Source organism: Aphelocoma coerulescens, chromosome 2, assembly GCF_041296385.1.
Source record: "Aphelocoma coerulescens isolate FSJ_1873_10779 chromosome 2, UR_Acoe_1.0, whole genome shotgun sequence".
Lineage (NCBI taxonomy): Eukaryota > Metazoa > Chordata > Aves > Passeriformes > Corvidae > Aphelocoma > Aphelocoma coerulescens.
Window position 1 is genome coordinate 48,841,591 of NC_091015.1, and position 104,152 is coordinate 48,945,742.

The following is a 104,152-nucleotide window of genomic DNA, read 5'->3' on the forward strand; positions in this document are numbered from 1 at the left end:
ATGAAGGTAAATTTGTGATATTTAAGATAATTATTAACTGACTTAATGTCTTGCATTTGACTAGTAAACAAAGCCTATCTTTAGCAAACCAAAGTAAAGCAGTGAATTAACTGGTTTTATGGAGCACTCACTTCCTTTCTGTGACAGGGCCCTAACCTATGAGAATTGTCTGCTTCAGTAAGTGAGAAGACATGGCATTTCCAGCCACATCTCACATTATCCACCTTAAGGGCTGGTGGTGGCACCTGAGGGAGCAGCCGTAGTGCCCAGGGAGGGCAGGCTGGAGAGCAGGATGGGACATGCCAGTAGGACTGGAAGACAGGCTGACAGCATTTTAGTAGCTGAATTCTGCTCACAGTTACTTTCATACAGATGCTCAGGCACTCTGCATCTATTTTCTAGTCAGGATAACATCCTTTCCCTCTTTCCCATTTCTCTGCTGCTTTCTGTGCAACTCAGTTCTGTTTGCATTTCAACCTGTGCCAAGTCCTTTTTTTTTTTTTCCCTAGGTCGAAGTTTTCATTTTTTAATGTCAACATTCTTGCTTACACTGTTCAGGACTTGGTAGTACAATGATAATTTTCTTCCCTAGCTGTCACTTACACTCCCTACAGTTTTGTTGTGAATTATATCCCCAAAAGGGTAGCTATATTTTTAGAATTATCAAAAGGCATTTGATCAAATGAATGGGACATATCCCTAAATTTTTTATGTCACAGTTGAACTTATTTGCGTAGGCAGGTATTTTCTTGCCTTGTAATCTTGAAACACTGTGGTCACAGCAGATTTTTGCTTTGCCATTTTCAAATGATAATGTGTCAAAACCCTCCTGGGTCTGTCCTGCTCACTTAGTTCTGATCACTGTGCCCTTTCTTCCCCTGAAGTTTTCTTCTTTTTTCCAATCAAGACGTATTAATTCAATCTCCCTAATTTCAGAGGCAGATGAAGTGCAGCTGACAAGTTTGAGGCAGAGAAAGGAGGAAACCAGGTTTGGTCACTTACTTTTTGCTATAAAGTTGAAGTTCCACAGCACTTCAAAGGCCCAGCCTATGAATGTGGAGACAGTATCTAGCATATCTGGGAGCTCCTCTCCATAACAGGTCTTGTGGGCATCACCACAACAGAAATAGTAAAAATGTTCATTTTCCAATCGATGCCAAAATACCAGCAGAATACAAAGCACATTTTCAGCTGTAAAAGCCCAAGGGCTGTCCTTATATTTGCATGTACCACATAACCAAATAAATTGCTGGGGGGAAAAAGGTGCAAAAGGTCAGAGCCAGAAGAGGATAGGTGTTCCGTTTCCTTCCTTCTCTGGCAGCCCCGTGCTGCGGAGAGACCTTTGGAATCAGCCGCTGTTCACCAGCGCCCACTCGCACAAGAGGGCACTGTAGCCACACACATCAGGGCACGGAGCCTCAGCCCAGCAACCTCTGAGCAGAACCAGCCTTTGAACAACTCTTCCCTGAGTTAAGAGCCCCGTCTTCTCTCAGGCTGGCAGCAGCCACAGCACTGTGTGCTGACGTGCCGCTCTGGTACACCTTGCACAGACAGGTAGAATGTATCTCTCTGGGGTAAAACATATCCTGCAGAGTTTATCCCAGTTCCAAATCTGAATAGAATTTGACGGTTATGGTTTACCTGCATCTCCAAGGAGCTGAAGTCAGGGAAACTATCAGAGGCTTCTTTAAAATAGAAGTTTAAACTCCAGTTCATGCTATTGAAGAAAAGTATCTTCTGTGCTTGTTATAATGTGAATATTCAGATTATTCTGGGAAACAGAAACCTAGATATTCATTCACAGGACAACCTAAAAAGAAGTCATGGCAGATTGAGGTGAAGGGTACAAAAAACATTAGCATGTCTGCACATTTGTAAAACCTCAAGCCTGTTTATGCTTCCAAATAAATGTTTTGTCTTCAGGATTAGAACGTTCAGAGTTTCCACTAATTCAGATAAAAGTAATAAGCACAATATACCGCGAAATACCAGCCTACCACTAACACGAGATACCTGTCAGAGTTACCTAACTTTAGGCTCCCACTTAATATTTTCAGTTACATTTATTATAATGAATAACAATTAGCAAAAAGAACATTAGAATTTCACCTATCTTAGGACCTCAAAGTACCCAAGGTTTGCAGATCTAGAAACAAAGTAAGAGAAATCTGTCACGTGGAACAGTATTTATGTTCTGATTTGATTCAAGCACTGAGTGGACATGAAGGCTATTTAAAAAAAAAAAAAAAATTTGGGATGGGAAGAATTAGAAGATTAAAATAATATCTAAAATCAACCACAGAGAGGGCCATTCTTGGCAAATCAAAGAGTAAGGGCATGAGCAAATCCCACTTGTGCTTTTAGAGTGCTTTTCATTTGGCACTGATGATTAACAGAAGTGATTTGAAAAGAATAAATCTCAGCAACATGGGTAGAGATTTCCAGTGGGGAAATTTGCAACCAAATTATTGCCATGCTAGGCTGTAGAATTTAAGGGGTTCCTATGGGGAATCAGGATTAAACCACATCAAGGAAGTGTTAAGCGTGATAGTCCAGAAAGAGCTCAGGAAATCCTTAAAGCAAATGGCTGGAAGCTCTCAGGAGAGCTATCAATCCGTAACGTGTCTTACTGTTACTCTGCATTAGCTGCTCTAGGAACAATGGCTGGTCAAGGCACACTCTTGGCCTAATGCCACATAACCCCTATGTTCCTATGCCCCTCCTTGGCACACAGGAACCCCTGACCACACTGATCCTGAGAGATGACCCAGCAAACCATGTTAGGCCTTCAGCCTAGGTTGCAATGCCTTCGTATAAACGCTAACACGTTCAAAGCACAAAACTTCCGAGTATTTTCCTGCTCTTAACACCTTCCTTATGTCTCCTTTTATTTCTCTGTCCCACGTTTTCCAACCCTACATTACTTTAAAAAACCACAACTCACCAGCTTGCCTTAGTTAAGGCTTCTTTATGCTGTCTTCTCCTAGCAGACTCAGATTAAAAAGGCAGCTAAAAACCTATGACTTCAGCAGCTGATATGAATTAAACTTTGCCAGGTCTCAGAAGATCCAATAAATTAATATGCTGAATTTATTAGCAAGATAATTAGAAAGTCACCTGGTCTTACAGGTCATAGCCTCTCTCTTTCCTGTTCTTTCTTCTTTGCTTTTTCACTTTTGTCTTCTGCTGTTGTTGTGAGGCAGAGCTGGACAACAACAAGCACAGAGTGCTCGGCACACTTCACTTAATAACAGGATATGTGATACCATCTTTATGCCATATAAAAACCAACCAAAAACCTCAACCACAAAACTGTCTTTAAAAAAGAATTGCAAATTTTTTTTGTTTAAATCCTCTCTGTAGCTAACAAAAGGGAAGCTGGGGATATTGGTACAAATCTTCTTGATACTACAAACCTTTAGTTGCCTCAGTATCTTCAGAAGATTCAAAGTGCCTGTTATTTGCCATGGTATTTCATAGACCAGTATCTCTGTTCCCAAAATGTCAGATAATGGTTACTACTGTGCCAGTGGTGACAGCGACACATAAACATCATGAGCTCTCAGAGCCCTTTGTTCCAATGAAAAAATAACACAGCTGATCACATGAAATCAGATGAGAATTTTTTTAATTCTCAGCAAAAGCACAGCTGAAACCTGTATCTGGTGATCCACCCCTAGATTTCCTAGAATTTATCACCCATCTTTCTTGTGCCCAGACACAGCTGTAAATTTCTCCTGCTTTCACAAAGATCAGCTTTTGTGAATGGAAAATTACTTTGCTGCATTCAGTGCTAGCATTAAAGAACAGAAGCCTTCCCTATCTATGAACTGCTTCAAACAATATGTGTAAGGTTTGAAAAGCTGTTTGTGTATAGCCAGTTCTAACATTTGCTATTTACAAAGACAAAACATCTATAGTAAATTAATTCTACCAAGATCCTTTGCACTAACCACAGGAGCACTACAGGTGCATTTGTAAAGCCAAAGGGCATAGCACTAAAACAGAATAATCCCTTGTGACATACAAAAGCAGTGTCTGATTTGCTTCTATCATCCAAAGACATTTGCTTGTAGCCGTGCACTACCTAAATCTAAGGTGTTAATGTACTAGCCTGACTTCAGAAATCTCAGGAGTTGCTCACCCCAGGCAAAAGATATGCATCTTTTTGGGGGGCTTCTATGCAATATAACACATGAAAGCTCTATTTCTAAGAGGAATAAGGCAGCACCTTATATAACATCTAAAGGAGCAGATTATTTTTCCCCTTTTCTAGGCTAATTCTTCTCTTATTAGATTTGTAGGAAAAATAATCATGTTGTTCTTCCACCAACCATCCCCCACACCTGAAGAAAACCTGCCAGAGCAAAAATCCCAAATCCCCTCAAACCAACAATTCTCAGAGCCAGTGCAGCACTCGACCATACCTCTCTGTTCAGATCCATTTTAAAGAGCTACAATTTTGTGTTACTAAAATTACTAAAGGGCCAAATTCAGCATGTTCTACTCATATTAACTTCTATAGTGATGCATGAATAAGTAGTATTCAGTGAGACTTCTTATACAGGTAAGTACTACTTTTCAATGTGCAGACTGACATATTGACCTAGGCCTTTGTGACGCTGTCTCTCTTAGCTGGTCTGAAGGCACCCTACCTTTGAAAAGTCTCTGATTCTAGCCAGCAATTCCAGAAGCATTCTTACTTCTACAGGAAAAGTTTTCTTACTTGTATCCTACTTTATCTTTCTCCTAACCACGCTCCTTTGCCTTTTCCAAGTTGCATGTGAAAGACTGCGTCCTAGATCATTATGTACGTACATACCCCTTGCATGTTTAGGAGCATGCTAGGTGGTCCATAACCATAAAAACACACCCAATTTGCTGTGACAAGAGTTACATTTGCAGTCAGAAGTGCTGGAGAGTAACAAGCCCAGAAAACAGGTCTGTAAACCTTGTATGAGTTGATGCATTGAAGCTGGAAACGGAGACTATTATGTTTATGGAAGTCAGGCGTATCCCTCAAGGCTTAAACCTGGAACCTTCCTCCACGCAGGGGTGACCTTCCTTGTAGAGATGTCCTGTTTTAATTGACATGGTAATTCTTACATGTTAAGAACAGCTATACAATTTGGAGATTGTTAAAAACACGCTACAGGGTAGAACAAAAAACAAAGCAAGTTAGAACATCTTCGGCAGTGAGAAACACCATGCACAGATGAAGCAGCTCCTGATGAGTCTGGATGCATCCAGCTCAAGTGCTGAAAGGATGTCAGCTTCAGAGCAGACATACACAAATGGGATGTAATAGGGACTAAGACCCTGCATTAGAAAAGAGAATTCATATGCAACTCCTTCCCACTTCTTCCTGCTGTAACTCTCTGCTGAGCTTCATGCCGCAGAACTGGACTTCATTTTGTGGAAATAAGCAAGAAGCTCTGATTTGGCATTTAAAAGCTACAGCTCAAGACCCTGTCCCTGGGAAGTGCTGAGCACTTGATTTTTGCTGCAGTCAGTTCTTTTTTTTCAATGCCCAGCACCCTACACCCTCTGCAGACCCACACTCTTGCCTAGGGATTTAAGTCCAACTTTTCATCAGGAGCTCAGGCAGGGAAGATACCTGACTTACTCAGAAACAATTCCGAGAAAAGCATGAACCACCTTCAGAGGTCAGCAGCTCAATGATTTTGTGTGATCCACAGAAAAAAAGCAACAGACTGTCAGGACTGTACAAGAAACAAACACGGAGTTGCTCATTTGAAATAGAAGTTGTCAAAAGTGTCAGAATATTACATGGAAAGCAGACACAGAAACCAATGAGCCAGCTTCTACTGATCGATTTCAGTGAAAGTTTTGCTTTCATATAATGATGCTCTTGATAAACAGCAGTGAACCCAAGATACTATTTGCCCATGAGGGCTGTCAGAAAGCAGCAAGCTAAATACACTTTTACATTTGTAGGCTGCAGTCATAAAACAAGACTGTGCCTCAGAAAAATCTACAGTGGTACAAAACACCTAAAGTTATTTGATCTGAAGCATTTTGAAGACTTTTGGAAAAAAATCTGAGTGAAAACCTTCTATTTAAATTCAGCCTGTTTAAACCCATAATAAAGGTTATTATACTCCAACATGATATCAGAAGGCTTCAGTTTAAAAGAAAGCAAACTCCTGCCTTATTAATCATATAACTTGGGATTCTGGAGCAACTGCTGCAGCAGGCTACTGCATAGAAACCTCAGTGGTATTTTCAGTACAGGTCATACAATAAATATGTTTATTTTCTTGACAGACTGGTACCTTGTATTAGAATTTAGACTTTTTTCAGGACTTTAAAGCATTGGTTCAAGAAGAGATTTTATTGGTGCTAATTTTCTGATACCATATCATAATACAACTGATGGTGAGACTGTAATGATTTATGCACTCTATAAGTTTTCCATGCAGTTGCAAAATAGAAACTGAAGGTGCATTTTGCTTATTAATAATAATAGTAGCATTCAAAATTCATACAGCATCAAACACACCTGGTGATAATGATAATCTGTGACTGAGGATTAAGCATGACTTCCTGGCAATTACCAGCACTTCTCCTTTAAAATGGAAATACCGTGTTTATACACATAGTTCCACAAAATGGTAAGTCTGGTTTTAGGGCACTTAACATCAGATTTAAAAAGGTGACAGAAGCATGTGACATAAATCACTACGTTTCCATGAAATAATTTTGCTTGATGAAAGCTCTTCATCTAAGTCTTGAAAGGTATGTCAGGATAATCCACAAACGCCAGAGGTTTATGTCCAAAGAGGAGACAGAGGAATCCTGCAACTGTATTCGAATATAGGGAGAGAGTCCGCCGGGGCACACGCCTGCAGGGTGTTCTCTCTCTCAAGGTTTCGGAGGGCGCAGCCTCCTTTTATCCTAAACTCCGGGCCGCATGTTGCCCTCTTCCCTTCCCCAGTGGCTGAGGTACTAGGAAGGCACAGCCTTCCCGGACCGCCTACCCCATATCCCCCCCGTTGAACCTGTCGTTTTACCCTAAAGTTCACAAGTTCGGGCTTGTGCAGACCCTTGTTTGTTTCAGTAGCCAAGCTGTCCGGCCCGATAAAGAACCTGCTGCCCAAAGTCAGTAGAAACATTAAGACCCATTTCAAAGACATTAACACCCATGCCTTTGCCCATGAATTTGTTTGTAAAGACATTAGCAGACATCTTTTCTATCAGGTACATAAGAATCCTTGAGGGTGGTTGGAAAAAGCCTCCAAAACCATGAAGTCCGAGCAATAACCCAGTACTGTCATGTCCACCACTAAATAATATACCCAAGTGCCATGTCTACACATTTGTTGAACAGCTCCAGGGACAGTGATTCCACCACTTTCCCTGGGCAGCCTGTTACAGTGCCTGACCACTCAGCAAAGATATTTTTTCCTAATGTCTAATCTAGACTTCCTCTGGTGCAATTTGAAACAGTTCCCTCTTGTCCTATTGCCCATTATGTGGGACAAGAGATTGACCCCTCACCTGGCTACAATCTCCTTTCAGGCAGTTGTAGAGAACAATGAGGTGTCTCTGAGCCTCCTTTTCTCGAGGCTAAACAGCCCCACCTCCCTCAGCTGCTGCTGTAAGGGTTGTGCTCCAGGCCTTTCACCAAATTTGTTGCCCTACTTTGGACACACTCCAGCTCCATTCTTTCAGCAGGCTTTGCTTGATAGTTACCACATCCTCACACTGGCCCTGCAACTGACCTTCTTCAGTCAGCTCAGATCTTCATCCGGTACCTTCCTCTTCTCAGCTCCCAATGCTCAATAGTGCTTGCCTGGTGTGCCCTTCAATGTTGATCCAGGCCTCCAAGTTTTCTCTTTCCCTTGTACACCCACCAGAGTCAGGCCTTCCTTTTTCTGCGACTGAACCACCCCATCAACTTCCAGCCTGCTGATCCAGGCTCTATCCTTGTGCAGGCTGCTGCTGAGCAGACAGAACTGGGTCCCAACACCAGTCAGCAAAAGCACCCCGAGCTAGAGGGTATCCATGCAGACCCCACTGCCAAGCCCTGTAAGAACTTACTCCATCTACCACTGCCTCCAGATACCAAGCTTCCCAGCATGGGAACTAGAGGTGATGCAGTGCTAAGGCTTGAGACCTCAGACAGGAGGCTCAGAGCAGTAACAAACTCCTACACTGCAACTAAACCAGTGTAACGAGAAACTAAAATGCATTTAGTACTCCCGTTTACTTGATGAAAGAGACAAGAACAAGGCGCTGCTGAAAGAGGGGTGGGCACCTGGGGGGAGACAGTTAGGAGTGAGAAAAAGCTCCAAAAAGTAGCACTCACCCCCGAGGATCTGAAATCCCAGGGACTGTGGCAAAAAATTCCTGAGGAACCTAAAGAAAGTACCTGCAGTCTGAAAGCAGATGTAAAAAGGAGATTGCTTGATGGCATCTCACAGAGATTACAGAATCACAGTGGGATAGCTTGCATGGCTGGATGGTTGCTAAGGATGAATACAGGCTCTTGAGATAAAACACGCTGGGAAGGTGAGGAATATGGGTGGCTTAGAGTCTATGCTAAGGGCTGGCTATAAGACACACTGCTTTGTTTTGAACAAGTGACAAGTCAGTCCAGACATGGGTAAGGATCAGAGAACAGTGCAACACTGATGAGTTTGCACTAGGGGCCTGCTACAGACTTCCAGATCAAGAGGGGAAGCAAGAGAAGCCTTTGTTTGATAGCTGAAGGAAGCTCCATGAGCTGGTACTCCAGAGCTCTAGTCCCCACTGGTACTCAGGATGAGAATCACCTGATATTTGCAGATAGGGCAATGGGTCTGGGCAGGGACAATCCACATCTCCAGTCTGTGCTGATGGTAATTTCTTTGTGCAGGTGACTGATGAGTCTTCTGGATTTCTTACAATGGGATGTAAAAATTGTGATTAAAACTCTGAGAAGTTAGAAAGACCAATAATACAATTACAAATTGGCACTTCAGGAGAGCAGAATTCAGCTTAGTTCAGGGATGTTCTTGGTAAGGATCGCATGGAAGACTGCTGAGGAAGGGAAAAGGAAAGCCTGTGAGAGCTGGCTGGTCTTCAAGGACAATCCCCTCAAAGCATGAGACAGCCCATTCTTGCATGGAGGAAGTCAAGCGTGGTGGAAGGCCATCATGGATGAACAGAGAGCACCTTATTCCTGAGTTCAAATACAAGAATGAAGTATGTGCATCATTTCTTGAATCAACAGTTCTGTGAGACCAAGTCAGGAACCAAGGATCTTTACTGCTTTATTTTTTTAAGCCTGAAGAATTACAGCCCCATGTTCCTGAATGCACACATCATCTTTTTGAAATGAGACAAAGATTTGCGTAAGCCACTTAAACTGGCTGTGCCTGGACAATGGTCACCACACAATTCTGCACTCGTCTCTTTCTCTCCCCAACTACTGTTGGGTGGAATTTCCAAGTGTCCTGTGAGATGACAGCAAACATGGTGTTGCCTATGCAGCACAATACAGACCATGTCTTAATCAGCCAGTCCATAGTAATAAACTTCTAGTTTTTCAAATTAGCACAACCTGCTACCCACACACTGTATTTTAGCTTTCTCCAATTCTAGCTTCCTCACAAAGATAAAGGAAATATTTTCCACTTCCAGAGCTTGATGCAAACTCAATGGATATCTCCTTGTTCCCAATTAGCCCCAGGAAACCTATCCCTAGAGAGATGTCATTAATTGCAGTTAAATTTGGGTGATATTGCAGGGTCACCAGCCTGCAAAAGAAAAGTTACAGACTCAAGCAATATCTGCATTACTGTGTTCCCTGTTACCTCTTCCCATCTCATCCCCACATTTCCTACAGCCATGGCACAGTGAGTGACTTTGCAATTCTTTCCCAGGGACTTTGGCCTTTCTGGACACTCAAAAGGAATGGAAAGGCATGAAATATTTATCCCAACGGCCTGGGAAAACACAGTTTAATCTGAAGGAGAGAATGTTCTCTTTTTTTTGAATGATAAAGTTGCAATTTCATGATTCACAGTATCACAAAATAAGTCAACGTAAGGTTACACCAAAACCTCTCCTCTGCACCACCTCTGCTCTTGTTGGGCCTTAGCTGAGCTGATCCAACTCGAGAACGCGACAAAATGCAATTGTCCTTTTCTCCTGGATGTGTCTTCTGCCAAGTCTGCAAAATGAACGGACTCCCAGAGAAGTTGGATGAGCCTCACAGCTAGTGCAAAATAAGAAGTGGACCTGCAAGCCAAGCCTAAAAAGGAAAGACTAGAGAGAGATAGGTTCATATCTTTTCTCTAAGTAAAGATAACTCCATTAAAACCTACATAGTAGTTTTGTAAAATCACCTTGCGTCCCTGCCCTAGCCCGGGAGAGGCATAGCCCAAGGGAGCGGGCTGCCGGAGCGCAGCCCCGGGCTGGGGCCGGCCCCGCCGAGAGCCGCCCCGGGGCTCTCCGGCCGCGGGAAGGGGCGCAGCGGCTGGGCCCCGGCAGAGCCCGGCAGGACGCTCCTCGGCTTGTTTTGCTTTCAAAGCCGGGCAGGTCGGCCGAGCTCTGCTCCACTCCGCACCTCGCGGCTCCAGCCCCCGCTCCGCTTCGTGCCGGAGCGTCGGTCTTCTCCGACACATTTTTGTTGTCGTCTCCGGTCGAAGTAGTTCCACGCAAAAATTGAGGCAAACATTATCCCGGAGAGAACGTGTGGTTAGGGCTGGGGCTAGTATTTCAGTGCCGACTGTGAGCAGCCTGGCCCAGGCTCCTGCCGGTGTGGCCGCAGCCGAAGTGGGCACAGCAGGGGCCGGTTCCCCCGTCTCTCGGCTCCCACCGGGGTAAGGGTTGAGTCCTGCCCGACCTCTGAGACGCCGGTGCCTGTCCCCGGCCTCAGCGGTCATCACCGGGCGTGCCCCGCCGCCCGCACCTGCCGGCACCCGGTTTGCGCAAGATGCGCATCCCGCCGGGACTCCGACAGCGCCTCGGCCCCGGCTCAGGGTGGCCGCGGTCAGCTGTTTGCCATTTATCCCAGTTGCCCCGATGCGGCGCAGCCCGGCGGGAGTGGGGGGCCAGCGGGCCGACGCGGCGAGGCGGGCGGCAGCGCTCGGCTGCTCCAGCCCGGCCGGATCTTTCTGCCAGGCAACGAAATCCTGGCCTCTCAGCGGGTCTGGTTTAAAATTCAGCCGTGAGGTGGAGGCAGGTGTTTGCAGCCCTCCCTGTGAGATGGCCGGTGACGGACAGAGGGCGAGGGGCTGCGGATTTGTAGCTGCAAATCTTTCACGCCGGCTCTGCCCGCTCCCCAAAATCACACGGGCATCTACCCCTTCACAAGCACTGTTCCCTTCCCTTTTGGGGCTAGAGGCTCGGGGATTTGCACTGAGAGAAAGCGCCAAAGAGATTTGGCACCCGCCTCAATTAAAAATCTGCCTTCCCGGTGGGAGATACTGAAGGGGAACGCGGGTTGTGAGAAACCGACTGCCGAGTTCCTGAAACTGGAATTGCGAACCGAACCCGCCGCTTCCCACAGAGACGTCCCTGATAAAGTGAAACGTGTTAACCCCAACATAAGGATGCTGCTCAGGGAGCGGACAGGGAGAAAGGAGGCTGTTGGGGTCGGCAGAGACACAAGCCGAATTGTTTGAGCGGCGAGGCGGCCGGCGGGGAGGTTGCGGGGAACCAGCGTCACCTGCCCCGTCTCAGCGCCCCGGCTGATCGCCGCCCTCCCTACCTGGTGGGTGCCGGCTTTCCCACCCAAACCTTTCCACTTCGTCCCCATCTCTCGTTCAGAGCCGAAGACTCTTCCTTACGCGCTCGAGCCGGGAGGACGGTGCCACCTCAGCAAAAGCTCTTTTTTTTGGAAGAGAGGAAGCCGGGCCTTCCACCGCGGGGTGATGCGGGAGCTCCCCTCAGTCCGAGGGACGTGGGGGCAAGGAGCGGGCCAGAGCCCCTCGGGTAACCGGCTGCGGGAAGGGGGGCCATGAAAGGGGACAGGGCGCACACCAAAGTCACAGGTGACTTGTTCCAATTAGTAGCTGTCTAATTAAATTAGTGTCACGCGGCCCAGCCAATGGGCCGGCGGGGTGGAGGGCGGCGATGAGGCAGCTCGGCGCAAGCCCCTCCCCGGCGGCCCGAGGAGCCCGGCGCGCCGGTATAAATTGCCTCGGCGGAACCCTACCAGAGCGCAACCCTGCGCGGCCACGGGTCGAGGTCGACACAGGATTGAGTGGGAACTCGAACGCACCGCCCACCGAGGATGCAGCTGGGTGAGCCGCTGCTGACGGCGGCGGGGGCACTGCCGGGCGCCCCCTTCTACCCGCTGGAGGGCGGCGGGCGCGGCGGCGCCGCCGGAGCGGGAGCCGGGACGGGCGCTGCTGGCGGCTCCCGCGGGCCGCCCGGTCCGGGATCGCCGCCGCGCCTCGACCTGGACAAGATGCCTAAGAAGTTTGGGACGGCTCCCGCCATCCTGGGCGAGGCGGAGGCGGTCGAGCCGCCCTTCGCTGCTCCCAAGCCGGACGGCCGCAAGGCCACCCCATGCGGCGAAGAGGAGCTGCCCCCGGCCGCCTCCGCCCGCTACTCCATGGACAGCCTGAGCCCCGAGCGCTACTACCTGCAGTCCCCCGGGCCGCCCGCGGCCGAGCTGGGGGGGCCCTGCGCCCTGTTCCCGTACCCGCCGACGGCGCAGCACGGCGCCGTCTACCAGCCGCCCGGCGGGCCGCGCTACCCCTACGGCTCCGTGCTGTCCCCAGGAGGCTTCGCGGGCGCCGTATGCCCGCCCGGCGGCCGGACGCAGTTCGGAGGCGGCGGCGGGTACCAGTACGGGCAGGCGACGGCCGGCGGACCTCTTTACGGCCCTTACCCGCCGGCGTCGGGCTCCTGCGGCGGGCTCGGGGCGCTGGGGGTGCCGGCCGCTGGCCCGGGGCTGCGGGCGCAGGTCTTCCTCTGCAACCGGCCCCTCTGGCTCAAGTTCCACCGGCACCAGACGGAGATGATCATCACCAAGCAGGGCCGGTAAGCGGGCGCGTGGGATGGTGGAAACGGAGGGAAGTGGTGGTCGGGGATGGGGGAGGAAGGGGGACACCCCCGAGGAAGCTCGGTGTCGGGCGGCGCTTGCTGCCTCCCCCGGGAGGGAGGTGCGTGCTCTCTCCGTCGGTGGTGCCCCGGGATGCTTTCCCCGAGAAGCGACTCCCCAATTTCCCCACATTCGGCGGCCAGGAGTTAGAACGGGGGTCGATCGGGGCTCGCCGCTTGCTTCCTTAGTGTCTTTAGTGCCGGGACGGACGGGGCATCCCACGGCCGCCTACAGCATGCGCCGGAGCCCGCGCCCCCTTCCCCGGCCCGCCTCAGCATGCCTTGTGGTTTTCCTCCTTTCCCCAGGAGGATGTTTCCCTTCCTGAGCTTCAATATCACCGGCCTCAACCCCACGGCCCACTACAACGTCTTCGTGGAGGTGGTGTTGGCGGACCCCAACCACTGGCGTTTCCAGGGGGGCAAGTGGGTGACCTGCGGCAAAGCCGACAACAACATGCAAGGTAGGTGCAGGTTCCGGGAGTCTTCTCGCCCCCTTTCCCCGCGGGTCGGTTTCTCGGAAAGGGTTCCCACTTCGCCCACCCCTCCCCCTTCAGGGTCTTCTCCACACCCGGCATCCTACTGAGGGACGAGCTACGCTTTTAAGGTCGTCTTGCGACTCTTTTTGCGCCGCTGTGTGTGAGGCTGTGTGGGAGAGTGGCCATCCAACCGAGGGGCTGCGCGGGCGGCGGAACAAAGCCCCGTGGCCGGCCGGCGTTTTACTGGCTTGTCTTCCCCAGGCAACAAGGTCTACGTGCACCCCGAGTCGCCCAACACCGGGGCTCACTGGATGAGGCAGGAGATTTCTTTCGGGAAGCTGAAGCTAACGAACAATAAAGGTGCTAACAACAACAACGCGCAGGTACGGAGGAGAGGGCGGCTTGAGGGGCTCTTGGTGGCTCCGCGGGGAGACCTGGGGTTTTGCATCTTTCACGGCATTTCATCGAGCCGCTAGATCACTGTTCCCTTCTCGAACTGGGTCATAGAGCTTGTTTCCTTTGTTTCTCCGTATGAATAGTTGCAAATGTTGGCATCTGATGTGTGAATTTCTTTTGTTTTAGCTAATATATTGATCACTGTAGTTGCTCAAAAAGTGGGAGAGTACCTGATGGCTCTTGGTGAAACAGGGATGTAAGCTGTGAATCATCCCCTGATAACAGTTAAAACTGCTCCGCTTGTAAACGAAGAGATTACAATTTACAGGAAGAAAATGTCGTGCTGTAAAATAGGTCTTTTATTGCTAGATGCAGTTTGTCTAAAGATGTTGCCTTTTTCGTGGTTTCTTTTAGATGATAGTACTTCAGTCCCTACACAAGTACCAGCCCCGACTTCACATCGTGGAAGTGACAGAAGATGGTGTTGAAGATATGAATGATTCCTCAAAGACTCAAACATTTATTTTCCCTGAAACACAGTTTATAGCAGTTACAGCATATCAAAACACTGATGTAAGCATGGATGTATAAAATTGCAGTTGAAAATAAAATTCCCTTGTGCACTCAGCATCTCATCTTAAAATATATTCTGCTTTCACTTTTAGATTACGCAGCTCAAAATTGACCATAATCCTTTTGCAAAAGGCTTCAGAGACAACTATGACTCGTAAGTACACCTCTGTCTTCTTTCACAGATGTCTCTGTCTTGGAGGCATGATTCTGGCCTGAAATGTCTGTGGAAGGGTTTTTCTTTAGACATTAATTCAGTTATTCAGCAGCAGTACTACTTCTACTGGCAGTTTTGCTTATGTAAAAATGTCTGAATAGTGTATTGTCTAGATTACTTGTCTTTCTGCAGGCTTCTGAATTTTGGTAGGAAACATGTGCTAGCAGAACCCAGCTGGCCTGCAGATTTGGCAGCAGTGTTTTGGGTATCTCCACAGAACAAGCAGCTTCTTTAAATTGTCAGCAGAAGACTTGCCTAATAGTCACTTTGTAGTTTCACTTGTGCTATTACTTGTAGCAGTAATAAGAAATTTACACTGGTCTAGGAAAAAGGCCTACTAAATCAGATTAAATCAAATAGCCATCCAATTAAATGTATTTACGATTCTAATTAAGAAATTACTGGTTTCTTTGTGGTTTTGTGTTGTGTTACTGTCGTATTGGAATTGTTAAAAACACTCAGTATCTCTCTTTTATATTGTAGCATGTACACAGCTTCCGAAAATGACAGATTAACTCCATCTCCCACGGATTCTCCTAGATCCCACCAGATCGTCCCTGGCGCCCGATACAGCGTGCAGCCGTTCTTCCAAGAACAGTTTGTCAACAACCTGCCCCCAGCCAGGTTTTACAACGGTGAGAGAACCGTCCCTCAGACAAATGGCCTGCTGTCCCCGCAGCAGAACGAGGAGGTGGCCAGCTCTCCTCAGCGGTGGTTTGTGACGCCCGTACAGCAGCCCAGCGCCAACAAACTGGACATGAACTCCTATGACACGGAGTATTCTCATAGCACCTTGCTCCCTTATGGCATTAAATCCCTCCCCCTTCAGACATCCCATGCTCTGGGATACTACCCTGACCCGACATTTCCATCCATGGCAGGCTGGGGGAGCAGGGGCTCCTACCAGCGAAAAATGACGACAGGACTAACTTGGACCTCAAGAACAAGTCCTCCGGGATTCACTGAAGACCAGCTTTCCAAGGACAAGGTGAAAGAAGAAATTGGCTCGTCCTGGATAGAGACTCCACCCTCTATAAAGTCTCTAGATTCAAATGATTCTGGGGTCTACACAGGTGCTTGTAAGAGAAGACGGCTTTCCCCTAGCACTTCCAGCAATGAAAATTCTCCGACAATGAAGTGTGAGGACATTAATGCTGAGGACTATAGCAAAGACGCTTCAAAAGGCATGGGCTACTATGCATTCTATACTAGTTCTTAAAGCATCTTTTTTATTCCAATTGGCTAATTTTTTTTTTCAGGGTGGCCTTGGGTTTTTTTTGCATTACAATTGCCAAAAAGACTCTTGCCTTCCACCTTGAATTGTTGTGTGCAATTCTAAAGAAGGTGCCAAAGCTTTTTGACTGTTGCAGGTAACAAAGTAGGGAAAGAGCAAACCATGGGAGAATTCTTCCCCTTGTTTAGAAGGAACCATAGGCAGAAGCTGTAAGGAGGACTCCAGTGTCTAAGTATGTGGCATATTTATTGGAGATACTAAAGTGTACAGCTTGGGTTGGCTCAGAGGCCTGAAATCCATGCACTCCTGAGCAAGGAAAGAGGGGTTAGGATCCCAAATTTAATTTTCTTTCCTGCTTGATAAAAGGGAACTGGGTTGCGGGGAGCTGCACAAATGCTATGTTCTGCATTAGACTGAGCTGGTTTTTTCAACACATCCACAACACAGTTGGCTGAGTTGGATATTGCTCAGCTACAGCTTTTTTAAGTGGGTTTTTTTTTGGCAGAAAATGCCAAAATAAGGCCTTCTTGCCAGGCAGGATTTTGACTTGAAGGTCTTGTTGCCAATGATGGGATTACAATGACCAAAATCTGTCTTTTCTTAGTTTAGAACTTGCATTAAAAAAACCCTGCCTCCATCCCATAAGCCTAATCTTTATTGAGGTGGCCAAAAACAAAGTGTACAGTTGTGTTTTGTCTAGGTACACTGTAGAATACTGTGGAATAATGTATAAATAGTTGACCTATAGCTGTTCAGTTGGAAGGACATCCGGTGGTGTTTTGAAGTTCAAAAGGCATTTTTTTTTTGTCAATCAAACTTAGCATATGAGGCATTGCAAAAGGAGATTTCTATTTATGTGTATGTAAAGTGACTTTTTCAGCTGCCCTGTATGAAACTGGAAGTGATGTAACTTTACCCATTCTTCTTGCCTATACTTTCAGCCATTTTAAACTGATCAGCCCCAGAGCACTGGCCCACTTTTCCCCTCCCCAGAAACTTGTTCCTGTTTTGTTTTTTCTATGTATATAGTAATAATTTTTAATAAATGTGGTGGTGCCAGGGATAAGAGGGGATGGCTCTGCCTCATCTTTGCCTCTGCTGGGTATCCCAAAGGGGGAGGAGGGAGCACAATCCTAGGGCCTTGAATTGTCTCTAAATCTAACCCTCCCTTGCAACGCTGACGCGTTATCTGTTGCACTCTCTGTGTGGGGTTAGTTTTCTTTTATTTTTTCCTTCCTATGCCTGCTTGCTCCAAAATACGACGTTCTCCTGTCCTCTGCCACCCCCTACCCCTGCCTCTGCACCAGGTGAGGTGCGAGCTCGGCCTGGGCAGAGAATTGCAAACCCACCCCGCCTCCGCGGCAGCCCCGGGGCTGCCTCCGCCCGCCGCCCCCTTCTCACCCCCTCCGTTTCCCGGAACAAGGCAAGAAATTCCCCTGCCCGCTTATCTGGAGGGAAAGCTCCTTCTGGCAGAGCGATTGAATCCCGGCTCCCGCAGCAGCGGGACCTTTCCTGAGGATATGCAGGGAGTAATGGGATTAAGCTGTTAACGATTGCCGGCTGCAAACAAACTAAACCCAGGGCTCAGGCTGGGGCTGTCCCCGGTGGAGGTAACGCTATCGAGGGGCAGCGGTAGGAGCTCCCCCACCTCCGGAGCGGGACACGGCGGGTGTCCGAGGAGATTTCGATCAGCGCTTCGTCTCTCGGGGCGAGGCTCGGGCTCCGGCTCTGCGCGCTGGCAAGCGAAACAAGTCGCTGTCCTGTCAGCTCTCCCTCTGCACAAGGACCCCACCTGGAACAGAAGCGGGACTTGGGCAATTTTGAAGAGACTAGGGACGGAACATATCATTCCTTTTTTTCTAACTTTTTTTTTTTTTTCCTACTCCCGGAAAAGCCCCCGGGAAGGGTTGTCCCCAGCCGTGGGGTGCGGTGGCATTCCGGCCGTCCCCACCCGCCCTGCAAACACCGATTACACAGCACGATTCCGCCGCGCTGTGTTATTAAAAACTGTATTTTTGCACCGCACGGTGAAAAAATAACTTAATACTTGTGAAAAGTCCTCACACTGTTTAATAGAAACGTAAGTGCCTGGCTGGCCCCAATTAACACCTTGTGATTATAATGCATTCCTAAAATGGGGTGTCAGACGCCAAATTGTGAATAAAGGTATCTAATTAATCTTCATAGGATGACACTGATAAACAACGCCAGATTTAAATAAAGATCAAGAAACTGAATGCTTTTTATTTGTTTACATTAACAGAAGATAAAGTTAACTACCCTTGCACTTTGCTTCGTAATGTGATTTACTGACACAAACAACGGGCTGCCGGTGGAGAGCCCCGCCTCGCCTCGGCGGGCTCTTTATCGCGACTTTGGAGGGAGGGGGACACGCCGCGGCTGAGGGCCCCTTCCTCCGCAGCCCTCACGCCCCCGGCTGAGGCAGGCGTGTGCCGGGAAACGCGGCACCACCTTGGCCTGGCAGCGAGCGCTGGAAGGGAACGCGCCCCGTCCCCGCCACTTCCGACGCTCTCGCATGAAAACTGCTTGTGAGTTTGGAACGTGACCTGGTCGGGCATGGCGGGTCTAGAGCGAAATAAATATATAAATAATAGTTGTTTTACACCATTGCTGTGGTGTGCGGCGGGAGGTGGAGTGCGAGCCCTGCCCAAGGAAGAGAGAAAACTTCGTTCTATGTCAGGGAAAATCCGAACCTCCGCGGCTACCGGCCGGACAAAGGCTCTGCCCGACCCGGGGGCTCTGCTCCTTCTCCCCGCCGGCTCCGTGAAGCCGGGATACGCACGCTGGGGCAGTTCCCCGCGAGTTAACAGTTCCCTGGAATATTCCCTCACTTGAACCGCGGGAGCGGCTCAGAGCTCTGGGTGCGTAGCCCGTATTTTTAAATAGCGTGAGCGCTCGGCGGGGCAATAGAGGCAGCGGAGACGGGTTCGTCCGAAGGACTGAGGCCATTCTTCGCCGAAAACTCTGGGTTTTGGGGTTGTTTTCGTTAAAGCAGACCTGGCACATCGGGAACAACCCTCTGGTATTTTTTTTCAACGAAACTTCATCCCTCGCTGCTCGCCCCAAACCGTGTCGCCACCGCTTCACACCCGGGAGGGAAAACGAAACGACCCCGAAACTCTTTATTTCGACGGCATCGTCCCGACCGTCTCTGAAGAAAAGGCTCCTTCTTCCTCGGGGCTGCCACCACAGCGCTCCGAGGAGGAAGGAGCAGATATTTTTTGGTCTGTTTTCTCTTCGAGTAATGAGATGGGGTTTTACTTTCGGTCTGAATTTCCGCTCCCACCTTCCTCAACGCCGCCTTTTTAACACCTGCTCGCTTGTTCCCACCTCCTGCTCTCTGAGGGGAGCGCGGCGTTAATGGAGGGGGGCTTTCCCGGGAAAGGTTATTTTTACAGCCCCCCCTCGGCCGCCGCCGCCCTCCCCTCAGGGTCGCCTCTGAGGCGGCGGCCGCCGATATGGGAATAGGCCCCCGATGGCTCCTGCGGTACCGTTACGCTTCAGAAATTCCCCTTCCCAACGGGAATACGGGCTAGGCGTGCCGGGGGAGTCGGCGGTCGACAGCTGTGGGGTCTCTGCTCTGGGTAGAAAGTGGAGGCGGGGGGACTGAGGTGAGGGAGATGAGGCCTGCCGGCACTTCTCTCATGCCTGCCCACTCCATAAAATTGTGAGTTGCATTTTTTATTATTATTATTATTATTATTATTATCATTATTATTATTAATAATAATAATAATAATAATATTAATAATAATAAATTTTGTTACCGCCCTACATTTTTTGTACATACAAGCCCAATTCCCCAGCCCCCTGAGCTCAGTAGCCCACTCATCCCTTTCCCCAGGCCTCCATAGCTGTGTTCATAATAGTATGAGTATGGCTAATATAAATATTAATCTAATCCTTACTGAAAGGATTTTAGTGCTTTCTGGATATCACAGATAGGTAATCCAGGGGAGAATGACATTAGCCTGAAAGTGTGGAGTGCAAAATATGATTTGAATAAAAAGATAGGGTGGTATCTAATATTTCCTTTAGGGAGTACTATACTCTGAGCTGTCACAACCGATTCTGTAAATAGAGGAGACTGAGGGATGTGATCCTAATCATATTGATGAAACATTCATCTGAAAGACTGAGCGCAACCAGAAGGGACTCACTAGGAATACAATTAAATCCTAATCTGGGAAGGAGGAATCCTCTGCAGGCTTTCCTCTAAGCTGCCGCCCTCTTCCCTGTTTTTATTTCAGACTCAGATAAAATGCAGGAGAGGAAGAGGAAACACAGGAGAAATGGAGTGCTGCGTGGTTTGCTTGCCTGAAAGACTATATAAACACAGGTGCTGGGTGGAAAGGGGGTAAATTGGCAGTTCTGATCCTTATTAAAATATAAGGCCTAAGTTTAGTCACAGGGGAAACTACCTGCCTGCACAGGATTTCCATCTGTGAATGGTGTTAATCAGGTGCAGGAAGTCTCTGTTTCTGGAGGAAGAGTCCATATCCCACCAAAGCTTTGACTGTTAGCTCAGTTCCAGACTGCAGAGCATAATTGATTTTTCTGTCTGTTGTGTGCTATTTAGTTTCCATCTGCAGCAGGGAGCTGGTTCCTTGCCGATGTTCATTAGCAAAGGGGTTAATTTCCAACCTGTTTTGACCAGTGTCTCTCAAAAGATGATCTGAGAAGATGGATGGGACAGGGCTTCCGATGATGTGGTTCCTGTAACAGAACTAAACCCCAGATGACTGCTGACATCCATCTTATTTCTGGGGAAAGCAATGAGTAGGTGTGTTTTCCTAGTGCGTGCCACTTTTTGGCTTATACCACTAAAATGAATTCAAGCCATGAATACCTGAATTCAGATAATGATGTTTAAAACTTGAAAAGCAGTCTGTATTCTTCATCCTCTCACTCTTTAAAGTCAGAGTTCCTTGAGTGTCTAAGACCCAAATCTGAGCAGGTATTTTTAGAGATTTACCAAAGTCACTTGTCTTTTATCATCAAGCTGAGGCAAAAAGCAAAGTGATTTCCTTCTTTCTGGAGTGTTCTCCACAGAAAGAAAGGCCTCCCCAAAAAAGTTCAGCTCTCTTTCCATAGGGCATGATGTCTGTAGATGAGGAAAGGATGTGTGGAGTGGGACATCCATTAATAAATCTGCATTAGGAGCTCCATGTAAGTCCCTATTCTCTTCTGCTGAAGTATGACCTCTCCAATTCTACCGGTTTATAGAAGGACTCTTGTGGATGAAGTAGGCACTGCTAAAGTGTGTGTAACATAAAGTGGTGTCATTTTAGCAGGTTTGAGAATGAAACTTCACATTAGGCTTCCTCTGTACTGTGATTTTATATGGCAGTACACAGAAGGAGGGCAAAGGGGTCTGTTCTGTTATGATCCCTGGTTTTCTTAGAGCAGGGTTAGGTTTCTGTGGTGTGGGTTGGGCACTGATGGTTAAACTTCATGGAGTAGTTATAATTCCATTTGTCAATAAAGCAATGCAGTTTTTGTAAATTGCTTGGCATAGTTGCAAACTTCCTTTGAGGAAGAAAACAACCTTTATTAGGAAACACAATGGCTCAGTAATATATTTGAGTGAGCTTGTTTTTAGTGATAAGTTCTCAATAACAGAAATTTTATTGCTTTCCTCTCATCACTTCCCATGCCAAGGAATATTATAACATGATATTCCTGCCCTAATGAAGGTATAATTTGAGCAAGGAGATCTGTTAAACTGACAGTGCAGAGGACATGTCAATGCAAAGATGACTTCTCAGGAGCTATTCACAATAGCATGTAAATTTTATCCCATCTCTTACTCCAGATAGGACAGACAAAGCCTCACCTGTGTAGCCTGGTGTCCTCTGATAACTCAATTAGCTTATTTTCCATTAACTTTGTGTTGTCTATTGCAAGATTATGGTTAACCCAGCTTTCCTGTTACTCCCTTCAGCAAACACAGGATTCAGCTCTGCTGCCTTTGCATTGAAGCTCCTTTGCAGCGTCATTTGAGAGGAACTGTCAGGTAAATTTCTTGTTCTGAGGGGAAATATCTTTGATCCAGAAGAAAAATTTTGGCAAAATCTGTGACATTTGAATGATCTTGCTTTTACTCAGTGGAAAAATTAAGTTCCTAAAGTTTGTGCCAGTAACGATCTTGAATAGCAGATAATTCTGCATTGTAAAGCTTTGTTTCAAATATGCAACGTATTTCTCTACTTCATCTGCTTAAATTATATGTGCACAACAAAACTCTGGAAATACCTGCTGTCAGGATAGGGTAGAGAACAACGGGGTTATTTTTCAGTCACATCAGTTCTCTACTTCAGTTCACTGTGCAGCAGCAGAAATGCTCATGCTTGCACTGAGCAGAAAGAAGAAATGGAGCAGAATGTAAGAAGGGAAAACTTCCGTATTCTTGGCAGGGGTGCTGGTGACAGCTTTCAGCAGTTTAAGCAGCAGTACTTGTGATTCTTTTTTTTCCCTTCCATACCACTCCTCACCACACAATTACAGCACAGGACAGCGAATGTCTGGATGGTGACCTGGCCTGTTCAGGTACTGATCTTCAAAAGCATTTAAGCAGGCCAGTATAAACACTCTTGCCTGCAAAACGGTGAGAGGACTTTTGGATAGGGTGGAGATGCCACAGTGGTACAATCACAGCATTTAGGTATCTGTGGGCATATGGTGAAATGTAGGTTTACAGCACCTCTCATACCCCAAAACAGCTGTCCATGAGCATGAACTTGTTCCACCATTTATTTTGTCATCCCTTGCCTGTGTCTAGGTCTTTCTAGCAATTTCTTATTCCAACCATGGGAAGAGAAAGCCATTCCCATAGGTATCAGAAAACATGAGCTGCCCTTTTTTTGCTGTACCACAAAAGGCTTAATCATTGTGTAGTATAATGGAACGTATGTAATAGCCAGAATGCGGTTTCTGCTCCCAAAAACTGATTATCATGTGGGTTCAGTCCTTGTTTCTGACATTTCCATTGACTGGTGAGGCTTAGAGGAGGTGCCATTCCCCTGGAAATGGCCTGAAATATTAGGAGTTTCAGGGCACTGTCTCCTGGAGCTGCAGGAGGGATGTTCTGTAGCAGGCTGCTTCTTATTTCACATTTGGCTTGGAACAAGGGATGTGTTTGGCTCTAGTACACTATACAAGAAATGAACAAGCAAAAAGTAGAGCAGTATTTCACCACAGACTTAAAAAAAAAAAAAAATCCCACAACCATTGATAGGATTGTTCTGAACTATGGGGCAATGACTGACTTCTGCTAGACTGGATTGTGGGTGTTTTTGGTAAGTGGTTAAGGTGTCTCCCTCTGCTATGACTTGTACTTAGTCTCTGTAGGGAAGCATGAAGGATACAAAATAAGACACAATGTCCTTTTAATGTTTTCTCAACCTAACCTGGGACTGGAGATTAAAGAAAAAAAGCCTACTCTGGGACTGGAGATTAAAAACCACCCAAAAACACATATCTGTTTTCTTCTTGGTGGGATGTTCTCCAAACCAGGAGTTACAGGGAGAGCAAAAGCAGCAGGAAACGAGGCAAGTTGTGTTCCTCCACCCTCTTCACATCCATCACGCTTGATCTGCATCATTCTCCACGCTGATATTTAATATTGTTCTGCTGAGAGGTGCTAACGGCTGCCCGTAGTGTTTAAAGATCACTGACTATAGAGTCAAAAACACTCTATAGAAAAATTTAAAGACTGGCCATAGCCACACCTAGAAAAAATCCTGTTATAGACTGAAAGGGTCACATTATTTAAAACATTCCTTCGGTGCCGCGTAGCTCAAGGCTATTGTGGGTTTTTCCCCTCAAAACTCCGTTAATCTTGCGTTCATCAGAGCAAGGTGGACAAGCTTTCGGTGTTGCTTAGGTTTCCTGGGGATTGCACCGGAGAGGGAGGCAGAAAAACTGTGGCTGTCCCGGGAAAGGGAGACCCTTGCGTTTTGGTTCGATACGCCCGGGGTGAAGCTCTCCCTAACGAATGAAGGATTGATGAATCCTTCCCAGACTTGGGGTAATTTTTAGCTCAGCTCGGGAGAACAGCAGCCTGGCTTCGTTCCCTGTGCCTCGTACTCCGCAGCTCCCGCCGAGCCGGGGCCCTGGCGGGGGAGGCGGGGGAGGCCAGGGTCGGGGTTGTCCCCCCGTCGATCCAGACTGCCCGGAGACCTTCAGCGGCGCTGTGGCCATGCGGGAGGGAACCTCGGTGACTTGGGGGCTTCTTCATTCACCCCCTCCCGCATCCCGCAAATTAATTCGCCCCCTCCCTCATACCGCAAATTAAAGGTATCACAGTCACCTGCCAAATTCTTGGTACCCAGTATTTCTCATTCCTATCGCCTGCAAATCTACCCTCCCTGGGAATCAAGGGGGCAACCGGGGGATTGGCCCCCCGGCCCCCTTCAAGCCATCTCCGTCCTTACTCCCTGCCCCGGAGCCCTACGGGCTCTGGCCGGGAACATCGCCGCAAGAAGTTGCGGGATGTTTCAGTCCTGTGGGACCGGAGACTTCTGAATGGGTCCCGCAGCCCTTTAGATATTATCTTAAAGATAACACTGCAGAAACACCAGAGTCTGCTGAAGCAGAAAGGAGCATGCTAGGTTTGTCAATCTATCAAAATAACCTCTAAACCACAAAAAAAAAGGGAAAGGTTTTTGAAAGAAAACATAGGTCTTTGAAGAGTTACAGATTATCTTGTTTCGTTGGGTTTTTTTTTCAAATATATTCATGGGGTTTATTCAAATAAGGAGCATCTCTGGCTCTAAAAAAGCTGTTCCAGAAGAGCTTCTTTCTGCAGCCCAAGTTAGAGCAGAGGCACACTGGACTGAAATATTTAATACTTTGCTTTTGGGCTGGGATTGAAACCTTTCCTCTCCTGTCAGAGTATTGGAAAACAGCCCCCGCTTCAACAAATTCCTTGGATTCATGGGACTGAAACTTTCAACTGAAGCACCCTGCTCAGGAGGCCTAAGAGGAGAAATTTGGAACAAAAAATTCTATCAGGCTGTTACACACTTACATATGTGTATATGTACATATGGAAATCCACATATCACCATTTATTGCCATATATGACCTTTATCCTTATAAATATGGATCTGGATACATATACTCGTCTGGATCTACATGGACACCTTAAAAATGTTGGTTATTAGAATGACCTCTCACACTATTCCATTGCTGTATTCTTTTCCTGAAGTTCTGCTGCCACCATGGCAGGACTGACAGGTATTTTCTGAATGCTACATATGAATAGTTTCAGTGAGGTAGTTTTTTCTTTGTTTGATTTTGGTTAAAAACTATCTGTAAGTTTCTGGGTATCCTCTTTAATTTGCTAGCATCCAGTTCCCAAAGGGCTTTAATAGTTTCACCTTAATGTCCAGCTTGTGCAGGGATTCTGTAGATTTTCTTTCTATTTTTCCAGTAATTTATTCTGTTGGGTTATGGTTTTTTCCCCTTCAACTTACACACAGAGTATCAGGCTGGACAAATGAAGAAAGACACTTTTAAATGGGACTTCCACTCTTTCACCATGTTTCAGTGTCATTTTTAGAACCACTAAAGCTAGGATTTTTCAGATGTGGCCAGTCAAATATTAGTGCTTCCCTTTTAAATTCTTGATACCTTTCTTTTCATGGCTGTTGAGCCCTTACAGCACTTGGAAAAATCAAGGAGGTATTAATATGCCTGTGTAAGGCTTGGCATTACAGCTTGTCGCTGAACTTCAGGGGCTGTTTTTATGAAGAAGCCAGCTACACCCTTTCAGTGCCCAGGGACTTTCATCTGTCACATACAGTCAATGGCCATCTCTTTCATGGGAATGTTAGGAGACTGAATTAACTGAAAATGCTCTTTATTTTCTGATGAAAACAAGTCCTGCGGTAGCTGCAAAAAAACCCATCAATCCATTTTAGTTTATGCCAAGTGGGATTTTCAGTGTGCAGACATATACAGTCCTGAAGAAACAAGTGTAGCTTAAAATCTACTCTGAGGCTGGGAAAACTTGAATCCAAAAGGGTTAAAAAGTAGAATCAATTCTTGTTGAAACATATATATATATATATATATATATATATATATATATATATATTTTTTTTTTTTTTTTTTTTTTTTTAAATAGTGGAAATCAATAGTCCTACAAAACCAAAGGACTACTATCTTTAATATCGACCAGGAAAGGTGTCACATTAACAGCAATTTTACCCTTTGGTAATGATTCAATTTAGCTGCCACTTTCTTTAGAAAGGCAGCATACAGACGTACACATTTATTTTAAATGGCCATATGTAGGCACAAACCCCATAATAAGGGCAAGGCTAATTTATAAAAATGAGAAAGTAAAGAATAGCCCTTTCCAGCCAACGCATACAAAACAGAAAGAACGGACAGGAGTCAATGAATCAGGACCTGGAAGAAACAACTCAGTATTTGAAAATAAAGTGGTATTCAAAGCAACTTCACTGGTCACTTCCTTTCTCCTCCTTCAAGAAAAAAAAAAAACAAACCACCACATAAAAATCTTTAGCTCTAATTTTAAATTAAATGTAAATGCAATGGTTAGTAAAAAATATTCAAGGTCTGATCCTAATTGGTAAAATATGGCAGTGTATGGACAGACTAAGTAAAACATATACAATGCTTGAAGTGAATTTTTGGCAATGACTAATTTTGCTAGGTAAGGCCACACAACTTTCTATCGTTGGGCCTATGGTACCCTATTGGCTAAAGAAGGAAAAGAAAGTGTGTTTGAGAAAGTGTAATTCTTTGTAAAGTGAACGCCTTTGTCATTTTGACAAATATTTGGGAGATCTATAGCAAGGGAGATGGGAAAAGTATTAAATTGTCATTAGCTTCCAGGTGACTTTCCTTGCTCCACATGGAATTGTAGAATCTTAGTGAAAGAAAGAGACTGAAATTAGGATCACAAGCATACCCATGCCTAGCATGTCACATTTTTAATATGGCTCATGGCTTGGGCAGGTGCACACTTTGCTGGGTGAAAAACCACCTGGCTGGCCAGGCCTAGAGAGTGGTGGTGATCTGAGTTACATCCAGTTGGTGGCCAGTCACAAGTGGTGTTCCCCAGGGATCACTGTTGGGGCCAGGCCTATTTAATACCTTTATTAATGATCTGGATGAGGGGATCGAGTGCACCCTCAGCCAGTTCATGGACAACACCAAGTTGGGCAGAAGTGTTGACCTGCTGGAGGGTGCAAAGGCTCTGCAGAGGGACCTGGCCAGGCTAGATGGTAGTCCAAGGCAGACAATGAGGTTCAACCAGGTGAAGTGCTGGGTGCTGCACTTGGGTCACTGCAACCCCATTGAACATTGCAGGCTTGAGGAAGAATGGCTGGAAAGATGGAAAGCAGATGAGCAAAAAAGGACCTGGGGGGGCTGGTCAACAGCTGGCTGAACAGGAGCCAGCAGTGTCCCCAGGTGGCCAATGGCATCCCGGCCTGTATCAGCAATAGTGTGGCCAGCAGGACCAGGGCAATGATGATCCCCCTGTGCTCAGCACTGGTGAGGGCATGTCTTGAGCCCTGTGTTCAGTTTTGGTCCCCTCACTGCAAAAAAGACATTGAGGCGCTGGAGCTAGTCCAGAGAAGGGCAAAAAAGCTGGTGAAGAGTCTGGAGCAAAATTTATGCAGAGCAGATGAGGTAGTTGGGTGTTATTAGAGGGGACCATACTGCTGTCTAAAACTGCCTGAAAGGAGGTTGTGTCAAGGTGGGGGTCAGGCTTTTCTCTCAGGCAACAAGCAACAGGACAAGAGGAAATGGTCTCAAGTTGTGCCAGAGGATGCTTAATTTGGATATTATGAATAATTTCTTCACTGGAAGTGTTGTCAAGCATTGGAACAGGCTGCCCAGGAAGTGGTTGACTCACCACTCCTGGCGGGGTTTAAACAATGTATAGATGTGGCACTTGGGAACACAGTTTAGTGACGGACTTGGCAGTGCTGGGTTGGCGGCTGGACTACGTGATCTTAGAGGTCTTTCCTTTAAACAATTCTATGATTATTTATGCATAGAGATCTTCAAACAGCTCTTCTTAAATGCTTGCTTTTCCACCCTTCACTAAGCTTAGTAAGGGATGCCTAACACTTTTTCTCTGGCTTTAAAGCAACATTGCTTAATCACGTATAGATTTGTGCCCATAACCATCCTGACAGTCACACAATAGAGATATAACAAGAGAACATAACAAGATCCATGTCATGGGTGTAACAGCCACAGATCTGGACAGTTTGATCCTATTTGTATTTACAGATCTGTTACAGACAGTTTTAAAGAGCTAATTTTGGCTTGCTTCTCCTGCCTTGTATAAGAAATGAGTATTTTAAAAGCCTTGATTCAGCAATCACAATAATCAAAATTGGCAGCGCAAATCCAGTAGAAAGATGTTCTGCTTTTTTATTTTCTCACTTTAAAAAGTACAATTTCATCATGTGAAGGCCCTGATAAACTTCATGCTGCTCAGGGCTTATGATGTCACAGCTATGAAATATTTCCTGCTGATAACATAATAGCTGAGAAATATGAGTTTTGGAAGGTTTGGGATTTTGTTTGCTCTCTGTGTGTTTGGTATGAGGCATACAGAGGGAAAACAATTAACTCGAGGGGCTGAAAGAGCGAGTAGCAGTGAGCTACAGTGTAATTGCAGAAACAATGAGGAATTTCACCTGGTATTATTTGTGACAGCAATCAAATAGCAAGGCCTAGCAGGGAACCACATATTAAATAACTGCGGTGACGGGCGAGTCCACTATAAAAATAAGCAGAAAGCAGAACGGGGACGACATATGTACTCTCTGGGAAGGTGAGAAGATAGCTGTAGGGTTCCCCTCCCAGGGAGGGCTCATGCTTGCTAGCTGCCCGCCCCAGTTCCCACCAGCATCCCACTGCTACCGGGGGCGGGATGGAGCCGGCATCTTCCCTTCCAGCCGGTCCGCACCATTTCTCGGGGTCACCGGGGTGGGAGGGGAGCCCAGCGGAGGAGGGACCGCCCGGGGACCGTACCCCGAAGGTGCCCCCGCAAGCGGGCCGGGGTCCGTGGCGGAGCCTACGGGGCAGCTCCAGCCCCGCACCGCTGTCCCCGGGCGCTCCTCGGCTGCGAGGGCCGGCAGCAGGCGCCGGGACGGGACGGGTCGGGCAGTGGGCGGCGGGGAGAGATCCCGGCCGGGAGCGCTGCCCAGGGCCAGTTCCTCACACGCTGCCCCGCAGGCAGTTTCAGGCTGGGGGTGGTGGTGGAGGGGGAGGAGGGGACATGCTGGCCTCCGCCTCTGTCCCCGCTCTTTTAACCATTTTTGAAACATCTCTGCCAAATCTTCCGACCTGCGGAACGACTGGGCACAGCTCGCCCCCCGCAGCTGCCGCGGGGAGTCCCGGCAGAACTCGCTGCGGCTCCGCGACGAGCCCCGGCGGGCAGGCAGGCATGGCATCCGCATCCCCATCCCCACTGCCTGCGCGAGATCCGGCGGGCGATCCTGCCGGATTAACGGCGGGCGCTTTGAAATCCGGGTGCCGCAGTGATCCTGGGTCGGAGTGCTCAGGGCTCCCCTTTCAGTTGTTAATTCCCACTAAGCGTTTGTAAGTACCTGAGCTCACAGACCTCTGCGCCTTCAAAACAAGTGCATGCACGCAAATAGCTCCAAAATTACCCATCTGGGTACCGGCAAGACCAAAGGCAAAAGCGAGCGGAGTCGTTAGAAAATAATTGAAGTAAATGGGCACTTTCTTTGCCACGTGAATTTCAGCTGGGAATCCCGGTGGCAGGAGCGGCAGTTTCAAAGGTGTCCACACCTGCGGAGCCTGCGCCCGCCGGAGCGCGGAGCCCGGGGGGTCCTGGGGCGGGGGGGGAAGGGTTGGCCGCCCCGCTCTGCTTAAATGGCCCGAAAGAAAGAAAGAAAGAAAAAAAGCCATCAAAACAACCTCCATGAGAAAAACATTAGCTAAGGAGGAAACGGCTGTGGACACCCCGGTGAGATACCTCCTCACTCCGGGCAGAAGAGTTTCTGCCATTGTTACCGGTAGCGCAGAATTGCCCTCCTCCGTTTTGTTTGTTTAGCAGCTGAGATTTAGAATATACACCGCAAAAGGAATTATCTTCCATTACGAAGAAATAAAAAAGATGTGACCTACATCTTCACCCCCGAGCCCGCCCCCCCCCCAAAAAAAATAAACAACAAAAAACCAAAAAAACAAGCCAACAAAAAAACCCCATGCCGCTCGCAACAGAACCACCACAATTTGCTTTTCGGTGACACAAGGACAATGTGAAGTGAGTGACCCCTGCACCATTTCTCTCCAAATAAGTTCAGTGTGAAGTATGACCACTGTGTTTTCTAGCACTGATGACTCTGTTGCTTCCTAGCGCATTAGTGGGGGGAAATTTTAGCTTGAACAATTTGAGTTTTACAGATGAGAATAAACAAATGAGCAACGTCACAGAAGAACGTTAAACCACATCACAAATGCGTGCTCATTCTATGTTGTTTTTAGGTTTTTCTATGTTGTTTTTCTGTTTTTCCAGGGTTTGCTGTTTGTTTTATTTTTACTATTTTTCCTTTTTCCACTATTCACATCTCAGGCAGTAACTGGTTCTCCTGTTGCCCACGGCTACGGATTGAAAAGGATGTAACTAATATGAAAAGGATCTAAATTAAAATACAGCGCCCTTAATTATGACGCATTAAAAAGTAGCAAGGAACTTGGTGAGAGCAGTCAGACCCTGATGTCCACAGGGCGGTGAGGCCTTGGTAAACACAATGCTATCATGGCAACATTTCTGCCTAGTTTACACATTATTCAGCCCTACTCAAGCTAACATCCCACCTTGCAATTTCCCTTATATATAGCCTAAGGCGTAGGGTTTGACAGCTGTGGAACAACGGGGCAGGTAAAATACAGAGCCTCGGGATGATGATAGGGGCCGTAGACTTCCATCCTGTGGATGTCTTCCTAAGGCTGTGTTCCTGCTGCCTGCAGGATGGATGTGCTTTGTTCCTGAGAGAAATGCGTTCCTCTGCTTCTCCAGATCTCTTCCCAGTCTTTTCTCCTAAATGTCACGTGAGAGTGAGTCAGAGATAAGCAGTCGGCCTGTGAGGTATCACAGAAACGCAAAGGACACGCTTTTTCCTTTGGCCCAAGAAGCTACGAGTGCTGAGGTAACAGGAGCAGTCAGGACAGTGTGCAGTGATTAGGAAGTGGCAGAGTCGGACTCAGGGAACTTCGCAGAGCAGGTTAAGCTGTGTTTTGTTTGCACTTGAGACATTGATTGGATTGGGATACTGACATGCTCCAGCAAGGGAAGTGCTCTTAGTATCCAGCCTTGGCCATTTATTTAATCACTTCTCTACGTGGGGTGTAGTAGATGAGAGGTTCTAAGGGATGGATTTTTGGTGCACTGCCTGTCTCTGAATACTGACAACTCTGGGGAATATTTGATGAAAGGTGGATGTTGGCAGACCCCGAGTAGAATAAATGCTGTTAAAAATCCACATTTTAACAAAATAATAAAAAATCCTGCTGCAAGCATGGAATGCTGTCCCACCAGGCAGCCATTACACAGGTTTCAGAAAAAAACAGAGCAAAATAAGCCTGCATTTCCATCTGGTAGCAGAACAGCTCTGGAAGTAATTGTCCATTTTGTTTCACCTTTGTCCTCCTGGGGTTTTGGGTCTTGCCTATCACATTTCGCCGTCGAGCAGCCCTCACTGAGGTGCTGTGGGTGGGTGGTGCCCCCGAGGGCAGCATCAGCACCCGCTGGGGGAACACCAGTGGGCACCACTGTGAGTCGCTGTCCAGGTTCGCTGAGCACTCCACCGGTCCCTGGGGCTCCCCGATTCCAGAGAAAGTGGCCAATTATTTTTCTGTCTGAAAGAGTCTGTGATGTGGCAGAGAATGACAGCTCCAAGGGAGAAAACACCTCTTCATTAAAAAGTGCTGCTAAGCACACTGAATATCCAGATCCCAGCACCCAAAGGTTAGGACGACAGCCAAGAAATTATGCATTTTCACAGATATTTTTGTATACACACACACATATATATGTATGCACAATGTACATGCAGACACACACACACACACAAATATCTACAGGCTCTCTTTCAACAGGATGGCCAGAATCTTTTAAGTTCCTATTAAGACAAAACTCCTGCTAAACTCCAGTTTTACTATCAGTTTTGATGTGCTAGGAATCGCCTAGAAAAAGCAATTAAATTGGTTAACAAATGCAAGAAGAGAGTTTGGTTCATGAAAATAAATGATTAGGCATTTGTTGAGGAAAATATTAAACAGAAAAGAGAAAGCACACCTGTTTTTTGCACACCTCTCTTTGAGAGGCCACAGGAAGAGAAGGCCAGGCTGCTACATTTTGTAGGTACCATATTATTTAATTTCATTTTGGTGATTTAATGATTGCAGGAATTAATTTTAATGAATGAAAATGTATTTAAAAAAAAAGATACAAAACACATATGAATCATGTGACAATGCAGAATCGGGTTTCCTGGTGAGGCGCATGGTGTAGAAGAGAACCACTGATACCAAAGAAAGATCAAAATGGAAGCCACATTTTGAGATGTGATTTTTAAAAGCATTCTTTTACTTTTCCTTCAGAAATTCTGAAAGGCTGAGAAGAAGGCATAGTAAGGAAAAGGTGGGAGAAAAAGTCGTGACAACCATGGCTACAGCAAGTCAGCAAGGTGGAAATCATCATTTCCGCTATGGCTCTGTGGAGGAGTTCAGGCACCAAGATGAACAGAAGCAGCCCTCAGCCTTAACCTAACTCCTCATGGCCCAGCAGCTTTCCTTAGCCCAGGCCCCTGGCTGCCTGCATTCATGCACTGAGCTGCCTGGACTCAGCAGGCTGCTGCCTCTCTCCCCAGTTTCAAGCCTGGCTCTCCCTTAGCCTGCCCCAGGAGGGTGGCCCAAGTGGGATGCTCAGAGCATCACACCAAGGTTGCTTTCCAGATGAGCCCTGCTCCCTCTTGCTTACATTTCAGTGAAGCAGGATTTGGGCAGCAGGGGACCCTCTGATTATGGCTATCCATTTTTATAGGGGGACATACTGAGGTAAAGAACCTTCAGTTCCATCAAAACTGGGAGAATATTCCAGCTGAACTATAATCCAGGGGCACAGTGACGAAGAAAGAAGGGAATAGATTCCCATATTTGTAGTTCAGAGCTGGGCACTGAGAAATGTGGAAACCCTGTGCTGACAAAAGGGTTAAACCCTTGTGACTTTGAATATGCTGTTATTTACTGAGTTGTCAGAATTACTAAACACAACATTTTTCTAACCTTTCCTGCAGTTTTATTTTGAAATTTCTACCTCCCTGTGTCCTCTCACCTGACCATATAACACAGTGCCTTCCTCAGCATCCTAAAGAAGGAATCACCAGAAAGGCAGAAATGCTTGAAATACAGGAAATAACTTCTTCTTTTCATAAACAATTTACAGAACATAAGCATTTATTTCCAATTAAGATTTTAAGCCACAATCACTTATTTTCAGTAGAACTTTAAATCCTGCAGCAGTGCATCTTTGTTCTCCTGTTGCAATGCAGAACTGCTGGGGTCTGATTCTGCGATATTCATATTTGATTGTTTTCTGTTTTAAGTGCGTGCAAACACAACCATAATTCAATACTGCTTTTCCATGCTTAGCATATTCATCACCCTATCTTCCTCTCAACTTTTTGATTTGCATGGAAGAAATCTGTTAGAGTGAATGCAATCTGCAAGCCAATAAAATCCTGTCCCATGGGAGAAGGAGTCAAAGTGGTACACGTAGCTTGGATGAAGAGTATGAAGTATATACAAGAACCTGATCCTGCATCACATGAAAGGCCCACAGTTCAAGAGCAGTGTGCCAGGCAGAGAACAACTATTGCAAGCAGCAGTGGCTCTGGTTGAAGTTCTACCAGGTATTGCCTTTATTGACCATGAAGTCTCCCGTTCCCTGGTGGCTGCCTGCCTACTCCTATAGCTCAGGTCTCTGTCCCTCAGTCTGTATGAACATTTGGAAGTCTGGGCTGTAAATCAAGCTTTGAAGGTAGTTCTACTTAACAATTACCTCCTCCCAAAAGAGTGTGCTTTTAACCTTGATTTTTTTCATTTGGTGATCAGTGCAATCTTACCAACAGCTTCATCAGCACAATGAAGGCAACAAGCATCATTCCAGGAATAAAACCAAAACTGTAGGGTAGAAACTTACTCCATTGGTTTCGCAGATATCCTGTTGAACTACCCCTGGCAGATGAGCAGGGGTAGGTTGGCCAGGTTGTTGCCTGGTGCCTGCCTTCAGCATCCAGGGCCGGGGCTCTGTGCTCAGCAGAGATAGATTTGTGCACTGCTCAAGCACCTGTGGTGCTCTTCTGACCCAGTTTAGGTTCAGGCATGTGGTCACATTTCTGTCAAATTGGTCCACACATCCATCGGAGTTTTAGCCCTCTGCAGGTGAGGAGGCAGCACCTGGCTGAGGGCAAAGGCTGCTGGTGCAGAGTCAACCTGTTGCCATGTTTTGAAGAAATCCGAGCCCAGGCATGAGTTTACTGACCAACAACCTGAGGCCCACAACCACAGCGCTTCTGATTTAGCACTAAGAACCTTAAACCCCGATCTGTTGAACCATGGTCTGATGGGCTTGCAGCTCCTGAGCCACTGTAGCATTTTAAGGCATATGCAGATAAATGACGATTTTCTTGAAAGTGTTGCACCTTTGACTCTGCAGTCTGGCAGCTGGTCTGGCCACAGCACATCTGTATTTATGGCAGGGGCTGCAGCAGTAACACTGTCAGACCACCCATCTCCAAGCAGAGCAGCAACTAGAGAGTTAAAGCAGCCAGCATTGGTTTCTCTCCCCAGATTTGATCTCAAACACCCAGGACAGAGGCAATTACACCTCTGAAACAGCTCTCCACTGCCTGCCTTCCTCTATATTCACTTGCATAAAACCCAGAAACAAATATCTGCCAGTTCAGAATAGTAATAGGCAGTGGCAGATCACGCCTAGTTGCACTTTCTGTCTTCCTCACCAGTGTAATCTAGTGGTATCTGATATGGCTAAGAGCTAGAATGATGATTTACTATGCTTGGTTAGCATAAAGCAGCTCAGGCTGCTGCAGGTTCACAGCATTTTGCTTTGGGGCATGCCCTTTTCATCACTCCTACTCCCAGCTGTGGCCTGGTCAGGTAGGCTGGTCCAACCATTGGTGGGATCTCCTTGTCAGCCGCAAACCTAAATCAGTGGTTTAAATTCATGCTCATAGCCTAGATCCCCATGTGGTTGTGCTAGGGATTGCATGCTGTGCTGCAGGGGCCAGAACCCATGGCAGAGGGGCAAGGTGACCCCATGAACTCCTATGACCCCTAAAGCATGTTGAAAACAGAGTCTTGCAAACTTCTATAACTGGACTTTGTGCCCATTACCTGAGCAAAGGCTCTGCCAAACTTGTCTTTGAATTTTCTCCCCATTACCCAACATCTCCTTCCAAATAAGTGTGAGTCTGCCAAAGACTTCTTATTTCTCTGCAAAGATGCAGATTCTGTAAAGTGCTACTCAGATGAAATTTACCTCAGTCTCTTTATTCAGCTAGTGACAGATCTGTGTGAAACTCTTTAACCTAATGCAGAGCCTATCTTACTAAGCATCAACAGTTTTCAACTGATACATCTAAAGCACCCCCAAAAGTTGACTGAGGAAAGTATGTTCAGCCATATATTATCTTCTGTAAAACTGCAAGAGCTTCAACAACATATATTATTTTTTCAAGAATATGTTGCGATTTCCACAGAAAATATTTAAAGCTTTGTGAATTAGAAGATGTGCTCAACTCTGCTGTAGTGAATCCCTGAAAGGCACAGATGAACAACCTTCAAAGGAAAGAGTGCCATGATGATGTCTATTAAATCCCAATTGAATATTTGACTTGCCATAGCTTGTTGCTTTAGGAAATTCTGAACTTAATAGAAGTTGCAAACTGTTATAAAAAAAAAGAGGTGGAAATGATGTTTGTAACAAGAAGCACCAAAAAATGCTTACCATAATACCACCAGGAAAAATTGAGTTAAACAAAAAGATTATATAAAAGCATTAGGTATAGCCAAACTGCTTTTAAGGCAGTCTGCTTTAGAGCATACACACAGGGATATTTGAACTGTGACAGCTGGAAAAAAAAATCACAATTACATCAACTTTTCAGGTTGAACTGTTACTATCATTCATAAGAAAATAAACCAGTGACTAAATGAAAAAAAAATTACAAGTTTTCCCCCCATCATATTTCCCAACAGCAATGAGAACAATTCTGCCTAGTTGGGACTCACGTGAATGCCTCAGAGATTCACAAGGGTTGAAACACCTCTGCTAAGTTTAGCCACTGTGTTTCTCCACAGAACCCCATCCCAACCCCTCTGGCCCTTGCTGCCTCAGCAGCACCCACCCCCAGCACTCCAGCTTCACCTTTGCTACTTTTGATTTTTCAGTGTGGGCAAGTCTGTGGTGTTACTATTACTTAGAATCCTTACTATTGACCTGAGTGGTGTTGCGCCAGCACTGGTCTGTCCCAGCACGCAGGCTCAAACCTACTTCCCACCTTCCCAGAAGTGCCCTGATGTCCTGTGAGCTGCACTGTCTGTATGTCCCTGCTGTGTAGGGATAGCCAGGGTGGCTGCATGCTAAGACAGGCCCTGATGTCATCCCGCAACTGCCGGTACCCATGCATTGCTCCATCAGCCTCTCAGCACATCACATCCAGGGAGCTGGCCTATCTGGTGGTGGTCCATATCCTGCTGGGTTTCCTGCAGCCAGCACTGAAGTACTCCAGGGTATACAACCAGCTTTTTATGGTCTCAACACTTTAAACTTCCACTGGAGGAAAAAGCAGAGCAGATGGTGCCTGGACTGGGAGCAACTCACCTTTAACATCTTCTGAAAGCACAAAGGCCACTAGCAGTTCTAAATAACCGAGCACCTACATCTCAGTCTTTTCCTGCTATTATTCTGGCTCTTGTTGCACCAGCCGTATGAGCGGGGTTTGGCCACCAGTGCTGATGCTCTGGAATTGAAAATGTGTAATATTAGAAATCAGTTATGCTACATTCCAGTGAACAGGTGCAGAAATAGCCATAGGTTGAGTTTGGCTATCTTACCCATCTTGGTAAGGTAAATAAATTGTCCTTCTTAACACTGAAATACGGACAAATCTTACTAAACACTCCTCTTATAGCTAAATGTGTTTTTCAGAAGTAGTTAAAGTGATGGCAGTTGGAATACAGCATTAAAAAACCCAAGCTCTTGGTCACATAATTTATTTAGAAGGAAAAAAAGTACAGGTTTATTTTCCTACCTTCTCCTTAACTCCTACAGGCTGTGATATTATATGTGTAAATTCAAATTAACACTTCTCCCATCTGGACTTCTGTATATTTAAATTGGAGGCTCGGAATAACATTTTCTTCTTTACAATAAATGCTTGTGAGATACTACCATGTCTGAAGACCAATGGGTTGGGTTGTTGACCAGTCTAGTGCCCAGCTAGGAAAACCAGAGCCAACTCTGAAATTACTTTGTCAAGTTTTTTTTCATGTTTAGCCCTCATAGCCAGAGGAGAGATCCATGTCTTTGTAGCCAGGGCACATTAGCTGCTAAATGTTTTTCTGCAACTTTGTTAAGCCCTAATTTTTACCATAGTCATGATCTCCTATCTCTACCTTGCACTGTTTTCCACCAATCCCCTGTGCAGCTGAGCACTGCCATCTGCCAGCAGCATTACCTCCTAGGCACTGTGTACCATGGGGTACTCATGGTACTCATTCCTCACTCAAAACCCAGGGATGGGTGCCCCTGACGGGAAAACCAAAACTCCAAGAAGAAACCTCCCACGACACCCACTGCATCAGTAACTGGGGCAGAGGAGAGCATCACCAGGGCTTGGCTTCACTGCTCTACTGATGCCCTTCTTGAGAGAGCCAGCACCTCCACCCTGGCAGATTGGCTGAGCCTGAGTGAGAGCATGTGATTTGCCTGCACATGCTCCACTCAGCTGTAGAAAGGTGCTAGAGTAAAGTTCTCAAAAAAGCATCAGCAGGCAGCACCAGCCTCTTTCTCTCTGCCACACTTTTGCTTGCAGCTTCCTCCAACTCATCCCTCCCTCACAACAGGGCAGGAATCAGAGAGGGAACTCTGCTTTGCAATTCCCAAACAGATGCTCTGCCAGAAACCCACAAATGAACAGAAACAGCTGCTCTTTAGCTTCCTTCTTGCTCTTGTGGGTGTGTGAAGGGTCTTCTCCATTCAGACAAACAGGGAGGAAATGTCCCCTGAGCTCTGGCTGCCCCATCCCCATCCCTCTGCTCCCTGGTGCCAGCACAAGGGGCAGGAAGCAGCAATTGCTCAGCAGATTTGCCTCAAGTCGCTTTGGCTGGCTCAGGGGAGGAAAAGCCTCAGAAATCAATTGGCACAGATTGAAAGGAAATCCCACCCCCCCCACCCCCCCCATCCTGCCTGGCCCAGACTCCAGTGCCTGTTCTCAAACCCAAAGAGCTCTGTTGTATTAAGCTGAGATGCTTCTCCTTGACTTCAGCTGCTCTGGACCCCCACTCTGTCCACACAAGGCTAAGGGGAGAGCTGGACTTCCTGGGACGGTCCTGAAACACGGACATGAGCAGCTGGAGGAAATGCTGCTGCTAATGCCACGTAGTCAGCATGGGGTGCACCACAGTTTCAGCGGGAGGGTGGGGGGTAGTGATGGGCTGTTTGCTGACATGATCACAGCTTTTTAAAACAAGCTTATGCTGCAAAAGCCAAGACATCTCAGATGATGCTTTTCAGCATGCTGCTGGCTGGTGTGGCAGCTCCCAGCAACTGCAATTCAGAACGGCTCCATGTGAAGCCAGGTATGCACCAGAGAGCAGCCAGAAACCTGGGGCAGGATGCTGCAACCCTCAGGCCAGAGGTGAAGGTGTGGGTGATGTGCCAGGTGGCAGGATAAACCTATGGGTTTTAAGAACTCTCCCTCTCCCCCTTCCTCCATCCCTACCTGCAGCAGCCACACACGTTTAACCTGTATGCTGCAGTGTCATTTCTTGCTCTCAGGTAAAGTTTTTACCTGACTGGAACTGGTGCCAGGTCCTCCCTAGCCTGAGCCAGTGCTAACAGGCCAGTGGGAATCTGGTCTCAGCTCTTCAATGCAGAATGAATCAGATGCTGCATCTTTGGATGGCTGCTGTTCCTCTCGCTCCCAATGCATCTGGAAAGGCTCCTTCAGGTGGCCAGGTGGTCATGCACCAGTGTCACACAGCCCACATGTCCCCATATGCCATGGGACAGCCACAGCACAGAAGAACAGTGTTGTATCATTGTGAGCACAGCAAAACCTCCAGCAGCTCTCATCCCATGCTGGATTTCAGCCAACAGCTTCACACCTGCAGTATGCAGAGACCAAGCTCTTGCCTACTTTCATGAAATCAGGAAACAGGAATATGGACATCATGGACAGTGGGAGAGGATGTAGCCTTTTCATAGTGGTATCACTACCTGTAGAACATATAAGTTCCAGTGTGTTTCTGTACATTATGCAAGTACCCTTTTTTTCCCCAAAAATGAAGCCCCAAAAGACCTGAAGTTGATGAATTTCTGTCTCAAGTGGTGACCCCCATTCCTCTTATGCTTCTCCCTTTCACTGCTTTTGTCTCAAAGACTCCTTCCCACACTGAACTCCTGGTTGTTCATGTTCATGTGGCCCTTTACTTTAATTCACTCAGCTCATGGAGAATCCTCCACGTGATTTTCCTGTTGCCATTCACATGAGAATCATGATTTACTCTGTGTTAACATTCTGCCGAGTTGAATCACAGCAGGGTCTGAGAAGACTGGGCAGGTGGAGAAGGGATGAGGGGAAGGGAACAGGATATCTTCCTGCTGATGGCAGAGACCAGTTCAGTTGCATCACCTCACCTCCTATGATTAAACATATTTTAGTGAAGCAGCTTTGCGGATTTTATTTATTTACTTTAATGTTAGAAGATCAATTTACCAGGCACTCTTCCTTCAGATCTGATGTTTTCCTCTAGAAAATGCTCTTGCGAAAACAAAAAGCTTGTGCTTTATGCCTATTCTTTATGACTAAGAAATCCCATGGCTTGTGTTGCAGAGAAGCCAGGTTAGAGGCATTAGGAGGTGGTTACAAGTTTAGTCAGCCAAAGGCACCAGGTAAGGGCATAATTCTACTGGATGTACTCAATACTTTGCCAAAGTCAGACCTCAGTGTCCTGCTCACACCTCGCTGCACACTCTTACTGACAAAATAAGTGTTTGCTGGTTTTCTTGAATTCAGATAAGTATTTCTGTAGTTAATCAGTAATATCTTGCACTCCTTGAAAGATGGGTTATTATCAGCACTCCAGCCCTTCCAGCAGTGTATCCAGTTCCTGTCTCTGATTCATTCTTCCATTTTTGTCAGAGGGAGCTGAGACACCAAATGTTAAGCACTGCAATTATTGTGTGTTGTTTCTTATCGTGGGTGGTTACTCTGCATTGTGCTTGGACTAGCCTGAATCCCAGGGTTGGAGGCACCTTTAAAAACACAAAACAATCAAGCCCATCAACAACTTACAGATAAGTTTGTTAATACAATGGAACTTGATCCAAAATAGCATAGAGTGAAAAGACCATATTCAAAAGAATTTCGACCACACACAAACATCAAATTATTTGATTAAAGGAGCTGAGATTCTGCACTTAATTTATTCCTGGCCTACTGCATGTTTCATCACAGGAAAATGTTAATTTTTTTTTTCTGGGGACAAAGGAAAATGGGTTGTTCTATCCACTATCTCCTTAAGCAAATTGAAAAATCATTTTGACTTTGCTGGGACTTTGAATCAAGTTACACAAATCTGCTGATTTTATTAGGCAATTTGGGTCTGACAGTAATTTAAAGCACCTAACAAGGTTGCCACCATTGAGTGCTGTTCATATGGTACATTTGGCATATATAGTGCCCAGGTCTGAACTGATGATATTGTGGGCTGTAGGTCCAGCATTGTTTGACTGGCTCTTACTCCAGCTCTGGGGAAGGCAACTGCAGTGCATTGAGGAGCCTGGAACCCACAGCAGAGATAGCTGAAAAACAGAGAGGTGGGAAGGATCAAGTTCATGACATAAGCAAATACTCTACTAATCATCAAGAGACTAACTGGATGGCCACAAAGAGATTTTTGTCAAGGGTTTTATGCAGCTAAAATCAATTCATTCACTTCATCTGTTTTGAACATACTGGAGATGCAGCTAGAGATGTCACAAATGGTTAGAGTTGCCTGGAAACCTTCAAGGTGTCAATTGACCATATTTTTAGGCTGAGGAATGTTACATGGACACACCACAATTTCACCAGTGATTTGTTTAAAAAACGAATGCAGTCAGAAACCTACAAGGGAATAAAAATATCAGGAGAGTGAAGCTGAGTTGAAGCAGGGTAACTCAAAATCAATATTTTGCTTTTAAACTCTTAAGGGGAGGCCCAGGAGGGCTGCACTCACTTTGTCCTCCTTCCTTATTGTCCTCGGAGGATTGGCTGAGAAGTGACAAGGCTGCTCCGTACTTACTGCAGGACATTCCTCACTAACAAGCCACTTGTTAGAGTATTCGCTTCCCTGCCCAGGGCCCGGCTTTCACTAAGCAGCATCAGACAATGGTCAAGCCAGACTTGAAACAAGAGATGGAAAAAGGGCTCCTCTCCTTTTGCAGTAGGAATGTGTTGAATACCCCTCTGTCCCAAACTCGGATCTGTACATGAAAACGGGTCATTGAGTCTCCAGCATCCTCGGCATAACCCCGAGGGTTTGCATTCAGGGAGTAAATTCAATCTGAGGTTGCTCCAGAGGCTGAGCCTGTGATGAGGGGAAGAAGTGGCCGCATAACTGTATCCTGCCCCTTTTGCTCGTGATTATTTGTCTGTGGCTTTGTCTAATACAACTGGGAGGAAAGGAGGCAAAAACTTGTAGGTGTTTTAATAAGCAGAGGTGGACAAAAGGCCAGGAGACTTCTGGGGTGCCATTTTTTGCCATGCTGCAAAAAAAAAAGATATGTCTAGAAATTATGATAAGGTCCTTAGATGCTTGACTCCCAGACTGGCTCCTTGGGGCCACACATACCCAGACAAAGCACAGCCACACTGAGGGATGGGTTTCTCCAGGATAATAAGTGCAGACAATTCACAGTGGTCAAGACAAAGATGCTGCACTGAAAAATTCAGCTGTTCTCATGTGGTTGTTTTGCTGGACTCAAAGAGCTGAGAGTGAACTACCCATCCCTTTGCCAGAGTGAATGAAACAGAAGCAGATTTTTTTTTCCCTCCCTTCAACAAGGAGTACTTTAGAGACCAGTTGCTGGCCAGCTGAAACTGTGGATGTGCTATTAAAGACTCCAGTTTTCCAATACCCTCCTGTGCACCCCTGCCATCTCTGCAAGTCACAAAAAGGGGCCTGTGGTCCTACAAACCCTGTCCTTGGCATCACAAGGGAGCTGTGTCATGGCACAGCCTCTTTCCTGACCCATGAGGCAGCAAACACACCATGAGCAGTGCTGCTAAGGAGAATAGGGGACAGCAGGACAACAAAGCATGTAAATCTACAAAGTCATCCAGCACCAAACTTCAAAAACTCTCTTATCCAAGTCCTAAGTTGATAGAAGCTAGGTGCCTGGTGACTTTCAAAGCTCTGGACCTAAATCCTTACAAAAAAAGTGGGGCAAGCTCTCAGCCATCCCTTTGGACTCTTTTAAACCAGAATCAGCACAAGCATAGGGTGGAAGAAGCATGATCCTTGTGTCTGCCCTGCTTGCCCATAGCTATACAGTTCAGTAGGAACTTTGCCTTGGGTTCAAGATCACCTCTTGAAGGAACATTTCCAGAAACATCTGTTGCAGAAGGTACAAATATTTGTGGACCCTGAGCATTGAGATCAACACCAGAGCAGGGTGTGAAGGCTGTGTGAAGGCTACCTGGGGAATCCAAGGTTCCTGTCTCCTTGCCATATGAAGGCAAGGCCCTGTGAGGCAAGGAGAGTCACAGCCACAGCCACTGGATTTAGTTTCTACAGAAGTTCAGGGACCATGTGAGCTTCCTGATACAGCTGAAGCACGGAGCTACACAGTCTTCATCCATCCAAACCATCCCTGGCCGCTCAGCTGCCCTGACTACAAGCGAGGCTGGCTTTCCTGATGGGAAGCCTTCAGCCAGTGCAGGCTGCAGTGCCGTGCCATTGGGCATTTCTCACTCAGTGTGTCCTGGGCATGGAGGAGTGCCTTGGGAGCTCGCTTCTGTTTGCAACAAAAAAAATTCCAATCGGAGAGAGGATTTACACTTTTTTTTTTTTTTTTTTAATGAGTCCTCCCCCCCAGTGGTGCTGCCCACTGGACATTTGATTGGCCCAGACAGGCCCCTCAGAGTAGCACTGCCAAGTGGGCCTTGTGCTGGATTTCAGATCTCCCAGAGAGGACAGATGTGTGCTTCAGTGCCACCTCATTAACTCATTTGTTTAAAGCCCCCAAACAATCCACTTCCATGCAGATGGAAATCCCAACCTCCCCTTTTTCACTTAGATGTGGATTCTCCCCCAGCAGATAGGCAGATATGTGTTGATCTGCTCAGTTAAAAAACTTTAAACCCCTAAAATTCTGGTCTTTGACCCTACCCTAAAACTAATTTGAACTATTCTCAGCTGATCTGGAGTTGAAGGTGTTGGCTTTTAACTGGAAATACCGTATCTTTAGACAAGTAATCGTTGCTAATTAAACCAGTAAAAAGACATTAGCCTCTGCTTACTTAAGTTTTAGCCAGTGAATTAGCAAGCAATCCATGATGTCCTTCTAAATGAAGAGGTTCTCATGGAATCAGATAATCCCAGCATCAATATCCTTTTCCTGTGAGATCTGAAAATAAACCCTGCAGCATGGACTGAGAGTAAATTCTCCTGCAAAAAGCACACATTTCTAGAACTTGCTTTCTCATTTTAAAACAGACATACAACTCCTCCAATTCCAATAATTATTTTAGCAGTAACAGATAAAAATCTAGAACCAGTTGCTAATACAGAAGAGACCATGTGGAAATAGAAATGCATGTGTGTGTTTGCACGTGGAACTTTCCCTCACTGGCATTCCTGTATGAATAACAACGAGGAGGTGCTGCAGTTGTACTGTCAAGAGCTTGATAGGAAATGGAAAAGAAGTGGGCACAAGATTCGACAGTGGAAGAAAAAAATATTTATGGTAAAACACTTCACATTGTCTAAAATACCCATCTGCCTCATTGTTTACTTGCAGAAAGACAAGAATACCTGTGATAATTGTAAACATGGTGATAATACACTGAGAAAAATTGCTGGGGAGATGGGGAAGGGCTTGGAACAGCCCAGGTAAAACACAACCAAGATGGTGCTGCCAAGCACATTCATGTGATGCAGGGAGTCCTGGAAGCATTCCTTGCTTAAGGTGTGGCATGTGTACCATTGCCAAGGAGAGGATACATGGATGTTTGGATGTATACACACACATATAAAGTGTGTGTATACATCACAAAAGTTTTCTATATATAAAAGTTTTCTACCTGAGATTTGAGTCTCCCAAATCATGTGTCTGTGTCAGCCTTTAACATGGGCCAGAGCCAAACACTTCCAGTGAGGTGTTATGGTTATAGTTACTGATACTTGGTGTCCACAGGCTGGATTCTCTGTGCACTGTCTTCTTTAGTGTCCTTTGCACCAAGGGAAAGTGATGCCAGCTGCAAAATGCCACCACTTGACACTTGTTATTTGCTATCAAAAATGTCTGTTGCAGTGTAAGTCAATAGTGAGCTGATTCCACAGGAAGTTTTCCCAGTGACTACAAGCTGGAGAAAGCCCCATACAACTTATCAAATTCTACCTGTGAAATACCATATACAGAATCACATTTCTCTTTTTGCAAATTAATCTAGTGGTCCTAGATCTCTCTGTTCTTCAGAGGTTTATTCCTTCTGTAGATTAAAAAAAAAAAAACAAACAAACCCAAACCAAAACCAACCCAAACCCCAATAATTCTCTATATTTAAAATTACCACTTTCCTGTCAAATGGTACCTTTTAAAATGTTGTGAGACCTGGAAAAAACATTCTGACTGCACAGAGAACAGAGAACCACCTTACTTTGTAATGAAGAAACATCAATGCCTCACAGGCCAACTGAAGCTGAACTTTTACTACTTCACAGTAGTTAGCAAACATGCTGGAGTTCCTCCCATCCAGTTTTCATGGCTACTCTCCTTTCAAACCGTATCAGTCTTTTTTCCTCTCTCCCTCTCTGTCTGTTGCATGCAAACTTGATTTCTATGACTAAATCAAGCAGAGGTACAGTACATTTTCTATGCCCTAATTAAGGTTTAAAATTTATTCTGAAGTTTCACATATAGCAAAAAACTTGAATGTGATCCTCAGCTACGATGTATTCTTCCAGAAGAGTCTGTCATTTAAGTTACTGAGGAATCATAAAGATGAAGAGCAGATATAAAGAGATCAAAGAAAAATTTTCCTCTCCCTTTAAAACCCCTCTGTGTTTCTTAGCTACTGACTTTGAATGTTCCACCCAATATTTGCTAAAATAAAGCTACCAAAGGTCTGTTTTCCCCCCTTTACCACCTTAGCTACAATGGGTGGGCAAGTGCTTAGGGGACAGTGAGGAAAAAGCTGGGGGCAATCAAAGCTTTGAAGTGCACAGACTGGCAGCTACAGCTGAGACCTTGACCTGTCAACATCAGGCAGCTCCAGTCAGACAAGATGTGACAAAGGAGATTGCACATCACCCTTGCAAAGGACACCTGCACCCAGGACCTGCCTCTCTTTTTCCCTAGGAGCCACCAGGGCAGCAGGATGAGAGCAGGGGCACAATCTCAGCCCCCTAGATCTACCAAGTTCACACAGAAGAGAGACGCGTATTAGCATTTAAATGGGATCTGCAGCCTGTTTGTTGGTTTTACACATCTGGCTCAGGGAGGGCTGCAGCTGGGATGACTCCAGACAGAAAATACAGACTTCGGTGCTTCAGAGCCCCAAAGCCTCCTTCAGCAAGTGGAGTTCATAAACCTCCTGGCAGCTCCAATTATGATATCCTCACTCATAACAAGCAATACCTTACTCCAGGGGAAATCTCTTTGATTTTTAATTTAGCCTAAGTTGTCACATAGGTGTAAGACACCAAGACTCAAAAGTTCCTGGAGAGTTAGAGAATACTGGCATTTGCATTTGAATCTCAGCTGTTGGCTCCAAGTTCGAGGGAGGAGAAGGGGCACAGTCTCCCTTCTTCTTCCTACTTACACTTCTTGCATATGTTATTTTGGCAAGAAAAAGAATTCTGGAAGAACAACAAATGCTGGGGAAGGGCCCAATGTTTTTAAAGGCTGCCATATTAAAAATGAACTTAAAATTTGATAATATTTTTCCTTTTTTTAATTCAGGCATTTAGTTCTTTGTCTGAGTAAATTTAAAGAAGTATAGTTACAATTTGTCATGAACTACAGAAGAGATTTCTAGCAGTTTCTGTGCCTGCCAGCCTAATCTCCTGCAGAGCCACTAATTTCTTGACATTTTAGCAAGTACAACCCTCATGTTAAAGATAGGAAATGGGGCCATCGATAAAGTATCACCACAGCCAGTAACAAAGTCAGAAATAGCACCTCTGCCCCAACTCAGCTGACTGCTCTACCCACCAAACCATCCTTCTTTCTTGGATGCAGAGAGAAGTTTTTGCTTTTTAAGCTTAGCACAAACTCTCCATTTTCTGTTTTAGTTCTAGCACTACATGCCTTTGCTCTTCCTTGCAGTGTGTCCTTCATTCAGCCCTGCTGCACTCGCATTTCCCTGCACACAAACACCCTGTAAAAGCTCCTGCTGGTGACCCAGCTGCAGTGGAACTGTGTGTGGATGAGGTATCTGTCCAGCTGCCACTGCTGCTTTGTCCCCCACACTCACTGTGAAGGGTCTGAAGAGTGCTGAATGCAAAGTAGAGAACAATGAAATTAGTGCAAATATTAAGACACTGGAGTGATTGAATGAGTATTTAAGAGAGTGAGTGTGAATTTGATGGCCAAGTGGCCACCAAAGGAAGAGGGAAAATAAACCATGACTACACTGCATCACAGGCTGTAATAGCTACAGATGAGAGACTGCTTTGCATTCCAGTTTTTCAGAGGGTAATAAGGAGTCACCTGTTTGAAAAGAGATAAACAGGCTGGATCTTCAACCCTCCCATTTGGGAACATTGATGTTTAAAGTGAAATGTTTATTGGCTCTAATGAGGTTGATGCAAAAGGGTGTTGGGTATTTGCATACCAATTTCTAAACTTCCAAAAGAAAGGTGGTGATGTCTGAAAGCATAGAATGACACCCACAAGCATGTCTCTGGTTTCAAAGTATACTGTTTAGAAAAAATGACTCTCAGATACTTCTTTTTTTAAATGCAAGAGCAAAGAAACTTGCAAAGTAATTAAGAAGCAAATAGCCTAAAACCATCAAGGAGACTAGATTTTTAAGAGTTAAAATGTTGTTGTAGGGTTCTCTGGTACAGCCTACCATTAGCATTAGAAAGAAGAATTAGACACTTACACGGTGGCAGGCAGCACGAGTGCTTTCTTTCCTAGACAGTGAGACATACCAGGATAGAAAGACTTTGACATTAGAGCATTAACAAATCTGTAAATGATCAGCCAAGAAAAGAAATCTGGCTGATTGTTTGTCAGTTCATTAACCATTCTCTGCAAAGTATATGGCTATTGTCACTTGCAGTCAGAACAGGGTGATACAATACAAATAATAAAGATAACAACCAGAAGACCTATTTCACTATGTGGATCGTGCACCTGGTCTTGTAAATCAATTTTTGTGTACCTTGTCTGTTTTGCAAGAGATATTTGCAAGGTGAAGAGACAAACTAACACACATCTAAAATAAATTGAATTAATCTGGAAAATAGGCTCATTACCACTTCTTGATCCAGCGCTTAACTAAGAAAAAAAACCTAGCTTTTTGTCACAATACAAATCTCAGTGTTTTACCTTTTTTGTGCACAAGTGAAATGAATTTGATTCAGCTAAGCATGTGCTCAGCTTTAGACCTGTACTTAAGTCCTGTTTATAACAACTAAACACTGCTGACAGTACTTTGCTGAGTCAGGGACTGGATTCAGTGCTCCCAAGGATAGGCAGCCATATGCCAGGCACATTGTGGTATACAATGCTTAATTTCCCAGGGGAAAATAAACCTTGCAGAAATTTTTCTTCATTGGGCCTTTTATTAGACATTGCTAGATCTGAGTCCCAGGAGAACATGATTTCCTTGGCTCCAATGGCATGTACCCTCCAAGAAAATGCAGGAACTGGCTGGGCATACTAGCACCAGAACTGGTACCAGTGCCAACAGCCAACTAGACCCTGGCTCGCATGTTTATTAACAAATGATCAGGAAAATATGTGGTCACCACATATTCCTATTCAACTCAAGGAACAACCAAATCCACTCCTGAAAAGACACTGCCTATGATCTTCTGTCCTTGAAATGCCATGCACTCCCAGGGGTACTCTCCCCTTACCACTGGTGAACAGGCAGCTGCTGCTGGTGTAGGATGATATACTTGATGGAAACTTGTTGACTGCTGAGACCTAGGTGACTGTCCCCCTCAAGATCACCTTTCTTTTTTCTTTCATCTTCCATTATACATGTGGAGTAAGAATTTTTGAGCCAGGATTTTTCTTGCCATATTCATGTGTAGCAGCTACATTGGGTCATGGTGGCAGATGAGCACCAGAGACAAAATCCAAACCAGTTTAGTTCCTGATGATTTATTTCTTACCCTAATGTTGAGAGAATGATTTGTCTTCCTGCTTTTTCACCTTCCCTTGATGCCATGAAGACTTTTTGACTTTTCTTTTATACCCCTGTTATACCTTTTTACAACTTCTGTATTCTTAGTGCTTTTTGCCTACATTCTTGGACTTGTTTGTTCAGCTAAGAGACTAAACATTTTAGAAGCTTCGTAGGTAGAGGTTAGTGTGCCCCAGACCCCAAGGTGCTCTCCAGAACACATTCTGTAAACTAAGATAGAACCATCCAGGAGAAGGCTCCTTGGGGAGGGGGGCTCATTCAAGCCTCTCATTGGGGAATCTTTGATAGATATGCTAATTAGTAACACCTGTAATGTTATATCAGCTCTTTTGGGGGTAATCATTGCGGGGTGCATTTTGGTGCATTCAACCTGGACGTAGTGCACCTAAGGCTCCTTAAAATAAATACCAAGGTAAAATCCCTTTTTCCCTTCTAACCGTGTATGACTCTTGATTTTAAGACCAGGAAATGGCACCACCCTTAATTCATCTTGAGAAGAACTCACATCCCAAGATATACTTGCATTCAACAGGCCAAGGGAAGGGATCTCCATGGTAGACCACTTTTAACATAGATTCACTTTGATGCACCATAATTGTAACTGTAATTTTAGTCAGTCAACTCCCTGGCTTTTTAATCTACAGATTACCATCCTACACCTTACCTGCCTCTCAGAAAGAAATACAGGTGGCCAGAATTTTCAAGATTCTTACTGATTTTCCAGTAAAAAGTAATTTACACAACAGCTTACTTTGCTTATCACCTATACATGATCTATACATAATTAGCTTTCTTATGGTTGGTAGATACAAGCTGGAAGAAATCTGCCAGCTGAAGACAAATGGAATGCAGCAATAAACCAACAACAACTCAGTGGCTCTAGAAAAGGCTTTAGAATGAAGGATCCATTTGCAGATGGAGAAACCAATTCAACTCAAATATAGCAAGGCAAAACCAAGGTAAAGATTACTCTTAGGGGCGATGGACTCCTGGGTGATCAAAGCCCTGCTCAGTCAACTAGTAGCTGTGGCAGGGCAGGAACAAGCAGCCAGAGGGGAAACCAGTGGTGCTTCACTCCACTTTGCTGTTGGAAGAAAGAAAACACCCATGGAATCATTCATCCCCAGCTGTTTCAGTACCTTTTCAGGCTGAGACAATTCTTTCATTACCAGTTAAGTTACCTTTTTAAACACAAGACAGAGTAAATCCTGTCCTCTAGAGTTCCTTACGGAGAAAGCCAGTCTTGCTAGCACAAAAGCTTTCAGTGAGTTTTAGGTCACCTCCATCCATCTGGGAAGAGAGGACATCCACATGAGACCAAGCATAGACCAAACACAGAGTGTGTGTCTATGAAGACTCCTGTTTTACTACACACCCAGGCATGAATGAATTAAAGCCTGATCTGGAACACAAAGCTAATCAGATATTAAGGCATGTTCAAAGTGTGGAATTTTTCTTGCATGCTCCAGGGCAAGCATAGTCCAAATCAAATAATTGATTAAATTTATGTCTAGTCCTGAAAACACTGAGCATCTCCTGTTGTTTCCATGCTCCATGGGGCTGTGATTTTATGATACAAAATGTTTGGCCACAAAACAGGCTTGTGGTATTTCTGGAGTCCCATCCATGGCTCTACCTTCTTCTTCCCTCCAGCTGTGGCTTCTGATTTCTGCCCATATGCTGGGAAGAAATAATCAGGCTGGAATGTCAGAGGACACATCAAGCCCTGCTAATATGACCAGTATCTTCATGCCTAGATGTTGCTTACTGAACTAAATGATTTATGAGGAAGAAAGAAGTAAGATGCATATGCAAATAGTATCTACACACAAAAACAATGGCACACACATTGCAGAGAAGGTCAATATATCAGACCAAATAGGGCTCTTGTCTCCATATCTCAAATATTTCTAATCTAAGACCCTATAAAAGGTGAGCCTGCTTCATCTCTACCAAAACAGCTTCCTTCAACACTGCAGAAGAAACCCCAACTTTGAAAAAGAGTAACATGAATTAAATTGTGTACATTGCAGGAATTTATCAATCTGTATCACTAAGGGAGAAGAAAAGGACAGACAAGCCATCTTTGTCTAATGTGCTGTAGTAAGGGAATTGTCATTGTCTTTGGGTTATTTTATAAATAAAATAAATATAAAAAGACAAGTAATTTTCTCACCTAATTTTCCTGTAGAACTGATAATTAAGTGTTGTTGGCTGGCTGCATCACCAGCACACATTTGTGATAGTTGATTTAGTGTCTCTGCACATTTAGAAGCTAAAAATTTTCTCTTTTGCTGAGTAAAAATACCTGTTTCATGGCCTTTTCTCTCCTTCAAGTAATAAGTCAGCTTTAATTTTTTTAAAACTTCCCATCAGTGAACAGTGTTACTTTTTCAAAAATCTTTCATGTGTCTAGGACATCACTGGAAAGTAATTACTGTGTATGTTGTAGAATGAGTCTCAATATATTAATAAGGATGTAAGATGGTAGCCCATATGTTTTTAAAATATATATTACAAAGACACAGGGTCAAAGTTTAGAGGAACAAACCTCTGACTGGGTGGAAGTCCTTAATTCAGTGTGTGATGTTTTGCACGTCCAATAGTTTATCTTAAGTGGGAAGTGCTGAAAATACAGTTAAGACAATAGTGGACATGGGAATAAATCATCACCTATGTGGGAAGTACTTGAGGCTTTCCTCACAAACGTGTCCACCCTTTTAGTGTGGTTCATTCTTGCCACAGCAGCAGCAGCCTGGCGATACCGTATTGCTGAGTCAAAGCTTCACGGCTGAGAGCTATGCAAAAGGAAAGCGAACAGTTTGGACACAAAAAGGAGAAGGTTTAATTTAAGATGCCCAAGCTGAAGATAGATAGTCAGAGTCTTTGGCCAAGAGCTTTTGCACATCCTCAGAAGTCAGGTGCAGCTAAGAGTTCTTCCTCTCTCAGTGGCCTCAGCTCTGGCTCCCCAAGACAAGTCCTTCACACTATGATGTTAGGATGTGTCTGGATGTGTCTGGCACTCCTCTCTGACCGCACTGACTGACAGGCTTTCAAGAAAAACAATGTCTCTATGCAAATCAAGGGCCCCAACACCTGCACCAGGGCATTCAGTGCCTTGCTTCTAGGCACAAATCTTTCATTTCATTCCACTTATTTTGGTACAAAAAGAAAAATTAACCCTCCCCCAAGAGAAGACATTAAAATAAATTGTGTTTAAACTGAAACCAAGCACTTGTACAGTCTTCCCCGGTGTGAAACTTGTTTTAAGTTAAACCATTGAAACTTTCCTGAGTACACGAGGCTTTGAAGAATGCCTACATACTACCCATGACACCGCAAATTTCAGCAATAACCCACAGTAACTCCCACATCGTGTACACAGTAGCACAGTGCTAGCAAAATTGCTGTCATTTAGCAGTCCCTATACCAATCAAAGCCTGCACTCACACACCAAACTACAACCAGAGCTAATGACATGCCATGGGGTCATTTTTGCCACCCTGAGTTGGCAAGAGACATTAAAGCAGACATTAACAAGAGCCTCCCTTGAAATGGCCATGTGAGAATAGCCACAAAGGTAGAAAAATTACATCATGTGTGCAAGTTTTCTCATGAACGTAAATAATGAGATAGGACCAAAGTACTAATTTAACTCTCCTAGCAGGATCAATGATGTTTCTGCAAACTCTATTGTCTGAATATTGCACTATAAATCCTTGAGGACTTGTTAGCTCCTGCAAGTCCCTCTGTGGTGATTTAGGAGGTTTATTGTTGTATCTCTATATATAGAGGCATTAGGAGAAGTGGGAATTGTATGCAAGCCTTTGCAACCACAATTTGCAGCCTGGAAAATTAAACTGCTATCAATCCCACCTTATGTTAGTATTCTTGACCCTTGGCAATGGTATTCTGAGCAATCCAGTATCTATATACATATACGGTTTTCATTTTGGCAATTAAACATCAGGGACCCTGAACTGAAGCCCACTGGTGCCTGCAAGGACAGAAAGCAATTTTGACAGCAGCAACTGGCGGGGGCTGAGCATGGAAGCACTTTCTCATCTGTCCAGCTTTTACCTGTGCTTTTGCCTGTCTGCCACTGAGCCTGAGTGTCAGTGTGTGCAAAGCCCTGGCAGCAACATAATATTCATCAGTGATGCTTCAAAACTCAGTCTTTTCAGGACCAACCATGCCATCTTACAAATTATAGATAACATTTTTAAATATATTTCTAATGAAGGCCTTGTTATTTCCCAAGTAGAGACAGGCAGCTCCAGCTTTCTCCTTTCTGTGTCTTGCCTTTTTCCTTATCACTGTTGTGTAACAACCCAAAAGATACATGACATTTATCACAACAGTTCTCATCCATTCACCTGACAATTAGAAATGCCCAGTGGATGGGCCGGAGGCCTGGCATTTATGTTTGTATTTTTGAGTTTCAGCATTTCTGTAACCCTTCGTTACCACTAGTACAGCCAAAAGTCAGCACTCACCTCATACAGCAGGCACATCCAGATCACTAAAACACAGGATTGAGAAGGAGCTTGGGCGTGAAGTCTGGTTTGTGTAAAGAAGCAGTTTCACCGTATTTTCTGCCACTGTCACATCACAACCAGTTGCATTTACCACCAGGAAAGGTTTCTTCTCCCTCTTGGAAGACAGACATGAGTGTGGGGCAGCAATGAAGCCGGCTGTTTCTTTGCCCATGGACAGCTAAGGCCAGATCCTGCTCACAGCAAAACCAGATTGCTACTGTTTAAGAAAACACATCCTGACTACACTTCTAAACAAATGACAATACTCTATTTTTTTTTCATATCTGGAAAATTGTATTGGTCGCCACATTTCCCTGTTGGTGATGCAACTCCATTTGCAACCTACCGCTCATGACCATCATATATTTTCAGGTGCATCACACAGGCACACCATACTCAAGTAAATCAGGATGACTACAATTTAAATGAACAGAGTGATTTAGGGCAGAACTTAAATGAAATTATACAAATTATGATGGCTTTATGGCTAGATCTAGGGGCAATCGAGCTACTAAGATCATTACTACTGAATTTATTTGCAGAATAAGTAATTACAAGAAAAGCAGGTTCATGCTTAGACATGTCTGCAAATAATGAAACACCATTAACATGCAGGAGACTGTTACATTTTGGGGTATTTGATTTTTGAATACCCGGCTCAGTTTCTTGCTTCTCAGTCTCTGCAGCCCTGCCATCACCACTAGTTGCAGGAGAGGTGGTTTTGCAGGCAGTGGCATTCCCCTGCAGAGGCTGTAACACCACACTGCCCAGAGGCACAGCGTGTTGATTGAAGCATGGTCTCTATGTGTCATGTGTCAAGGATGATATGTCACCAAATCAGCCTTGCATCCGTACACAAGGTGTTGAGATAACACTATCAAATCATGGCCTCATGACTGTTTTTTAGTGTCTAATATAACAAATGGCTATAAGCTCACACTGGATTAATGTCGGTGTCATGAATGTTTACTAATGCATATCAAAGCTGGGATCAATGCCAGGAAAGGATTTTAAGTGTAGGTTTACAATGAAACACAGAGAGAGATCTGACTTCCCCCCTCCAGCACAAATTACAAGCAAGTTTACACTGCATTGTGCGAGGGCAGAGGGCAATATTCCTGACACACTATTGAGAAAACAAAGCTTCCTTTCCTTCTTTCTGTGAAGGAACAACTTCATTTTGGTTATATTGGTTTACTACTTGAAACTGGAAGATAAATCATGTTGTGGGCAAGATGTAAGCTCTGGCTTGTCAGTAGACTGGTTACACATGTACTTACAACTCTCACTGAATGACCCAACACCATCCAATTGGACATTGTCCCATTTTGTTCACTTCTCTTTTTATCACATTCCACAGCTGGACATGTCTTCCCAGACCCTTGAAGATAGTCCATGATTGTGATGCCTTAGGTTTTAACTTTCATATTTTTCAAATCCTGTACTGCCTAGTGTATAACTCTGAAGTTTCTTGTAGCCTGTTAACTTCTGCTCTCTCACGCTAGGTAGACATAACAAAGCCTCTCCAGGCCTGCTCTCCAAGGACACTCAGACTGTCCTAGGCCCAAAATGTGTAAACCAACATCTTAAGAAGGGGGTGAGCTTGGAGAAATTACATCATTAACTGAAGTTTTAATTGGAGAATTAACCCTGATATGCAAATGAACCAAGCTTATAAAACTGTGAAGAATTCGTGACCTGTTGTCCATCTTGGAGTCTATTTTTGAGAGTAGCCTCTGGCTAACCCAGGGTGTACCTTTGAAGGCCTTTCAAATAAATACCTACCTTTATTCCCTTATTATTGTCTAGTCTGTCTTTTTACGTGGCCTCTCAAGGCATCAGTTCTGCCCAGTACTAGTGTAGTAGATGCAGCAGTGTACCACCATCTGTGCTCACAAAAATTCCCACCCTGTCCCACCAGGTTCCCACCAAGCTGCTGGTATTTTCTGGGGTCCCATTGCTCAGAAGTGAATGCCAAAAGATGCAATTTGAGGGCAATATGCTGTTACTTTCAGTTTTAATGTTTTGCCATTGCTGCCTTGAAGGGCTTTGCAAGCTTGCCTTAATGGATTGCTTTTCTTTGACAAATGGCAATTTTTATTTTAACAAAAGGATTTGGGGCAAATAGGTTAAAAGGAGAATCCTGCACTTTTAACTCCTGTTTCCTGGAGGAAAGGAGGAGATGCCTGCTTCTGTGTTGGAGCCTGAACTCTCTATGGGAAATTCCTGACCTGCTGGACATCACAGTCTGCTACACAGGGCCTTCAGCCCACTCCTCAGCAGGCAGCAGCACTGTGGGGTGTTTCATGGGGCCAAGGCATATGAGGAACAAAGGATAGACTCAGTCCTTTCCTCTTTCATGCAGCCTCTCTGCAGCCAGGTAGTAAATGCTTTTGCATGTGCTGAAGTTGGCCCAAAGTGGCTTGGACCCCTTGCCCAGCAGCGTTTGGTGGGCAGTGCTGCCATACACCATGCAGGCTGCACATGGGTAAGGCAGTGCCTGAGCCTCACACGCATCTGTAGGAACCTGAGCACTGATACCTCACTTCAGCCTCATCCTGGATATGTTTGTGCTTGTATTTTCACAGCCTTACAAATGGACAAAAAGTATGGTTCTTTCAAGCAGTGATAGTGTCACAAGGAAGTGGCAGACTTGGGACATCAACACTGCAGCTCCAGTCTATCAGCCTGGGGAGTCCCTGCCCTGTGCATCTCTACTTGCAGCTGATCTCAACAGGCACACCCCACTCTCCTCTGGGGTCCTCACAGTTGCAGCAAGTCCAGGAAAACATGTGTAAGCTGGACCTCTGGGAATTACAGACATCTGAGGCACACTGGGTGTTATAGGTGTTACTGCCCCTGCCTTTCTGCTCTCACCCCAAAAGCAGGCAGCAGATGCTGACTCACGCCTCACCAGCTCCCAAGTTACAGCCACTGAGGAAGGAAAAAATCAGCTTGCAGAAGGGGGATGGAGTGTGAACTGTGGCTGCAGATACTGGTCTCAACCTAGCGCTGCCGTGGCCAAGGAGCCAGCTAGAGCAGCAGAGCAGGACAGCAGCACCCTGTGCAACCCCACACACTGCTGTGGGCAGCTCTCAAACCATGTCAGAGCTGGGGCTGAAGCAAGTTTCAGGCAGGTTTAAAGCAAGATGGTGTAGCGATGACTGAAGGTCCCGGCCAGCAGTGTAACCACACGCTGCTCTGAGCCATCATCCAGCCTGGCCAGGCTTCCTTGCTTGTTACTGAATAATGCAGCAGCTTGCCACAGCCCCACGCCTTGGTGTTCTCAACTGCAACCCAGAGTCCATAAAACTTCCTTCATGGAACATTGCAAAATGTTTGGACCCAAAGCCCTAGCTAAGAGCCAGCATTACTGGTGTTCAGCTGATAATGCTGAAGGTACAGCTGCAACAACTTGGAACTTAGGGGAAGGAGAAAAGGAAAGAAAACCTCTTAATGTGGACTCATGCCAGCACCACAGCTGAATGCACAAATGAAAAAGACCTTAATTTTGGAAAGGGTGGGCGTGCTGAGGCCATTGTAAGGCAAAGCAAAACAGCCAAGCTGTGACCAGCTAGCAGCTGTAACTGGCAGCCACAACTTTCCCACTCACAGCAGTGTCATTCACTGGGGGCAGCAGTGGCTTAATGGCCCTGAAAGAATCCAAGAAACAAATTTTGATCTGATAGCCAAGTTCCTTTGCTGCCAGTCAGGCAGGGGCACAGGAGGAGGCAGCATCCGATGAGATGGCCACATGGGCTGGGTGCCTCCACATGGCAGCAAGGGGAGGACAGTGTGGAGCCCTGCTCTGGGAATCACCACGATTAGAAATGAGTGCTTGTCCAAAGTATTACGACTACCACTTCAGCTGCTCCTCTCTGATATACTGTGGTGTCTTTGTCCAGCACCCAAATAAAGCAAGCCCAGAGAGCACCAGAGGCTGCATGATGTTTCTACCTATTAATCTGTCTTTGAAGCACCGCTGGGTTTAGAGCAAATAAACTTTTGATTTCAAACAAAACCAGCAGCTTGTAATCCAAGACTGCCTGAATCAGAAGAGTACAAAACTTGAGCTTCAACCCCCTGCTTTAATTTCCTTCAGCAATTTATCACCTCTTTGCAGCTCACACATACAGAACACCAAGAAAAATTTCTTAACACCCCTTCGGCAAGCCACATGGAAGCAACTGCCACAGTCTTTTTTTATTATTGTTTTCAGGGCCTATGGCAAAGAAGACCTAAAAAAAAAAAAGTGCACCCAAACTAATCTAAGAAAGAAGAAAAAAATTAAGTACTTACCTTCCACAGGCAAGACACATGGAAAGAGTATGAGAATCCACATGAAAGAGCAATTTTTGTTTTCCCCAAGAAGAATTTAGCTGGAAAACACATTGAGAACAGTGTCATCTCCAAATATGTATTTACAGTACCTACCCACACGTTTGTCTGTGCATCTATTATATATTTATTCAAATTATTTTAAATGCAGTAGAGAAGGGTATTGCTTGAAATTTCATGTGAAAGCAGGAAAAGAGGAAGTAAAATTCAGTCCCTGCTTCAAATCCACTAGCACTACATATTAATTTAATAATTTTTCTATTCTATTGCTCTGGTCTTCCATTAAAATCTCAGACCAAACTCAGGCAGCCTGTGTAATTTCAGGACAGATGGATTTGCCCTTATTATTTCCCATTCACACAGCGAAGGATTCTCTAATGAGGTGAATACTTGGGGCCCAGGTTTTTGCTGCTCCATACCCTAGATTCTCATTTTACAGTGCTGTGAAGTGGTGACAAAATGATGCCTTACTAAATGGTAGTATTTTACACCCACCAACCCAACTCTGCAAAGCAGTGTTAATGACTGTGCAGAGTGCAGAGCCAGAAGAATCAGACCTTAGGTGTCTATAGCCAGGAAAAGTGAGAGCAAGTGCAGCTCACTGTACTTGCAGCGCTGCGGCCCTGCCACGCAGAGGCTTGTGCAGCTCGTTCAGTTCTCTGCATCACCTGCTTGTAGCCATGCAGATAAGCAGCCTTCTTTGGACTAGGGTGGTAGTTACATCTTCTCTAATTTGCTGTTTCATTGACAGGTTTTGTGGCCAGGACTTGATGTCAAAGGCAATGGCTCTTACTCAAAAGCCATCTTCCCTCACCATGCCCAGCTCAAGGATACATTTAAGCCACAATAAATGCTAGAAACAAATCCAGCCTAGCTTTGAGACCACCACACAACAGACATGTCATCACCTGCCGTGGGGCTTGTAACCCTTTAATCTCTGAGATTTGTGCCTTGCATGCCACACAAGTGTGACCAGGTTAATTAATTCTTTTCACTCACCCTTATCATTCTTAACTCTGTGCTTTGCTGAGATGCATTTCCACAAAACTACATCAAAAAGCAACAATGCTATTCCCAATGCACACTTCTTCATTAGGTCTGCCACTGGAGTACTGAGCAGAAACACCCCACTGTGTCTGACTGTTTGGTGTACCTGTGTCTCTGTTCAGAGCTTCTTGTCTGACTTTCAGATCACAAGTTCTCCAAGGTGGGGAGTATCTTTGTATTGGGAATCTGCCAGTCTCCTGATATACTGGAGTCCTGACCTGAGAGCAAACACAGAACAATCTTTCATCTCTCATACAGAGAGAGTGTAGAAAAAAAAGAATTCCGCCCAAATCACTTCAACTAGTCTTCTCTGAAATGTTTTGTTACACTGCAGGGCAAACACTTTACATGGGACAGGTAATGGTTCCCATTACCCTTTGCTCTTGAGATTCTTTTCAAACACCATGTCTATTGCAGAGGAAAAAAGCATTCATGTAGCTGCATTTTGCTCTGACAGCCTCTCAGTAAGTGGCAAATCCCCTCTCTTCTATCTGTGCCCTTGATAGGCTTACAGAGCCCACTGAGAGGAGGCTGACATGCAATCCACTAAGTGCCAGCATCTCAGTTCCCTGCTGTGCCCTATCTCCTGCACACACAGAGACATTTGCCAGCTTGGGGCAGTGGTGTGTTGGCACTGGGGTATCAGTTCCTCCTTTCAGAAACAGGAAATATAATGGATGTGTTATTTTTCTTCCTGGGACCACCTACCTACTGATGGCCCTACAGCACCGTTAATGTGCAATCCAAACACCGCCCAATTTGCTTACAGACAAGTTTTCCTCTTAAGCCCCGTGTGCTTTGTACTAGAAATATGTATGAGCATGTGAGTTTCTACTGCTAATACCAGAGGCACAAGGGAGAGTACATGTGCACAGATGGATGATGCTTGCACAGTAAACCCTATGTAATCCATAATAGAATATGGTGCCAGTCAGTCATTGTGTCACTTCAGATTTGCCTTTGCCTTTTCTTTTACTACATATAGTGCATTTCCAGAAGTTCTTCCACAGCATGCAAGATTTCCTTGGAGAAGGAGAGGGATTCATCCACTTGATGTTAGGCATCTTATTGAGACTTCTAAGCTGCCTGCCTTAAGTTCTCTTTATGAAATGCTCTAAACTTGGTTTACTTCTGTCTTCACTCCAGGCTGATTTCAGAATAATTACTATTCCTGAGTTTAGAGTGAAAAATCAAGAAATGCAATTTTGCTGCAATGCAAACTCAGAGTAACTTACCCCCTGGGGCAGGCTTAGTGAGGAATTTGATCCTGTCCACCCAGGGAAGAGGGATACCACCATGTGGCCAAGTGGCAAGGGTCACGAGATAAGGTATGGAGAGGCAGGAGGCAGTCCTCAACACCTCCCTGCTCAGGCCATACCCATCACTGCTGTTGGCAGGAAGGATCACTGGAATTGACACCAGTTTGGGAACAGACAACTCTTTATAACTACTCATGGAAATTGATGTAAAAATGGCTTATAATTTAGTAGTGCTGCAAAGGGTGGATAAATCTGCACTAGAAGAAGACCAGGTAACATTGGCTGGGCCCTCCACCTGAAAAGCTGCTTCTGCCTACAGCACCGGGCTTCTGACAGTGCAGCTCACCTGGATACCCCAAACTAAATAAGCTGTACTGGTCAAAGCTTTTACTTTTCCCTTTGTGTAACTGCATCCACAAAAGGCTTTTGGTAGTATAGAACTGCTGTTAAAAAAAAATCGCACTTCAAATCAAGAGTATTTTTTTGGTAAGAGTTGCTGGAGTGTGATCTTTAAAGCACTTTACACTTGTGATTCTCCTCCGTTGTGCTCATCCCACACCACAGCACTGCAGGAGTCAGGAGCACTCACACAACATCAGGAGGCAATCTTCCCTGGTCACAGCATGTGCGCAAAGTGTATATTAAACACCCATCAATATTTGGCACAAGGAAACTATTTGGCATCCCACTGTCACCCAAAGACATTTCAGCTTTAAAGCTGTACCTGTACAGATTTAAATTAAACCTGCACCTATACAGCTTTAAATTCAGCCTGCCACGGACTGCTTTTGGCCACCGAGGCCAGCCAGCACAGTATGGCCTGTGTCTATGCTACCGGCTGCTCTCCTTTTCCAAAACCTGCCTCCGGTCTGGTCACTGGGAATGGCCCATGCTGGCTCCCAAGCACTGCCTGCGACCTGCTGAGAGGGCTGCTGCCTGCTTGGAGCGGGTAGCAGCACAGATGACCGAGTTCCCGTCCCAGGGATTTTCCCTGCCGCTGTTTTTTGACTCAGATGGACGCAGACAAGGCGTCTGCACAGACTGCAACACGTGCTGAAGATCTCCGCTTACGTTATTGCACAGAAGGTTTAGGACTCCATAGGTTCAGGTCAGCAGTCTTCACAAAGAACAGTTCAGCAAAGCATTTATACACTTGCTTGGCTATGAGTCAGCTAAAATCTGGGATAAAGAAGTCCTGTTCCTGTGCTTTTGCATAGCAAAGTGGAAGACCAGTAGGAAATACAGGTCCTCTGGATGCCTCCTGCAGCTTTGCAGTGTATGTGTGGTAGTCATCATGATGTCCACACAGTATTTAACCAGAACCTGCCCACTTTGAGCATGGTGTCCCTGTAGGTCTGTCATAGCCCCCCAGTGACTTGACACATCTCTCAGTGACTTGTCAGCTCTTTAGAGATGAGGAAATGGAGAAACCACAGAAGAATACAAAAGCAAGGAAAGCTCTCCAGAGGTAAATAGTGACTTTTACTAGAGCAATTAAGACAGCTGGAAATAACAGACTTTAAAGAAAATAATTTTTTAAAATTACTGTTTCTGAAAGGTTATCCCTTTTTTCCAACTGTCACTTGAGCTAGGAACACAAATTGCCTTCCCCTTGCTATTTTCCTTAGATCAGCCTAGCTATTACTGTTAAAATTACTCTCACTCTCTGCAGAGGAGTGGGTCACCTAAAAGAACCACACCTGCTGCTTCTAGACATGATGCAAACAGTTCATACCAGCACCAGAGCAATCTGCCTCCCTTTCCATGGCATAATCCCATGAAATCAGAACTTGAGGAGTAACCAGTCCAGCTATTAAAATACCCATGGCTAAAGCAGGGAGTAACTTCCCAATCCATTGTGTGAGCATCATGTCTGCAGATCACAAAGTCCTACTGGTTGGACAGACTGAGATTAGATTAGATCAGATCAAATTACATTTGATTAAATCAGAATTAATTCAAGATGGGTGCTTTATTATCTCTTGACAAGGTTCTTGCTCTCGTGCTGGGATTTTAGGGAGCCATGAAACATCTTGAATGTTTAGAAAATACAAATACATTTGTATTCTGCTCAGAATTTGTGATTTTCTTATTGTTAAAGATTTAAGAGGGGACTGAGGTGTAAAACCAAATTGTAATCCTGTTCAAGACAGATATGCTGTATTACCAGCACTGTTGGAAGTGCTAAATGACAATGTCACGTGGACAATTTTTAGCTGGGAAGGAGAGATGCAGCTTAAGGGATAAATAAACACTGCATGTTTAAAGATTCGCACAGTAAAAAATAAATACCTTCTGAATACAATGATTCCTCTCTCAGGACATGGTTGGTTGTTTGCACCATACAAAACCAACAGCAGCATAATATTCTCAACTTGAAATAGCTGCTATACTTCTGTTCTGAAGGTTGTTAGACCAAATTTTTGCATATCCTAAAAGTCTGAATGCATCAGTGAACTACAGGAAACTTCTCTTATGTTTAGCATTGTGCAGACTAAGTGTTGAGTTCTTACTTACCCAATGACAGGATTCCTCAGCCTCCCCTTGCTCTCCTATTTTTTCTACTGAAATAAGGGCTCAAGTCCAGACACCTTAGGTTCTCTCAGCAGGCCTGGAGGCTCTCACTGCTCTCTGTGCATATGAGGGAAAGTGCCATGCTTCTGTTTTTTGCCTGGGAGCTTTCAATGAAGAGTTGAGAGAAAAGGCAAAATGGACACTTCTCCTTAGGGGAAGGCAGGAACACTGAACTTTCTCAAGGAAGTTTGCTTTATAAACTTATTCAGCTGGAATTTTTAAACTGTCATATATACACATGTAATAGCTTCACTCTTGTGTTCTCCATAGCTCCTTATCCCTCAAAAGGTTTTCCAGAGTCAAATAGGAAATAACTTCTAGGTTTATCCACAAACTCTCTGTTCTATTGGGGAACAAGGCCATGAGATGCATGCGCAGAAAAACAGAATGAAGGAGAGGGCTGGAAGATTTTCCAGAGATTCTCAGGCTCCTCACTGTCCACAGAGGGCATCAGAGAAACAATTTAGCTTAAGTCACTTAAGTGACTTAAAAGGCAAAAGCAAAATAGATTCTCTAACCACCACTGATGTATAGTGATGGGGCTATTCAATCAAGTCATCAGTGGTCTCAGGTTTATCCTGAAGGCATATCAGATCCAATCAGCTTCCTAACTATCACTGGCTTTTACAGATTTCTTACAGGAACCAAAGGAATTAGGTTATGTTGGTGTTGAGACTTCTCTTTTGGGGGTTGCTTCTCATACGTTGTTTGAAAAGTTAACTGCATGGTACAAGTTGTTTTTCTGTGTTCTTGGAAACCCATGGTCACAACAACAGATAAATTTAAGTGAGTTCTAAATGCAAGGGCACATCCACATTTGTGTGCTAAGAATGGTTCAACTTAATAAGAGGAAAAAAATGGAACCCAATTTAAGGTGTTCTTGGGTTTCCTTCTGCACTTTATTTGTTTCACTGGTTGCAGTGCTCCTTCACCATTCATTAATATTGGAGTGGATGAGGCAGACTGCACCAATAATCAGTCAGATTTCAGGGAAGTCGCCACTGGGATGGCACACCTGAAAACATCCCTCCTTGGGCTGTGTCTTCAAACCCACCGCAGAACCTCAGTGGCTTTTGTGTTGTTCTAAACAGATTATCCTCTCATGCAAAAGAGACAGAAGAGGAATGTGAAGGAGGCAAATACCATTCAGGACACATACGGGGTTCGTGAGCAACATCGAGAAACTTCCTTTGGATCCCTCCCATGTCCTCCTCCTGCCCTGCACAGCATGATTAGCATTCATCAAATAAAACCTGTACACAGCTCTGTTGTCCACACCACATTTTGACTGAAGCTGGTCATATGTTTAGGAACTGGGTATTAACCTGCATTTCTATGGATTTACCTTTGTCTGCAACTCTCTCATCTTCTTCGACAAAAGGAGAAATACTTTTTGAGATGTATTTAACTGTTGTCATGTGTCCTGGTGAAATACTGCAGTCAGGTGTTGCCCTTCATCTCTTCTGTGTACAGGCACTGACAAACAGCAGCAAAGTCAGACGTGCAGATACAGAGATAACATATGGTCACCTCAAAATTTGGCATCGCTATTGTCTGTTGAAGCCACTGAGAATGCTTCCAGTGAGTGGGCAGAGGATTTCAGATATGACATTTAAAAGGCACAAGCAAGAAGCTTTAAACTATAATGTGTTACTAACAGAGCTAAAGCAGTCTGACAGCCCCTAGCAGACATGAGGCAGCCCGGGAGCTCTGTCTCAGCTGCTTTCCTTGGTCTCCACATGACAGCAGCAGCCTCTGAGCCTCAACAGGTACAGACACAACTCCTGGGAGACATTACTGGGAATGTGTTTTGCTTTTATTCCTGCTTTAAGTTAAACTCTTCGCCTTAAGCACCCATGGTGGCAGGTGACAGGTTTCCCTTTATTTTGCCTCAGGTGAGGATACCAACCACTAGGTTTCAGAGGCAGCAGATTTGTAATGTGAGTCACCACAACAGCGCTGGTTTAAGCCATTTTATCATAAGAGTGGCTTTTGAACTCTGGTGGCATAACTTAAAGCACAAGAGGAGCAACAGCCTGGCCCTGAGTAGATTAAGCAACTACAAATGGCAAATGTGTTGTCTAGCAGCACTGGAAAGCTGAAATAAGGCCACAGCACACCCTAACTCTAGACTGATGGTGCTAGTTTGGGTGGTTTGCTTCTACAAAAAAAATAAGCATCCTGAAACTAACACTGTTCTGTGCTCTCACATAGTTTTAATAGAAGTTATTTCACTGTCGTTTGAGGCCATTTTGTTACATGGATGCTCAATGTAGGGAAAAAGAAAACAAAATGACCTAGAGACAGATGGTGACATAGGATCATCAAATGGTCTGGGTTGGAAGGGATCTTAAAGATCATCTAGTTCCAACCCCCCGCCATGGACAGGGACACCTTTCACTAGACCAGGTTGCCCAAAGCCCCATCCAACCTCGCCTTGAACACTCCCAGGGATGGGGCATCCACAGCTTCTCTGGGCACCCTGTTTCAGTGCCTCATCACCCTCACAGTAAAGTGTTTTTCTAACATCTAGTCTAAATCTACCCTCTTTCACTCTAAAGCCAGCACCCATTGTCCTGTCACTACATGTCCTTGTAAAAAGTCCCTCTCCATCTTTCTTGTAGGCTCCCTTCAGGTATTGGAGGGTTGCAATTTGGTCATCCTGAAGCCTTCTCTTCTCCAGGCTGAACAAACCCAATTCTCTCAGCCTTTCCTCGTAGGTGAGCTTCTTCATCCCTCCAATCAACTTGGTGGCCCTCCTCTGGACTCGCTCCAACAGGTCGATGTCCTTCAGTGTGACATGTACAACAGCCCATGCAGCCAGGTCTCATCTCTGTTCCTGTAAAGCCTGTCCTAAACCTGGAAGTGGTAACCATGCTGGAGAGGAGCCTTGCTTTTCACAGACAGACGTATCAGGAAGATACCACATGCAAGTGCAGGTATATCAATATAAATGCACCTTATGACAGACATGTTATTTGCATTCCTCAACCAGAGTTGCTACAAAATCACTACAGCCTTTAATCTGACCTGAGCCTCTGCAGGGAGGAGTATTACTAGACAAATTGACCTTATTATCCTTGATACACTTCAGCAGCTTAAACACCTTGTCAAGTAGATTTTTAGCAGTAGAGGGCTCTTTAATTTAGCTTGCAAAGGCACAACACCATGCTACGGCTAGCAGCTGAGAGAAAGTGCTTTTGGATAATACTCAGTAAACAGGACTGGATTACCAATGTCCACTTTCACAGTATGCTTCATTTGCTAGTTTATCATAGTTTTAAGATTCCTCTGGCCATGTGCTCCCCTCTGTCCCCCATTTAGAGCTGGGGGTAGAGTGTGGGGTCGACATCAGATCTGCTGCCCATGGAGGAGGTTTTGTACTCCAGCCCCAGCTGGTCTGGTGGAGGCAGATCCCACTGCTGCAGCAGATGTTTCTGCCCCCTCAGATGTGCCAAATCCTACTTCAACTGACTGCATGGTCACATGCTATCTGAGGGGGTAGAAGCCACTAGTGAAAGACAGGGTAAAGAGGCAGCACTTCAATCAGATTTTGGGTTTGCCCCTTCTTTTTTTCCCCAGGTAATAGACCAAATGATTCAGGATAGACCTCAATTTAATAATTGCACCTCACAATAGGAGAAGTGATGAACTGAAAATGTGCTCCGTTTTTCTCCTTAAAATTTTTCTTCTTAAAGCTTTAAATCAAACACACCTGAAAAATATGATCTAGCTCAAACAGATATTAGAAATCTCCTCAAATTAATGTCCTTCTGCTGTCTATCTATCTAATATCCATCTATTAATCCAAAGGTAACTGGCAGGTATGGGGAAATCTTATTGTTCTTGAGCTAGACCAGTTACTGCAACAATGAAAATGTATTTGTTGAAGAAGTCTTAAAAAAAACCAACTGAGAACTTGCAGGTGATGACTGAGGAGGTCCATCCTGCTTCCTTGGCAGTCAATGTGAAGTGCAATGAGCATAATGCTGCTCTAACTTGCCCCTTCAGAAGAAACTGGACAGTTGACATATGACTTTCCCCATTTTAGGTCACTCTCAGCCCTTTCCAGACTAATTTCTGAACTTGACTTCTAACCAGGAGCTCAGCACAAAGCTGAAGTGTGTTTGAAGACTGGACAAAATTACCTGCAGAGAGTTCAGAAGCTGGATTACCCCAGCAATGTGTGGGGGGTGGCATGGAGGCACTTGCACACAGCAGGATTTTTCAGAGGTTATGTTATTAGTCAAAAGGTTATGAGTGGGTGTAGAACTTAGATTTAAGTAACTTAAGAACTTAGATTTAAGTAAAGTTTGTCTTTTTCATTCTCATTTGTTATTCAGCCTAGCAATAAGCAGTAGGAATATATTGCTTTATAGAAGATTCTGAAACTTGTAATAATTTTAGATCTGTAAAAGAGTAGTAATGGAAAAAGACCAGCAACGAAGTGGAGGTGAAGCAAAAGGACAGATTTGAACCCTCCTTTCTCTTTAAGATAATTTGCATTGGGTTCTGCACACTTCTCTGGGTAAGTCCCAGCCATTCTCCTTTGCTCATCCCCACCTTCCCCTACAAACTCTGAGCTCCATTACAAAATAAAGCACTTTCTGATGGCATCAAGCACGGTGATGGGTTTGTACAATAGAAAGCATTTAATTATTTCAAAAACCCTATTTCCAGTCCCATGACTTCTCCTTTTGCTGCTTAGTAGAAGTTTCCTCAATTATGTCTGAGCAGGTTGCTTTTGTACCAAAGTGAAGTTTTTATCAAAAGAAAACAAAGCTTTAATGGCATTACAAAAGCTCTTCAGAGCTATGTGTATCTTCAATCATCAGCCCCTCCTCAAAGATACAAGAATGCTCAGAAAGCACACCCAGGCAAAATGAAACATGATGACAGACTGTGAGGATACCAGGACTGGTGTTAAATTAGAATCTGTATTCAAAAAATTAGTTGTCACAGAATATTCTCATCTGAAAGGGACCCATAAGGATAATTGCGTCCAGCTCTTAAATGAATTCCATATGGGGATTGAACCTGCATCCTTGGGGCTAGGAATCAGCTGTTCCTACAAGCTTTCAGACTCAAAAAGCAGTGAAACCAGAAAAGTAGTCGCCTTGGAAAACAGAAATGCAACATCAAAACAATTTCAGTCAAGACAAAGCCAATTTAAGTCAAGATGAAGTCTGTATCTCAAGGAAAATCTGCAAAATTTTTGGTTTGGGGTTTGTTTGATTTTCTTCTTCTTTTTTTTTTTTTTTAAATCTATGTTTAAACAGAATCAAAACCACAGCAAAAAAAAAAATACAACAGTTGTTTTACAGTGTTTTCAGCTCCCAGAAACTTCAAAACATGATCCAAATAGATGTGGAAATAGAATTAAACCAGTAAAAAAATGCATTGTCAGTACTGCCAGTCTACAGGATTCTAAACCAAAGTAGATTCTTAATATTCCTCAACAGTTTGAAAGTTTCAAAACCAGTTTGCCCCTTTCTCATAGAGGCAATGCTTCAAAAGCTGAAGAAGTTCAAAACACCAGTTCTTGGTTTGTTTCTGTCCAGTTTAAATACAGATCATGCCAGAAGAGTGACTTTTTCCACAACAAAGTTAGGAACATAACAATCCCCACAGATATTTAAAATAAGTTTAAAGTAATTAGATTATGTTGTATCATCTAGAATATAAGATTATAAGTAATAATATCATATTTTTTTCAAAATACATTCTGCTTTATCACCACCTATGGATCTTGGAATATGGTTTGATATAATAGTTAAGATCTCGCATATACTCTAATTGTTTTAAAACCATATCATTTAATGTATCACAGCAGTTCCTATTATTCTTCTTTTACCTTTAAATTTTTTTACCTAGTCCCCTAAAAATAAACAGGTAAATTACAAACCTAGTGTTAGCTGTGGTCAGGTATTTTCTTAATATACTCTATGAAAGATGTAGCTTCTCTTTATCCATCGAGAGTGCCTGAGGGGTTTTTAAAGTTAAAAAATATACACATAAAGGAAGACAGTAAGGCTTCTGATTGTCGTCTGCCTACAAAATACACTTTTTCTAGTCCTTGAGGCTAGAAAATTGCTAAAATTCATACAGAAGACACAGGAGAAAGGAGAGACCTGACTTCTGTGGACAGAACCTTAAAGTCTGCAGTCTAGCGTGTCTTTATACTTATGCAGCTTTAATTCTAGATTAGCACTTCAGAGAAGGTCCATCATTCTTAGAAATGCACAAATTTAAACACTTTAAGGTGAGAGAGACACAGTAAAACCTGTTTTCAAATAAAACCAGAGCATCCTCAGCCTTCCTGTAGAGAAAAAGGCAATGCGAAAATAGGGAAAACTTCAAGTCACACAGCAGCGACACAGAAAGATCACAAAGCTCAGATCTTCACAGCTGATTTTTATGGGATGGAGATAAGCATACCAGAAAAAAAAGAAAAAAAAAAGAAAAAAAAGAAAAAAAAAGAAAAAAAAAGATATAAAAGAGTAGTGAGCCCTATGGCAGGAAAATTAGGTTCAAAAGGGATTTCCAAGTGCTGCAGATGATGGGTATGTTACTCCCTGATGTCTCTGAATTAGCTTTGGTCTTTGTGACCAGCTGATGTGAACAGGACTAGACCTGCATAGTCCTTGCATTAACCAAGCGCTGCCCAAGAACCCCTTCAATTGGCAAGTCAGCAATGCTCCTCATGCCTTCCATGCAGAGAAAAAGCCACAAGGGCCACCTGTGTGGCAGAAACCTGCACTGTCCTGTGCCAAACAGGCAAGGGAAAATCAAGGTGGGGGAAAGGAAAAAAAATCATTAAATCAAAATGCAAATCATTTATACATCAATATATTGAAAATCCTGTTGTTAAAAAGAGCAAGCAGCTGACTGAAACCACTTCTCTCTAAAACTGGCAGTGTATCAAAATGTTTTTAAAAATAATCAGAGAGGTGCAAACCACTGAGGGGACCCTGCTGCTTGCTGACTGGAAAGTGGCTTGTACTTCTCAGGGCATGACTGATTTTGGCCCTGCTGCAGGTCAGCACAGTTCCCACATGAGCCTGAGATACGGATGCCTGCCAATTGACACAGCCAGCACCAGCCCCATGGCCACCCAACTGCAGTGGGCTCTGCAGTGACATGCAGCAATCCGGCACGAGCTTTCAACCACGCAGTGCCTGACAGGCTGGTGGCTCTCCTGCTTGTCAGCAATGAGGAGATGTTCAGGAGATGCACTTTTTTGGCTGTGGATAGTGACCTCAGAACCACTCACATTTCAGGGAGGGCTGTAGCACACCAGGGGTGTGCAGCAGGATGGTGTGGTCCCACAGCAGGCCCAGGGTGCCAGTGCATGCCATCTGGGCTAATGGAAGTGTTGGCTTTTTCCATGGTGCTTTCTTCCTAAAAGTTACTTATGGCAGGAATATGTCCCTTGTCTGCTTAGGAAGTGAGGATGGGCAGAGCCACTGAAAAGGCTCAGCCCTGAAAGGTAAACCAGAGCTGGGCCTCAGCTTCACCTCTGCAGCTATGATTTCATGGTATGATATGTTCGGTGGTGACTCTGGGGTGCTGACCTGCATCCTCCCTGGGCTGCTGATCCTCTGGTGCTCTGGCACCTCCTGGCTGACAGGATCCCACCCTGCCATTTCCAGTGATCACCCAGCAAGGTGGTTTCAGGGGAAGGAGCCAGCTCCAGCTGCAGAGTGGTGCTTTGGCAGATGGCACAGCCAGGGTCAGCCATTGCCCCACCTCCCCGGGGCCCAGGCCCTCCGCCGGGCTGCGGATGCACTGGACAAAGAGATCCTGGCGGTCTTGTCCTCCCTCCGCAGGTTCCCACCCGCACAGCTAGTAAGGCCTGACAAACAACAGAGGATGCTCTGCTAGGGCTGTCAGAAACAAACAGCGCAATTACCCTCTGCCGGATTGCTTCAAGTTGCAAACAAAAGATGACAAACAAAACACACAACAGATCCCCCTCCAGGCCCGCAGAGCAATCAAGAGGAGGCTGACAATGGCAGGGCCCCTCCGGCCCTGTGCCAAGGACACTCACCCCCAACAACAAGCACATGCTGCTGCCTCGCAGAGCCCCTGGCCACCCGCCATCCCTTTTGTCTAGCACGTATGGAGCCCATCCTTGCTTGCAGACCGCCCTGGCTACGCCAAAGCTGCATCTACCACCGGCCTCCTTGCCAAGAGTTCAGTACCTCTCCCTGCTGCAATCTCAACCCTCCACTGTCAGCTCTTGCCCGTGCAACACCACCGCCACCTCCTCCTCCTCCTTCCCGGGGAGCTGGATTAACACAAGGGTTAACACGAGTTACCCAGAAATGAGTCAGCAAGTTCCTTGCCCCCACAGCCACCGCTTGGTTTCCAGAAATGCTGACTGTTTCCAGATAAACCCAGCATCTGAGGAATAAATGAAAATGTGACTCCAAGCCTCAAAGTTGATGAACACATAGCTGAGCACTGTGCTCCCCTGGCGAACACCTCGAAGTGGTATGTAAGAACCTAAGATCACTTTTTATTCAATGACAATTTGACAACCAAAGCTCTTCAGCTGGGTGCCATTAGGTCTGTGCAACTAATGTAATTCATTCACCACTGCAATACTGAAAAGTGAAATGCAAACTCCACTGGTTGCACTTGTTTCTGAGGCTTGCAGTCCCCATCCTACATCCCTTCCCTGCAAGCATTTCCTTTTAAAAAAAAAAAAAAAAAAACGCACAAGGACAATGTTTTTGACTAAGTAGAAAAACATTTGTTCTTCTCTCACTTGACTATGAAGATCTGATGGTCAAGGCTGATGGGATTAGGAGTTAAGGCTGGTCTGGCTGAGTACTGGGGCTCAATGGACTGCCCCAGTCTCTCACAGTTTCTAAACAACACATGAAGCCCAAAGAAGAGAATGTGATCTCTGTGAGCTGTAGCTGCAAGAGAGGCAGGAAACACTGTGATACGACTTTTTCTCAACATACATCAATGTTTCCACTTCCAGACCAGGAGGAAGTCCTCCACAGAAAGACTTTAAATCAAAATGTTCAGTCAGTACACATGATAATCAACATTTTTAGGACTTCAAGGAACACAGCTAATGGCCCATGTGGTATATGGGCTTCAGACAAGGGACACCTTTTCACCTGATTATGAAGTACTAGAAGCAAATGTTCACTTTACTATGATTTCCCATTAATCTAAGCACTGTTTTAGAGACAAATGCCATGTACTTCGATAACGAACCTAAATTTGGAAATTAGCAGCTTAGACCATAAGGGTCTACATATCACAATCAGTGTCTGCTGACTTAAAGCATTGTTAGCCTGTACAGATTATCGTAAGTCTCATGAATGTGTCTCCTTCCCTAAAGGTCTGTATCCTATAATCATGTCACTTAATGACAAGCTCAGGTTCTTGGCTGCTTTCTTTTTTTTTGTTGTTGTTGTTTTTTGGGTTTTTTTGAGGACAAAAAGCAAATCAAGCGGATCCGTGTTCACTCATGCTAATCAAACAGGCCACACAGATGTTTATAACGTGGTCAGGGTAGGGCTTGAACCTTGGTTTCCGTGATTTATGTTGCCAAATTTATCAATAGCAAAAAGTCAAAACCAACTGGGAAAAAAATTGAGATTCAGTGGAGAAGGGGGAGAAGTCAAACAAAAAATCTGAAGCTGTTTCAACAATTTCTCTACATTGTGTATATATTTATACTTGTTTTCCAAGGAATATTGATTATTATTTACATGAAAAAAAGATGGCAACATGTACAAAGAAAAGGCATGGTGCTTTTACACAAACAAACAAGTAATTTTCCTAAAAGCACTGTCTATTTCTGTGTATGATTTTATTGCTTTTTAAAAATTAATTATTTTTGTTGAATTTTTTTCCCCCAATTTGTCTATTTCTCCCTGCCCACTCTCATTCCGAGAACCAGTGTCACACATTACATCTGAGCTCCCATTTAACATAACCTACCTTACAGCCATTCAGACTTAAATTCTGCTTATTAAAACTGATTTCAAGTGATCATTTGCATTTTGGCTCACCCATTCACAAAAATTTAACTTCTCCAATATTAGGTTCAAACAGTGCCCGTTTGCAGCTTGTGAGTAATTTTTAATATAGTTTTACCACAAATTAAAAAAAAACACAACCCACTAGTAATTCAACCAAGTCTCCATTAGTCATCATGAACCATATAACCAACAAATATGGTTTTTATTTCATATACTCATTGGGTGTTCAGGGTGAGGGTGGAGGTACGAGTGGGAGAAAAGAGGTTACTGAGGTTAAAAAGAGGAACGTATGACTGTGTACGCCCCTGGTACTTCTGCTGCTTATTCCCTCTTCACTTTGTGTTGTATGCTGGTAGACACAGAGCCAGCATTCTTGCACAGAGATCACTTGCTTCTGTAGCAATTTCTTCTGCACATTTTAGCTAATGGATGTGGTTGCCTATGTGGTTTTATCTCAGCATGCACAAGTCCAAATACAGCATTAAATTTGGCATATGTGTGTATATTCCCACAATATTTATCAAGCATGATTAGCTATAAAACGGAATGTGTGTTACTAGAGGTTCCCTTAAATTTGTGTTGAGTTTGTTTATGCCTAATATACGTTCACAAAGGCAAAAACACCCAAACATATGCATATACCTGTATTAAAGGGATGGATTTCCCCGTGTTATCTTCTGAATATTATCAGTATGGAAAGCTCTGCACAACCAAGAAATCACAGACTCAGAGGCTTAATGCCCTGGCCTGTCTGAGCTCCGCACAGTCTGAGAACCAGCAAACAAAAGCAAGACAATTCAGGGCACGCTCAGTCATCCTGCCAGTGCAGTCATCTTCATACAATAAAGTGGTCACTGTTCTCAATCTGCTGCGTGCCTCTGCCACTGTCCCAAAGCCCTGGTCTCACTTTTGTTGAAAATCTCTGGGAAAGATACACTTTGACCTCCTACGACCTCAGTGTCACCCGCTGAGGATATTCCAGCTATCACTGAGGAAACTACGATCTGAATGCAGTACTTTCTTCAGAGCCTCTGCATGCAGAGATCCATGTGATGGTGAACTACTCCTCTCTAACAGGCAGATCAGGTGGGGGCTGCAGCTGCACAAGCCAAGGGAGATGCAGGTCAAGGCTCTCTCTCACAGCAGTGTCAGCCAGCTTGTGTAGGTTTTATTCCAAGATCATCTCACATTCACCCAACACTATCTCTAACCAGCACTGGCAGGTGTCTCCAGGCACTGCTCCACCCCAAAACACAAACCCAGCAGTGTCTACACAGGATCAGTCCAGGGACAGCTCAGCACTCCCAGTGAAACCTGTGGGAGGCGCTGAGCTGGAAGAACCACCCTCATGGAAATCTCCACCTCTGCTGGAAAGAGAGGGCAATGGCTGTCTTTTCCTCTTCTCTCCTGCCTCGTACTTTTCCTGCTCAGCTCTAGTGAATTTTGTTCATTATTTATAATTAGAAAGTAGAAAGCAATTACTGTCTTCCCTGTTGTTCATACTCTAAAGCAACACTTAAAGAATAGAGAAACAGCTGAAATCTAGGCCATTTCAAAAACTTAACAGCAGTCCTAGTCACTACACCTGTCCCTGAATCCCCCCAACAATGTTTGTGGTTTTGCATCACATTTTCCTACATTAAAAAAAAATATATTAAAATTATCTTTTTGTTGCCAGTTGAAGAACCCACAAACAAATGGGCAAATCTGACTAAGTGCTTAAGCAGAGAAAACAATGGAAATGTGTATGCACCAAAGGCTGTCAACAGTCCCACAGAAAGAATTGGAAAGACTGAAAAAAATTCTTTAAGCTCTTGTAACAACAAAATGTCAAAACCAAACAAATAACAGACAGAAGTGGGAGCTAAGTGTTGACTGTGCCTCGTTAAGAGTTTAGTGAGCAAAGCCGTCCTAGCCTTCCCCTGGGGTGTCCCAGTCCAGCCCTGGGACTATATTGCAGCTTTCAGGGACAGCTATTGGAAAGGCTTCCTCCTCCCCTCCACCCTCCTTAATTATTGTCAATACAATTTGTCTAAAATTCTGTTCTGACATTCAGATACTGGTATTTGTAGTGCCTGTTTCTTTTCCTTCTTTTTCTTCTTCATTTTTTAATATTTTTTTACAATCCCCTTTTTATGCTTAACCTAGAATAAGTTATGAATTTCCTGGCTTCTGTGGGTTAGATAGGAAACTCAATGTTACTATTTTGGTGTAGAATGCAGACATTTTTGTGGTCATATGAGCTAAACTCAACAGGAAACAGCATTTCTATTTGCCTGTTGGCTCAGGCTGCATATCCCACATCTATAGTGCAGAAATAACTGATAAACTGATGGGAAACTGATGAAGGACAATTTAGACAGAAGGAATTGGGAGGTGATATGCCAGTGGTCCAGGTATAAACCATACCAAGAATTTACACTGCTGCTTTGCATTTAGGGGTTTGTATGAAAATCAGGACCAGCTACTAAGCCTTGGTTACTACACTGCCCTTGTTTTTACACTCAAGTAGGAAAGAAGGCTTCCAAAGGGAGACCTCCAGGAGCAAGCCTAGAGCTTGTCCTCACTTTAAGTATTTTCTTTGCAAGTAACTGCCACAGCAATTACTTTTTTTTTTTTGTCATAGTCATTCTAAGACAGAGTTACCAGAAATCCATGGGGGGAAGAATCAAATTTAGGGAGTCAGAAAATACGTATTTATGTATTTGTTCTCAATATGTCCACATACAGCAAGTTTGGTACACAGCACCTGTGAGAATGCTGCAGCTTGGAAGTTGGAAGGGACAGAATAGCACCACAGTTGCATTCTGCCCCTGAGATCAGGAGCCTGCAGCAAGGGTACTGAGAAATAGCTGTGATTTGTGCGGGTATGGAGTTGGGTCTCAAACTACACCATTTTGAGAGGAATCTGTGCGAAATGGTGCTGCTCACCTTGGACTGACCCCAGCAAGGTACTGGCTTCTCCTTGCCTCTTTTAAAAGAAAATGTTTCTTCAAGTTAGTCCTACAGGTTCTAGCATCATGATTAAACTCAAAGACAAACATAATTTGTACAACATCCTTGTAGGTTTATCTCATTCTTACTTTGTCCAACCACAATTCACTCACTCTTCCTCTGATATACTACAGCTCTGGGACCTCAAGAACTGCCTGTGCCTCCTTGCTCGGGTAGGTATGGGGGTGGAAAGGACTGTGGTGGAGTAATGCTCCTCATTCATCGCTTTCTGAGCTGAAAGTCCCTTTTCTAAATTTGAAAGTCTTGTTCTGTATGAGAATCTTGGGGAAGCTTGGCACAACCCTTTTTAGGTTTTATCTCGGTTGATACCTTGTGGTAATAAGGTTGAAGGGGGTCACATACTTCCTCTGTGATCTCCACCCAAGCCACTTGAAAAAAAAAAAGTGCTGTGAAAACCTTAAGCTCACTTTCTATCAGGCAAGTCTGTATTCATGGCAATAAACGGCAATACTGAATATGAGCCTCAGCAGGGGGTCTGTTAGGAGCAGGGTTTCCATTTGTATGTGCATCTGGCAGTGCTTTGTGTACTGACAAATTCAAGTTCCCCCACCCTGGCTGCTCCATCGGCTTTGCCCACCATTCGTGTGGCTTCACATAGGGGAGAGAAAAATGTATTAAAAATAGGAAAATGTGACTGTCAAACTCCCACCCTTGACAGGTGAAACTCAGAGAGTAAAAGCGATCTCCAATATCACATATAATTTAATTTTGTAATGACCATCTTCTGAATCTTTTTCCACATTCAGTTGCCCTGTTAAAGGAAATCTGGGGTATCCCAGAAGTCTTTCATGTCTTAACCAACTAGTGCAATTTAATAGCCAAATCATGCCCACAGTTAAAAGGACCCTTGGGGAACAGATCCCTCTCTGAGAATAATGACAGATATTGGGCAACTTAGGTAGGGCTGGTTTTGTTTGCAGCAGCGCACTACATACCACTGTTTGCTGAGCCATCTGATCCACTTATAAGCCAGATCTTAAAGCACCACTTTGGCCTATAAAAGTAGCTACATATCAGTTTTGGTTGGCCTGTATATACTGGGTAGTACTGCTGCTAGATGAAAAAAAGTCAGATATTCCTGGTTAGATGCAGAAAAATAGAATAGTGTAGGTTGGAAGGGACCTTTACAGGTCATCTATTCCAACCAGCCAGCAATGAGCTGGAATATCTTCAACTACAAAAGGTTACTCAGAGGCCCATGCTACCTGGCCTTGAACACCTCCAGGGATGTGGCATCCACCACCTCTCTGGGCAACTTGTTCCAGTGTTTCACTGCCCTCACCATAAAAAACTTCTTCCTAAGATCTAGTCTGAATTGACACTGTTCTAGTTTAAAACTGTTGTCCTATTACAACAGGCCCAGGTAAAAAGTTTCTCTCCCCATCTTTCTTAAAGGTCCCATTTCAGTACTGGAAGCCTGGAATGAGGTCTCCCTGAAGCCTACTCTTCTCCAGGCTGAACAGCCCTGACTCTGTCAGCCTGGCTTCATAGCAAAGGTGTTCCAGCCCTCTGATCATCTTTGTGGACTCACTTCAGGAGGTCCATGTCCTTATGTTGGAGGCCCCAGAGCTGGATGCAGTGTTCCAGGTTGGATCTCACTCAAGTAGAGAGACAGAATCCCCTCCCTTGCCCTGCTGCTTGGATGCAGCACAAGACATGGTTGGCCTTCTCAGCTGCGAGCACACACTGCCAGATCATGTCCAGCTCTTCATCCAGCAGTCCCCCAAGTCCTTCTCAGCAGGGCTGCTTTCAATGTGTTCATTCTCCAGCCTGTGTTGATACCAGAGCCTGCCTTGACCCAGGTGCAGGATCCTGCACTCAGCCTTGAACCTTGTAAGATTAATGTAGGCCTACTTCTCTTGCTTTTTCAGGTCCATCTGGATGGCACTCTGTCCCTCAGGCATATCAAAAGCACTACGTCCCTTGGTGCTGTGGGCAAACTTGCTGAGGGAGCACTTGATCCCACTGTCTGTGTCATTGATGAAGATATTAAGCCACACTGGTTCCAATACAGATCCCTGAGGGACACCATTTGGACCCACCTATCTCCATCTGGGCACTGAGTTGTTGACTATTGCCCTGTGAATGAGACCATCCAACCAATTCCTCGTGCATGAAACTGTCCACCCATCAAATCCATCTCTCTCCAATTTAGAGAGAAGGATGTTTTAGGGGACCCCATCAAAGGCCTTATAAAAATACCCACTGGAAATGTAAGGAGGCTGGGAGAAGCAATTGCTTCAGCAAAGGCTAGAAACTCAGAAATACTATTCCATAACTCTCCTCAACCACCTGAGCCGACACATGTAAGGTCATGAAACAGACTGGGAAACTGATCCTACAGGAAAAAAAATGCTGTACTGGTTGTATTGGGACCTTATGCAGGCAGGTGTGTTCCTGCACACAAAGCCATACCAGCATAATTCCAAGCATAGGGATTTGATGTCTCTGCTGCTGAAGGTACAGGCTGCCCTTATCAACACCACTAGATACTGCAGCAGCTTCACTGTGACCTGAAGCAGTGCAAAGTGATCAGAAAATACAATGATATTTTAAAATCCAGAAAACAGAGCCGATCAGGAATTTTTTAAGAAAATGCCTCTTATTGCAGGACACCAAATTCTCCATGGAGATCCTCTGCTGGGTTAGTGAAACTTTCTACTCTATCATCACTCAGAAGTCTTTGTTAATATCTATTACATACAGGTGTATATCCATTACCAGTATATTAATTCAAGTTAAGAAGATTCTGCTTGCCTTGTTGCAAGGATCAATCTTGTTATAATTTTGACTTATGTTTTCCATTTCATCCTAGTGGTGGGCACTGTGGAAAAGTCATTAACTTGTGTGTTGGCAATTTTAAGTCTTTGATGCCATTTTGTGTCTGAAGAACAAAATGCATCTGCTCTTTTTGATCCTGAGCTTACCTTTGTTTCTCACATTTCCTGTCTTTGTAAATCTGCTTATTAACACTTTCACTGTATTGCCCTACATTCAACACTGTCTCAGTCACACTTCTGCTGAAAGTCTTATTTACACTTTTGTCTTCTCCAGGCATGATAATTGTAATTTTCCATCTCCATGGCCTTTTCCAGGAGTTTGCTTTCTCAACGCACAAGAAGTATCATAAAATAAGAATAATGCTCACTTTGTCTAGTACGGAACAGAGAGAATAAGATGATTAAGAAGCGATGAACACAAGTTCTCAGCTTGCATTAAGGACCTGTATCTTCATCTGCTCCAGGCACAGCAGTGGGCAGTGACATGGCCAAGCAGTGTAGCCTCACTTCTGTTTTGAGCTACTCCCTGGAAACAAAATTTTCACCCTCTTCAATGCCCAATTCAAACACCTGGCCCTTGTTCCTCATTACACAACATTTTGTGTTGATCAATACACCAACAGCGGTGGATGAGACCTTGGTGCAGATGAAGTCAAAATATTTCTGTCCCAGAGACAAACTGTAGGCCCTAATCTGCCAATACGGCACAGGCCAGAGGTGATGCACAGTCAGCATCCTGGCCAATACAGTGCCTGTGGGGATGCAGCTCCACATAGGCTGTGTACACTGGGATGCTCCAGGTTATAATGGCATGTTCCTGTCAAAGCAGAAGGCAATTCCAAGGCATCACTGTGAGCAACGTGTAGGAACAGCCCTGTGCACTGTCAGAGCAAATAATGATACATCTGTCAATCAAATAGATCAGATGTTGATTCCCACTTTTACCCTAATATTCACAGGGTCTTCAGACAGTCACAGCTACACAAACAGGACCATACTAAATCTCTGTCTGTTCCAAGCCAAAGCTGATCCAGCAGTTTAAGTTTTCATGCTGTAGGTAAGAATTTGGATTCAGTTGCGCCAGAACTGCAGAGGGGCATGGGTCAAATCCCTCACTGAAGTAAATGTCAGGAGGTCTTTTCAAACAGATGCAACCAAATTGTCCAAAAACCTGTCTGCATACAGTTCCACATTATGCAAAAGTTAGTATGAGGCTATTCATCCAGCTGACAAGTTGCTATATATTATTTATATATATTACTCAGAGTCTCACAGAGTTACACCTAAATGGACCCCAGGAATGCTCACTTGATTAAGCAAATCTTCTAAAGAGACACCTTGCCTTGGTATAAAGACACCAAGAAGTTGAAAGTCTAAAACTGCTGCTAGGGATTTCCACCAATCATTTATTCTCCTCACAATTTAACCAACTAAGAAACACATCTTATTTCTATCATGAATTTACTTAGCTTTCCTTTTCAGTCACTAAATCTTTTTATTTGTTTGATTGTTAGGTTAAAGACTTATACATATACACATGACAACAAAGTAGCTCTTGACTTCTCTTTTGTTAAAGAATTGATTAAAAAGTGCTTGACTGGAAGGTGCTTTCTCCAGCCTCCTTTGCATTGTCTGCATGCAGACAGCAGAATGTTGTATAGTATTCTAGTGGGGGGTATGCTTATGCTGTATTTGGAGGCAAATTTGCTTCTCATCAATTTCTACCAACCTAAAATATCCCTTCCTTAAGGCAGGATCTATATAATTCACATCTTTTTAACTAAATCGGTTAAAATTCATATCTTGACTTAAACCAGAGTAGTTTCCACTGAATACAAACCTTTGACATATAGCCACATAAATAACATGCTGTAATATACAGGACATGGACAAATGACACAGTGAGCCCATAATATAGTGTGAACTTAAAAATCACCAGCTAGTCCCCACCAGTTGTACATATCCATATCCTTACCCCATTCAAATTCAAAGGATGCCAGGATATGTGGCACATTGCTGTAACTGCTGGCTGTGATTGCTCACAACATGATAGACAATATCTGATCCAGTGTAGAGCCTGCCAGGATGAAGTTACCTTCACCACTTCTTTGAAAAAATTAAACCTTGCAGAGTAAGCACAACTCTTGTACTAGAAACCCTGTGACTGGATTTACTGTCCTTTGGAATCAGAGTCTAACAAAGACAGATTCATTAATAGCCTTTGATTAACACAGTTCTCAAAGAAAAACCCTGAAATCAGGTTCATGCTCGTTAGAGAAACCATATCAAAAACATGTTTAGACATAAACCAAGATAAGTCAGCTCTAGCAACAGAGGACCAGAAGCACTGGATGACATGATTCAGAGTCCTAAAGTTTTCATCTGGTCTTTTATCTCTTAAATTAAGCAAAGCACTGACATGACACACTGATTTCACTAGATTTATCATGTGACAGTATTTGTAGAGTAATTTTGTTTCCCCTTTTATCTTTCTCATGTCCTTAATTCAACCTTTTGGATTTGCAGTTTTTGTTGCGGTACTGGGGGGAGGGGGCAGAAAATGCTTTAAGAACACAGTTCAGGGGTTTTGCTGACCATTATTTACGTGTTTTGGTTGCAAAACTAAACAAGTCTACTGCTCTATAGCTGTCCTCCATGCAGCCCCATCAACACACAGAAACCTGTGACCTGAGCTTAGCTATGTTTTTGGTGTTTTCAGCTAACAATACCATTGGAGAACTTAAAGTTTGCTTTCATTCTTCTCACTCAAGTTAACAACTTGCTCACTTTGCAATAAAGCTGCCTGCCAACCCACTGGAATGCTAACAGTTCTCTAGCACCTGTCCATGACTTTCCCTGCAGGTCAACACCAGGCATGTTTAATACCAGTTTGTTAGCAAAGTCTCCCAGAGCAGACCAGGTTCCTGAAGGGCCAGGAAATATGGGATAAGCCCCACAGGACCAAACAATACCAAGGAGGAGTAAGTTCTTTGTCTGGGTTTTTTAGTGTGACTATTCCTACATGAGCAGCATTGAGCCCAGTGCCCAGACTAAGATCACAGGTGCACGTGGTTAGCTGCACTATGAAGCTACACTTGGGACAATGAGGAGATTGTTCATTAAAAAATGAAAGGCATGTTGTTTATAAGTGTTATATAGAATCTGGAGAAGGGTTTTCAGTTAGAATTAGCAGTAAATGAATCCTGTTAGAGATGCACTTAGAGATGAACTATCAGAAATGCATTCAAAGGGCTATTTCCTTACAGCCTATGCTGAAACACAAATACAGGCTGCAGAAAGTGCTGTTGCCTAAAGGGATTAAGAGTAGTGAAAAAGTTATTGAAGCTAAAATGTTTTAGGCTGCCCCTTGTTTTGTAGTACCAATATAGAGATGAATGTGCTGTCTTACTGGATACTGCTTTGATCATCAGCATTTATTAGAAAAATCTTTGTTTAATAAAGCATAAAATTCTCTGTATTAAACATAGAATGGAGTTGTGTTATTTTATTAACTCTTATCTTAACTAACACCTAAAGTTTCTATCATTGGAAATATATTACACATCTATGTATATAGAGTGCTGCCCAGTTTTCACTGTTCCTCCTTCCCCCAGTTATTTGTTTTCTGTTTTTCCTTAATTTTTTTTTTATATATATATAATCAATTTGCTGTTCCAAGAAATAATCCTAAAATACTTCAGGTCTCCCTTATCAGGAATTTTCTCCATTTACAAGAAGCTTTTCTATTTAATGCCCTTTTTTCCACAGTGAGCTTATTTCATCTTACATTTTGCATAGGGATATCAACAACAGTAAAACCAGTCTGGTGAAGATGAAAAACTACATCAAAGGATACACTAAGATACAAAACTCCTTTTAATGGAGCAGCTACACACTACTGAAAGTAAGCCACATGTACCTGCAGAGATTCAGACATTTTTAATGCCTGAAGTTTCAAAATGCCATGAAGTGAAAATGAAAGTAAATGCTTCTGATAGCAGGGGGCTGTAGCTTAGATAAAATAATTGTAAGAAAAACAAATATATAAACAGAAAATTGGAATTATCAACACTAAACTACCTTAAAACCAAGAGAGCTTTATAGAACACAGTGGATGTGTGAGGCAGTGCATGGTAGACAGCTAAATTTATGGTGTTTTTTCCCCTGATATTGGTAACATCAGGTCAAATCTTCTCTCTCTCACTCTTATGTTTTTCCTGCCACCTTATATTTTTGTTAATGATTAATGAATTTTAAAGTAGCTTCACACAAGCAACAACATGTTTAAAATTTCCAACTTACATAACAGAATATTTTAGGATTCATGGGGGGGGGGGAAATAAAGTATTTCAAGGTCTTTTCCTTCACTTGTCTAGCATCCTGAGTTCAGAATATCTCGTCTGGGATTTGACAAATTATCTAATTATAACAGCTATTTAAACTATCAAAATAAAAGTAATACCATCAATGTCTAAGTCAAAATTGTGGCATTTAACACCACTGCTCTGTAGCAAAGAATGTTTCTGAGGAAGAAAGAATCATGCAACAAAAAATTTAAATGGTATAGCAAATTACTTACATAATTTCAAACATCTCATTGAGGTTCTTTGTATATTCAGTCAAAAAATAGGTGTTCCTCCAGTGATGGTGATTTAGATATTAGGGTAAATTACTCCTTCCATCATTCACAGGGAGTTTCTACTGCATCTATGTTTTTTCATCTAAAGTTAGGTGAGCTGAAGTAGACTTCTAGGGAGTAAAGCAATTCACAGACTGAAGAGAGTTAGACTTATTCCTGGGGTTTTTTTGCTAAGTTCCCAGGTAATTTGAGTTTGAATTCAGCCTGTGCTTCAGTTCCACCTGTTCACTAATGGAGGATGCTGCTTTCCCTTTCTACACCTTCACAGGTGTTGTAAGGCTGAGCTACAGCTCTTATAATGATAATGCTTAATTGGTACCTAGAAAAACTACTCCAGGAGGTGCAGGAGAAAAATAAATGATACCTACCTTGCAAAAACTGGATATGTTTGCTGATGTGTTTGTAATTGCACTTCCTCCTGTATTTCCTCCTCTGTTTCTGTGGAAGTTCTCCACTTTCATGAGAGACTTTTTACTGAGGGCTTGGGAAAAATGACACCATCAGGTTGTTACTGGGTGATCAAAAGCCAGTCTATAACAAGAATTCTACAAAAGCACATACAAGTTCAACAAAACTATTTTAGGATGTTAGAATGTATTATTTGTAAAATAACTGTGCTGTGTGTAATAGGTACACATGGGTGAAGAAGAAGCCCAGCTCAGAAGAGATTTCAGCCCAAATGAAGTTTTTCACTGTTTCACATAAAAACAGGATTGAAGTACAAAGATGTGACTTGCTCAAAGATGAGAAACCCTTGGGAGATCAAGAAAGTGAAGCAAGATCTACTGAGCTGGTCCTTGTTGAGTGTTATAACCACAAAGCTCTCCTTCCTCCCCATCTTGTTGCCCGCTCTAGTTTCTCTTTTGTTTCTTTGTAAATTTAGTCCTTTCCTCTCTTTTACAAGAAGTCATTATTTTAAAAATGTGAGATGTAAAGATCTTTCTCCTCCCCTGATTTACTCCTTCCCTTAAAGATGTAAAGATCTTTCTCCTCCCCTGATTTACTCCTTCCCTTAACAAACCATATCTCTAAAATTAACTACTTCTTAATTACATTCTATACCATAAAAGATGTACCTTAAATCCCTTTTCTATGCTTTATACTGGTCTATACTTCCTGCTTTGTTTTTAGGTTATAAACAGATGCGGTAGTCTGAATCTTCCTGGACCAGCTTTTCTTCTCAGATTAGACTAAGAAAATCATATGTTAGTGCATGGGGAAATGGCAATTCCCCACGAGAGAAGCAATTCCTTAAAAATCACCTACACAGCGGAAACTCTTCTTGTTGCAGGACTAGCAATTGGTGATCTTTAATTCAATGAAGGTTGTGCACACAACTGACATATAAAGAAATTCTTTCCTCAGTATTTGGGGACCTGACTCTAACTCTTAGTCATACTGATGAATACTGAGTCACCCAAGGACCACTTCTAGTCAAACAAGGTATTACTCACACAGATGGTCCCCAACACAACTGAGGACTAGAAATTTGTACCTAATGTGTTAATGACTAGGAACTAGCCTAAGCATGGTTTTACCATACTTTGGGTCCATCCTAAAAAAACCTCATGTTTAAACTCTTATTTCAAAGGGCTCACTCCTTTTTAACTCTCTTTCAAGATCTGTGAGAGTTAAGTGAAAACATATACATTTCTTAAGAAAAATCCTCCTTGGTTATTCCTCAACAACTGCTGTCATAGGTGAACTCCAACCTATGAGACAGCAGCTGACTAAACAAACCAAGTTTCTTGGTTTGTCTGGGCTTTTTCTGAATTTGCTTTGTGCATGCAGTAAGCTGCTCCCACTGAAATGTTTTACTTCTCAAGTCCAGTAGGTAAAAATATATCTTACAGTGCAGAGAAAACTGGGTGGTAGATAAGGGTGAGCTTGGAGGAACATTTTCAAGGAGGACAATAAAAGAGTTCAGCAGAGATCATTTCAGCACTGCAGCTACCACATTACTCAGTTCAAAGGAGAGTCATGTCAGTGGCACATGCTACAAGCTTTCACAGCCATGTGAAACCAATCATGTGTGCTTCATTGCTTAAACTCCAGGCCACAGTCTGTCATTGTGAGCTGGAAAAATGGAAAAGATCACTATAAGACCATGACAACAGCTAGTTTATTTCTTTTGGGGTTGGTTGACATGGTCCCTGTGGGAAGAGAAAGATGAGATAATCTAGTCACGAAGAAGTCTTTCACTGTAAGAAAACAGCTACATACAAGGTCATTTGTATTTGAAGATTTGGTTGTGTACAGCATCAGAGGGATTACTGGTCCCTGTATAGAACCTAATAAATCTGCTTCATTCCTCCCCCTTCCACTTCTCTCTCCTAAAAATATTCTTGGTAACTGACACTATTTTGTTTGTCTGTTAGCAAAGGTCAACAGACAAGCTGACAATTAGATTGAATAGAATTACTTTCTGTTTACGCTAGATAAACTGGCCAGTGCTAACAACAGGTGGCCACAGTACCTGTAGATGAGGAAAAACCTTATGTTGGAGCACAACCCCAAGAAGCTGTGCTAAACCATTGTTTCAAACTTCAGCCTAAGCAGAAGCTGGCACAGTCAGACTGGGATTAGGCAAACGTGAATGAACTCAGTCGCAGCAGGAAGTGACTGTTCACCTGTGCTTGTCACTGTGACACAAAATGTAAGAATGGTCTTGCCAGCTCAAACCTAAGTCCACCAAGCCCACTGTCCCTCTCCAACAGTGGCAGTGGTGCATCTCAAAACATCCATCTTTTCTCCAGCAGTGAGAAGTGCAGGGACTCTCTGAGCCAGAGGAGCTATGTTTGAATTTCAGTAAAGTGCCATTTGCAGGTAGAGGTAATGTGCTATGCATATTTAAATGCAAACTGAACAATTTGGGGATGCAAGGGGCCAAAAGGACAAGGTTTTGTGGTAAAAATCTGGAATTATCACAAGTAGTTTCTCTCAGACAGCATCCAGATGCTACCTTAGATGTGCTGGTTTTTAGAAATGCACATGGTCAGGGTATCTAGAAAGAAAGTGCTTATAGGACAGGCAAATTGAGTGTGGTAAGGATCTTATCTGTCCATCTGCTTATTTAAAGACAGCTAATGAATTTCAGTCTCCTAAACTGCCTTAGCTAGGTATTTGTAGCACACTGGCATTGATGGCATTTAACTGCAATTTGGGAATTCACAGTGCAGGTGTTTCAAGTCTGGCATTTTCCTTGCTCAGACACATCCCTTCCCCTGGCCACCTTAGATCCCAGTAGTGGTAGGCACAGTTCAGCACTCACAAAGAGCTGCCTCTGGTTGGTTCCCAGCAAATCCACAGAGCTGGGACTGACTAGGGCTCAGCTCCTGAATCTTTCCTTTGTCACCCCTCCTTTTTCTGAGTGATGGTTGTATTTTGATGTGTTTGTATTATTTTTGATGGTTGTATTACAAAGCACTTGCCATTGGTTCATGTTCAGAGCAGCATGATTGTTTTCTTCCTAACACTTTGGTGACACTTGCTTAGCTTGTCATGCCAATAAAGCCTCATTTTAACTGAGCTCGAATCACACTAACAAGATGCGGAGGAGGAAGTTAGCAGTGCCTATTACAATGAGTCTTTGGAAGGAAAGAGAGAGGAAGAAATTCACTCTTCAAAATTATACATCACACCGAATTGTATGAAAGCGTTAACTACTACCTCTTGCAGGGATACAGCTGTGATCTTAATGATAAGCGTTATGTGGGTACAAATTCAACATAGACTAAAACAAAATTATGTCTATGGAACAAGAATGAAAAAAAAGCAGAAAATAAAGACTACAAGCATTGACAAAGCCATCTGTGGACCACCAGCCTTAAAGAGCACTTGACTTGTGATTCCAGTCTTTAGATAGCTTAAACTCGAAACCTACTCCTCCAAGAAGACATGCCAGGGCTTGTAGCTGTACTAATTAAATACATTAGGTGAAGGTTTCTGATATGATAATCAACAACAAAACGGCAGCTTTAGCATTTAAACCATCTTAATGAGGTGTTAGAACAGAAGCCCTTTGAGGTGAATGGGGAAAGTTTATACACGCTGCTATTGTTCCAGCCCGTCTGGCTCGCCTCTCGAAACAACAGTACGGTGATTACCTTAACAGCCAGGTGGAAAAGAAGTTGAATTCCTGGGCTGTTTTTTTTCTCCACACCCTTGACGTTTTCAGATGCTAGGAAATGTAAGGACAATGAGAAAAATTAACTGAGATTGAAGGTACCGGGAGAGGGAACAAAACTCACTGAATCACCAATGTATGCAGATTTGGGTGTGCCCGTAAGTTATTTGAAGGTTCAGTCTATTTAGACACTGGGGGAGTAAATGGATATTGCGTTTTTAATGGCTCATTACCTTGTTTTTGTCTTTTTTCTTCTTTTTCCCCTACAGAACAAAACGCTCTTTTTCCAACACGATGGGCTATCGGGCGCTCATCAGTGTGATTAATCAGCCTGTATTTGCGCAGGACTTTGAAGACAGAGGAAGCTGGTAGAAGTCCTGCGGGTTATTACTGCCCAAATAAAACTACTCAAATTCCACTTCCTTACTAAGCTAGTCTTGTAAACAACTGCCAGCAAGCAAGCAACTGAAGACATAAGTACATCATTCTCCTCAAACATTATTTTCAGAACCACGTTAGGACCATTTAAATGCACAATAACTCTCGAGGGAGGCTGAGCAGGCATCAGTGGTACAGTCCCACACGAGGCACTGCTATATACAAGCATCAGCCAAGACACCATTCATAACTTACTTTTCCACCAGCAGCACTGGAAGCAGGCTTATTTTCCATGCAGTTCGCAGTGCTAAACATGGGAAAAGGTTCAGTGGAATAAATGCTTCCTCTTATTTTTCTGTGAGACCACCTCATCCTAGTCTAAAAGGCAAATGCCCAACCCGGTGAAAGATAAAACTGCTGCCACCAGTCTCCAGGTGTTCTGCACCACTTTTGATTGTATCCAAATGCCAACATCTCCATCCAAAGATTTTTAACTCTCTGGCAAATTCGGGGCCCCACCTGAAGTCCACAGAAGATTCTGATTAACTTCATTTGCAGCCTATAGAGAAGCAACGTTCGGCCTTATTTTAGTTGTGCAATCAATTTTATTGTGCTATTAAGCTATTTGTTGTAGAATTTGCCATCAATCAAAACACAAAGTACAATTCTGTATGGCTAGCCCTTGCAGAGAAATAAATGCTTTGATGTTAGACATCAATTTTGTTCAGCATTAATAAAAAATATTTACTTGTGTACTTTGCCCAGCCAGTGTGTAGATGTCAGACCATGGAAAATGTTAAGGGTGTCTCCCAGAATAATTGTTCCCTTTACATGTTCTGTTGTTTGTGTGGGTTTGTTTATTGTGTGTTTTTTTAAAAATTAATTGACTGACTTAAAGCAAGCAGTTGAGTACTAAAAAAAAAATCAAAAAACCCAACCAGAAAAACCCCAAAACCAAAAAATTAAGTGCTATCCCTAGAAAGGAAGAAGGGGATTTATTTAGGCCATTGAAGACCTCAGTGCAAGCAAGAAACCAGTCAATCAACAGGCTTGCCTGTGTCCTTCAGAAATTGCTCTTGGAGAAAGTTTGGTTGAACTCTTTGGTCCTTATGGTTAATATGGAAAAACCAGATCTCTGTACCCATACATGGTGCAACTGAAGTCATCAAGACTGTACATAACTCTTTGTCAGATGCAGATTACTCTGTGAACTATTTTCATAGTGAACTCTCTTATCTGACCCTAATTTTAGATTGGTCTCTTTAGTCACCCATTCTGCAAAACCCGAACCAAAACAACAGTACTGGGGCTAAATCCTTCAGAAGAGCCTCAGGAAAGTTGAAGTACTGGTTCATTCCTGAAAGCAGCAAAATTAATTTTCAGGCTCTGGTGAAAAAAACTATTGCTAATAACCAGAACAGCACGATTATTTGTACAGATTTGGTACTAATGTAATTGTGCTATGCCCAGCTTTCTGGACAGAAAGTGGGAGAGATTAGGCTCATTATCTTTTTCTAAGTAGATACATTTAATATAAGTGTGAAAAAAGGAAGAAATAACTGATGTAACATAGACAGTGACTAGTTCTACAATTGCTAATGACAATTACATATCTTCAGTTGAGAGGAGAAGGTATTTCAAAAGCATTTTCCTCCCTAATTTTCATACTTGATAGGAATGTTATTTTGCCAGGCTGCAGCCACAGCCCTGTCAAGAAACAGAGTCTGAACACAAGAGTGCCAGTTAGAGAGTGAACATTTCAAATCTACCTTTCCAAAGGAAAACTTCCAGCGAGAGCTAGTGAAGGCATCTGGGTGAGTAACCCCTTGAGGAACTTGTGATTTGCTGGAACGAGTGGGAAAATAGGGTGCTGTTGTCTGCTCTTGGTAATACCTCCTGGGCCAGAAGTGCCATGGCTCCCAAGGAAGTTGTGGACCACAGTTTCCTCTGCTGCCAGGCAGGACCTTAGGGCTTCAGTCCCAGTTGCAGCAGTTGTTCCAGAAAAATGATTTTCTAGAGAAAGTGTAAACAGCTAAGGATGTGCTGCATCCCAGTTGTGAGGTTTGATGGGCCATTGGGAGGACAATATCCACCTTCTTGCACCTAGACTTCCTATCTCCTTCTTCCTTGTAGTTTGTTTCCCACACCTCTAATGCAAAAAAAAAAACCCACCACAAAGCCTAGATAGCCGTCTCACTAACCCAGGTAATCCAAGAAGACTCCAGAAGCTGAGACTTGAGAAAAATGAAAAGAAAGGAAAGCCATTTCCTTCAACTTTACTGGTGATGGGTTTTTTTTCTAAATTTGAAGAGCATGGAAGAAAGATGTTTTTATTGTTTGTTTCAATGTGACAAAACACCCCTTCATTTTCTTCCCTATTACTGGGAGAAAATGAGTAGTTAGCTCATTACACTGACACCAGAGACAATATTTTTTATGTGCTGATTTAGAGCTTCCATCTTTTCTTATTTACAGACATTTACTTCTAAAAATGTCCAGCTGAGGCTGTAGCTACAGCCCTTTACATCACACATGTATCTGGGGGAGTGTGAGACACAAGGTGTTCACAGCTATCAGGCCTAAGACCTGAAGCAAAACTGTACCTGTTCCTATTCCCACTCACCTGTACATCCACTGGTTGAGGATGTTCTGTCAAGAGGAATTTGCCTATCTGAAGAAGATGTATTTTAACGCCTTTATGGAAGCCAGTGTTGATGCTGTCAGAAGAGGCAGGAGCAGTGAGTAATTTTCACTCTGACAAAAAGCCCAGAATTGAGTCGTGAACCACCCAGTCACCACCAAAGGGAGCTGCTGGGGGTTGCTGGTGAGGCAAAGAGGGAGAACGTGGGAGTTTGTTCAGTTTTGACAAAGGTGGGCTAGAATTACCCCGGAAATCGTGACTCAGATGTTTTCATGGCCCCAGCTTGCATTACTCCCAGGAAACTCTCTGATGCCAAAGTCACAGTTTAGTTACATCAGTGACTCACAAGTGTGAAGATTCATATTTTAGCACTTGAGGGAGCATTAAACCATTTAAAAATGAGTGCTGATGAAAATGAAGGACTTGGGTTCTTCTAACCATGGGTATGCATTAGGATCCTAAATTGAGATGAATGGTTTAATTGTTCTCTGTCACTTGTTTTGGTTAACAGTTCAGGGATAAAATGAGCTTATTGCTATAAGAAAATGTTTAAACCTGTCAGGAGAACATACATTAATATTCACTTTGTCTTCTGTGCAAAGTATAAAAAGTGTATAAAGTATAAAAAGAGAAATCTTATCTGTGAACACTTCTGTACACTGGACTGCCTTTCCAGAGAGCTCCTTAAATGATGCCAAAAATAACATTTTCTATCTCTTTTAGGAAAATCTTTTAAATTGTCAACAGCTTTCTTTTATATTTTTATAGCATCTGTAGTGGTATACTAAACCATGACATCCAACAGAAATGAGGTTTGCCCTGATAGCCTTTCAGAATGAAAATGTAGAAATATTTGTGTTATCAGTTTTGCCAAACCTTGCAATTTTTAGCTCTAGTATTAATTGATGAGTTTAGAAGTTATCAGTTAGTACTGAGATTTCAAGTCCTGTGATTAAATGGAGATTTTGGTCCTCTTTTGATCTTCTCAATGAAATAACTTTTGTACCTTTTGCAAGGATAGCTAGAAAAGGTGAATGTGAAAGCCTAAAAAAACCAAGGGAAATACTCCTCTGAGGTTTGTAAATATGCGTGGGACATGTCTGCTTATGCATTTGCAAGATGTTGTGATTTTTAACTTACTGTCCTCCTTTCTTGTGCATTTTTGAGGCAGAGGCTGAAGGCACTGAACAGCCATGAAAAATATCGTAACCATTTCTTCAGTGGCTCTTTAGTGTGAACTAAGTTAGAGGAATCATCAGTAATGCAGAACTATCAGTTTACCTGGTGTCTTGAAATAGATAAAGCATGATCCATTAGACTCATCCTTTTGCCCCAAGGCATTAAGATCTAATGCATTTTATTAACTGAGAGAGTGTAGCACAAAGTGCCATATGGCCTTTTAGCTGGGGTGATTTATGGTGACACACTCCAAAGGAGATACAAGAGCTTCAGATTTCTCTGTGACTCTTGTAGCTTTTCTGAATCAGGCATAGGAAGCTGAATGGAATAAACTGGCCTCTAATTTACAGTGACAGAAGTGAGACGAATACTCAATAAAGATGGTGACATTGAATGAGAGCAGCAGACCCAGTTGTTCCACTGGTGAACACTGCTGGAGTGAGCGATGAAAAAAGAACCAAAAATGCCTTTAAACTGGGAGCCACTTACATTACCCCTTCCTAATGCTGCATGTCCCATTAGAGATTAAAATCTCTGTAGAGGCAAAACGCTGGTAGCTCATTCAGAGCCACTCAGCACTGTGTTTTGCTTTAGTTTTGGCATGGCAAGATGCACTAAGATCAATGAGGAAGCAAGTTCAATGTGCAAGATGCTGCTTTACTGCCTTTACTTACTGCACTCAGCTTGCTTTCTAGTTTTCACTGTGCTATGCGGTGCATGACAAGTAACGAGACAAACCAGCAGCATTAAAATAAGTTGCAGTCACACTGTCAAGGATGTATAATGTCTTTTCCTTCTGGAGCTGCCTGCCTGATGCACAGGGAGGTCTGGATAGCCCTTTCTTGGGACACAGGCCAGAGGAGGCATGCCTGCTGCCAGGTACTTGAGTACCAGGGCAGCGAAGTCACCAAGTGAGCATCCAAGTGTTGGGAGGGTGAGCAAACAAAGGTCCCTTCATCAAAGGGGCTGTGTGGGGGAGCAAGGGCTGAGGTTGTATCACTTGTGTTTTGCTCAGTGGCATTGGTGGAGCAGCCTGATCCTGAAGTCTCCCTGCCCCCCTGCACTGGCTGGGGTGTGTGGGATAAGTGACTGGGACTTTCCCCAAGAATTGTCCCTTCTTCTGGTGTTGCATTGCACCAGAGAGATACCCCGCTGCCTCCTATTCAAAATTCCCTGGAGCACAGGAACATGATGAGCCACATGCCTCAGTGAATAGGGAAGAGATTCTTGTCCTGGTCCCTTACTTTCCACTGGTCACTACAAGAGATGCAAGCCCTGGCCATGGGCTTGTCCAGTCCTACATTGCATGAGTCTCTGCCTCAAATCCCACACAGGTCCCTTGTTTTTTACAGTGTGAGGCTCTGTGCAGTAAGTTCAGGGCAGGCAATGCCCAAAGCTGGGCTGCAACCTCACAAGGCCGTGATGATTGTGCAGTGCCCATAGCAGGAGTGCCACTGCTTCCATTGGAGGTGATGCTGTGAGCCCAACAGAAGGAGGAGCTATACTGGGAAGGGCCTGGCAGCCCATGGGGTCCTTGAATTCACAGAAAGGGCATAAAGAAGCAATGGATCCGAGGTCCATTTTCTCAGATTGGATAGAATGGGGTTGCAGTTGGGGATGGCCAAGCAAGGCACCCCTATGCAGGTTTCCAGGGCTGGGGTTGCAAGCCCTAGAGCCAAGGAGGTTACGGGGGGGACTTGCAGTGACAGACTTTCCCCAATACTGTGCAATCCCACAAGACCCTGCCTCCATCACAAAGCTGGTGGAAGGTGATCCCATCCACATTCAATCCCACTCCCAATACACATTTTAATGACGTATTGCCACCTTCATGCTGCAATTTGCCACACATCTTATCAGTGTGCTGCAAAGTAGATCTGTAAAATAATCCCAACTAAAACCAAAAGTGTTTGGTTTGTTTTTCTCCTGGATCCTAAAGCAATGTAGCAACACAGCAGAGAGATAACTGCAGCACAAAGACAGGAACAAGCTCTGGGAACCAGAAAGAACTAGAACTTTTAAAGATGGTTGTGCCAGCAAAAATAGTATATTGTGAAACTACAGCCAGGATCTCCACAAAGAATCTATATTTGCATCTTTACAAATTTTCATAACAGCCTTTGATGTCAGCTGTTATCGGCAATAATGAGTGCTCTGTGCCAGACCTGCACGTGCCACTTCAGAAATGTATGCCTAAGAAGGGAAGTTCTTAATTTGATTATTCAAGCAGGCTTGAGACTGGTTTGCAGTCTCTTGCATCAAGATTCCAAACATCTCCTGTCAGATTATATATCCTCACTTATGCCCCATAGCTACTGCCAACAGGATCAGAAATGTTTTTAATTAAAAATGTTATTTCTAAATACAGTTTGCAATGTATATTCTTGGTGAGAAGTGCTTCTCACCTTGTGAACTTTCAGATTGCTGTACTGCAATCAAAATATTGCAAGCCTTACTCTGGTGTCTTATCTACACAGGCTAAGAAAATGCATCTGGGTTCCTCTGAAAGGCTTTCCTGGTGTAGCTGTGCTGGCTCAGAGTTGAAAAACCCATGCTGGCAAAAAGCTAGAAAATAAAAGGGCAGAACTTCCAACCTTTTGCCATCATAGCTTATTTAATTTAATGTGGCCATCTACAGTCCCAAGGGAACTCTCTTGCAAACGTTATCTACACTTCCTGTCTTCTGTACTAGAAAACTGCCAGTCATACCCTGTACTGCCAACCCCTAGAGAGCTTATAGGAGAAACCTAGTAGCAGATTAATTCATGGCCTCGAAAGATTTTAGTTGATCAGGACGGGCCATCACTCCAGGTGCCCAAACCAAACTCATTCTTATGTTTCTATATGTAAAACTGAACTCTTGCAAAGAGGCTGTTTTGTAATGGAACTCTTTTGCTTATATAAGCTGAGTTTCTACTGAGGCTTTATTGTACACTTCTAACAGTTAATGTTTTCAAGGGGAGACAAGCTTAGAGCCTTGATATGCGTTGTAGCTTTGACCTAATAACAACCAGCCTGGTTTTCCCTGGTCCTGCATTTTGTACAGTCACTTATACCTGTCACACCTGTGGGTGTGAAATGCTACCACATGAGAGCAGTCCTGTCTTACACCCTCTTATATTTACTTGTCATAGCAGTAAAAAACTGGTTTTGTTTCAGGACAATGGAAGTTCAGAACCAACATGCTCTGGACCAAAACACACAGGCGAAAGTACTTTGATGTACAGCCAGGTTCAAAGTACTCAAGTCCAACCAACCAAGGTATTTCCCTATAAATTTCTCACCATTCTGCTACTAATACAGTAATTCCCCAACAGAGAAGCCACATAAATAAAGTGTAAAATATGGTCACCACCACTTTTTCACAGGCGCACATATTAGCTGCAGAATTAACTCACACTCTCTAATTTTGCATGTTCCCTTGCCAAGAAAGCTACTACGAGGTTACACCTGGGGTAATTCACTCCAGCCTCCCTGGCCTACCTTAGGGTGTGAACTCCCAAGTAAAACCTCCAGTAAGGGGTCTCTTAACCCTCTTGCTTTGCAATAAACACAAAACCATTCCAGATAATCAGCAGTTCTCCAACATCTTCCATAGCATTCTGTGATGAGATGGGAAGGAAAGAGAAACTCTTTCACAACGGACTAGGAAAGGATCACAGAGCACTTCAGCTTACCACACTCATAAATTTCAGGGGACAAATCCTCATATGCCCTCGCAGTGCCTGTAACTGGTTTTGCACTGTGACTGCTCACCCTCTACAACAGCTTAAGCTCAGATGTTCATCCACATTAATGCTGCAGTGAATCTATTCCCATATTGACAGGCGGTAAGGCAAGAGAGGCAACACTAGCTAACCATGCCTGAGAAGTCTAGCTGTCCTCTTTGAGGTCAGAGAAGAGCTGGTATGACAGAAGAAGGCAGGGTTTATACACACAAGGCCTTAGAGAGCAAGCAAAAGAGAAGTGCAACAGTGTTCTTATCCATAAGAAGCCAAATCATCATAATAAAAATTGGTTCACTGTTTGTGACTTTACTGCAACACTTGTCACATTTGATCATTTTTTTAAAGGCCACACTCTCAATTTTCTTCTTGAAGAAGCTGAAGGAACCGCTTTCATCTAAAGAATACAAAAAGTATCCCTGTGGTTGCAGGGCAAACCGTGAGAACACAACCCACAGCAGTTAAAAAAACAGAACGCAAATCAAAACAGCACATCGCTGCCTGAAAAAGCCATGCAGTATTATAATACTCTCATGACCCTGTGAGGCAAAACCTAGCATCTTTTTGTGTGTTTGGCACTGGCATTACATTGGTTCCACTGAAATCTTACTTAATGCTGTGAATTTGCCTATGAGCCTTAGTTCTGAGTGCATGTGCCACCAGCAACACAGAATTCTTGACATTGTCAAACACCTTTTCACTTTTCCACAATGCTGCTTTTCTTAGCTTATTCAGCCAGCTTGTAACTTCAAGCAGACAATAGGATGCTCACAACCACTGTAGACCTTTCCCAAGAGCAGGCTATCAATTTGCATGAAAGCAAAAAAAGCAGAGGGACTCATCAAATTGTCACTGCATCTGTACAAAGCTTTAAAAAAAAACAGGGTTTTTTTTCCCCTTTTTTCCTTCCCTTTCTTTTATTTTTCATGGAGTTTTTCCCTGAAGCCTCACTCTCATGCACTGTTCAGCTGTTGCTGTGTTTCTGAGAGGGACCCTGTGGATTCCAGGGGTCCCCTTCTTGCTGAGCCTCTCTGATACTGCTAAAAAGAGAGAAAGGTTCCAAGTGTTACTTCATGCTGCATTATTTCTCTTTTTCTCATCTCTCATGTGTTTTTAGTTATATGTGCATGTTGTTGATTTTCTTTTTTTTTGAGACTGTTCTAAAAGCTTTTAACTTCTCAAGCTTTCAGTCAAGCGCAGAGCTGAACATTGTACAGACACTCATTCTGACAGATCCTGAAGAAAAGGGACAGAGCTGTTTGTAGCAAACAGGAACCCACGTGCGTGGCCATGCACACGGACACACACAGGGCCACGGGAAGCTTTGCAGGAGGAAAGACTGCAGGATGGACCTGCATAGGCTTAATTGGCTTTTTTTGCAAACACACAAAGCCTTTCCTGCAACTTTGGTTTCACAGTTTGCGGCTTCTAATATTATTAAGTGACTAGAAGAAAACAGAATGGCAACAAACATGTTTGAGAAGAGAATATTTGGATTTCTATGCACATTTCATGAGAAAGTAATCCACATGAATCCCAGCCCTTTTCTATGAGAATAGACACTGCTGTCCATCAAATGGAATGCAGTGTATGCTTACTGTAGTAAGCTTACTTTTCTGCCAGCAGTCTGTCATTTCTTTTTCTTCCTGCTTCGCAGACAGTTAGCACAGAAATCTGCAATTCAGAAACTGTCCTAGATTTATCCACTGCTGCACTGTTAAATCACACATTTGATGGAAAAAGACAGTCTAAACATTCAGTTCAGTTATGAAGACTCAAACATGAGATCCAGCTGTTTTCATGAAGCACATTTTGATAGACAATATAGGCTTCAGACAAAAAATAATCCAGCTCCCAGTGCCACAGTGCATTTGATTAGAAATAATTTTAAAAAACATAACTTTTTAATTAATGAAGTGACCCAGAATTTTAAAATATGAAACCTGACTTGCAAGATCTAGTAAGTGTCTGCCCCTCTTCTGCAGTCCAAAGATGAACCACATATATGCATCTTTTTTTGCCACTAGCAGTATTTTGGTGTAGTATGGCCTTTAGTTCTCAGGAAGAACTAGAGCATAGCAAAAAAGGCCATTACATGTTTGGGTGAGTAGAATGGTCTTGTCCAAACACCAGCTTTAATGGAGCACTCACACCCCTCACCAGCTCAGGGAGATTTGGGCTACACTGCCTATCTCTTGGAAAATAAAGAAACCATGAAAATTAACAGCTCTGTAATCTTTTCTAGAGCTTTTTTCCCCAAGTCACTAATGCCTGTTTACCCTTTTCTCCCCTTGTAATCAGCCACTGTTCCTCCTAAGCTACAGAAATATCACAGTTGTAGGGAAAACAAAGTGTCCATGCAGGCCATGCCACTACAACTCTTTTTCACTGGGGCAAAAAGTAGTGCAAGAAATTTCCAAATTACAGCCTTAGTTAACCACATATATGTTTGATCTGGTATGATTCAGAGGGGGCATCCAATTAGCAGTTTAGAAATAGCAACAGATCTTTAATACTAAATAGCATTTCCCCCCCCCACCCCGAGCCAGTTTGGTAAGCCTCTCTATGGAAGAGTTGCTGAAACTCTTTTACAAGCCCAGCCTGGCAAGAAAGGTCCAAATGGATGACACTGATTTGATCAAGTCAGTCATTAAGAGTGTTACTGCCAGCAGGGATATTGCAGCCTTGCCTGCCCTGAAAGAATTGATAGCCAAAATAGCTCTGAGGGAGACACCAATTAATCTATCACTTTTCTTCCTGTGGAGTCAGACCCCAGGTCCTCACTTCTGTTTTCATTCCCAGTTTCCTCTGAGTTTCTCCATTGAGTAGCTTTTACTACAGCACCAGCTGCAGGACCAGTCTGCTCAATAAACTGGCTGGTGCAGCAGTCTTCCAACACTGCCGCAGCAGAGGTGAGCCCAAAGGAGTCTGACCCTGCCTGACAGCGAACCCCAGGAGCACTCAGTGCCTTAATAAATAATGCAGGACAAGTATAGAGAAGGCATGAGATGTGGGAAATGTGATATCTCAGTTCTGAAACCCAGGTGGACCAAGTCGGCAGTCTTGGATAGAAACAGAATAAGTGTGAGAAATCACTCATCCTTAATAAATACTAGTTTCATAGGCCTTGCTGGTTGTGAGAAGCATTCAGCTTCAGCAAGTCATTGAAAACAAAATGTGCATTTTTTCACTTCAGAGGATTTAGGATTTGATTAAGTACAAAAAGAGGGAGCTCAGTGAGTAAAAGGACGAGACTCTCACTTCAGGGAATTCAGGTCGAGCCCGCTGTGAAACGAGTTCACATCTCAGCTCAGCATCTCCAGCAGATACTAACTCACATCACAAAACCACTGTAAAGGATTTGGCACAGTATGGCATGTCTGAGGATTTCTGCTCAGAAAGGGTGGAGGAAGGGATGAGGCTTAGCCTGCACTAGTGCAGGACTATCATCCCTTACTTGCAGAAAGCAAGCCTGGAGAGGACTGGACAGGACAGTTAGGATTATCATTAACCTGGAATCAGATCTGTCAAGTGGAGACCTTTGGAGTTTTATTTTAGAGTTGAAATAAAATCCTTTTCCTCCTCTCTGGAGATGGCAGTGTTGAAGAGAAGGACTGAGATACCTTGTGCTGGGACTTCTTTCAGAGGAGGAGGGAAAGTCTACACACAAGGGAAAACAACTGAACACGGGTGAATCAATAGCCACACTGATGTGTTGTGGGCTGTGTCCAACTAACCTCCAGCCAGTTGTGTGCAGGTCTTCCTGCTGCAGTGTGGCTCAAAGACTGCTCTGCAGCTACCACATTAGTTCCTGAGGGCTCATAAAACCAAGGGCACCATGGTGAAGCCACAGCCACATGCAGTACTTAGAAAAGCAAAGGCAATCAACAAAACCCATAAAGTGAGCACACCTAAATGAAAATTTATAAATGAGGTAATTCTTTAGTTCTCAGGAAGAATTAGAGCATAGCAAAAAAAGGCCACTGTATTAGATAGTGAGAACATTCTCCTGACTTCCTTCAGCATCTCTATACAGATTAATTCCAAGTGTACTCATATGGCCAGTAGGCAAACTTAGCTCCTCCCTATTTCTCTCAAAGCCCATTTGCTCTCTCTGAACCCACAGAAAACTAAGCAAACATCCATTTCTGTTCATGATCTTTGTTAAACCTTATACCGTGGTTACCTGCAGAGCTTGATATACCATCTAAAGCTTTGCTGATTAATGCATTTCAGTGTACTCTTCTTTTGAGGACACAAAGCACAAGGATCTGTTCATTAAAGAAAAAAAAAATCTGAGCTCCAGGACCTTATACCTTTAGCTGTAAATGCTGTGCTGACGTTTTGCCGTTGTGAACAAAATTCCATTCCAGCTGCGAGAACGAGCAGATGCCCTCTAGTGGTGCATTTATTTCAAATTTCTGCTGCTGTGCCGTGAAGGTGCTTCCACCTGGAACTCCATGTGCCTTCCTCCACAGTGCTCTGCAGAAGGGAGCCAAAGCACAGAGCAGCCAGAGAAGAGAGAAGATAGCGTGTACAGCCTCAGTTCTGTGTAAAGCCAGATTGTGGCATGACATTGAATCAGACAGCCCTGTTCCAGGCTTGCTGACCTTTCCAATCAGTAGGCCTCCTGATTGGAAAAGCACTTCCGACTTGACCAAATGTGACATCATCTCCAGGTTTCAGATAGGAATGCATTTTCCTGTCAATTTCAGTCTTCCTTGACAAGCATTCATCCTCTTTGCCTACCCATTCCCTTCCAACACTGACCTCTATCCCCAGAGAGGGGAGCTCCATAAGAAGCACTCTCCAACAAGCTAACAAAATGTGCTGACTTTGCCAAGAACTGTGAACAAGCCTTTCTGCTCTGTGAAAAAGACAGGTTTTGAGAGATCTTCAAACAATACCAACCAGCCAAAACACCTTTAATGAAAAAGTTGGGAACTTGATGGAAAAGTTTCAGCAAGTCCCTGTTACAGGTCAGCCCCTGGGTGGGATTGCCTGTCCCTGTTTTTCTGTAGATCAGCTGGAAAATGGTATAACCAAAGCAATGCATTTATCCACTCCAAGCAGTAGAGAGCAGACTGCAGTTTAAAGTATTTACAGTTCTAGCTGCAAAGGCATATGTAGACGAGTCCGACACATTCGTACAGTGTTTAATTTGCTATCACTTCATGACAGTGGGCAAAATGCCAAAAATTCCACCCTCATTCAGCTAGTGTAGGCAGGTGCCATTCATCAGGACATGTTCAGCAAGCGGCTCTTCCCTCCCTTACGGGGAAACTGCTTTAGATTCTTGGAACAGCTTAATTACTAGTTTTAGGAACCAACATCTTATTTACCAGTTTTAGGAGCCATGGTCAAAACCCAAGATAAAACCACCAGTCATTTCATGGCTGTTTCTGATCCTGTCTTGTCTATCCCAGCCACAGTGAGATGTTCTCTTTCAAGTATAGCTGCAGGAAGTCAAGAAGTTACTGGGGAGAGAGACTCTTCAAATGAACCTGGTTCTGCTGGCACTGTGAAACAGGAGTGCTGGTGCAGTTGCTTGTTCAAATTCAGTGTTTTAATGAAAAGATGGGGTGATGCTTAAACTACTTTAGGTAGTCTTGCAAGAGCACCTTTCACTGTGGTCTTAGACTATAAACCTTATCAGTCCTTGGAAGATACAGCTAGGTTGGCAGTTCAGATTACATTTTTAGCTGAGATTGTTGTTCCCAAAATATTTGAAAGGTAGACACTGCACTTCTTCTTCTTCTTTTTTTTTCTTTCCCCAGAGCACAAACATTTCTGGAGCATTTACAGTAAATGTAAAGAGAGACAATAACATTTGAGTCCTGGAATGAGGATCAATGGTCTGTCCAGCCTAGTATATTGTTACACTATCAGTCAATCAGCCAAGCCATTTAAACTAGGAATGCAGAATGTTTTCTAGATAAACCCTAAGGATTTGTGCAGCACCTTGCACAATGATTGGGGCCACTAGAGTTACCAAACTATGAATAAGAATTATGGCAGAAGGGAGCAGTCACTAGACTGTGAGTGAGGCAATATCAATGCCCAGAGTGCACCTCTGAGGAGCCTTTTGGCAGGGTGAGGCTGTAGGATCAAAAGGAACATTACAAATATATTGCCAATTATGTTTCCATTGAAAACAGCATCTGAGTCTGATAGTATATACATGATATCTAGGGAGACCTGAAGAAATGCTGTGCTCCTAATAACCTCAAGTCTTAAATTCCATGTCCTTAGCAGTTTGCTTGGAGCATACCAAAAGAAGATGGACAACATGGGGAGGGAGGGGAACATACACAGATTTAAGAGTTGCTCCATGCTTTTCAAGGAATGAATCATTACTGATGACCAACACATGGAGGGGGGTGGCCAAGGGCCCCTGAGGTCGTCTGACACTCAAGGAACAGCATTATGAAAGCAGACATCTTATAAATAATTATAAAAAAATCTGTTCCATTCTTTAGCACTGACCCCAGGTGGGCAATCCAGCCCCTTAAAGATGGGTCTCTCTCTGCTCAGTCAAAAATGGTATGAAAATGAATCATTTGACAAAGAAACTGTGAGCTTTTGCAAAATACATTTTTAAAGCCCACCCCAGAGTAGCTGCCTGAAAAAGTCTTTGTGTATCTAAGCTTTAAGCCACTTGCCAGCAATTATAATCACACAGAAAGACCATTAGCTCTTCTTTTATATTTTGACCTTTATAACTGCTTCTGAAATAACTGATTTTTGAGAAAGGAACAAAAGGGAAAACAACGCAGTGCTAATTACAGCAGGGAGAGAAGCTTTTCTATTAACAGACTTAATGTTAGTTGTGACTTCTACCAAACAGGCTCTGCTGGTCTACACCTAACTGGAAGACCCAACATTTAGAGTTCTGGGTATAATTTCTAAAAAATGTTCAGTACATCTCTGCTGCACTGCCAAAAACAGACATCAAGGCTATGCATTATGAAAAGATAGGTATTCTCTCAGGGAAAACGGTTGACATCTTAGTTTATGTCCTTCTTGTTAAAAGTACCTATGACACTGTTTTATTTTGGTACTTTACTTGTTTTTATAAAGGTGCTTTTGCCTGTAAACCCTTTTTCTCTTCTGCATCCCTAACCTTTCTCCACCTGCCTCCTGTACATCTTTTTGTACTCTCTGCATGTACCAGCCTCACTGCATGGAATTGAGCCCAGGCCAAGAAATTCTTGCCTCTTCCTGGGTCCCATGGTGCTATTCATGGGGCAGTGCTGCATGGCCCCCAGCAATTAAAAATACAGGATTTGCAACCACAGCGTGCCCCATCTCAAAGCACAAATGCAGCACTCTTTCACTCTAGCTCCAGGGAACTAGTCTGCAGAAAAGTGGCCTCGGGGACACAAGCCAGGGCTGGTTAATTACAACCAGGACTTTCTCCTGCTTCAGAATAGTCTCTTGGGCTTTGAGATGCGAGAAGACGCTAAATTTGCAGAAAGGCAGACCAGATATTTTAGGCAATTCCTATTCTTTGGTCCCCACTGGATTTAGCCACAAGCAAAATGCAGCAATATGTAGAGATAGCTGTGCTGCATTTAGACATGTTAACTCAGTAGCTGTGTAAGCATAGCAGCATGCAGCTCAGTGCAGGGCTAATTTGACCTGCTGCTTGTTCAATGCCAGCTTGTATAATTCCACAGTGATTTGCAGTAGCCATACCCAATTTCCACATCAGTTGCAGCTGGGTATAGTCTTCTCGCCTGTAATTGAGTTACATACCCTCCTTGCACAGTTGCAGCTTTAATGGCCCTGATCTAGGAAAATGGCTGGAAGGGGAAGGGGATTAAAATTTCTGGTTTTGGACCTGTTCTTGCACCTAGGACCTGTCTATAAGTGAAAGATAAATCATTGACATGAATCTAATTAGCACGTAAACCTGTTGTATGTCGGTTACTAGAGGGAAGACCTGTGTTTAATTCTGTGCCAGTGTGGATGTATCTGCAGTATCCAGCCCTGAAGCTAGAGGGGCTCAGTTCTGCACAATGCTGTGTACCACTCCCACACCAGATCAGCACAAGTCAGGGCACCCAGCGCACACCGAGTGCTTTCTTCTTGCTGGCAATTAAAGCTTCTACAGGAGTCAAATCCTTGAATCCTCCTTGCATTACTTGTACAAACCGCCCCCCCCCCCCCACCCTCATGCCTTCAACATCCATATCCTTATTCCTGTGTGTAGTTTCTCAAAATTCCTCAGACAAGAAGGAGCCATAAGTATTGTGCTTTAAGTTGCAAAGTGAAGGCAAAACAAAGTAATTCTATCAGACATAGCACTGGGAAAGGCTGGGCCCCTCAGCAGGCTGAGTCTGCTGTCTACAGCATTGCTCTTACTGCACCCAGCTGTAGGAATAGAAAAGGCTGGGAGGGAAGGGCAATACCTCCTAAAGGGAATGGTCACTACAAAAATAATTAAGAAGTGTAAACTGACTGAGATGGGAAAGTCAAAACAAGGCAGCATTCAGCAGGGCAGAGCCACCACTGAGCCCCATCAAGCAACTCACACAACCACATGTCAGAGCCAGAGGCAACTCCATGGCCCCCAACACAACCAACTGCCTCAGGTCTCATACAAGGAGCCAGATGCTCTGTCTGGGAATCACTCTTCCACAGGTCGACATCAAGATCCCAGAACTGTCATTTTGAGAAAAGGAAGAGCAAGTACAACATGGAGATATAAAACAAAGTTTGAACTGGACTATATTTGGGGTTGTTTGGTTGGTTTTTAGTGCACTGAGTCATAAATGAAATACTTATTTCTGATTTACTTTTGCTTTGTTGCATGACTAGCTTTGGTTATAAAAAGAAAAAGTTCTATGTCCTCTTTATACATATTAAGGATGGGCCCCAATTACATTTTTCCCAGCAATACTGCCTCAGGCTTGGGAACCCAAGGACACCAGCCCCACATGCTCCTTTGCAAAACAAACCCTCAGATCACAGGCTGATTAGGCAAACAAACCCCTCCCT

The 104,152-nt window shown here is 44.0% G+C and overlaps 1 protein-coding gene and 1 long non-coding RNA gene across 5 annotated transcripts; one reads left to right on the plus strand and one right to left on the minus strand.

Annotated features, from left to right (window-relative positions):
• Positions 1 to 12,247: 12,247 nt before the first annotated feature.
• On the plus strand, positions 12,248 to 17,123 carry EOMES (eomesodermin). Of its 2 annotated transcripts, XM_069005827.1 has the most exons (7): positions 12,248 to 13,002; positions 13,369 to 13,523; positions 13,800 to 13,921; positions 14,349 to 14,507; positions 14,600 to 14,661; positions 15,205 to 15,356; positions 15,603 to 17,123. In XM_069005827.1, exons 1-7 carry the CDS (start codon positions 12,248 to 12,250, stop codon positions 15,938 to 15,940), a joined length of 1,743 nt encoding a protein of 580 aa, XP_068861928.1. In that variant the 3' UTR covers positions 15,941 to 17,123. The 2 variants fall into 2 exon arrangements, with proteins under 2 accessions (XP_068861928.1, XP_068861927.1); XM_069005826.1 differs by having other exon boundaries at positions 15,205 to 17,123.
• A 21,382-nt stretch (positions 17,124 to 38,505) lies between these two features.
• LOC138106553 (uncharacterized) lies at positions 38,506 to 87,547 on the minus strand. Of its 3 annotated transcripts, none has more exons than XR_011149024.1 (8): positions 87,460 to 87,547; positions 87,207 to 87,280; positions 83,469 to 83,581; positions 57,738 to 57,817; positions 53,397 to 53,629; positions 50,082 to 50,190; positions 49,871 to 49,984; positions 38,506 to 40,565 (listed from the first exon to the last, which is right to left on the minus strand). It is a non-coding gene; the product is annotated as an uncharacterized lncRNA (long non-coding RNA). The 3 variants fall into 3 exon arrangements; XR_011149025.1 differs by lacking the exon at positions 38,506 to 40,565 and adding an exon at positions 40,608 to 41,114; XR_011149023.1 differs by lacking the exon at positions 38,506 to 40,565 and having other exon boundaries at positions 49,559 to 49,984.
• Positions 87,548 to 104,152: the final 16,605 nt, after the last annotated feature.

Excerpts from the sequence above, each read along its gene's own strand:
- EOMES (XM_069005826.1), top strand. The coding sequence starts at position 12,248 with ATGCAGCTGGGTGAGCCGCTGCTGACGGCGGCGGGGGCACTGCCGGGC. Across the intron at positions 13,003-13,368 it reads ATCATCACCAAGCAGGGCCG|GAGGATGTTTCCCTTCCTGA; the intron begins GTAAGCGGGCGC and ends TCCTTTCCCCAG. Across the intron at positions 13,524-13,799 it reads AGCCGACAACAACATGCAAG|GCAACAAGGTCTACGTGCAC; the intron begins GTAGGTGCAGGT and ends TGTCTTCCCCAG.